Source organism: Ovis aries, chromosome 8, assembly GCF_016772045.2.
Source record: "Ovis aries strain OAR_USU_Benz2616 breed Rambouillet chromosome 8, ARS-UI_Ramb_v3.0, whole genome shotgun sequence".
Taxonomy (NCBI): Eukaryota; Metazoa; Chordata; class Mammalia; order Artiodactyla; family Bovidae; genus Ovis; species Ovis aries.
Genome location: NC_056061.1, coordinates 59,792,036 through 59,936,214, shown reverse-complemented (window position 1 = coordinate 59,936,214; position 144,179 = coordinate 59,792,036). Strand labels below are relative to the sequence as shown.

The following is a 144,179-nucleotide window of genomic DNA, read 5'->3' as shown; positions in this document are numbered from 1 at the left end:
AAACAAAACAAAACAAAAACAAAAAAACTCCTCAAGAAAAATAAAGTGTTAATAGCCTGCACTAGTATCTCCTGGGAGGTATATTCAAACTGGAGATTCTCAGACTTCATCCTATATTTCGTGAATTAGACTATCTGGGAGTGAGACTTAGGAATCTGTGCTTTAACAAAATGTCCAGACATTCTGACACAAAATATCATTTGTAACCATTTTTTTTAAGTTTTATATTTATTGTCCGAGTTATCTCTACTGGGTGATCCTCAAGCAACTAGACCCGAACTTGTCCCGAACTTGTTTCATCATCTCACTCTCAGAAGACATCCCTTCATAGTCATGGGCATCACCTGTCTAAGACTCAACATGCCATCCTGAAGGTATCCTTGACCACTGACCCTGTCAATCCTGTATTTGATCCCTATGATGTCCATATTTTCTAAATATATCCTGGTCTCTCCATTCTTATTGTTACTGACTTCATTAATTTGACAATGAATTATTTAGTACCTACTGTATGGCAAGCAAGGGATATGGCCATGTATATGTTGAGATTTCAATGTAGGCAAGCTCTTTGTTATTTCTCCCCTGGACTAAAATAATCGCCCACTGACTGGTCATTTGTGTCTTGAGTGCTTTTCGGATAATCCTTCTCGCTGCTTACTAAAATGAAACCCAGTCATGTCGGTCTCACGTTTAAAGCTCTCACTTCTAAACTAAGGTTAATCTCTAAGGTGTTGGAAACAACTTTTGCCAGGATGTGCCGAGACCTCTCCCCTTCTTCATGTTACTCTTTCCACCTAGGACTTTTGCTTCAAGAACATGAGGAAATTGTAGATCCCTCTCCTACACCGTGACTGTCAATTAAACACGCATGTGCTCAGGTGCTACTCTTTCCCAGATGTGTGGGAAACACATAACTTTGATATGAGAGCAGAGATGGAGGGCCTTTAGTCCAGCCTTGCAGGGTAAGAAAGCTTCCTGTTTCATGTCTCAGTGCCTTTCCTAGTTGTGTTCTTTCTCAAAACCTCTGCAATCCCATTGTCCCCTCACCTCAATTCCCTCTTTTCTAATTTACCTTATTCATCCTTCAAGATTCATCCTCCCCAGTCAGTCCCTACATCTTCATGCCAGACTGGCTGAGGGGACTCTCTTCTGGTATCTCGAAGAATCCTAAGTGTAGTATTCACTGCATAGGGCTAACATGATTGATTTATGTGTTCATCTTTCTGACCAGACTGAAAACTTCCTGAGAGCAGAAATCAGTATTGGTGAATTCCTGGCAGCTCAGGAGTAAAGCAACCATAGAAATATAGGTACTGTCCCAGCCTGACTACCTCCCCTTGTCGTCTCAGTCTCAGTTGGTTTCCTCATCCTTTATAAGAGCACATTCAAACTCTGTCCAATATTCTTCCTCCTTCTCTTTACTCTGCAGTCACTCCTTGACTTCCTTTGGCCATAAGAGCCAGCATTTTCAGAAGGGCTTCCATACTATGGAAGACAGACTTGAGAGAGACTAGACCATCCCTGGGAGTGGGGTCAGGTCATTAGAGTAGGGATTCCTGTTCCCAAGTAATTGGAATATCAATAACCTCAGATATGCAGATGACACATACCTTATGGCAAGAAGCAAAGAAGAACTAAAGAGCCTCTTGATGAAAGTGAAAGAGGAGAGTGAAAAAGTTGGCTTAAAGCTCAGCATTCAGAAAACGAAGATCATGGCATCTGGTCCCATCACTCCAAAGCAAATAGATGGGGAAACAATGGAAACAGTGGCTGACTTTATTTTTCTGGGCTCTAAAATCACTACAGGTGGTGACTGTGGCTATGGAATTAAAAGACGCTTGCTCCTTGGAAGAAAAGTTATGACCAACTTAGACAGCATATTAAAAATCAGAGACATTATTTTGCCAACAAAGGTCTGTCTAGTCAAGGCTATGGTTTTTCCAGTAGCCATGTATGGATGTGAGAGTTGGACTATAAAGAAAGCTGAGTGCCGAAGAATTGATGCTTTTAAACTGTGGTGTTGGAGAAGACTCTTGAGAGTCCCTTGGACTGCAAGGAGATCCAACCAGTCCATCCTAAAGGAAATCAGTCTTGAATATTCATTGGAAGAACTGATGTTGAAGCTGAAACTCCAATATTTTGGCCACCTGATGTGAAGAACTGACTCATTTGAAAAGACCCTGATGCTGGGAAAGATTGAAGGTGGGAGAAGGGGACGACAGATGAGGTGGTTGGACGGCATCACCAACTCAATGGACATGAGTTTGAGTAGATTCCGGCAGTTGGTGCTGGACAGGGAAGCCTAGTGTGCTGCAGTTCGTGGGGCTGCAAAGTGTTAGACACAACTGAGTGACTGAACTGAACTGAACTGAGCTGAAGTAATTGGAGCATGGTCTCATTTAGGAGTGATACCTGGGCAAAGACGTTTCCTTCACCTCACAGGGAGGGTGGAGGCCAGAGGAAGGTGTCTCTAAGGGATAGGACCCTGGCCATCTGTGTTTAAAGGCAGGACCAACCCTGGGTCTAACAATTGAATGCAGAGTAGCTTGTCGTTGGTGCCTAGTACACAAATGACCCTCAAAATGGAACTTTGGATAACTGTCTGACTCAGCATTTGCCCAATGCAATGTCATGACACACTCGGGTGCTGCCATCAACTGTAAAATGGGTGCCAAGAAAATCTGGGAAATCTTTGTGGTTTTTTTCCCCTTAATAAACAAAATACCACAAATTTAGAGTTGTCACTCTCATGATATCACTCCCACTGGCAATCTGAGTTGCTTTATGGCAGGAGAGAACGTGGTGGTGCGAGGGTGGAGAGATGCTGGGGGTGAGGCTCAGCCCATGCAGTCTTTTCATAACTCCTCGAGAGAGGTTCCACTTATGGGGAGGCTATAAATTGTGCTTTTACTTTCCCACAGTTTTATTTTGGTGGGGAGCTTATCCAAAATTTTACTTTTCACATGAACTACTGTTGTTGTTTAGTTTCTAAGTTGTGTCCAACTCTTTTGCAACCCCATGGACTGTAGCGCACCAGACTCCTCTGTCCATGGGATTTCCCAGGCAAGAATACTGAAATGGGTTGCCATTTCCTACTCCAGGAGATCTTCCCAACCCAGGGATTGAACCCGTGTCTCCTGCATTGGCAGGTGGATTTTTTACTGTGGAGCCAACAGGGAAGCCCCTTTCACATGAACTAGATTCCTTAAAAAATAAAATCCCTTAAAAATACTGATGGTTTCAAGCTTTAAACACGAATTTTACCCCGAGATTTTGTGATTTAAATAAAAGGGTTTCACAGAAGTTCTCATCGGTATCTTTGGAATATCTGTGTTTCCTTCCTTGTTGAAAACAGCATCATACGGAAAACAGAAAAAAATATTATTTTTAGAAATGGAAGTTCTACTGGGAGCAATCTCAAGATTTTTGGATTAAAAATATATGAATTAACCATCTACATGTATAAACAAAAGCACAGTCCCTAAGATGAACTATCAAATCAATGTTTCAATGTCAAAATAAAAGAAAAATTACTAATAAAATTGCTTTAGTAATAAAATCTTGATTAAAGGGAAAAAAGCAAAGAAAATTTAAGTCACAAAAACATGTTGAAAACATATTTATAAAAAAAAAAAGAAGTATGCATTGCTGACCTACGAAATAGTATGAATGGCAGGCATCATTTTGACGTATCATTCCAAGATAAGGTGCATTGTGTGTGTGCGTGTGTGCTGAGTCACTCAATCCTGTCTCTGACTCTTTGTGATCCTATGGAATGTGGTCCACCAGGTTCTTCTGTCCTTGGAATTCTCCAGGCAAGAATACTGTAGTGGGTTGCCATGCCCTCCTCCAGGAGACCTTCTTGACCCAGGGGTCGAACCTGCATCTCCTGGGCTCCTGCACTGTAGGCGAATTCTTTACCACTGAGGCAATGGGGAAGACTAAAGGGGATTATTTAATCTCAAAAATAAGGTAATGATTGGAGCGAAGATGTGATTGTCCTTTGTATATTCTGACATGTGTAGCACAAGTTCTATATTCAGAATCTGTCGATATTTAACTTATAATTGAAAATAACTATATCAGGTTGGCATTAGGCTACAGTGAGTTTCATTGTCATAGCAAGTAAACCTTGTGGTTGTAGCTGGCAAGTTCATTAAGCATCACAGTGCACATGTAACCACCAAAAGTTAACATAATTTTAAACTGGAAATAGAAATATAGCTCTGGACAGCAAAAGCTAGGTTTGATATTTAAAACAAAAGATTGGAGTCCTGATCATACAGCTGGAGTGTCTTAAAGTGGTGTGTATTCTAAGATGAGTGGGAAGAATAGAAATTATGAAAAGTCTCCTGTACATGAACCTTCAAGTTGTGAACTTTCAAAGATGCGACCAGGAAGCTTACTAATGAAGACCTGTTGGAATGGGAGACCCAGAGAAGGGACAAAGAGAGGCTAGAGGAAAAAGAAGCAACTGAAGAATCAAAGAGATTCACAGTGCAGAAAATGGCAAGGGAATTTTCTTTATTTGAGGAGGCATTGTTAGTTTTTGAGGCATAGGACCAAAATGTAGAATGGTACATAAAGGTTGCAGCAGCCATTCAGAATGCAATCCAATGATACTGTGTCATCTATGATGAGAAAAAAAGAGCTGTTACCCAGGGCTTTCCTGGTGGCTCAGACAGTAAAGAATCTGCCTGCAACGTGAGAGACCTGAGTTCGATCCCTGGGTTGGGAAGATACCCTGGAAGAGGGCATGACAACCCACTCCAGTATTCCTGCCTGGAGAGTCTTATGGACAGAGGAGCCTGGCAGGCTATAGTCCCTGGGCGTAGCAAAGAGTTGGATACAACTGAGCAACTAAGCACAGCATTCCACCCAGACACCACTGGATCATTTGTTCGAAGAGAGTAGATAGATTTGAATTCAGCAAGGAACCAGAACCCATACTAGCAAAGTCAGGGGCGAGTGATATTGCAGCTTGCCCCCCTTCTTCTATTGCTGACAGTCCTTCAGCTCTACCATCTCCCACCCCACTCCCTCCTCCAGTCAATAACTCTTCTTGCCTGTTCACTTGATGCCAGCCTGTGTGTGCCAGCTATTGCACTGTACTACTGTATTTTTCAAAGTACTGTACTATGAGTTAAAAAAAGAAACACTTTTTTTGTGTGTGTTTGCTTTTTTATATATTATTTGTGAGAAAAGTGCATGTATTAAAGTCGCTCAGTCGTGTCTGACTGTTTGTGACCCCGTGGACTGTACGGTCCATGGAATTCTCCAGGCAAGAATACTGGAGTGGGTAGCCTTTCCCTTCTCCAGGGGATCTTCCCAACCTAGGGAACAAACCCTGGTCTCCTGCATTGTGGGCGGTTTCTTTGCCAGTTAAATCACAAGGGAAGCCCCGTGAAAAAAGTTTTATAAACCTATTATAGTACAGTACTATATAGCTGATTGTGTTAGTTGAGTACCTAACAAATTGGACTTATGAATAAACTCTCAGAATGGAACTTGTTCATATGTAGGGGACCTACTATCTATCATACAAGGAATAAAGAAAGTGAGAGTATCCAGTTTAGAGAAGAGAGAACTCTTGAGAGATTTGATAGTCTTTCCTAGGATCTAGAAGGCTATCATGGAAATAGCGGAAACATAGACCTGCTTCCAAACATAGAAATGTTCAGAAATGAAATAGTTACAAAGAAATCAGATTCCTGTAATAGGGGTGTTCACACAAGGCCATTTGATGGAGACATTGTGAAGCGTTTTTTAAATCTGACTCAAGACCTATTTGAGAGTCATGACGTGAAACCAGCTTACTAGATCATTATAGCATTTTTTCTCTTTACAGAGAATAAATAAGAAATATTCATGTTCTCAGCCTGCAGGAAAGCTTATTATTTCATAAAACTTTTGTTACACAAACATACCACACACACACATGCATGCACATGAATTGTGTTCTAGGTTTCAGTTTAAAGTAATTTCTTCTTGTGAATTGCAGTCCTAAAAATAAAGCGTGAAAGTCAGTGTTCTGGTTGTCATCTTTCTAATTCCCAGAAGAAAATCAGGAACCAGACACATCTGAGCTGACATCCCAGTCACAAATCTTTCCTTTAACCTCTTTATGACTAAGTTCCCCATTTGAAAAAGTGGAGAAAATCATGACAGCTACCTCTGGAGTTTATACATACATACACACATAATATTTTTTAAAGATATATCTAAGTTCTTAATGCTTTTTAAAGATTAGGTCATCATTTCTGCACTTAACTTCTTTGAAATGACTTTGAAGAAAATCAGAGGTTATTAGGAATTTCCTGGCAGTCCTAAAGTGTTTAGGACTTGGCACTTTCACTGTTGGGGCCCAAGTTCAATACTTGGTGTGGGAATTAAAATCCTGCAAGCCACATGTCATGGCCAGAAAAGAACAAGAAAGAAGGAAAGAAAGGAGGAAAAGATAATCAGGGGTTCTTGAGGGTTTTTAAAGACTCATTCCTTGTTTTCTTCTGTCACTGACCCTGATGTGTACAGACAGGTGGCCTTGATAAGATAAATAAATTAGGACAGTGTCCTTGGGAACTGGTTGCAGGGGTGGGGAAGGGTAACAGAGCATGTGTTCAGCAATTTAATACAATAACATGATTCATTCCCAGACACCCAGATGTAGCTCTCTGGGATTCTGCGATGACTTTGGAGGGAAAAGGACTCCTTCCATTTTTTTTCAATGGCTCTTTTGCGACTGTTAACTTTGGCTGTTGGTGTCTCCCCAGCTGGGACATTCATGTTATCAGAGAATTGGCCCCTCGTGTGTAAGCCCCATTGTGTGACCAAGGCTGCTGTGTGGGTTCTGTACCATTGGTGTTTATTGCTGTTTGGGTAACAGGAAGAAACCTGGTACTTTTGTACTGTTCAGACACTCATCCTATTCATGGCCACTGTTTATGCCAAAAGAAAATGTTCTCACAGAGAGACCAATAATTTAGAAAATATTTGAACGGGAGGTTGAATAGTTTCTATTGGAGTCTTTATTAGTGATCTTGATTTCTGAATACAATGGGACTCTGTTAGAAAATGTTCTCTACCATGGATTTGGTTTATTGCAAGCCAAATCTTGTTCCCCATGTACAGAATAAAATCTCTATTGCCACAAGACAAAAAGCTTGTAATATGGATGATTCTTATTCCCAGCTTCTGGGACAATAGGAAGATTTGTAATCAAATAATATATATTTATATTATATATATTTTTATATATTATCAATGCAAATATATAAAAATATATATAATATAAATATATACTATTTGATTACAAGTACTCTTGCCTGGAAAATCCCATGGATGGAGGAGCCTGGTGGGCTGCAGTCCATGGGGTCACTAAGAGTCGGACACGACTAAGCACCTTCACTTTCACTTTTCACTTTCATGCATTGGAGAAGGAAATGGCAACCCACTCCAGTGTTCTTGCCTGGAGAATCCCAGGGACAGGGGAGCCTGGTGGGCTGCCGTCTATGCGGGGTCACACAGAGTTAGACACAACTGAAGCGACTTAGCAGCAGCAGCAGCAGCAACATATTAATATATAATGTAATATAATTAGATTACAAATCTTCCTATTGTCCCAGAAGTTGGGGATAAGTATATATATGTGTGTGTGTATATATATATGTGTATATATATATATATATATATATATATATATATATACACACCACTCATTGGGAATAAGAATATATATATATAGCATTCATTGTAGAAAATGAACAAACTAAATAAAACGTGAGATGTCATTGCAAATATTTTAGAAAGTTCAAAGGTGGTACTATTCATTATCCTTAAACATTTAGACAGTTTCCAAGTTAGGATACTGAATTGGGTAGATATGAAAGAATTTAGACTCTTAGGACTATCTGAAAGTTTGTTAGCTGGTGACTTGTCTCTACTACTTTTCATTAAAGTAGTACAGTAAGTGATACATAAGAATGTATTTCCTATTTGAGGTCACAGAGTGGCTGAAATGCCAACCAGAAATACAGCTATATTTCTAGAAATAAGACCCAAGGGAAGGAGCCTCAGAGAACAAAGGTCATCAGAAAGTGACCAGCAAACTCTGGGAAGAAAAGAACCAGAGAAAAAACTCCATATTCTGTATATAAGTTCCCTAAGATTGTGTACTTGTGCAGAAACAAACAATCTGAAAGCAGTATGATTTGAGATCTGAGCTCACCAAAGACATAGTTGGTTTTTGGTCCAACCTAAATTTTACTAGACAAAACATCAACTAGCTTCAGAACAATGTAAAATAATTGTAAAATAATTCAGAATATTCACAATACAAGGTTCCCAGTGTCCAGGATAAAATCCCAAATCATCTGACATATAAAAAGCTAACTAAAGTGGAAGATTTTTCTTGAGAAAGTGAAGAGCAGCAAATGAAAAACTACCCAGATATGAGTTTATTAAAGACCAAAGCAGTTTTTTTCCCCTTGTCTTTTTCTTTTTTTGAATTTATTATTATTATTATTTACTTTATAATATTGTATTGGTTTTGCCAGTTTTTAATATTTGTAAATGATACAAATGAACTAAATATAGAAAATTTCAACAAATAAGTAGAAAATATTTTTAAAAGAAAAATTTAGAATGGAAAAATATAGTCTCTAAAATGAAATATTGAGAAGGAAGTCTTACTGGCAGAAAGAAGATGTCAAAGGATAGATTCAGGAAGTTTCAAGATGTAAGAAACGCCATGGGAAGAAAGAGCCACCCCTATGGACCGTTGATCAGGGCCTTTATTGGGCGGTCGCTCTCGGGCAGAACTCCCGGGGGGCAGGTGAGCAAGGAAGCGAAGGGAGTCTGCGAGGTATGAGGGGTGGGGAAGGGTTTTATAGCCAGGGCAGGCTCCCATATAAGGAAGAAAGCGCGGGCTCAGCGGTGATTGGTGTCCAAGGGCTCCGTGTCGGCACCTGATTGGACGGCTTGGTTGTCGGCCCGCCTCCAGGACTTGTCTGCGGCACTTTTCTGGGGCATGCCTCAACGCGCCCGGGCAAGCCTCAACATGTCCGGGCATGCCTCAACATGCCTGACCTTGCCCAACCTTTCACAAGACAGATTAATAGAGATAATATTATTCAATTTGAAGACGAGAGGAAAAAATTAACGAATAAAGTTGTCAATGGACTTGAAAAAATAAAATAAAATAAAGTAGTGCAACTAAGGAAGACTCACTTCTTTGAAATGTTATTTATGGCTATATAATAAGCTATAAATCCTCAAAGTCAAGCATGCTTTATCTCTATAACAACTTTATTTATCTATAAATTAATGTCTAGAAGTTTGTACCTCTTAATCCGCTTAACCTATTTTGCTCTTCCTCAACTCCTAGCTTAGCAACCACTAGCTTGTTTTCTCTGTCTATGACTCTTTCTATTTTGTGCTTATTGTTTGGTTTTTCTTGGATTCTGCATATAATTAAGGTCGTATGCTGTTTGTCTTTCTCTGTCTGGCTTATTCCACTTATCTAAGCCCAGCCATGTTGTTGCAAATGGCAAGACTTCATTCTTCTTTTAAGGTACATGTGTGTGGCAGAGAGGGAAGTGGGATTTCAATGTATTTTACTTTGCTAAAGTAAAATTGGCCATAAATGAGCCTATTTCTTTCTTTCTTTCTTTTTTTTTTTTTTTTGGTGTGGACAAATTTGTTTTAATATGTAACATATATATACACTCACACACATAGTCACAGGCCAGCGTGACAAATACCTTTCCCCGCCTGGGAAAGGGTGCCATCATACTCTAGGCTCCTGGAGACTCTCCAGAAGGAGCCCGGGCCTGGCAGTCTTCACAGGTGACACCCAACGGCGGGGCGGGGGTACTTTTATTAGCCAAGTGGGAAAGGATGGGCTGCACCTTAGGTGTACTGTCGGGCACCTCACACAGGCCCAGAACTCTGCTGCACCCTCTTCAACAGCTCCTCATCCTGCATAGACAACTCTGTCAACTTCTTGCCCATCCGGTCATGGATGTCCAGGTACTTGGAGACACACCGGTCCAGGCACATGGACTTGCCCTTGGACAGCTCTGCTTCCTTGTAGTGGGGAGGCAATGCACTTCCAGGGGGAGGCACTGGTCATTCTGTTATACATGTCGGGCATCATCTCTACTCTGGCTCTGCGGCCAGCTAGTCCCTGAGTGGGTCCATCTCAGCCCTGCGCCCCGGAAGAGATCTCCTGCCGGCTTCCTAGTTCCGTGCATGTGGCCAGGGTGGGGCGGAAGCACGTGGGGAGCGGCCGGAGGGAAGTCCCGCCGAATCAGCCTATTTCTATAAAAAGCAATAAATACTTCGGACCCCCAAAATTCCTTTATACCTTCTCTATTCAGAAGATGTAGTTATCCTTTTAGTGGACAGTACTTCTTAGAAGGGATTCTTCAGATTGCCTAATGGATGGCTGCTTGACATATCCAGAGATATACGTTAATAACTTTAGTCCTGCTTTTGACATGAATTAATCATTTCCCCCATTGAGGTTCTCTTTCACACAGAGAAGTTCTCTCCACCCATTTCTGATAAGGGTTTTGTAGTGGTCATCATCTCAGATTGGGGCAGATAGCTTGCCTCTCTGAGGTGATCTAAAGGGAAATCAAAAAGTTCGAAAAGTAATAGTCTCATGTGAAAAAGGAAAGAGGGAGACAGAATTAGATGAACTGAAAAGCTTTACTTTGCAGTGCTGAAAAATTTGTGGTTATTCAGTGGCTTTAGGACTCATATTAAGTATGTTTCACCCCTCCATTATTCAATGATCTCTAAAATGAAACCCACCAAAGCAGCTTTCATTGCAGTTAACTATTTCCAGAATATATATAAACAATCATAGAAGACTTCTGAGAAGTATACTCGGAATCAAATTAAAACATCTGAGTTTATCAGTATATTTTGATAAGAATTTTTATTTAATATTTATCCCTTTAAAGTTGAGGAAGATGTAGGGCAAGCTAAGAACTGCACCCCATAAAGCACAAGCCAGTCTATTTTTTAAAAGTATAAAGAAAAGCAGATACATATAAATATTCTGAAACAGATGAAACAAAAATGAGGCTAATGACTCAACATTTTTGATACTTAACAGTGGGTTGACTTAGTTTTAGTTCCAGGCACGGGCAAAGGTTCAAATTGAAACTCATTTTATTCAAACTGGTTTTCCCACCATCTTTAGTTACATCGTGACTGAACTCCCACCTCTCTGCCTCAAATACCAAACATTTTGCCAATACTTTTACTGGATTAAAGAAAGAGCTGAAGTAAACATGTTATGATATCCCCAAAGAACACGTATCTTTTTTTCACTAGTTCCCTGTATTTTCTAGAGTCTTTCACTAATGTGAGACTGAACTCAAACAAGACCACATCTTTGCCGCCAGCTATTTTTGTAGAGAAATCGTCTGTAAAGGACAGACACACTCAGTTCATTGCCCAGCCAACTTCCAACTAAGTCCAAACCCATTTAGCTGCAAATCCAATATCATTATTTTGTACAAAATGTCTAGCCACTTTCCTTTAGACTACAATCCTTAAACTTTGTGCAATCCAAGGAATGCCTGTTTATCTGTCATGTAAAGGAAGGAAATGGCTTCATCTTGTCTGAGAACCCTAAGATATCCTAGAAAACCTTCTAGATCTACTATGCAGTGACGCTGATAGATTAAAGCCATGAACTTTTCTTCCTCTCACAGTAATATTTTAAGGTTTATGGAAACCATATAAAACAAACTAGATTTGTTCCCATAATCTCAGACCTCTGGGCTTAGTTATTGATTTGCAAAAACCCACTTACACAGGAAAATTTAAAATGTGCCTGTTACCAAAATACTTTGGAGAATATTAATTTTTGCCTCGAGAATATCTTAAAATTACCTCATTCCACTGCTGTTACCCACTTCTATCCTAGTGTGAACTGTTTCTTCACAGTGGAAGGACTTATATTCTTTTTTCCATCTCTTTTGCATAGCACCAACTGATTCAAACCAACCATGGTTCTTTAAAAAAAAAAAAAAGATATAGTCAATTTACAATGTTTTAAGTGTACAGCAAAGTGATTCAGTTATAGGTATATTTAACTATTCATATATATATTCTTTTCAGACTCTTTTCCATTATAGGTTATTATAAGAAATTGAATATAGTTCCCTGTGCTATACAGTAAGTACTTATTGCTTATTTTATATATAGTAGTGTGTATCTGTTAATACCAAACTTGTAGTTTATCCCTCCTCCCCACTTTTTCTCTTTGGTAATCGTGTGTGTTTTCTATGCCTATGAGTCTATTTCTGTTTTGTAAATAAGTTCATTTGTATCATTTTATTAGATTCCACATGTAAGTAATTTCATATATTTGTCTTTGATGTTCTTTGCTTATTGTAATAATCTCTAAGTCCATCCATGTGGCTGCAAATAATGTTATTTTATTTTTTATGGTCAAGTAATAGTCCATCATATATATGTATGCATGTGGTCATATGTGTATACCATATCTTCTTTATCCATTCATCTGTTGATGGACATTTAGTTTGCTTCCGTGTCTTAACTATTGTAAATAGTGCTGAAATGAACACTGAGCTGCATGTATCTTTGATTTAGAGTCCTTTTCCAGATATATGCCCAGGAGTGGGAATGATGGATCATATAGTAACTCTATTTTTAGTTTTTTAAGGGAACCTCCATACCCATGGTTCTTTTTTCCCTCAACTGTGGCTTAGTTCCCCAAGGATGCCATCAAACAGTTACTCTAAAGGTTTCCACATTTGAGTTGTTCTCAGGCAAGAGTCTCAGGCTAAAGGTAAAGGACATAGGAACAAAGAGATCCCAGGATGGTTGGTGTGCTTGATTGAAAAGAAGGAATCCTACTTTGTGCCAGAAATTACTGTTTATGCTTGGAACACAATAAGTGCTATGGTAAGTTATTAGCAATGCATTTCAGTTAAGACCAAAGGCTTGGTCATAATTACCAAAAAAATCACAGAGATTTGTAAAAAGAGCACATAATACTTTGGATAATTCTGATAGTTTATCATACTATTCCAAATAAAATTAATCTGTGAAGCAAACATGACACACAGGATTCAATCAGTGATCAGTTATAATTATTTTCTGTGTGTGGTCTTGGAATGTAAGAAATAGGATTCTGCCAATAGCATGTCATTTCCTGCCCAGTTATGCCCAAAAGGCCAAGTGGGTTTATGTGTTCGTAGAAGAGTATGAGTTTGGTTTGATAGTGAGCTTTAGTTTAAGATTGGCGATCAATTACGTAAAGCTGTTCCCGTCTAAATAAGCATCTTGGAGATTATTACATTACTTAAAAGTGAAATGCTGTAATATGCTGATTTCACAGTATTGAATCCTGCCAAAAGTTGGAGACGTTGTACAGTGTTCCTATTGGGCTGTTTACAGCCTAGAGCTTGTCAACTTCAGTCCTTATCTGTATCATGACCACAGTGTTACATAGGTACTAGTTGTCTCTGTATTCAAGATACAGAGATATACCTTGCATTAAGATAAAATATCAGAGGGGATATCATGGAAGGGCTTTATATACAAATATATATATGAAGGTAAGGGTGAGTGGGAGGTGGACTGGGAGGATGGGAGTGTTCCCTAGTCACGTCAATTCACACTTTAAATACATAAAAAAATCATCTAAGAAATAGTCTGATCATTGCTTTAATTAGTCCCTGGTTCAAGAGTATCTGTCCTGAGACTAAACATTTGCTATGGACCACGTACATGAAAATCAGAGTGATAAAACCATCATGTCTATCAATCAATCACATTATCTTTCAGTGTATTATTTTGCTGATCAGATTGTGAAAAGTCATACTTATTCAAAGAAGTAATTCAGACAAAAGGAAATATAACCAAAATGATATAATGTGGGTGAATTTCAAGGAAATATTAGAGCTATCCTATTGACATTTTCATAAAAGGGACAAAGAGAGACTGTGTTACACTTGAAATGTCCCAAGAAGAAAAGTATTCTAAAAAGAAAAGTCAATGAAAATACTGCAAAGAAAATTCAACAATAGATTGCCTAATTAGCTATCAAGAGTATGTTGTAAACACTGCCTTCCTAATCCCCAAAACATTCGGTATAGGGATATAATAAACAATCAAGCAGTATAATTATTTAATGAGGTAAAAGCATAAAATAATATAGATAGCAGTTGCCAAAAATCTTCAGTAAATAAAAATCTATTTGACAACTTTTGAAACTGATTTCATTGCAGTGCAGAATGATGGAAAAGGAAAGGGTCAATACCAATAATCAGTACTGTTGTACATGGGGAGGTTGAGATAGGCACACTGCATTTTCTCTCCCAGCATGAACGAATCAGAGCAAATGGAATAATTTACCAACAATACAAATCACTGAAATTCAAGTTGCTCTCAAATCCAGAGATTCTTTCCACAGTATCTACCTGAAAGATTGAAAGCTGAGTTGGTTATTTGAAATGATTTAGCTATTTGACACCAAATATCTAGGAACAGGTACACAGATAAGAACTAAAATTCTGTCAGTGCACCCACAGGAAAGGTGATTCCAAGGCTACTTTACCAGCTAATGTATTTATTCAGGTTTTCTTATTTTTAGATGACTAAATATAAAAAGAGAACTCTACTTCCTACTTTTCAAGTAGAAGGAAAAAGCAACACAGGAATATGCATCCTGAAGCAAATAAACTTCCTTAGCCCAATCTCAAAAATGACCTTAGTCACCATCAAATATTAGGCACACTGTGGTGAAGGAGAAATCAGAGTAGAAAGACACAGCGTTTTAAATTAATTAAACAAAAACAAAAGGCTTAATTTTGCAAGTCTTGCAAAAATATATGACAACATGGACACATTGCTAGACCTCCCAGAGCCCAGGAAGAGGTGCCCAGAAACTTATGTTTCATTAGTTTCATAGTAAATTCACCTGCACTCTTTGTCCTTTGGATTTATGCCCTTTAAAAGTTCCTTTATTTTAGGGTGAGCATTGTTACATTCTCTCTATTCACTGAGAAAGTGAAGGAAATAAAGTATGCATGAAAAGTGGGATAGGGATGAAAGACAGTTAAACTTTCATCATCCACATTATGAAATTAATGAAAATATACGAAATTGAAAAAATCAAGAAAAAGCAGCATAAACATGTTACTTTTTTAAATGGAGGGAAATAAGCTATAAAAAAGTTGGAAATGGTTGTCACAGGGATAGAGTAAATGATAAAGAATGGGACATAGGAATATTTTTTGTGAGAAGCCTTGTCCAATATTTAAAAACAAAATTTAAAAATTTTAAATATACTTAAATGGATCCCAAAGAAAGACAATGCCAAAGAATGCTCAAACTACCACACAATTGCACTCATCTCACACGCTAGTAATGCTCAAAATTCTCCAAGCCAGGCTTCAGCAATATGTGAACTGTGAACTTCCAGATGTTCAAGCTGGTTTTAGAAAAGGCAGAGGAACCAGAGATCAAATTGCCAACATCCTCTGGATCATCAAAAAAACAAGAGAGTTCCAGAAAAACATCTATTTCTGCTTTATTGACTATGCCAAAGCCCTTGACTGTGTGGATCACAATAAACTGTGGAAAATTCTGAAAGAGATGGGAATACCAGACCACCTGATCTGCCTCTTGAGAAATCTGTATGCAGGTCAGGAAGCAACAGTTAGAACTGGACATGGAACAACAGACTGGTTCCAAATAGGAAAAGGAGTACGTCAAGGCTGTATATTGTCACCCTGCATAACTTACATGCAGAGTACATCATGAGAAATGCTGGGCTGGAAGAAGCACAAGCTGGAATCAAGATTGTCAGGAGAAATACCAATAACTTCAGATATGCAGATGATACCACCCTTATGGCAGAAAGTGAAGAGGAACTAAAAAGCCTCTTGATGAAAGTGAAAGAGGAGAATGAAAAAGTTGGCTTAAAGCTCAACATTCAGAAAACTAAGATCATGGCATCTGGTCCCATCAGTTCATGGGAAATAGATGGGGAAACAATGGAAACAGTGTCAGACTTTATTTTGGGGGGCTCCAAAATCACTGCAGATGGTGATTGTAGCCATGAAATTAAAAGATGCTTACTCCTTGGAGGGAAAGTTATGACCAACCTAGATAGCATATTCAAAAGCAGAGACTTTACTTTGCCAACAAAACTCTGTCTAGTCAAAGCTATGGTTTTTCCAGTGGTCATGTACGGCTGTGAGAGTTGGACTGTGAAGAAAGCTGAGCACGGAAGAATTCATGCTTTTGAACTGTGTGTTGGAGAAGACTCCTGAGAGTCCCTTGGACTGCAAGGAGATCCAACCAGTCCATCCTAAAGGAGACCAGTCCTGGGTGTTCATTGGAAGGACTGATGCTGAAGCTGAAACTCCAATACTTTGGCCACGTCATGCAAAGAGTTGACTCATTGGAAAAAACCCTGATGCTGGGTGGGATTGGGGGCAGGAGGAGAAGGGGACAACAGAGGATGAAATGGTTGGATGGCATCACCGACTCGATGGACATGAGTTTGAGTGAACTCTGGGAGTTGGTGATGGACAAGGAGGCCTGGTGTGCCTCTATTCTTGGGGTTGCAAAGAGTTGGACACGACTGAGCGACTAAACTGAACTGAAATGGTATCTTACAATGCATTTTGTTCTTCACCTTGTCTTTTCACTTACTATACCTTGAGGTTTTTTTTTTTTTAGAGCAGTACAGATAAATCTACTTCTTTTTCTTAATGCCTGTCTAATCAGCTATTTTATTGATAAAATGTAACTTATTTAACCAAGCTGATACTAATGCACATTCAGTTTGGTATCAGATTTTTTAAATTATAGAACCTTAGTGGCAAATCTTCATGGCATATTTTTACTTGTATATATTTAGAATAAATAGCTAGTAGTGCATTTTTAAACGATTGTTTGAAAAGGGTTTTATATTTTGCATTTTTTTAAAATACATTTTTTATTTTGGACTGGTTTTTTAAAACTAAAAATGTGGATGTGTATAGACAATTCTCGTATACTACATAACTCATATATTGCACATTAACATCTCACATTAGTGTGGTCTGTTTTATATTAATGAACAAATGTTGATAGATTAAATTAAAGTGCAAACGTTATTCAGACTTCTGTAGTTTTTAACTAATGTCCTTTTTCTATTTCAAGATATATGTTTTTTGGTATTTATCTTGCTTTTTTTGTTGTTGTTGTTTGTTTGTTTGTTTGTTTTATCAGTTGCTGGTCTGTGGCTTGGTGTTCGTCACTAATTTTGAAAAATCCTTCTCCATTATTATTTCAAATATTTCTTCCTGTACATCCTCTTTTTCTTCACCTTCTGATATTTTAATTACATGTATATTGCATTTTTTAAAATTATACTACAGTTGTTGGTTGTTATATTCTGGTTTTGGTTTTTTTTTTTCCCTCTTTTTGTTTCTTTGCATTTCAGTTGGGAAGTTTCTGTTGACCTAACATTAAGCTAACTGATTCTTTCCTCAGCCATTTCCAGTCAGCTAATAAGCTTCTCAAAATTATTCTTTATTTCATAACACAGTGGTTTTGTTATATTGTTATTCTTGAATATGAATTTTTATTCTTTCTTAGAACTTATATCTCTGCACTTGCGTTACTCATCTCTTCTTGCAGGACAGATCCTTTCAACGTCTGTGTCAGATCTCAGTCTAATTCTGATGTTTGCTTTGTCTCTCCAGAGCCTGTTTTTTCCTGCGTTTGGCTTGCCTTATAATTTTTTATTGAAAGCCAGACATGTCATATCGGGCAAATAAATGTGTTGGCCCCCAGTGTGAGGTTTTATGTTGATTTGCTAGGGAATTGGGCTGTGTTTCCTGTTTGAAGTAGCAATAGATGCCGGTGACTTTGAATTTTTCTGGTCTTCTTGGTTTTGACTTTCCTCTTCAGTGATGGCTCTCCCCAAAGGCTCTGCACTCAGAGTTTGCAGATTTCAGTTCTAACTCTGCAACTCCCAGCACTTTCTCTCTCTCAGGCAAGGCCACACTCAGCCTCCAACAATGTGTCAAAATTGTCATGTAAGTGTTTGTGACTTCAGGGGCACCTGTTCCTGGTAAGCAAATGTGACTCTCTATTCTGTGACCTCAGTTCTCTAATGAGTCCAAGAAAAGTCACTGATTTTCAGTTTGTTCAGCTTTATCTCATCGTAAGAAGTGACCACTTCCAAGGTCTTTACACATCAGGCTGAGACTAGAAATCTCCTAGCAGAGGAGATACCTGGATAAATATTGGCAAGTTACCCTCCAAAAATTTTTCACCGAATTATATTTTCATCACTAAAACTTAAACTTAGTTTTAAATAGTTTGACATCCACACTTGCTAGTATTTGACTTTGAGACTGGGAGACAAACCTTAAGAGAATAGATATTGGAGAAAGTCTTAAAGATAACTTACATCAAAATGCAAATGTATTTTTGCTATGCATTCACATATCTATTAAATTTTACTGTAGTGGTGGTAGTTGTCTGTTTTGATTTCCAAGGGGACTCATTAGTTTGACCTAAAGAAGGATAAAGTGGGGTGAGGCGGATTGTGTTCGAATATATTTTAAGAATTCCTCCAGCTATGCTCTTTCTTCATAGGTAATAGGCAAGAACATTGACTTTGCTAAAAATAACTGATAGGTTTGTAGGTATCTGAACTTCCACAAACAAAATGTGTCCCAATTTTCTGGAAGTTAGGAATCAAAATGGAAACTTCTAACCTTGGTATGACTCCAGAAGGGAACAAAGTTCAGCTATTGAGTGTATGTAGCTGACTTTTACACAGAAATTTATCTTCTGTAGTTTCAAACCTTACCTCTTCTTTCCTCTTTTAAAACAGAAATATTCTTCATTAGAATTTCTCTGTTTCCTTGATTATTTGCCAGGAAAATAATGAGTGCTTTTTCCCAATCTATCATTCTGTGTAGAGATGATGAAGCAGCGATGAGTTGATTTTTCTCTTTTCCCACATGAATGTTATTTTTCCATAAATGTTTTTTTCCATAAGTGGAAAATACACTTAAAATCCAGTGAATGCTTTTTCAGTCGGCACATGGCAAAATTCTAACAACTCAATGATTTTGTTTTTCTGTGAAACATAACCTTTCAACCATTATTTTATTTCACTAAATATTTTATACTGAAATAGGTAATCTTTGGTGTAATGGAGAAAAGATGAAAAAAAAGTTGTGATATTTATCTCAGAATCAAAACAAAGAAAAATTGAGTCAAATAATTTTGAACAATCAAGCCATCTTAACTCAGGCTTAATTTACTCTGAAAGTGAAAGAAGTGAAGCCTGATTCAAAAGGGCTACTTGGGACTTCCACGGTGGTCGAGTGGCTAAGAATCCACCTTCCAATGCAGGGGATGCTGGTTCAATCCCTGATTGGGGAACTAAGATCCCACATGCTGTGGCAACAGACTATATGGCTCAACTACTGAGACAGCATAGCATGTTGAAAAGCAGAGACATTACTTTGCCAACAAAGGTCCGTCTAGTCAAGGCTATGGTTTTCCAGTGGTCATGTACGGATGTGAGAGTTGGACTGTGAAGAAGGCTGAGCGCCGAAGAATTGCTCCTTTTGAACTGTGGTGTTGGAGAAGATTCTTGAGAGTCCCTTGGACTGCAGGGAGATCCAACCAGTCCATTCTGAAGGAGATCAGCCCTGGGATTTCTTTGGCAGGAATAATGCTAAAGCTGAAACTCCAGTACTTTAGCCACCCCATGCAAAGAGTTGACTCATTGGAAAAGACTCTGATGCTGGGAGGGATTGCGGGCAGGAGGAGAAGGGGACGACAGAGGATGAGATGGCTGGATGGCATCACTGACTCAATGGACATGAGTTTGAGTGAACTCCAGGTGTTGGTGATGGACAGGGAGGCCTGGCGAGCTGCTATTCATAGAGTCGCAAAGAGTCAGACACGACTGAGCGACTGAACTGAACTGACTGAGCAGCTAACAGGCCACAACAAGAAAGAATCCTATGCACTGCAACAAAGAGCACACACCTCAGTGAAGATCCCTGCATGCTGCAGCTAAGACCTGATGCAGCCAAAAAAGAAACAGCTCCCTAAAAAATAAAAGCTTAAAAAAATTTTTTTAATGAAATGGTGACTTAATTATTGTTAAAAATCACAGTGTCATTTGTTCACTCACTTTAGTGTCATTTGTTCACTCACTTTTAAACAAAAATGTTTACACACAGTAACAATTCTATATTCTAAGGTTAATTGGTTAATTCTATATTCTAAGGAATATCAGAAGGCTTGCCATTCTTATAGATGATAAGTTATGAAAAGGAAATAAAATATGAAACAAAGCCAGTGTGCTTATTGAATCTTTGTTTTGTTAAGCTCTGTGCTCAGAAGATATTGTCAGCCACAGTGAAATGTGGCTTTACAAAATGTTATCACTTAATATTGTAAAAAAATGAAAAAATAAAATAAGTCACACCAGATGCTGAGATTGTGACAAACTGAAGAAGTTGTTTCCACAGTTATATGATAATGTTACTATAAATAGTGTTGAAAATTGTACAAGTTTTTAAACATAAGTTAGGTCCAACTTCTGACTTGCTTCTAACCACAGAGGAATATCTGTTTCATAGTTTAATCCATTGCCCATCTGGATCCCAATCCAATTCTTTCAGACATTCACTGTCTTTCACTAAAAAACAACTTTAGGACCTAAACAATTTAAGTAAATATGAATTACATTTTTTAGAAGAGATCATGTGGCCAATAAAAGTAAAATTATCAAAATGAAAGCTTACTATCTGAACATAAGGCTTTTCACTTCCAAATCCCTCTGCTTCTGTTTTAACAGAGTTTCTGAGTGGGAGAATGTACAGAAATCGCCCACTTTACAGCTCACATTCTAAACCAGCAGCCTAGAATTAGAGGAGTTTTATCCATGTATGGAGAGGCACTGATAATTATAATATCTTGTACATTCAGTGATCAGAAATTACCCCTGCTCTATTATTTCTCTTCAAGTCAAAAACAAGTTTCTCAAAAGATTCTCATGGTACTAAGTTGTGCTTCAGTATTTGTTTATCTCATCAAAATTGTGACACAAAATTTGTGTGTCATTTTTTCTTGTTTTGGACTGAAAATATAATTCCAGAGAATACTCTCAACCCTGAAAACTTTCCTATCATGAGAGAAACAATACCAGGAATGATGGTGCCATTTAGGTCTGTGCGTGCTAAGTTGCTGTAGCCGTGTCTCTTTGCAACCCCATGGACTGTAGCCTGCCAAACTCCTCTATCCATGAGATTCTCGAGGCAAGAATACTGATGTGGGTTGCCATGCCCTCTTCCAGGGGATGTTCCTAATCCAGGGATAGAACCCACATCTTCATCTCCTGCATTGTCAGGTGTCTTCTTTACCACTAGCACCACCTGGGAAGCCCTTAGATTTGTAGTCCTGCCAAATAAGCACTAACCCTAAGCTTTTGACAAGAGTCTTAGTGATGAAAGTCTAATAGATTTCACGATAGTTTAGGGGCTGAAGTTTAGTTTATGAATTTTTTAGATTGGAGATTAACTACTTTCAATAAGTGGTGTGTCCGCTCTATATGTGGGCTAGATCAGAGATTCATTTTACTCTGAACAGAGTAGGAATAGCAGTAGGAATTAGAAAGAATGGAGAAAGAGAAGTGGGAAATGGGAAATATAGTTGACTTTTTGCTTTTAGAAAATTGGGCATTTCATATTGGTGACCTACTCTCAGATGCAAGAGTGAAGAAGTATTTACCCTAGCAATCAACCCCCGTGGCAATAAAAATCATGCCAGTGCCATCTCAAGCATGTGTGCAGTAAGCTACCAATTCCTTTTGGAGACCCATTACCTCCTCTCTTTTCTTGATCAATCAACCTGCCTATTTACCTTCTCAAAAAAATGTGTTATTGCTCAGAACCAATGGTTTGTTTTCTTTGGCCTCTTTTTCCTGATTTTGCCTTTTTAAGCTCTGATAGTAGCATCTTCCAACATTTTGGACCTAAGTAGTCTATGCTGTGCTGTGTTTAGTCACACAGTCCATGGGATTTCCCAGGCAAAAGTACTGGAGAAGGTTGCCATGCCCTCTTCCAGGGGATCTTCTCAACCCAGGGATTGAACCCAAGTCTCCTGCATTGCAGGTAGAAAGATGTCTATATAGTTCAGTAATATGTTTGTTGAAAATGTGTTATCCCTAGCCTGTGTGATGCTACCAAATACAGCATCTTCTTGTACAATGAAGTAGGATTCAATGTAGAATAATGAGTAAGAGCTCTAGCTCCAGTGTAAGAAAGCATGGGGCCATGTCCAATCTCCACCACTTTATAGATGTGTGTTCTTAGCAAACTATATAATTCACTGGGTCCTGTTTTCTCTTTGGCAAGTGAGTGTGAAAATAAAACTAACATCATGGGTTTTTGAGTCAATATTAAATGAGCACTTAGCACAGAGCATGGGATATAACAGATTCAGTAAATGTTTCTATACAAATAAGTTTCAGCGAATGGCATTATAAATCTACTCTAACTGGAAAGAAATTGAATACAGTATCCATACCTTGTTTTTGACTTCCCAGATGGCTCAGCAGGTAAAGAATTTGCCTGCAATGTAGAAGACACAGGAGATGTGGGTTCAGTTCCTGGGTTGGTAAGATCCCTTAGAGTAGGAAATGGCAACCCACTCCAGTATTTTTGGCCTGAAAAATCCCATGGACAGAGGAGCCTGGTGGGCTACAGTCCATGGAGTTACAAAGAGCTGGACACGACTAAGTGACAAGCGTTTAAGTCAGATACCTTGTTGAAAGTGATTCCTTGGAAGTGTGGTAAGGAGTTTAAGGTCAATGGATATGCATCTTAGAATCACGTGCTCATTGTGTGACTTTCTGGATTAAAGACACAACTTAGAGGGCATAGACTGACTCTGATTCAGATAAGCAATAAACCCTAAATGCCATCCATTATGCCTTAGGCATTAGACAAATTTGTGGTATTCTAAACATCACCAATTTTTAATTAATTTAAATATGAAAGCAAGACTGAATTTCTGCCACAAGTAAGGTTCAAAGGTTTTTATCAAAGGTCCAAACAGGTGGTCTGGTCCATTTTGTGAGCTCTTCCTTATAAGCTGACTTAACATACAGAGTAGACTTTTCAGAAACTTTCCTTCTAAAATCATTGAGACTTGGCCTTTCAGTTATGCATCACGATTCAGCAGAGGAAGAAAGGGTAAAGAATCAGCACTTATTTTCTAGCCAATTACTTCTTGCTAATTTTGAGTGAATTCACATTTCTGTAATAAGGTATGATTTGAAATTTAAAAGACAAGTGGTAAATGAAGTAACTATTCTCCAAACATTAGGCTCAGTGTTCTTTGTGCGCTCCCATAGCTGTATGATGTAGTTACGTAAAGTCAAAGTAAATTAGTCTTTTTTTTTTCATAGCAATGTGCAATAGCTCATTTGTTTGTTATCCCTTGTTTGTTTATGACTACCCGACAATGCTCTGATCCAGTCTTTGACATTTATTCCTGCAGGTCAGCAGATGGCATAAGAAGAAGTTAAACACCAAGTTGTCAATTGACTCTTTGTTAGTTAAGTCTGGTGGAAATTTTGATAGAAAAATGACATTCAAAAACCACTGTTTAAAATAAGGTTTGTGAATGATGCATGGTTTCCGATACTCTATTCTTTGCTTTTTCTCTTTTACCACTGATAATCCAAATTTGGCTATAAATAACTCTCCAGATGCAGAGGCTAAAACAGTCAATCGACATTCTCTGCAGTGTCTTTTATGAGTTCCTGGATGAGTGCCTTCCCTTTTTTTTTTTTTTTCCTGATAAGGAAATGTGTTCAGCATGCCTTATACTGGGTACTTCAATATTAGTTCTTTTTCCACAGGGCATTCTCACTTAATAGATACAAAATTATAGATGCTAGCTAACATATACAAAAGGCCATATAAGATCCTGATACTATCACCAAGAAATTTCTTTAAAATAAGCCACATTCTAAGGCAGTATTCCCCAAAATGATACTGTTGCAACTCAAAGGAGGAAAGACGCAATCTTTACATCCCTCTATGATCTCCTAAGAAGAGGCTTGCTGTGTCCCAGTGTCTTATGCCCTGTATTGAAAAAAGTCAGGGGTAACATGTAGCCTATTTCCTCTTGCACTGTTCTTCCATCTCGATTCCTGGTTGATGAGGGAGCCCTGTGGGCTTGGATTTCCTCTGCCCAAAATAAGAAATAGATAATGGACTAGCTATAACAATCATTGTTGAAGAATTCTGAGTGACTGAGGTTAAAATTGGTAATAGTCATCAAGATATCAATGCAAATCATTTCTATCTTCATCTCTAATTTAATAAAAAGTCTTCAACTCAGGTAGCCAGGTTATTTCTCCATGTGTATTTCCCTGTATTTCGGTTAGTCTCACTGCCTCGTTTCTACGAGGATGAGTTATAAATTGCCCTGCTGTTAGTCTTGCTGCCTTGTTTCTGTGAGGCAGGATTATAAATTGGAGGAGACTTTGCTGATCCCAAAAAGATTTTCTGAAATAGCTCTGTGGTCAAAATAAGAAATAATTATTGGGAAGAAGCAGTTTCTCAAGACAACAGTTAAGGAAAAGTTAGGAGTATTAGTCTTTTGCCCCCAGGGCTGGATTTATGGGCATGCAAAGTGCTCAGGAGAGCCTTGGGCTTGATTTAATTCTCTACTTTTGCCAATTTAAGATTCTTAATTTTATTCTCAAACTCGTGTTTTTTATGTGAAACCAAAAAGAACAATGGAACACGTGCACGAGCAGGGAAGATACATACAGTATGCATGATTGCTGACTCGATTCTGCCCCATTCTCATCAAGTGTTCATAATGACCCTTGAGCAAAGCATAGGAATTCACTGAGACTCAAAGCAAGTACAAGAAAAGTGTATTAATTAGGTCTAAGACTAAGGCAGTCTGACAGCCGTGAGAGGTCATGCTTTCCTTTTGCAGGAGAACTTGCTTCAAATGTAGATAGAAAACAATGGAATTCTAAGAAACAAGAACAGGTAAGGAACTCTATCACATCCTTTCTTACGCTTGTTTAGCTGATCACATGTGCTAGCAATCATGACATAAAGGAAACAGAAAGAGTGATCTATTATTACCTTTCTGTTTAGTCCTTTCTTACCCATCTAGTAGTTGAAGGTATAGCGTGTTAGCAGAATGTATGAATACTGAGAAGTGAAATAAAGACAGTTGAGTTAGTATCCCGCAGCATTTTCACTCTTCCAGAAAATCCATATTCATATATGAGCTACAAAATACAAATTACATAATTACATAAAAGCACTTTACTGCTTTTACTTTTGTACTTAAGACGGGCATGCATAATATAAAGATGAATGATACAATTCATGATGAGAATTTAAAGTTTTATATTTTCTGAATTTATAATGGCATTAAATAAAAAATTAATAAAACACCATGACAAGTCAAGAGAGAGATGGTGGAAGAAAGGAAAAATCTTTATATCTAAATATCTCCAGAGTTTCATCTCTAAATATGATTGTACATTGTTTTCTGCTTTCTGAATAAGAGATTCTTTATTTTCCTTTTGTTCTGGGCCCTGTAAATTATATAGCTGACACTCGTTGCTCCAGAGCTGCCTGCCAATTCATTTTGCTAAGTCATGAAGAGATGCAGTTTGGAAAGAATGGAATGGAGGTGAGGCATTGAGAAATCCCTCAAGCTTCTTCTCTCCAAAGGCCTGGAGGACTCTATTTATTGAGGTTTTAATAAATAGAGGTTTTAATGAGGTTCTTTCTTGCCTTATTCTGAAATTATTTTAATAGTAGTAGTTTCCATCAGTTTCCTAACCAAAGAGTGGTCTCAATATTCCTCCTTGTTTCTGATTTTCTAAACACACACAAATTTAAGTTTTCTTTGCTTTCATTACTTCCCACAGAGCAAGTTCAAGAGCTTGTATTCAATTATCTACCTTCGAGACCATTTCCTTTTCATTCCATTTTTAATCTCATAATTTGAGGTCACTAAAAATATGCTACAAATATCCTGCAGAGTTTGATCATTTCCTTTTCTCTTTTTTATTGTGTTCTGGTTTCTTCTCATTTATTCTTAGACACACAGAATTGCAGTCAGGATCTAGGACTTTGTAGATGTCCTATTGGTTTCTAAGAAAGAAAAAAAAAAAAATGAGTCACATCACTAATGCTGTTTAAAGTTCTCATAAGAGGCCACAACCTACTGACCAAGATGTCAATAATGTTTCAGCCCTGCCTGCAATTCTAGCTGCTGCCTTTCATCACCTTAAAGTAAATCTTTTGATCTTAGTATAACCTCATTGTTGCCTTTTCAGTTGCTTTGATCCCAAATCTCACACTGTCGAATTCCTGGAGTCTTAGTATCAGAAAATGCTAAGAACTAAACCCTCTTCTGATTTCTTTTATCCATATCCTAACAGAAACTTTAGTCTGAGAGCAGTTTTCATGCTTGGCCCCTGGAGATGTACCCTGCCCCATTTCTGCCTTACTGTCAACATTCCAGAAATACTGTTATTTATAGTTTTTCAGGCCTTCCTCATAGTTCATTTGGTAAAGAATCTGCCTGCAATGCAGGAGACCTGGGTTCAATTCTTGGATGGGGAAGATCCCCTGGAGAAGGAAATGGCAACCCATTCCAGTATTCTTGCCTGGAGAATCCTATGGACAGAGGAGACTGGCAGGCTATAGTCCTTAGAGTTGCAAGAGTTGGGCATGACTTAGCAACCAAACCACCACCATAGTTTTTCAAATGTGCTTAGTGTTTCAGGTCCCCTTACATTTCTCATGTTAGTCCTTCTAGTTAGATCTCCTTCCCTATCTTCTTCACCCAGATAATTACTTTTCAGGCCTTAAGTATCATCTCAAGCATAAGTATATCCTCACAGTTCTCATTACAAGGAAAAATAGAATTTTCTATTTCTTTCATTTTCTATCTATATGAGATGATGGATGGTCACTAAACTTAGTTATGTTACCATTTCATGATGCATGTAGATCAAATCATTATGCTATACACCTTCAAATTATATAGTAAAAAAAAAAAAAATGATAGTGTTAGTCTCTCAGTTATGCCTGACTCTTTGAAACCCTGTAGACTGTAACCCAGAAAGTGAAGAGGAGCTAAAAAGCCTCTTGATGAAAGTGAAAGAGGAGAGTGAAAAAGTTGGCTTAAAGCTCAACATTCAGAAGATCATAGCATCCGGTCCCATCACTTCATGGGAAATAGATGGGGAAACAGTGGAAACAGTGTCAGACTTTATTTTGGGGGGCTCCAAAATCACTGCAGATGGTGACTGCAGCCATGAAATTAAAAGACGCTTACTCCTTGGAAGAAAAGTTATGACCAACCTAGATAGTATATTCAAAAGCAGAGACATTACTTTGCCGACTAAGGTCCGTCTAGTCAAGGCTATGGTTTTTCTTGTGATCATGTATGGATGTGAGAGTTCGACTGTGAAGAAAACTGAGCACCGAAGAATTGTTGCTTTTGAACTGTGGTGTTGGAGAAGACTCTTGAGAGTCCCTTGGACTGCAAGGAGATCCAACCCGTCCATTCTGACAGAGATCAGTGCTGGGATTTCTTTGGAAGGAATGATGCTAAAGCTGAAGCTTCAGTACTTTGGCCACCTCATGTGAAGAGTTGACTCATTGGAAAAGACCCTGATGCTGGGAGGGATTGGGGGCAGGAGGAGAAGGGGACGACCGAGGATGAGATGGCTGGATGGCATCACCGACTCGATGGACGTGAATCTGAGTGAACTCCGGGAGTTGGTGATGGACAGGGAGACCTGGCGTGCTGCGATTCATGGGGTTGCAAAGAGTCGGACACGACTGAGCAACTGAACTGAACTGAACTGAGACTGTAACCCACAAGCTCCTCTGTCCATAGAGTTTTCCAGGAAATAATACTGGAGTGGGTAGCCATTCCCTTCTCCAGGGTTTCTTTCCTGACCTGGGGACTGAACCCGGGTCTCCCTTTACCATCTGAGCCATCAAGGAAGCCCCAGCTTATATAGTACTGAACATAAATTATATCACAATAAAACTTGAATAAACAAATTAATTAAATTAACTGAATCAGATGTGCTTTAATAAAATATATGATATCTCTTCTGGATATTGTTTATGTGGTCCTAACCCAGAGAACACCAATGTATGTATAGAAATTATATGCACTAGCATTATTCTCCCAGGATTTTTAAAGTCATAGAATCTTAAAATTAGAAAGAACCTCTGAATATCACACTCAATGCAGAAATCCCCTTTACAAAATTTTGCTACTCATTATCCATCTTACAATTTCATTTCTTTTTTATTATCTTAACCATGGTTGAAAGAAAAGGATCATAGATAGAAAGTGATAGTTAGATAGATGGGTGCTTTCTATCCAAAACCAATTGCCAATATAAATTCTCTTTTCCAGAAACCTACTGAAATCAGGAATGAGCTATTCAAGTCAGATATAGGGGAAAGGTCACCAGAATCTTTTACAATACCTAAATTTGGGCAAATCTTTTCCCAAGCATATCCCAGAGAAGACGCCACAAAATTTCCAGATATTCAAGAGTTTCATTATTAGCTCAGCTAAAGATAAGCCATTTAGAGAGCAGTTTTAGGTTCTACTTATGGGGTTTAGCTAGAATTTTTATTTCTTAGGATTTTTTTGAATCTTTTCCCTTCTTGGGAAAGTTAACTGCCCGGGTTGTTATTTTCTTGTGTCCTGCATCACTTATAAAATTGATATCGGTTCTTTTTAGATTAGAACAAGTATAGTCGCCTCCAAAAAACAATTTTCAGGGTTTTTGAGCTTTCCTATATCAGTTCCTGCTGTAAGTCTTTACCCCTGTCACAGCTGCCTTCACATAAACACAGACATGTGATTATACAGACTCACACAGACTTCAGCAAGCCTTGATGGTCAGATTGAAGATTGATGGTCACCTGTCCACATGCCTAGGGGAACCAGTTTGATGATCAAGGCCTTGGCCAGGAACCCTACACATGAATTTTCCTTCATGAACTGCTTGCCAGTTCTTTATGAGATTTAAGGGTCTCTGACCTTGTTCTGTCTCTCTGCTAATTCCCACTACTGCTGAAATAGACAAGGCCTACCTAACTTCACCAGCTTGTTTTAAGAGTCAAAAGAAAAACAATATTTATGCAGAGTTAAAGTGTCATGGAAGTGGAAAATTTTCATATTCACTCTTCTATCCATACTGAGTTAACTGTTTAGGTTCCTTTGTATTATAAATTGGTTGGTACAGGTGGAGTACAGCAGAGAAGAAAGGGCAACGATAGGTGGGAAGAGGTGTCTGAAAAAGGAAAAATGGACTAAACAGTGTTGGCTTGTTTCATGTACTGATTTAGACCTCTTCTTAATCAGAGACTCTTTATTGAATCCTGAATGTTTTTCTCTGAAAAGAAGATGAATTGTTAATAAACCAGGACAATAGGATGGAGAAACTTCTTACTCATGCTTTAATGCTGTGGATTACTTCCTCTTCCCCTTTCTTGTCCTTTAAGAACCAGAGTTGCCCCCCTGATAAATAATGAAGGCGGATTTGCTTCTGGGAAGATTCCCTGAGTGCCCACAGCACTCAGAGTATAGTTCAGTACCACCATCTGTGGCCTGTGGCATTGTGCCCACTGTAATAACTAAAGCAACAAACACTTCCTGCTCCAAAAGTCACCAAGCATGCATGTGCCGCCCAAGGGTCATCCCGGAGGCTTTATGTCTCTTCTCTGACAGAGCTCGTGCTTCATCATTGAGCCAGGATGGCGGAGGCTTTGACTGTTTTTTCAAATTTTATTTGTAATGTTCCTTCTAGGCTCCAGACTCACTGGAGACATCCTGACACTGTATGCTTTGTCTAGCACAATGTGATGCCCTTTACCTACTAAGAGTGAGTGAGCCTCATAAAGGTGCTGCCCTCCCCCCAGAACAAACAACGGAAATGCATCAGGAGAGCTCAGCTGCAGACAGAATGCACATCATGAAGCAGGGGCCGCCACGGGATTCCTTAGATGAAAGCCAATTTCAATGAACACTGTGTTTCAAAGTCTGCTTCCTCTTGCTCCGTAAGAGCCGCAGAAGGAACATCCCACTTGCGTCTGCTGACACAAAAGAATGCTGTGGCTGGGAGATCTTATCAGGCCTTCCTGCGCCACAGTAACAGAGCTCCACTTGTGTCTTGTAAGAATTACTCATTGTTTCATGGGGACGACTGGCTCCTTCGGGTGGGATCTGATGGCATCTCATGGAGTAGAGGTAGGTGGTGCTGGGAGGTCAGCCAGCCACATGACCCGGCTTGCTGGCTTCAGGGAAGTCAGAGAGGGGAGCAGACTTCACCCAGGCTGTTGAATAGCTAAACACATTAGACTATTAGAACAGGCCTATGGGCTTCCCAGGTGGCGCTAGTGATAAAGTATCCGCCTGTCAATGCAGGAAACAAGAGATGCAGGTTAGATCCCTGGATTGGGAAGATCCCCTGGTGGAGGGCAAGGCAACCCACTTCAGTATTCTTGCCTGGAGAATTCCACGGACCGAAGAGCCTGGTGGGCTACAGTTCACAGAGTCACAAAGAGCTGGACATGACTGAAGCAACTTAGCACACAACACATACTGTCCACTTACTACTATCTTCAACTGTATAGGTTGAGAACAAAAATTAAAAGTGTTGGTCAGAGTTTTTCTGTTGGTATAAGCTGTTTCTTCCCTTTTAATCAATTCACCTAAAGCTGGGTTATTCTGATAAAACTGAAAAGAATAAAGGAAGATTTTTTTTGAAAACAGAAATATATTGATTTAAAGCCATCTCTGGAGAATTTAGATGCTAATAAGTAAACATATTAGTGTTTATGACATAAACCTCAAAAATAAATACTTTTTTATGAAGATGAACCTCAGGTTTAAAGGCATCACCTTTACATTTAAGAATGTAAGTTAATAATTTTGGATTAATTAAATTTGGTCAATTCAAAATGATGTATCCTTCGCTTAGAAAGTTTGTGGCTTCCCAATTTGGGTCTCTTCTAATAGGGAAAATTGGTGTTTACCAGCTTAGCTATGTGGAGAGTAGAGTTAGAATTTTCTTCTCTTTCCTCTTCTTTCTAAATGCTTGCTGAGTAATTATTACATACAAGAAATACATAACTGGAAGTATGATAGGCTAAGAAAAAGGATGACCATGTGTTTCCCAAGGGGACAATGCTTGAGATTAACAGTTTTAATCCCTCCCTCCTATATCTTCATGTGGCACTTTCTGAAATGCCCTTTGCCCTAAATGTACTCATATTCAGTTGTTTCAACTACAAGAATTATTTTCCTCTTTCTCTGTTAAGATTCTGAAAATCAAAATATTACCAAAATACATCTCTGATATTAACATATTTTTATTGAAATTATCAAATGTTGTAAATAGATGGTTTTCTCTCGGTGAGCTGTGAGCATCTTGAGGAAAGGAGTTGGATAACATTCATCTTCCGGTCTCCATTGCCAAGCAAAATGTCTTGCACATATTCAGTTCAGTTCAGTTCAGTCACTCAGTCCCGTCCAGCTCTTTGCGACTCTGTGTACTGCAGCACGCCAGGCCTGCCTGTCCATCACAACTCCTGGAGTTTACTCAAACTCATGTCCACTGAGTCGGTGATGCCATCCAATCACCTTATCCTCTGTCATCCCCTTCTCCTCCCACCTTCAAACTTTCCCAGCATCAGGGTCTTTTCAAATGAGTCAATTCTTTGCATCAGGTGGCCAAAGTATTGGAGTTTCAGCTTCAACATCAGTCCTTCCATTGAATATTTAAGACTAATTTCCTTCAGGATTGACTGGCTGGATCTCTTTGCAGTCCAAGGGACTCTCAAGTCTTCTCCAACACCACAGTTCAAAAGCATCAATTCTTTGGTGCTCAGCTTTCTTTATAGTCCAACTCTCACATCCTTATATGACCACTGGAAAAACCATAGCCTTGACTAGATGTACCTTTGTTGGCAAAGTAATGTCTCTGATTTTTAATATGCTGTTTAAGTTGGTCATAACTTTTCTTCCAAGGAGTAAGCGTCTTTTAATTTCATGGCTGCAGTCACCATCTGCAGTGATTTTGGAGCCCCCTAAAATAAAATCTTACACTGTTTCCCCATCTATTTGCCTTGGTGTGATGGGACCAGGTATGATGGGACCAGGTGCCATGATCTTCATTTTCTGAGTGTTGAGTATTTTCACTCTCCTCTTTTACTTTCATCAAGAGGTTCTTTAGTTCTCCTTCACTTTTTGCCATCAGGGTGGTGTCATCTGCATATCTGATTATTGATACATATTTTTGTTGGCTAAATATTTATTGGATGGATGAATAGATGGATGGATGGTTGGATGGATGGTTGGATGGATGGATGAGTGGATGGCTGGCTATGCTGTAATGTGTAGAGTTACACATGATGGTTCAACTTAGATTGTCTATGTGGTTCTTGACATGACCACAACTAGGCCTTTCATCATCTAAGACTTTATTATCCCACTACATTAGATGCATAGAATGAAGAGATTTTCAAGATCACATAGTTCAGTTCCTTCATTTGACTGTCGAGGAAATGAGACTCAGGGGGAGAATCTGATTTATTCATAGTACCCCAGTTAATACACGCCAGATCTGGGTTAAAATCCGGATCTCTTTCTTTTTAGTCAAATGCCCACTATACTATTGCTTTCTATGACTCATCTTCGGAGGCTTTAAAGCACCCTGTGGAGCAATCTGTCTCTCCTGGCTTGTCTGAGCAACGTGAGAGAAAACTGGCTAGAGCAGAACTGGGTGAAAGGGACCACCTTGGAGCTGCTGAATTCATATGCTGATGGTGCTGAAGCAAGGTAAGAACAAGAGTGACTGGCCTTTATTCAGGCTGATATTATTCCATGTTCCTCTCAGAAGGTGCCTCACTCGTAAATCAGTGGGTGGTGTCCAGTCCCTCCCTAGTCTCCTGGATAACCTTTGGCAATAGTGTAGTCCAGCCCTATTCCACTGGCCAAGATTTCCATTTTATGCAGAGTCCAGCCTTTCAAAGCCCTTTCCAAAGAAGCTTACACTTCTCCACTTAATGATGAGGTTGATGTAATGATGCTATCTCTAGGTCCTCCTGCCATCAGGAAGTGCTTCCAAAATATCACGAATGATTGCCTGGACTCCTGTATCTCTTGAGTTATGCCCAGTTCCACTGCATCTAAATGCTTGTGGTTAACCTATACTTAAACAATATGCTGTTATTTAAGAATTTAATCTTTTATTTTGTAACAAGCTCTAAGGTAAAAGAATCTGGAAAAGAATACATGAATCACTCTGCTATACACCTAAAATTAACACATCAGTCAAATAAGTCAACTATACTTCAGTTTAAAAAGAAAAAGAAAATCTAACCTTTTAGATTCAACTCTTTTAAGAATGAACACATAATAACAGAGATGAATCTCAAAATAATTATGCTGAGTAAAATAAGACAAACAAAAAGAGCATATACTATATGATTTCATGTATATAAAACATTTATGCTTCTGCTTCAACCTGACTAACACAGTATTTTGGTTGAATTTTAAAAGGTTGCATTTTTTAAAAAGTTCAGTTCTGTTCAGTCGCTCAGTTGTGTCCAACTCTACGACACCATCAACCGCAGCACTCCAGGCCTCCTTGTCCATCACCAACTCCTGGAGTCTATCCAAGGCCATGTCCATTGAGTCAGTGATGCCACCCAACCATCTCATCCTCTGTCGTCCCCTTCTCCTCCTGCTGTCAATCCTTCCCAGGATCAGGGTCTTTTCCAGTGAGTCAGCTCTTCTCATCAGGTGGCTAAAGTATTAGAGTTTCAGCTTCAACATCAGTCCTTCCAATGAACACCCAGGACTGATCTCCTTTAGGATGGACTTGTTGGATCGCCTTGCAGTCCAAGGGACTCTCAAGACTCTTCTCCAACACCATGGTTTAAAAGCATCAATTCTTCGGCACTCAGCTTTCTTCACAGTCCAACTCTCACATCTATACATAACTATTGGAAAAACCATAGCCTTGACTAGATGGACCTTTGTTGGCAAAGTAACATCTCTGCTTTTCAATATGCTATCTAGGTTGGTCATAACTTTCCTTCCAAGGAGCAAGCATCTTTTAATTTCATGGCTGCAATCATCATCTGCAGTGATTTTGGAGCCCAGAAAAATAAAGTCAGCCACTGTTTCCACTGTTTCCCCATCTATTTCCCATGAAGTGTTGGGACTGGATGCCATGATCTTAGTTTTCTGAATGTTGAGCTTTAAGCCAACTTTTTCACTCTCCTCTTTCACTTTCATCAAGAGGCTTTTTAGTTCCTCTTCACTTTCTGCCATAAGGGTGGTGTCATCTGCAGATCTGAGGTTGTTGATATTTCTCCCGGCACTATTGATTCCAGCTTGTGCTTCCTCCAGCCCAGCATTTCTCATGATGTACTCTGTCTATAAGTTAAATAAGCAGGGTGACAATATACAGCCTTGACATACTCGTTTTCCTATTTGGAACCAGTCTGTTGTTCCATGTCCAGTTCTAACTGTTACTTCCTGCCCTGCATATAGGTTTCTCAAGAGGCAGGTCAGGTGGTCCAGTATTCTCATCTCTTTCAGAATTTACAACTCAATTTTATTAAGGCATAATTGACATACAATAAAATGTACACATTTAAATTGAACAATTTAGTAAGTTTTGACACATGCATACATTCATGAAAGTATCATTATTTTCAAGAGAGTGAAAATAATTATCAGTCTCAAAAAACTTCTTCCTCATCTTCTTAACCCTTCCCCAACTATACCACTCACTGCCTCTCCTCTCCCACCTCTCCAGGCAACCACTGATGTGCTTTCTCCTATTCTTGATTAGTTTGCATTTGTTAGAATTTTATTTTATTTATTTATTTTTTGGCCTCACCACACAGCTTGTGGGATCTTAGTTTCTCAACCAAGAATTTTGAACCCAGGCCCCATCAGTGATAGTGCTGAGTTTTAACCACTGGGCCACTGAAGAATTCCGTCTAGCATTTTATATACATGAAATCATACAGTATATGCTCTTTCTGTCTGTCTTATTCCACTCAGCATAATTATTTTGAGATTCATCTCTGTTGTTATGTATGTAGTATAGTTGGGCTTCCCCAGTAGCTCAGTGGTGAAGAATCCACCTCCAGTGCAGGAGACACAGGTTCAATCCCTGGGTTGGGAAGATCCCCTGGAGGAAGTCATGGCAACCCACTTTAGTATTCTTGCCTGAAGAATCCCACAGACTGAGGAGTGTGGTGAGCTATATAGTCCATGGGGTTGCAAAGAATCGGACATGACTGAAGTGACTGAGCACGCACACACATATAACGTAGTTACAGAGATCTGACCATATGGAATGGTTGTATATGGTTAATTCACGTCTGTAAAGTTGTTGTCTTCACATCTGATGCTGGAACTTGAAGTCCAGGTAAAGGCTATCAGAAAAAGAAGGTGGATGTAAAATGGGGAAGAGCCTATTTCAGAACAAGCTAGAATCCAGTGCACAAGCAGTAGTTCAAAGGAGATTGAAATTTGTGTCAGTCCTTAACGACTTTGACCTTGATTACATAGATTTCCTGCAGAAGCAGGACACTCATCACAGAGCTAAACATACATACCTAGCCCAGGAGTTGGAGAAACTGGAGGAAGAGCAGGACACAGAGGAGTCACAAGCCCAGCTGCTGCCTCCTGTAGGAGGTGAGACAGCTGTGAAGAAACAAGCTATATACAAACAATGAAATGGCTGCAATTTCACACCACCTCCAAATTTTGCACAAGAATGTCTTTCTGCCCACTCTTAATACACAGGAGAGAGATTCTGAGAACTACAGTTCTGCGTCCTCAAGTTTACTCACTGTCAGAGCTACTCTTTGACAACTTGGTACTCAAAAACATTTTTAAAATCACACTTTATCTCCAAATGAAGATAATAACACAGTCATGTCTCCACCTAACATGATGCTCCTATCCCAAGAACAACCCAAACACTAATCTTTGCCCAGAAGAGGATCCAAAGTTTTTTTTTTTCTTCACTTTGGGTGATGTTTGATTTTGGTGTGCACCTTGCTAATTCACACTTCCCCTTTGCTATCCTTTACTACATCTGCTAAAACATCTTATGTTAGATAAGAAAATGAGAATGAGACATAGGACAAATGCAAAAATAATTGGGTGAATATATATATGCATATAAACTATATATAACTATACATTTATTGTTGTTGTCTTTCAGTTGCTATGTCATGTCGACTCTTTTGCGACCTCATGGACTGTAGCCCACCAAGCTTCTCTGTCCATGGGGTTTCCCAGGCAAGAATACTTGAGTGGGTTACCACTTCCTTCTCCAGGGGATATTCCTGACTCAGGGATTGAACCCATGTCTCCTGCATTGCAGGTGAATTCTTTTAACACTGAGCCACCAGGGAAGCCCACATATATATATACATGGTCATATCACAATGCTGCATTTAATGGGGTTACAAAGAGTTGGACACAACTTCGTGACTGAACAAAACCAACATATCACAGTAAGAAAGAAATACTCATAACTATTACAGTAGTTATATCTGCAACTGGTTGTGTGGTCATAGCTGATATTTATAACTACTTCTTTCCACTTCCCGTTCCATATTCCCTTCATCTTCAGCAAATACTTCAGCTAGTTGTGGATCCTTGCCTGGTAGAGTGAACCAAATCTTCATTCCTGAAGGGTCTGGGTCATTAGCAGTCTTAATAATTGAACTGATATAGCTTTATCAGAAGATACGGGAATATTGAGATGCAACCGAGAGGATCTTTAACACTGGAGACATTTTCTCTAACCTTTTTGTGCAGAATCAGCCCAGGTTCTGTCACTCCCTTCTTTCACTGTTGATCCAATGGCATGAGTCAAGGGGCACCCAGTTCAACAGAGTCATCCTTCGGTGCCCTGATGGAACCACTTATCTCTTGGGAACTAAGACCTTTGGACCAGCAGTGCCTAACATCACAGGGACAGGAAGCAAAAGTTTACTGCATCACCAGGGACAGTACGAGAGGAACATTTCCCATCACTACCCCTTATTCCAAGACCTATGAATTCTGGGTGTGGGAGAAACAAAAATAAGCATTGGATGATGATTTGGAGCACGTTTGATCCTGGACATCTCACCATAGCTGAGTCTTCAAAAGGCCATTCTATCATTTTGTCAAGCCTGCTGTTTCAGGGTGATGGGGAACATGGCAAGACCAGGGAGCTGCATGAGGCAATTGCTGTACCTCATTGGCTATGAAATAATTTTTTCTGGTCATAAATTATGGTTTGTGGAATATCATGACAGTGAGTAAATCATTCTGTACATGGTTTTGGTGGTGGCTTGGACAGAAGCATTGTGGGCAAGGAAGACAAATCTATATCTAGAGTAGATGTCTATTCCAGTAAGAACAAAACACTGTCCTTTCCAGGATAGAAGATCTAATCTAATGTAATCAACGTGCCAGTAGGTGGCTAGTTAGTATCTGGGAACTGTGCCATGCCAGGGCTTACTGTTGACCTCTGCTATTAACATATTGGGCTCTCGCAGCAGCCATAGCCAGGTGGTCCCTGGTAAGCAGACGACTATGAGCCCCTGGATAATTTTCATCTCAGCTCCCATGGTCACTTTATTCATGAGCCAACTGAGCAGTGACAAAGTTGCTGGAGAAGCAGGCTGATTGAGGTCCACAGAATGGCTCATCTTCTCCATCTGATTATTAAAGTACTCCTCTGTTGAATTCACCCTTCGGTAAGCATTCACATAGAAACAAATATCTTCACATGCCTTGACCATTTGGAAAGCTCTGTCAACCTGCTTTCCCTCCGGATCCCTTTGACACCAATTTTTCAATCATGTTCCTTCCAAATCTCTTAATGTTCAGCCAAGTATTAGCCATGGCCCACAAATTAGTGTAGACTTGTACTTCTGGACATCTCTCCTTACTAGCAAAATGGACAACCAGGGGCAGTGCTCAATATTCTGGCACTGGGGAGATTTCCCTTCACCCCTGGTCTTCAGGATAAGGCTCTTAAGCTTCAACTGTCCATTTTGTTCTTAACTGACCACTTTTGTGTACCATCTGCCTATTGTGCAGAACCACAGGCCTGACCTGAGTGTTTTCTTGCTCCAACACAGGGAGCTCCCCAGGAGGCCATAGGTACAGATTAAGAGAAAGAAGGCAATATATCAGGGGTACAGGCTCTGGATATACTGGCCACTTGCTCATACAGCATACATGTGCCTTCACATTCCGCTCAAGCCCAATTTTGTATATAGCACTCTCTCTTGAGAATGAAATACTTCAGTGCCTGTTTAACCTTATGGCTCAGTGGGTCAGGCAATACTTAGCTCAGGTCACATGATACATTAGTAACCCCTGGCCAAGCTTTCAATGTCTACTAAGACTCAGTAGCAAAACATAAGCTACTTCTTAAAAGAATAGTTATCCACAGAGGATGGCAGGGCTTTATTCTAAAATCCCAAGGATTTGCATTGTGATCCACCTATAGGAACCTGAAAGAGGCTCTAAGTATTATAGCAGTCGTATAAGTCAATGACATTTCAAGCACCATTGGATCTCCTGGATTATGGTCCAAGTGTTACCAAGTAGGACCCTGTGGGCCTTCCTGAGATAGAGCCATACCCCGTATCCTCCCCAGTAACTCCTCTCTGAAGGACCTAGATAATAGTATTTGATGCACACCTCCTGAGTTATTTTATAGATGCTAAAGTGTGTGTTAATCTCTCAGTCATGACTGACTCTTTGTGACTTCATGGACTGTAGCCTGCCAGGCTCCTCTGTCCATGGAATTCTCCAGGCAAGAATACTGGAGTGGGTTGTCATTCCCTTCTCTAGGGGATCTTCCCAACCCAGGGGTTGAACCTGGGTCTCCCATATTGCAGGTAGATTCTTTACCATTTGAGCCACCAGGGAAACCACCACTGAATGGAAGACATTAACTACTTGAAGATCATAAACCCCTAGACTTCCCGGTGCCTGACGATTGATAATGTTAACCCCGTGACACTGCCTTGTTACCTCAACATCAGCTAATCAGAGAATCGTGCATGAGTTGTTCATATACCCTGTGACTGCTGCCCCCCTCACCTTGCCTTTAAAAATACTTTGCCAAAACCCTTCAGGGTGTTTGGGGGTGGGGGTGGGGTCATGAATCACCCATCCTCCTTGCCTGGCCCTGAAATAAATCCCTCTCTGCTCAAAAGTCTGACGTTTTGGTTTATTGGCCTCACTGTGCATTGAGCCCATAAACTGGTATTCAGTCACACAAGTGGCAGCGGCAGTCTGGGCTTCGTACAGAGCTTGCTCTTGTTCTGGGCCCCTGCTCACAACTTGTAGCTTTTTAGGTTACTCAGTAAATGTGTGAAAAAGTGTCCTTAACATGTCACACACTGGACCCCTAGATATTTCCCTGAGGTTGCAGGTCCTTGATTTTTCATGGGGTTTATTCCCCACCCTCTGACAGGCGAATGTCTTATCACTGTGTCGAGAGCAGTTGCTCCTTTCTGCTCACCTTATTCGTGAATCAGAGAATCTGGAGGATCCGGGCATGATGAGGCAGCTGTAAGGCTGGCCACCGTCTCACACCAATGAGATGTGCCAGCAGGTAAGCAACAGAGTGAATGAGGAACAGTACAGGTACTGCTTCCTTTCCTCCCTCCACATCTCCCATGAGCATCTTTCTTAGAGCCCATTTGCACCTGAAACATACAAGAACAGAAGTTCCAGGAAATGTAGTTTATCCTCACCACATTGACACATTACAAATCTATCACAAATACAATTTATAATAGATTATTATAGGGTGTAGAAATGAAATTAAAAAAAAAAAAAAACCAGTAGATGCTTATCCTGGCATGATCTTCTTTCCTGAGGAATCCATATGACAAAATAATTTCTCTTACCTACAGGGCCTTGATTCTACAGACTATGTGTGCTATGTTCTTACCCTGGGGAGATTTTCAAAAAAGAGCTATTTCCAGAAACATATATTATTTTTTAATAAATAAATGCTTAACAATGTGAAAATAGATTCACAGTTTGAGTGTATTTATCAGTTGCTTTTCCAGAGAGGCTGAAGCTTGTCTTTTTATAATGTTTAGTCTTCAAAGAATAAGAATTTGCTTTTAAGTTAAAAAGTGTGCTGCGGGCCAGCAGCAGGGAGATATACTTCTGCATCGTGGGGAAGAGAAAGCCTCAGAATTTGCTCTCCAGGCAGCCTGGAATGCTGCTCATCATGGTGCTGGAGAAGGCCAGTGTGGCTTCAGAGTGGACTGTCTGTGCATCTTGGCATGTGGAATCTTCCTTTTTTTCCTGAAGTCTATGGTCTAAGAGAGAGCTGACATTAACTGTTGTCTCTTACTTTATGAACCTACAGCTTCCTCTTAAAAAGTGGTTAAGATGATTGCAAGAAAGGCATGTGTATGTAGGAGAGAGGGACAGACATTTCAGTGACTTAAAGGACAGAATTCTCAGCTGAGAGCAGAGAAGGGAAGAAAATGTCCAAATGAAACCAAGGGGAAGGTGGTTTTCAAGTCAACCTTTTCTTATCTCAAGCCAACTCATGACTTCCTGATGAAGACATTTGTCCACCCACCAGTGCTGGTGTTTCTAACTATTCCCATCATGCAGTAAAAATTGTCAACACCTGCCTCAGGCTCAGGAGTTGGGAAAAACCACAAGTGGGCAAGAGACATACGTGCACAACCAAGGTGACCATTTTAATGATGAAATTGGTCAACTCAGATAATTTGCTGAATTGAAGCATTAAAAGAAGTCATATAGTGTCTTTAACCTCGTGTTGGCTGAATAATCATTTAATAAATATAATTGGATGGTTGCCTAAGTAAAGAAAAGAGTCATATCTGCTATTCATACAAACATTTGGCAAGTATTTGGCCCTATTCCCAAAGAATTCTGATTTCTTCCCCACCCACCCACCCCCGCCCACCATTTTGGTTCTTGAAGGTTTAAAATCCCAAATAAAGTTGATCCTTAGGATTTGAGCATATTGGGCTCACATTAGAGACCCTGAACCACTGGACAAAGGAGGGAGGGACATAGAACAGAATGGAAAGAATTATTGAAATTTTCCACCCATGAACTGGACACACCCTCATGCAAACAAGACTTTTAGGCTAAGGCTATATTTTATAATAATGTGATAAAACACTTGATAAGCCCACAGAGGATAAGCAGTAGTTTTGGGTGGTTTTTTTTTTTTTTTTCCCCCAATTCTCTGAAATCCAGTACCACATGCTGAGCAGTTGGATGGAAAAGTCATTTGTCATCTCTGTTTCCAAATGTCTATTTCCTTTCTGGAGCCTCAGCAGTTTGAGGTGCTGTCAAAGGTGAGAGTCCATCGTGTCAGTGGCTCTGATCTCGCATCCACACTTGCCCTTACTGTGTCCATCTCCACCACTTGCTAGCCAGCTCTGACAAGAGGTGCTGGGCTGGGAGGTCATGGGGGGAGCTGTCAAGCATGTTTCTTTCTGGCTCTGCAGTTTGCTCTTCATCACTCAGGAAAAGGCAGAGAGTCAGGGACAAGCTTCATGAGTACTTTCTCCTTTTTGTAGGCTTCTCCCAGTGCTCTGGAAGAGGGGCCAAGTAACCCAGTCCCTTGAAAAGCTGTCTCAGTCCTCAATACCTTGCTTTCTTCCCTCAACACCTCTTTGAAACACTATTCTTATAATCACAATGAGAAAATAAAATTACTTAAGCTCTGTTCTTAATAATAAGCACTCAAATAATGGCAAAGGTGGTCTTACAACTATGGCTATGGCTTCCCCGCTCGCTTAGTGGAAAAGAATCCACCTGCCAATGCAGGAGACGCAAGTTCGATCCCTGGGTCGGGAAGATCCCCTGGAGGAGGAAACGGGAACCCACTCCAGTATTCTTGCCTGGGAAATCCCATGGACAGAGGAGCCTAGTGGGCTATAGTACATGGGGGTCACAAAAGAGTTGAACATGACTTCGTGACAACAACGTGGATTAACAGACTTTTTCTTTAAAAAGAAGTGCTCCATCTTCTACATTTTTATTTGTATTTGACTTTCGACTGCCAGACCCAGGAACACTCTGAAGCTTCCTTGTGGTTTGTCATATGTTATATGGTACTTTGATGCTTTGCACTTTTCAAAGAGCCTTTACACAAAAAATGATCTCATTGGGTCCTCAGATAACCCTGGGAGGCGGGTAGGGTTGATGGCTATTCTATCACCACCTCTCATAAGGGGGGAAAAAAGTAAATAAGTTATGTAACCTGCCCAAGGTCACTCTGCACTTCAGTGGTGGAACTAGATTTCAACAGAGGTGTGTCTCTGGAAGATTTCTTTCTTTCTTTTAATCTATTTCATCACAACAAGCCACCTCTGTGAAGGAAAGGTACACACATCCTTCTAATTCAACATTCAAGTTAAATGGCTGCAAAATTATAGCTATAGTAGCTATGTTTGTTAGGTGACAACTTTTTCCATATTTCTATTTTCTTCTTTCCCTACCACTATTATCATTTTCCTCCCTATCCAACATCCCCTATTTAACATTTATGAAAGTAATAGTATCCTCTTCTATCTCTCCTCTCTTTTCTCTTTTTTCTCCCTATTTCTCTCTCTCTCCTTTCTCTGTCTCTCTCTCCCTCTCTCTCTTTTTCTATTTTGTTTTTGTTCATTGATTGGGTACTAAAAGTAACACGTGACTGGGATTTAAGAGAATCAAGCTTGAGATATTTGTTTCACATAACTTCTCTGGCTCTCAGTTACTTTACTTGCAATTTTTTTTTTTCCTGAAACAATGACTTTTCCACAGGAGTGAAGAACAGGAAAGCAAAAATGACTTTTGTGTTTATCAAAAAATATATATATGGCTAAAAAAGCTGAGAGCGACTTTGTAGGTTTTTTATTTTAAGTTACAGATGAAGGGTTCAAACTTACAACTTCTGTCTGTAAGTCAAATATTCAGTGACTTTATTTTATAGAAACTTCCACTAGCCTCACCAATAAGCCATTTTTAACATGAAATGCCAAAACAGACTCTGCAAAATTTAGGAAAGAAATCAGAGTTGCCTCCCCACGATTATTAATATCTGATCATTTCTCATGTTGATGGCATTTTTAGAATGCAAATTAACAGCCAACAAAATAACAACAAAGGAAAGAAAATGAGATGGTTCTTCATTCTAGTGCTCTATATTTCTGGTTTTGTTTGTTATATGAAGTGATGGCAGGTGATGGGGCTGATTAAGTACAGACTGAAATGAGCTGTATTTAGATACTGTCTACAAAGGTTTTTCCTAGGAGGAAGTCCTTATTTAACTTAACCCCGTGGTTCTATAGACTTGTGTGCTCTGAACACAGCTGCATAATTAGTAATCATCATTAATCATTTCTACTTCTGTACTTCTATCACCAACAAAATTATAGCAACCTATATTTTTAGTAAACTCTAATTGCAAGTTTAATTTAATATTTATTTATCACTTTAAGAAGCAGTTTGCTGAACTGATTATACAAATCAAAAGTGATGTTTCTGAAGATAGAAATAAAACTTCCCATCAGGAATAAATAGGTTTTTCAAAAGAACAGTGTCTGCCTCTTGGCAAAAGGAAAAAAGAAAAAAAAAAAAAAAAGTGCCAGAAAATCAGGCTTTCAGGCCTTTTCTACCTTTAATGTGAAAATGAGTATTCATGTGGGATGGCTTTAGACTACCTATTGGAAAATGCATATCAAGTAACAGATGTATAATTTATGGAACTGATTGCTTTAAGCAAAGAAGCTTAAAAATGAGTTTTGCAAGCAACTCAAGTTGTTCTCATGAGGCAAATGTATGCTAATTACTTAGAAGTGAAACCTGCCTTTGAAATATACGCAAAAAGGAAAAGAAACTTGAAGAAATGATTAAGCAAATGTTCCATCACTCTCAGAAGCATTTTCTAGACTCCTTCTATGGGAAGAGGTCAGGTGGCGGTATATACTCTTGAAAACTTCATTAGATAACGAGCCTTGAACAGATGAGTTTCTCTCAGGGAACTGTACATGGATATTCCCCAGGTACTGATTCAGGATTTCCAAGCTTTCTGGCTGGATGGATTAATGGATGTATCAACTGGAGCTAAGGAATGTTCTTTTAGCCAGACTCAAGATGTAAAGCAGACAAGGGCCTATTTCATTTACAAAATTGAATCAAAGACTCAAGGACAAAAGTCCAACAATGTAGATGACTAACGTAAAATTATCACTGTTAGAGTTACATTATAACTAGAAGCACTGGATTTTAAAAGCCAAGTCATATGTTGTCAATGGCCTGAGATCTGCAAAAAAAAAAAAAAAAATTCTCCCACAAAGGCCCATACAATAAATGTTTTGAAGTGGAATCTGAGACCTGGTAGCACAAAAGTGCCTTAAAGATCCCTAACTGGCATGGGGAGCACTAGGGGACAGGGGCAGTCTCTAAAGTAGACAGAGCTCTTCAAACACATGCAGGAACTGGTGCTTTGAAAAAGCAAACCACCAAAAAGAATACAGGTAAATGTCATAGCAAATCAAATTAAACATCACTAGCATCTTATTTCCTGGTTTTGGTTTTATTTTGTTCTGTTTTGTTACTATTCATTTTAATGCCTTCTTTGGAAGAGATAAGTTTCCCCTAATTTAAAAGGAAAAAGGAATGGCCATTTAGAGTATAATGGATAATATACAGTAGAATCTTATGTAAACAAATTATCTACTAGCTACAAGCTGCTGCAATTTTCATGAATTTTAAAAATGAAAATTGAGAAAAAAAGTCACAGAAAGTCAGAAAATAGGTAAAGTTAAATCATATATTTATAGAGATACATATATAAGTGGTAAAATTATAAAGAATAGTAACATAATTGCTAACATAAAATGCAGAATTATTGTTTCATGGAAGGGGCAATAGAGAGAGGGAGATGTGATCAAGAGACCCTATATAGGTAGAGGGATCACAAATATAGATAGTATTTTATTACTATTTATGTTGGTGATGTATGCATGAGTATTCATTTTATTATTATTCTTTAAACAGCATAAATATTATCATATACTCCTATAAATGCATAATTGACAATTTTGTGTTTTTCAAAATAGATGGGTCAGTTTTTTACAATTTCATTTCTTTTCTTGAAATCCTAACGCTCCTATCTTCTGAAGGTAACCTTCACCCAGAGAAATCTGTGAAGAAACTCAGGACACAGTGTTTACAGACTCATAGACAATGTAGTCATAGAGCAAAAATAAACAAATTAAAAATCAGAAGAAAAAATCCCTGGTTGGATGAATTTTAGAAGTTGGCCTCCCTTTATACTTTCTGCCTTGGTTTGACACTTAAGACCTTTACCAGTGGAACCCAATCTTCCAAGAGTATTTCCTAGAAATTCCCTCCCTGGGAAGCCTCTTTCCTTGTTAAGTATGATTCCCTGGGCAAGACTTCACCATTCCCTGGCAAAGCATAAAGCCCTTTTCCACCCTTGTGCTTTGACTATCTCATGCCAGTTACCTGTATTTCCCATCCTCTTGATGACTGACCATCATAGTTTGACCTCTTCTGGGAAACCACTGTGATAACCTCATAACCTCAGTCTGCAGCACTCTGGCCTTTTCCTGAACTCTTGAACAGCTGCCTATTTAATTCTGTGAGTAGTTAATCTTGTGGGCTTTGTAACACCAGAATTTTCATCAACCAGATTTATCTTCCTCTTTGGCACAGAGCTGGTCTGTATTTCCTGTCCTCCCTTGCAGCTAGCTGCAGCCGTGTGACTGAGTTCTGCCCAAAGCAGTGCAGATACCGGTGCATCATTCTTCTCCAGCCCTGTTCTAGCACCTCCCACAAAATCCTCCATGCCCTCTTTCTCCTCATCTGTGGTTGTTCCAGGAACCCAGCAAAGCACTTTAAAGCTCTAGGGATCTGCAGACACTATCAGGAGTCAGCCAACTTTTTCTCTGAAGGTCAGATAATAAGTATATTAGGGTTTTGAGGATACATAATGTAAAAACCTTTCTTAGCTTCTAGAATTAGGCTGGATTTGAGTTGGGGGCTGTAGTTTGTCGACCCCATCACAGATGAAAAGATCTTGGATTTCAGAATGTCTATGTAAAGCACAGCCCTCTTCCTCCCTGCTCCCACCTCTCTCATGTCTGCAACTGACCTACTTGGACTATGAAGGGAGCAATACTTTTTACTGTGTTTCGTTTTCTCTGAACTACAGCAATGAGATTTTCCATGGTCAGATACAACAAAGAGATAACTATTTGGGGAATTTGGACGAAGTAGAGTTCCAGTTTCAAGAAACTGGGGTCTGTTCACCCCAATTAGTCTTCTTTGCTAAAATGTTGATTCTAGAAATATTTAGTTTGTTACTTGCTTTTCTCTGGTTATTGTCTAGGAAACCATTGTTATCAAACAAATCTGCCTAGGCCAGAGCAGCCTGATTTAAAATCATTGCTTTAAAATCCAGCAGAAGAAATCTCAAGTTGGAGGAAAATCAAGAAGACAATGTGGAAGAGTAAACAAAGGAAGAAGATGTGCGCTTCACCACAGAAATTAAATCTGCAAAGCATATGGAAACCTCAGGTGCATCTGACTCACAATATTAATGTTTTCCCTAAGATCTACAATCTTCCTCCCTCTCTTCTCCACTTTTCTGAAATAACCCACATCTGTGAAGCTTCTTCAGTTTTCATTTTCTCAGTCCCTGCTGATACACAGAATTCACTAGTATCTACATGCCTGGGCAGTCTTTGGTAGTAAGTCAGAGTGAGGTAGTGAAAGATTTGGAACAAAAACTCCCCACTGCAGCCTGGTTTGCTCAAACAGCCTGCCAAGATGGTGTGGTTCTCATGTGAAGAAAGTGCTCCTTCACCTGTATCAGCAAGTTGTTCTCCCTAAGACAGCAAATTGCATTTGTTTTGACCTTGAGTAAGTTGCTGTTTCCCTAGGCTGACATTTGTTCTGTTCCTTGAAGCTGCAAACCACTTCAAGGGCATGTTTTTCTTTCTGCACATGCTGTCTTCACTTACTTACTGATGTGCAAGACTTGAGAGGCACAAAAGGAACATGAACACAAGCAAAAAGCCAAGAGACTCATACCTGTTCTTGCATTTCACTTCCAGAACCAAAGGAAGGAGGAGTCTTTTTGATTGTGATGTGAAAAGTAGAAAGTGATAACTTCCTATGTTTGTCTCAGTCAAAGGAAGTTCAAAGCCTTCTCTATATTCTGGATTCCCACCTTCCTATCTCTCAAATTAGATTTATACGTACGTATTTTCACTAGAGCAGGCTACAGAGTAGAACTTAATTCTCAGCAGCTACTAACAATGGACTCTGAGCAGTTATTTATATACGAATTTTGAATCAACCAGCCTCCGTTCATTATTTGATGAGCTATTAATAGTACTAATAAAATATTCATAGCTCATTTGTTGATTCTTCCAGGGTTCCAGCATTTCACTCAGACCTCTCAAAATCATCACTGTGGGCTTTAAGAAGCAACAGAAAACCCAGCTGAATAAGAACTGGCTTCCTTTCTGGCTGTCCCAGTAGATCAGGTTTAGTAGCTGCAGTACTCATGGTGCCTGTCCCCTGGGCTTGGACGCCAGATACTGCATGCCTCAGTCTAATGCATCCAGGAATCGTAGGTGGAGGTGGTATGGGATGAGGGGAGAGTCGACTGACTTTTGCATCCCATCAAAGGTGAATGCTGGGCTCCTTTGTTTAGACTAGTCTAGAAGAACCCACAGAAAAGGTGATGGCACCCCACTCCAGTACTCTTGCCTGGAAAATCCCATGGATGGAGGAGCCTGGTAGGCTGCAGTCCATGGGGTCGTGCAGAGTCAGACACGACTGAGTGACTTCACTTTCACTTTTCACTTTCATGCATTGGAGAAGGAAATGGCAACCCACTCCAGTGTTCTTACCTGGAGAATCCCAGGGACAGGGGAGCCTGGTGGGCTGCCGTCTATGGGGTTGCACAGAGTCGGACACGACTGAATTGACTTAACAGCAGCAGCAGAAGAAGAAGAACCCAAAGGGATAGAGTAGAATTGACCTTGTGTTGAAACTCCTAATATTGTTCTTCTAATGCAATAAAAAAGAGCAGCTCTCCTGTAAATTTCTTGACATGTTTATTATACAGGAAGAGTGTCACTAATTTGATTAATTTTTAAGGACTAGTTGGAAATCTACCCCCCCTCCAAATGAAAAGATAAGCAATTTTAAATTTTGAGTACCTTAAGAGTGCCATGGGCCCTTGTGAAATTCTGTTTGAGAAAATTCATAGAAAGGTACTGTGAAGCAACCATATGCTTAGAAAGCTTCTTGTTTAAGACTCCATTGGGTCAATTCTGAGGTTTTTCTGGGAGTTGGATGCATTTGTTCTCTCTGAATCACAGTTTCTGACACGTTATTTTACAAGTTCTTGATCTTTTTCTAAAAACTGACAGGCTTATGGAGAAGTTAATAATTCATTGAGTAAAATATGCTTATGTCTGCAAACAACAGAGATCAAAAAAGTGCCCCAATTTTACTGTGAATCTTCCTAACAATATTAAATATGCAAACCCAAATTTGACTTAGCAAACATGCAAAAGATTTTAGTCTTTAAATCTCTCTGCAGGTTTCCCTTATCATAAAATGTTTTCAATTTTGCTTGAGGTGAAACAATTTAGAGCCCAGCTTCAGACCACTGTGTCTTATATTACAGAATTTAAAAAGGGAAGAAGGTTCTTAGAAAAGTGTGGCCTATGTCAAAAGTAGCTGTATTACACCAAAATGACTATTTATACATTATTTCCAACTAATGGAAAGATAAATTTGAGCATGATTTTCTTATAAATGATAACTAATGTATTTTATGAATGCATTGGTGCAAATCAGATTTGCTATCACCATATAAGATACAGCTACTTTTGACATAGGCCACACTTTCTTAAGAACCTTCTTCTAATAGGGGCGTTGGTGGTTCAGTGGTAGAATTCCTGACTCCCACATGGGAGACCTGGGTTTAATTCCCGGTCAATGCATCATGCTCTTGTTTGTTTGGGGGCTTCCCTGGTGGCTCAGACAGTAAAGAGTCTGCCTACAGCGCAGGAGACCTGGGTTCGATATCTGAGTAGGGAAGATCTGCTGGAGAAGGAAATGTCAACCCACTCCAGTATTCTTGCGTGGAGAATCCTATGGACAGAGGAGCCTGGCGGGCTACAGTTCATGGGGTTGCAAAGAGTCAAGACACAACTGAGCGACTTCACTCTCTCTCTCCAAGGTGATAGGAGTAAGACTTTTCAGGTCCCTAATGATTTCTTTATTTTCTACAGTCATTTGCAATGATATTTCAGTTATATTTGGGATGTAGCTATCAAACTATAAAAATAGCCTCCTAGTCCACAAAACAATACACTGTCTTCAAATTAAAGATGAATATTCTGTTTTAGAACACAAAAAGTTCCATTCCTTGGGTTGCTATTCCATTCATCCAAAACTTCACAGAAAATTACCTACTAGAAGCTGAAATTCACGTAAATAATTTGTGAAGCAATACATAAATTCATGAAAAGAAAGGAAATCCTTTGTGCTGACAGACTTTGTGGGGAGCAGTAGTGGAAGGACCGGCTCTTCCTCCCCTGGGATCCTTGGTTTCCTTTGCCTAGAATCCTCTTTCTCCATATTTACATGGCTGCCTCCATGAGATGGTTAAATAGCATCATCAACTCAATGGACATGAATCTGAGCAAATTCCAGGAAATAGTGAAGGACAGGGGAGCCTGGTTGCTGCAGCCCATGGGGTTGCAAAGAGCCAGACACAACTTAGCGACTGAACAACAACAACTCCATCTTATCTTGGGAACTCAGCAAAAGGCTTAAAGGTTACAGATCAAATCGTTCTGATCACTTAACCTAAGTAGGTGCCCTATTATAAAATTGTTCACATAGTCCTTAGCACTAACTGATATTCTTGGTTTCTGTTTCATGTCAATCTCCTTGCACTTGGAAGACATGAATTTTGTCATACTCGCTCTGTAATCCTAGTATCTAGAATATCTAAAGCAGGTATTATAGGTTGAACTGTATCCTCAGCCCCCCAAAATATGTTGATGTTCTAACCTCCAACACCTCAGAATGACCTTCAAATAATTAGAAGACGGTTGTTACAAATGTAATTAGTTAAGATGAGTTCATATGAAGTAGAGTGGGCCCTTAGACTAAAAACACTCTCTTATAAGAGAAAGGCATATAGAGACACTTTGTGAAGATCTAGACACATGGAGAAGATGGTGATATAAAGAAGGCTGTGCTACTATAAACCAAGGGATACATGGGGGCTACCAAAAACTGGGAGAGGACTTCAGAAAGAACATGACTCTACCAACACCTCACCTCCCTTTTCAAGTGCTGACAGCTGATATTCTACCCCTTCACCCAATGGCCAAATAGGTGCCTTAAAAATGATACTAAAAACTGGGACTTCTGCAGTAAAAATTTGTATAGGAATGGACTGAAGAGTATCATTCTATTGCAGTTCTCTGGTTTGGCTTAAAGTAATGTTGCTATAATTTCCATCAAAAATATTTGTAGGAGGGAAGATTTTTACCATAACTTTGTACTACTGTTATTGTGAATTTCCATGTTTCAGCTAGCATTAGTTAATAATTTAAAAATGCATTATATATTTTTTTCTTTTTTGCAGCAATAAGAGCATACCTTTGGGACAATGGATGGCATCAGCATTGAACTGAAGCCAACTCTGGTGTTTTAAAGAAAAATTATCATGACACTTCTAAGTAAGCAGATTCAAAAGACAGCATGAATCAGTCTCAAAATATTCTGGGTAATTAATTCCCAAAGTTTGCATGACTTAAACAGTAATAGCTCAAAAACAAAAATTCAAATTGTGTTCATTGTTAGAGCTGATTTTTAGTGATTCCTTTTTTAAAAATCTGAAATCACTTGAAAACCAATTATATATATGCATGCATGTGTATGCGTTCAAAATCACCAGCATTTGGGAACTGAAAAGTTTTATTATGAGATCCTTAGAAAGGTTACTCCATTTATATATCCCTTTATATCAAATATGGGCTTCCCTGGTCACTCAGCTGGTAAAGAATCTGCCTGCAATGCAAGAGACCCTGGTTTGATTCCTGGGTCAGGAATGGAGAAGGGATAGGCTACCCACTCCACTATTCTTGGGCTTCCATGGTGGTTCAGATGGTAAAGAATCTGCCTACAATGTGGGAAATATGGGTTTGATCCCTGGGTTAGGAAGATCCCCTGGAGCAAGACATAGCAACTCACTCCAGTATTCTTGCCTGGAGAATTCCAGAGAAGCCTGAGAAGACAGAGGAGCCTGGCAGGTTACAGTCCATGGGGTGGCAAAGAGTTGGACAGGACTGAGCAACAAAGCACAGCACACATCAAATATATCAAATAAGAAGCTAAATCATAAAAAGCATCTTCATTTATTCTTCAGTGCCACAAGAGCAATTTCTTTAAAGGCAGGTATATCACCTTATAACTGCAACTTTCTCTCAGTCTGTTCTGGGTATAATACATAGTATTAAGTAAAAAGAAGCAAATGGATGTACTGAAAACAAAGATTAAACTTTGTGGAGTCATGTGCAGGGTCTGAGAGCATTTCCTGTTTCATAGGAAACATTCACATCATGACTTGTCATCTATACTGTCTCGCCCAGTGTCTCCTAACTTCCTGGAATAAAACCAAACTAAGCAAAGCAGTAAAAATGTCAATTTTTCTGTGTTTTGGAATTCCAAACTCTTATTACTAGAACACTAAATCTTTCAACCTGCTGACTGTTGTGCCATCCAAAATTAATAGTGGTTTTTAATGGTTTATTTTTTAATGTAATGCTTCTATCTACAGTCCATAAATTATAACAACTTATTTTAAACTTATTCTAAAATTCTGCAAAATATTGGCTTAGTATTCAAACCAACCTCTGCTTTTACTTTAGCAAATGACTTGAACAAAACTCATTCTCCCATAAATATTAATTGGGTTTTAGATGCTGGCAAATAACCAGAAAGTGAGTGATATAAGTCATACTTTAGTTTATCCTGTGGATTTGCCATTTGTGTCTTCTACAATACTTGTTGGTTGAATGATTTCCAAAGCTGATCTATATTCCAACTTTGCCTCCATAAGAAATCATCCCATATGGAAACAGGGTTATATTTTATCAGCACCATCTCCACCAACTACATGACCATCAACACTTTTAAATTTGTAGAAAATTCAGCATTATCTGCCAAGTTGTCAAGATGTCAAAAGTGCATAGATTATTTTAACAAGACTACTTCCATTGTAGGTGAATTTTAGGGACTCACATCAGGTGTGGGGGAGCATTTCTATGCCACATGCTTTCACATTGCAGAGATTAGTAGGTTCTTATTTTCTGTTTGAAGCAAGCATTCATAGAGAGTACAAATTCATTCAGCCTAAGGAGAGACATTTCAGATTTACCCAATCTGGAGTCTTTATTATACCAGTAAGGAAATAAAAGTGACTTACCAAGCCACTAAAATCCAGATTTTCTCACTGTCTAGGCCCAGGTCTTATTCATAGCTCTTTGAGGAAAAATGAAACACAGAGTTAACACCTACTGAATGTCATCCATGGGCCAGACACAGTCATAGCTGCCAGGCACTGTCATCTTTCAAAAGAGTTTAAGGGTTAGACTCCCAGTTCGATTTCTTCAGTGGGAAATTGGTTCCACCTCTTATTACCTAGTTCTCTGATTCTTAGTTTCTTCATGTATAAAATGTGGTTCATAAATGAACCTTCCTTACTGACAAAGACTAAATGAGACGGTTATTATCAAAGCCTTAATAGTACTTGGCACATAAGTGAATATTGAATGAAAAAGTATTGAATAAATTGAATATTGAGTTTAAAAAAAAAGAGGAAAAGAAACTTTGCATGTCATTGGGGTAGGGAAGATAAAGCAAGTGAGAATAGATTTTATGCCTATTTTACAAATGAGAAAAATTATAGTTGGGTAAAATTCAGTAATTTGCAAACAAATTGCAAAACCAGCATGTGAAGCTTCTTTCTGTTTCAACCCAAACTTCCAGTTGTGTCTGCTATGTCACAAAAACTTGTAAGAAGGATAAGAGGATCAGGGAACTAGAAAGAGCATCGGGACCATCTGCTTGGAGAGCAGGCTGCTTTGCTCATGCTGTACTCTGAAAGCTTTCTGGCAACTTCCCAGCAACTCTAGTAACCTACAAAACTCTGAACTGGTGCTCTGCCCAAGTGGCAGAAGTCAATGAGAATATTCAGGTGATAGTGCAAATATTAGTCCAGGTTAAAGTCTGGAATGTAACCTTGGCTTCTGTTAGCTCATTACCAGTCCATTCTCAAGGACAGGCATTGCATGTACTCTCTTTCTGTACAGCTGACTCACCCCATGCCCAGCATGGCAAGAGCTTGCTGGGTCAGCTCTCCTCATGACGTGACCCTTGGCAGGTCACCAACCTCCGCAAGACTGGATTAAGGACAGAGTCGCAGGCCACACTGCCAACCACCTAACTCAGATTCTTACAGGATGAGATCTTGAAATATCTAATTTTTATGTAAACTTGTCACTGAGGTCAACCTTGTATCAGAAAAAAAAAAAAGAAGTACAGATCCTGCAAGGGTACTCTCATTAATTTTCATGAAACAAATACAATCTCAAACCAAGTAGCAAAGCAATCCAGTCCAGTAGACAACTCTTTGGACTACCTATTAGTCACTCTCTCCCAAGGTAACCACCATATATTCTGACTTCTAGGATCATAGCTTACTTTTCCCTATTTTTGAAATTTATATAAATGGAGCCTCATAGCGTGTGTTCTTTTGCATCTGGCTTCTCTGACTCAACAGAATGCTTGTGAAATGCATCCATGTTGCTGCATGTAGTTACCGTTTGTTTGTTCTCATTGTTATAAAATAGGAGGTCAACCTTCTGTTTTATAAATAAAGTTTTATTGAAGCACTGCCAGGCTAATTATTTGTTCCTCCTCCCCCCCTCCTTTCTTTTCTTCTTCTGATGGCCTAGCAGTGGTAAAGTTTTATTATGATTTTCTGAGCAAATGTTAAGAGGAGAATGTAATCTAATTTTATGAATGTTTTCCAAACAATGAGTATGCTCAGTTGAATCACGTTCTCTCAGAAACTGGCAGTACCTACTGTATATTGCCACCCTACTTATTTAACTTCTTTGCAGAGTACATCATGAGAAACGCTGGACTGGAAGAAACACAAGCTGGAATTAAGATTGCTGGGAGAAATATCAATCACCTCAGATATGCAGATGACACCACCCTTATGGCAGAAAGTGAAGAGGAGCTAAAAAGCCTCTTGATGAAAGTGAAAGAGGAGAGCGAAAATGTTGGCTTAAACTTCAACATTCAGAAAACGAAGATCATGGCATCTGGTCCCATCACTTCATGGGAAATAGATGGGAAACAGTGGAAACAGTATCAGACTATTTTTTTGGGCTCCATAATCACTGCAGATGGTGACTGCAGCCATGAAATTAAAAGACGCTTACTCCTTGGAAGAAAAGTTATGACCAACCTAGATGGCATATTCAAAAGCAGAGACATTACTTTGCCGACTAAGGCCCGTCTAGTCAAGGCTATGGTTTTTCCTGTGGTCATGTATGGATGTGAGAGTTGGACTGTGAACAAGGCTGTGCGCCAAAGAATTGATGCTTTTGAACTGTGGTGTTGGAGAAGATTTTTGAGAGTCCCTTGGACTGCAAAGAGATCCAACCAGTCCATTCTGAAGGAGATCAGCCCTGGGATTTCTTTGGAAGGAATGATGCTAAAGCTGAAACTCCAGTACTTTGGCCACCTCATGAGAAGAGTTGACTCATTGGAAAAGACTCTGATGCTGGGAGGGATTGGGGGCAGGAGGAGAAGGGGACGACAGAGGATGAGATGGCTGGATGGCATCACTGACTTGATGGATGTGAGTCTGAGTGAACTCCGGGAGTTGGTGATGGACAGGGAGGCCTGGCGTGCTGCGATTCATGGGGTCGCAAAGAGACACGACTGAGCAACTGAACTGAACCTGTATGAAGCTTATTTAACTTACATGCAGAGTATATCATGAGAAACGCTGGGCTGGATGAAGCACAAGCTGGAATCAAGATTGCCAGGAGAAATATCAATAACCTCAGATATTCAGATGACACACCCTAATGGCAGAAAGTGAAGAGAAACTAAAGGGCCTCTTGATGAAAGTGAAAGAGGAGAGTGAAAAAAACTGGCTTAAAACTCCAGCATTCAAAAAACTATGATCATGGCCTCTGGTCCCCTCACTTCATGGCAAATAGATGGGGAAACAATGGAAATAGTGGCAGACTTTATTTTCTTAGGCTTCAAAATCACTACAAATGGTGACTGCAGCCATGAAATTAAAAAACACATTTTCCTTGGAAGAAAATCTATGACAAACCTAGACAGTGTATTAAAAAGTAGAGATATCACTTTGCCAACAAAGGTCCATATAGTAAAACTATGGTTTTTCCAGTTGTCATGTACAGATGTGAGAGTTGGACCTTAAAGAAGGCTGGATGCTGAAAAATCAATGCTCTTGAATTCTGGTGCTGGAGAAGACTCTTGAGAGTTCCTTGGACAGCAAGGAGATCAAACCAGTCAATCCTAAAGGAAATCTACCTTGAATATTCATTGGAAGGACTGATGCTGAAGCTGAAGCTCCAATACTTTGGCCACCTAATGCGAAGAGCCCACTTATTAGAAAGGACACTAATACTAGGAAAGATTGAAGGCAGGAGGAGAAGGAGATGACAGGATGAGACGGTTGGATGGCATCACTGATTCAAGGGACATGAGTTTGTGCAAACTCCAGGAGATAGTGAAGGGAAGCCTGGCATGCTGCAGTCCATGGGGTCACAAAGAGTAGATGTGACTGAGCGACTGAACAGCAGCAACATGCATGAAGATAGATGAGATATATAAAATCTTAATACAGATAAACATTTGCAATTGATTGCAAACATACTTTCGACCTCAATGAAGCAAACTGTATACTCCCCAAAACATTTCATTCTTTATATTAATGGACCCATATTATCAAAATTATAGCAATTATTATTTTATCATGTTATTAATTTTAAAATTGTGAAAACTATTTTCTTCCTTGTTATTATAAGTACCTACATCCAACATAATAGCCTTAGTTTTGCTTTTTCTGGCCCACAAAGCCTAAATATTTACTCTGTAGTCCTTTACAGCAAAGGTTTGCTAATCTCTGCTTTAGATAGTTTTATTGTTGTTCTTTAGTTGCTAAGTTGTGTCCACCTCTTTTGTGACCCAGTGGACTGTAACTCACCACGCTCCTCTGTCTATGGGATTTTCCAGGCATAAAATGGTTTGCCATTTCCCTCTCCAGGAGATCTTCTTGACCCAGGGATTGAACCTGCGTCTCCTTCTAGGCAGGCAGTTTCTTTACCACTCCACTTTAGACAGTGCCCTCTACTAAAAACTAAAAGTATGCCCAGTAATTTCTTTCTCTTGTTTCTGAGTCTTGGATCATTTTTTTCCAATAGAAAGAAGCACACGTCTTTTCTCTTACAAAGGTTATGTTCAACACAGAGAAATCAGGCAATAAATATAAATAGATCATAGGTAAGGGAATATTATGATGAAAATAAGGTGATAGGATAAAGATGGTGTGATAGAGTCACAGAGATGCAATTAGATTGGGTGGTCAGTTAAGGCATGACTGAGGAGGTACCTGGAAGGTAAGCCTGAATGATAAGAAGAGGTCAGATGGGCAAAGATCCTGGGGTGACTGTGGTAACACTGGGAATAGTATGTGCATAAATCTTAAGGCAGGAATGGATTTGGTGCTTTTGAGGGAAAATAGAAAATGCCAGTGTAGCTAGACCAAGATAAGAATGAGGTACAGAGAGAGAACTGACAGCACCCAGGCCAGGTCTCCTGTCTGCCTCCTGCATGGATCATAAAGGCTCCAGACTACTTTCTTTCTGTCTTGGGTACAGCTACTTCCACACAACAATGCCACAGTTTAGTTGCCTCAGAGACTGTTTGGCTGCCAAAGCTGAAAATATTTACTATCTGGCACCTTACATAAAAAAAGTTTGCTGACCCTTGCTCCGTAGTATTCAATTGCCGTGTATCAATATTTCTTTATTCCTTCTACTTTTAATGGGCATTTGGATTGTTTCTAGTTTTGAGTTAATACAAATAGTGTTGCTGTAACTATATATGTTTTTGGTAGTACATATACCTATTCCTATTGGATGTATGGCATGCGATTCTTTTTTTAAGCCTCTGATTGATTCTAACATACAGACAGGTTTGGATGTTTTTACTTTAGCGATGTTTAAAGAGTTGAAACCCAAAGTGTGTAAAGTGCCTTGCCCAAGGTCACCCAGATAGTATGTGGCAGACTTGCGATCAACAGACATACCTCTGTTTCATGGAACAGTTTTGGTTTTCCACTATAGTTCCTGTAATCTTTATCATTAAACATTAACTTACAAAGGCCTTTACTTATATGAGGTCCTTCACAAATGTAACTCTTTTCTGCCACATCTGGTTGTACCTTTTTAAGAACAGGCATGATTATATAAATCACTTAACCTAGCCCTTCATTTTATAAATAAGTAAACCGAGGCCCAGGAATATTAATAATTTGCCCAAAATAGGCGTTTGAATCTTGACTTTTCTCATGTACTCTAAAATGATTTTGAACTCGCTGTTACATTTGCACTCGTTGCATTTGATAACATTCCAGTCAATTCACTAACAAAAGGAATATCTATTCACTCAACTATATAAATTTACAGAAATATCTAAATTAAAACTAATGATTTATCCTTCCCCTTCCAGCTATACAGCCTCTCCCCTGCTGATAGATGATTCCTCTTAACAGCTTGTATTTTCACCATCTATATATGAACACACTAAAATTCATGTAACTTGTATGAGTCCACAACTTTGATGAGGAAAAATACAACACTTTTCTTTAGCTCAAATTAATTTCTATCTTGAGGTTCCATCCTGTCAGTTAGGTAGCCACTCAGTCTCAGTTATTCAGAATAACTTCCTTTTTCCTATAAATTGGCTAGCATTTCAGGGACAGAGAGAAGGTTGTGCAGTACCCAGAAACTGAGTGGGAGGTACAGCGTGTGCAGCATCTGCTTCTTGGTAACCATGGTAATACTGACACTTCTTTCACCTTATCTGGGCCTTGGCCACCGGTTCCCACAGACACATCAGCCCCTGTTGTTAGACCCTGTCAGGTAGGTGGATTTCTGTGCTGTGTCTGAGCCATGGCAATCTCTGCCAATCTGATGCCCTATAGCAATTTCCTCTGTGGGCTCTTGCCAGCCTCCCTGGCCTCCACCTGGAAGTCGAGGTCAGTTTCCTCTAGTCTTAGATCCCACCAGCCGAGCTGTAGTTTTCCACTTGCCCAGCTCTATCGAGGCATTTTGTTTTGGGCCCCTTTTTTCCAGGCTCACCTCCAATGCTCACTGCTTTCTTTCTAATACATTTTCATCTCTCCCCAAGCCGGGGGCATCTACTTTCAACCTTTAATAAGAATCTCTGTAAGATGTTTTGTATATTTGTATTTTAATTTCTGTCAGATTATCCTTTTTAGTCAGGCAGTTGGGTCCAACCCCTCTCTTCTCAAACCCTCAGATATCTGCAAGTTTGACTTTTTGGAAGCCAGTTGCTAGAATGATCCTTCTCTCTATTCATACCTCATTGGGAACAACAGACCTGGAGCAGTTTAGAGGCTTGAATGGGGGTAAGGGTAGAAGGGTGTAAAAGGTGTACTATTGGAAGAAAAAGAAATGGTTAATATCTCAAAATATTATCCCACTACAAAAATAGGCACATCTGGAAAATAATTATTTCATTTTGCTCTTATTCTAAAATTGGCATTATACATCAGACTGTAACTTATACTTTTTCACTGAATGCATCTTGGAAAATGTATGCATACAGATGTACCTCATTATTTTCAATGGTTTCATAGTACAATTCAATTATTATCCTTGTTGATGGATATCCAGGTTGTTTTTGTTACTATAAATAATGCTGAATGACAGTATTAACCAATATTTATTATGGTCTTAAAATATAGTAGATGATGTTTTAAGCACTTAACATGCATCTTATCATTTAATCTTTACAAAAATTTTATGTGATATATATTTTTCATCTTCTTTTTCTGCAGATGAGAAAACTGATGCACATAGGATTGGATAACTTACAAGGTAAGTTATCAATGTGAATCCCAAGTCTAACTATAGAGGCCAGGCTCTTAACCATCACACGGTCCTGCCTTCCTCAATTAATAAGCACACTTGTATATATATTTATATACTTTATTTTTATTTTTGTGAGATAACGACCCAGAATTGAGCTTATAGGTAAAGTCTTTGTGTATTTTTATATCTTGACAAATCCTGTCAGATTACTTTTGGAATGAAGCAATTTACAGAACCATACCAAGTGTTCAATGGTATGGATTAGCCCCAAAACTTAACAACAGTGGATGTCAGGTCTTGTCTAAAGTTATTTCATGCCAGTAGGAACACTGTCCCTCCACCTCAAATGATGACCAGGTATTTCAATTTTCACTCTAATGACTACTAATGTAGATGTCAAGCATCTTTTCTTAGGATTATTGGTCCTTTGTATTTCCTCTGTTGTGAATTGCCTGTTCACATCTGTCATTTTCTAATTAATTTGTAAAAACTCTTCGTGTATGAGGGATAGTAAGCTGCTGTTTTACATGTGTTGTAAATATTTTCTCTTCTTTTGCTTTATACCACACAGTAGTTATACATGTTTATTTATTTGACTCTTTCATTTTATTCTTTATGAAATAATTGCATAGTACTTTATAGTATGAATTGCTTTTTCAAAAATATGTTAATTTACTCTGCCCCCTATCTTGCAAAAGAAAGCTTGTTTCATTCCATAGCTATATAAATGTTTTCCTGATTTTTCTTTTTTAAGGTTTTACATGTTGTATGTCTAGTTCCTTAATATAGCTGGAATTTACTTTTGGATGTTATGAATAGGAGTTGATACTATTTTCTTGCTGATAGCCAATTATCCCAATTCCATGTATCGTATGAATTTTCAATTGTTTGTATATTGCATATTACACTTCCTTCCCCAGTGACTTCCACTCCCAGATACACTTGGATCTACTTCTAGACCTAATTCTTTCCAACTGATTTATTTTTCTTAATTTCAGTATCATTTCACTTTGATTTCAGTAACTGTAAAGTAAATTCAGATATTTGTTGAATGAAGTACACTCCCGCATTTCTGAAACAGAACTATAAAGTTTACTACATACTTTTCCTTCTTCAGATAGTTCATAATATCTCAGTAGACCAAGAGGCTATCTTGAGTGGGGTTTTTTTTCCCATGAATGAGGAAGTGCAGACTTTTCAGGCAAATGAAGCTCCTTATGTCACATGATCTAATATCCTTCAAATTTTGCTAATATTATCAATGAATTGACCTTGAATTTGAATTGGAATTCACAATTTATTTCAGTTTTAGACACTATCTAAAGTCCAGACAATAGAGAAATTGGCCAATGAGGGAAAAAAAAGCTAGGAAATGTTATGACTGATAAAAATCATTATTTTGTTTAAATGGAAATGATTAATTTAGCAATAACTTAACTTAAAAGTTGAATACTGTTACTCCTGTGATGTAATGTTTATTTTTAGTGTCCCTTCCCCTGCCCTCAATCTTTATCACTAATTTGTACCCAACTATAATTTTAAAAGGTTTTTATTCCAAGCTTCATTATGGATGTGAGAGAGTTGCAGTTTATGTGCTTTTTTTAACACCAAGATCTTAACTAATTTTCCATCAAATTCCATGGGCGAGTTGGTTCTTGTGAGTTTTGCCTAGGCTATTCTTATTTGTAAATGTAGCTCCATAAGCATATTTCTCTAGATGTAATATCTATGTTTAAGTAATCCAAATAGAACTGCCCTGCATTAGTATATTACTAATTCATAACTGAAATTGGCACAACGACTCATGTGCTGTAATATCCATTACTGCTTCCTACGAGTTTTGAAAACCTTCTTATTTTAGGGAGAATTCTGTCTCAACATCCATCACAGTGGAGTTTTGCCCTCATTTCCTTAGTATTCATTCTGGATGGTATTTGTAAGATGACGAGGATCTATTTTGGTTGGGGACGCTATTCTCTTCCCAGAGAAGGAAGTGAGAGACCCCGGCGCTTTGTCTCCAGCTCCAAAGCTGTTAGACAGATCAGACAGGGCCCTCGGTCTGCCAGGCTCCAGGAAGGCTTCTCTCTTCTGATGGAACAGCTAAACAATTGTTACTATTTACAATGGGCCAAATGGAGAAGTATTCTTAGAACAATAAGAAAAGGGAAAGTCGGCCACCAGGCAGGAAAGAAGGCTTTCAGGCAACATCAAACCTAGAGAATGTGAATGTCTTTTAAATGTAAACAGTTTACCCATAGCACCTCTTTAAATAACAATACCAGGGGTGCTTGCAACGTGCCAGGCGCTTGACACACACTGTTCTCTCTAATCCCCTAACAACCACACCAGACAAGTATTAATCCAATCTGACACAGGAAGAAATCAAGGCCAAAGAGCTTGTAATAACCACTCCATGGCTGGTAAATGTGGAATTCAATCCCAAACTTGTATTATACAGCTAATATATATCCTATCTTACCTATCTTGTTTATAAATTTAAAAATAGGTGGAAGTTTACAGTTTTTAATGAGTGAATCTGTACTCCTCTCGCAAAAATCACAAGGTAGCAGTTAGGTCTCCACTGATAGATTGAAGTATATTCTTTTTGAGTTTCTCTGAATCCTGCAGAGACAATGGGAATCAGAAGAAAACTTGCTAAATGCTCTGTGATAGGGCAGCCTCCTTTGTCACATACATAATTATCCCCACCTCTATCACTCTCTAGAGCTTCCCTGGTGGCTCAGATGGTAAAGAATCTGCCAGCAATGCAGAAAACTCCTGTTCAATCTCCAGTCTCCAGGTCAGCAAGATCCCCTGGAGAAAGGAATGGCTACCCACTCCAGTATTCTTGCCTAGAAAATTCCATCGACAGAGGAGCTTGACAGGCTATAGTCCATGGGGTCCAAAACACAACTGAGCAACTAACACTTTTACTTTTCATCACTTTCAAGCTCTTCTTTCGGCCCATGGAATGAACTCTTACTTTGATTACAGTAACTCCAAACCTTGAAGACAAATGTGTAGATTAGAAATCTATATTCATAATAATCATCATACTAATTTTTAACAGAATGATTGGGTTATATACAGCACAAGTATGGTGAAAAATAATCACCAGTTTAAAAATATTTGGCCTTCTTTCCATTAGAGTTTTAATGTTTCACTGAAATTTTCTGTAAATGCTAGATCAATGAAGCAAATCTTACCTGAATTGCATATAATTTGCAACAGGTGAGAGGAGAAAATAATGTATCTAAAAGTGAGGTGCTCATTGGAATGTTTTGGATATGGAGTGATATATGAGAACAAGTCAGTATTTGATTTAAGGATTATAATGAACCATGAAAAATTACTAGTTTTCTAGTTGCTTTAAGTACAATGACAAAATCATTTTATTTTTTTGCTAACTTTCTCTTTTGCTCCAATCGGCCCAGAGCCTACCCTACACTTAGGAGGTCAGAGGAAATGTTTGTGTGTTCTCCTCACTGCCTAGCACCACACTCCCATTCAAGGTTTCCTTTCCTGTCCTCAACTCCTGCAGTGGAACTGCCAGCAGTTTGGGGAACATCCCCTATGTGAAGGGGAAGGGAAATTCATGTTCCCATGAGCTCTTTTTGATAACATTTTCAAGGATTGAATATGTTCATCTGACTTCTTTGTCCAAATAGCCATTTGTTAGTTACCATCACAGAAAGCAGGATTCTGGACAAATAAGTCAGATGAAGCAGCAGAGGTCAAGACTGTATGAGAAGATGGGATAGTGAGAGGAAGATGACTGGCATCCTGTTAAGGACACTGAACACTAAGAGACGGATGGAGTGGAACGGGTAGAGAATGAGAAGAAAGAAAGCATTAAAAGAATAATAATTCCCCCAAAGAAAAGGTGGAAGACTTTCTCATCCTTTTACCTAAGTTCTCCCAAAGTCTATGTTTGTTTAAACGATCCATCTTCGGGACACATCAGACTTTAGCATGACTGCCATTCCTATAGTCCTCTTCAGAGGAAAGCTGCTGTAGCCATAGCGCCTGAGGAAAAGGTTAATCTAGGAAATTCCTCAGGCATAAGTGGCCATATTTGTTCCCTACTGACGTGCTTCCCACAGACAATTGGAGCAGGGTTCATGCCTAACCTAGTAATCTAGTCAGACCAACAGCCTTTGAAATGGTCTGACGTCAAAAAGCTCTGCCCTCTAAGAATAGTGATGATTGCTTGTACAACTAATTTATTTTTACTTAAAAGAGCAATTGATAGACCAACTGTGGTTCTTCATACTTTTGTATTTGGCAGACATTTTCTTGAAAATGAACAAAGTGTGTCTGTCATTTCAAAAAAAGACCTGGCAGTATGTGTTGTGAATGATAAAATTTAAACTTTCAAGTGAAAAATAGAGTCTTGGAAAATGTGTAGCTGCCATTTTGAGCTTGACAGCTTTCCAAAACTTAAACACTTAAAAAAAAATTTCTGACATAGGTGATATTATTACATGTGATTTCTTGGATACTGTGTCAGCATTTACAAGACACCATGCACTTCACTTAACCAAATTTTCCAGATGACCAATACTTAATGTTACAAAAGCCACAAGTGAAATATTCATTTAAAGTACAGAGTAGATCACTCTGTAATTTTTTTTTTAATATAACCGAGTAGTCAAATTTCACTGATATGATTTCAAACTTCATGTCACAATTAATCTTTAAGAAACTACCACCTGCTGAGTTTTGGTATTCTATCGAAGAAGAATACCATAATCATCTGGAAAGGATATTAAAATGCCGCTCCTTTTTCCAGATACTTGTCTATGCGAGGCCAGATTTTCTTCACGTGCTTCAACCAAAACAACACAATGCAACATATTGAATGCAGAAGCAGATATGAAAATCCAGCAATTTAAAAAATCATACATTAAAACGATCTGTAAAAATGTAAAATATAGCTATGTTACTCCCTAATTATTTTCATTTCACAAAGTAAAGGTATTTTTGAGAAATGTTATTTATGTTAACAGATAATGAGCAGATTATCATTATGTTAAATGCATTCATAAATATTTTTAGGGCTTCTCAGTTTTAATTCCTGATATAGTAAACAGCAATTGATGGAATCCAAAAACAAACAAACAAACAAACAAAAAACACTTTGGGTTTCTCAATAGTTTTTAGAAGAGAACTTAAGATCAAAAAGTAGAAACTACTGCTTTTATTTCTATTTCTTCTTAGAAAAGGTAGGTAACTCTAAAAAGGTACTATGTTTATTTTTTGTTGCAAAAGACAAAAAAATCAAATATAAAAAATTCAGAAATGTCCAAAAGGAATTTTTGTTCTTAGGTTGAGACCAAAGTTCCAAGTTACATATATGAAAAGTAAAATAGGCAAAGGCCCACCTAACCAAAATACTTTCTGGCATACTGATAGCATGTTACTAGGAATCCAGCATAATGTATGAATGCAGAGTCAGCTACTAGGTTACATTTAAACTAAGACAATAATTGCATGAAAGATTTAATCATTAAAAGTACAAAAATGTCATCTATTTTGAATCAAATAGGAGACTTTCATATTTTGAAAAAAAAAAGTATTCTTTAATGTCACCAGATTTAGTTATTAAAAACTGGGAATTAAACAAAAATCTCATTTTCATTGTCATATTCATGTACAATATTCAGGTAGCAAAAATAAAGCTAAAATTTTTAAAGTCAGGTACAACTGTTTCTTCAGAGATTTTGATAGTACAAGAAAGATTATGTTTTGGTGAAGGTGGTAGCTTAAGTTTCAGTCAAATTTTGTTAATTACAATAAATTTCAACAATGATTGTTTCAATTATTGAGCTTCCAGAATGTGTTTTGTTATGTGTTACATTAAATAGGCTATTATCTCTGACTTAAAATACTTTCATTAATAAGATTTTTGTGTATATAGTCATTATAATAAATATCTGATCTGTAACTTTTTGGGTTTGGATGCCATACCGATTAATATTTTTCACTAAGTAAGAAATGTAGTTGTTCTGTCGCTAAGTCATGTCCGATGCTTTGTGACTCCGTGGACTGTAGTCTGCCAGGCCCCCATGTCCATGGGGTTTTTCGAGGCAAGAATACTGGAGTGGGTTGCCATTTCCTTCTCCAAGAGATCTTCCTGACCCAGGGGTCGAACCTGCATCTCCTGTACTGGCAGGTGAGTTCTTTACCACTTAGCCACCAAGGAAGCTCAAGTAAGAAATATATATATTTTAAAGAACACAGATAATCACAGACCAGCCATAGTTATACTTCTTATACAAGTGAAAAACTGAAATAAATTTACAAAGTAGCTGCATTAACCAAATTCAGTATAATTTAACTATGATAGTTGAATCAATGATGTGGTTTTCCAGAAGTTAAACCACTGCTGGCAGCAAACTCCTGACTTCCTCTACTACAGCAGAATTCTTTTGGTTTGACATGAAGATACTGCACTATTATTACACAGTCAGATGGCTATATTCTCTCACAGCTCTTCTTAAACTACAACAAAACCTTCCTAAGTATAAGATGCGATGAAATCATTGTTCTTCACTCATGTTCTTATTAGCCAGAGCGCCTGAATTCTTTGCACACTGAATTCCCCTGACTGTAGCCATTTAGAAAGTGATCATCAGATGATCCCACCTTTTATCACACCAACTATTTTTTTAGCTTTAGAAATGAAAATGCAAGTCTTAAAAATTCGGTGGAGAACTTGAGTGACCTCAAGAGGGTGCCCTCAGAGTCCAGTTGAGGAAACCATGCTCCAGTTGGAGAAAGCCTTGGCTGGAGCTGCAGAAAATAGCCTGCCTGCAAAGGAGGTGGTCAAGGATGTTTTTATTTCTGACATTGGCAATATCCAAGCTTATCAAAGCTTTCCGAGCTATCAGAGCTAACTGAAGGGGCACAAGATACAGAAGTTAGTCCTCAAAGAAGAGCTTTTCTTTATCTTGAGAAAGTGAAATTTTACACATTGATTTCCACTTTCCAAGAAGGAGCACTATACCTTTCTCCAGTGAAAATAGGAAGTTTCCCTGTCAAGGACACTTTTACTTGCAAATTTTATATAAAATTACCAGTGAGTATATTTTGGCAACATTTGCCCAATCTAAAATCTAAAGCAGAAGTCAGCAAACTATACCAACCGTAAGTATAATTCAGCCCACTGTTTTTGGACAAGTGTGAGCTAAGAAAGTTTTAAACATTTTTAAAGTATTGTCTAAAAAAAAGGAAAAGATAAGCTGAGAAAGAAACAGAGAAGGTATGTGGTCTGCAAAATACAAAAGAGTTACTCTCTGGCTCTTTTACAGAAAAGTTTCCAATACCTGCTCTAAAAAATTGCTTACTTTTTAAAAGCAGTATCAGTCTTTTCTCAGGGAAAGGTTGACAGTATTCATTTTCTGTCTATTTTTCATCTTGATCCTCGCTCATCCTTACTTCAGCCTTGGTATCAAATTAAAGGCTTTTAAGGTGACTTCACTGGCAGTCCAGTGGTTGGGACTTTGCCTTCTAGTGTGGGGGTTGCGGGTTTGATCCCTGGTTGGGGAGTTAAGATCTCACATGCCTCTCAGGCAAAAAAAACAAAACATAAAACAGAAACAATATTGTAACAAATTCAACAAAGATTAAAATGGTCATTAAAAAAATCTTTTTAAAAAAAAAGACTTTTAATATATTGCTATCTATATTAAATAAATTATTTCATTCATTCCTTTATTTTAAAAACAGGTGAGAAGGCCATTTGTATTAATACTACTATTGAAACAAACCACTAAAATGGAGTAGTCTGTTTTTTAATTTTTTTTTTCTTACGGGCCAGTAATCTTGAGAAAAAGCAAATGTGACCTATTTACCTTAGATGCCAACATTAGAACAAAATCATTCTTTCTTATCTTCAGTTTGTCTTCTCATTTTTTTCTTTATTAATAAAAAATGTAGGCCACTAACTTTCTTTAAGTTTGAGAATAACTTGAAGAATGTTTAATCTGTGCTCAGGGTTTCCCACGTGGAGTAAGTAATTACTAGACCCAGTGAAGGACAATGGAACATGAACTTCACCTTCTAAATATCTTTTCCCATTAATTAAAGCATGAATAATATTTGTTTGGTAAAAATCTAAGTGGATTAATACTCTTTAAGCCTTCAGAGAAATTCACTTTCAGAGCTGCCAAAGGGTTTATAAGCTTCATTAGCAGTCCATTTTAAGTATGATTAAGTGCTTAGAATATTTTTAAGTACCCAGGAATTCGTTGTTTGATTAACTATTATGGTCTCCTTTACGTGACTCAGAGAACACATTAAAATAGCTGAAGAAATGTCATTAATTACTCACTAAGGAAAAAAAATGTTGTGGGTAAGAATCTGGGTTCTATGTCATCTTCAATGGATTATTTAGGAAAGAACATTTGAAACTAAGTCCACAGGAAAAGACACTGGGACACAGATTGCCACTGAGAGCATTTGGTCCTCAACACTGAATTTGAAAGGCTAAAGAGAATCATGTTTTCTTCCCTGAAGGCAGATGGGTGCTTATTAAGAGCTTCCTTCAGCAAGAAAGTTAGGATCCCTGCCACATTCGCCACCCCCTCACAGCCTTGGTTTCTTCCATTCTAGAGTTCTCCACAGGAAGCAGGAAATAAGCACTCCAAGAGGGGGGCTGTGGGGCCCCCTTGGCTGCCCGGGGACTCGATCTGCATTCATCTGTGCACTGTCCTCAGGCCTAGATGGTGATCCCATGGTAATGAGAGACATCTCGGCTGTTCAGAGACACTGATCCAGAACTTAGCTCAAGAAGCCCTTGGAGTCTGCAGCCAGCTTGTCCTGGCATGTCGTGCACACACCGCTTTGGGCACTGTTGCCAGAAAACAAATCTGTAAGGACTGTGGGGGAAATCGTGCCCTCTGAAAAAACCAGCAAAGGTCTCAGAGGACAGAGAGGGTGCTGCTTTGCCAGCCCCAGCAGAACCCTGCCCTGCACTCTACCAATCCGTATCTGCAGACTCAAGGCCTGGTGATCGGGCCCCTGTGACTGTGGGCAGCAGCTCTCCCCAGAGACAAGACTACATACAGCCTGCTTGAGCTTCTCTCTTGGGTACCTCACTGCTGCCCCTCAACTTCCACTAGAAGCTCCATTCTTTCCCTGACCTCTAAGGCCAGTTTGGACCCAAGTCCTGACAGGCCCAGGTTCTCAGACTTTATCCCTCCAAGTGGCCATGAGCCAGGGCAGCTGGGATCTGTGGATCCTAAATTACTGCCTCCTGCACAGCCCCCACCCGATGGCCACACCCCCACCTTTGCCTCTGTTGGATCTTGATCTCCAGAGCGCTGTGGGAGCAGCCAGCCAGCTTAAAGTCTGAGCTTTGCCCTGTGCCCTACAATTCAGTCTCATCTCCTCCTCAGGCTTAATGACACTTGCTTTATGTATGTACCTTCCAGCTCTGAACTCTAGCTCTGTCTTAACTGGACTGTTACCTGGACCACAGAGCAAGGCTGGCAAGGATTCCTAACATCAGTCACTTCATGCCTATTCCCCATGTTTGCTGAAGCTATTTGTGTGCTTCCAGATTCCAGGGAATCTCTAGATACAGGACAAGCATTGAAATTAAGGGAAAGAGAGTAACAGGGAGCACCTTGTCCCAGTCAATTTCCCCTGTGAATGCTGGGGGAGAAATTACTGAAAGGAAGTTCTTCTATCAGCACTGACAAGTATTCTTAAGGGAAGAGGAGGCTTGGGTGATAGATGAGACGGATGTTCACAAGAAGTAAAACAAGACTGAATAGCAAGTGCATCTCTTTCACTTGGCTCCTTTCATAGACAAGAAAATGGAGGACCAACAATATAAATTGACTTGACCAATATCACTCTGGTTAAAACAGAGTAAAGTTGGAATCAGCATCTTGCTTCCTGGCTGCTACAGTTTTCTCCACCTTCATCCTTTCAACAAGCATTCATTGAGTGTCTATTCTAGGGCATGTTATTACGATTTACCAATTCCTGGGTGTATCATAGGTGCTTCCCTGCTGGCTGAGACAGTAAAAAATCTGACTCCAATACAGGAGACCAAGTTCAATCCCTGGGTTGGTAACATCCCCCGGGAAAGGAAATGGCTACCCATTGCATTGTTCTTGCCTAAGAAATTCCATGGACAGAGGAGTCATGTGGACTATGGTCCATGGGTTTGCAACGAGTTAGACATTCCTGAGCAACTATCACTTCACTAGAAAGATACAAAAGAAATATAACAAAGAGTAGCCATTTTAAGGGACATTGATCTGGTTTTTTAAAAAGGAAATATTTTAAAATATTAAGTACTTTTAAAATATGAAGTATTTTAAAATAATACAAGGCTATTTATGCTTGTGGGGTAATAGAAATACATGTAATAAATTTTCATGGGAATTCAGAAAGAACAACCATCAAATTGGGCTGTGATTCTCAAGAAAGACATGTTGGATGGTACAGATATTAAACAGAAAGACAAGATAAGATTTAGATCCTTTGACAGGAATGAGAAAGGATTTTTAAGTAGGAGAAACTGAAGTTTGTTGGCGATTTAGAAGAGAAGGCCATATCATTTGTGTGGGACACATTATAGAAAGCCTTTGGAAAAAGCAATCAAAAGTGTACAGTAGGCACTGGGGAACCATTGGTGTTTAGCAGGAGAGTAGTGAAGAGTCAGGCACGACTGAGCGACTTCACTTTCAATTTTCACTTTCATGCATTGGAGAAGGAAATGGCAACCCACTCCAGCGTTCTTGCCTGGAGAATCCCAGGGATGGGGGAGCCTGGTGGGCTGCCATCTATGGGGTCACACAGAGTCAGACACGACTGAAGCGACTTAGCAGCAGCAGCAGCAGCAGTGATGATCAAGGTCCTTTTGGGTAGTTCACCTGGTAAAGAATCCACCTGCAATTCAGGAGACCCTGGTTTGATCCCTGGGTCAGGAAGTTCCCCTGGAGAAGGGATAGGCTACCCACTCCAGTATTCTTGCCTGGAAAATTTCATGAACAAAGGAACCTGGTGGGCTACAGTCCATGGGATTACAAAGAGTCAGACACACAGTCATAAGCAGAGCAATGCTTTAGGAAGACTAATCTGGTAAAGCTGGGATGGGAGGCAGTGGGAGTGGAGGGAGAGAATGAGAGCTCAGAATTGATGACAAGCTACCAGGTCATTAAAATAGCATCTAATTATAGAAGATTCTTACAGAAAGTTAATTATGTCATTTTCAAATACTTAGAGTAAAGTGATCTCAAGACAAAAACAGAACTGTCACCTTTGGACCTGACAAATCTGCTGAAGCCAAGAATTGAGATTGTGTGTTTCTATCATGAAACTTTTATAGAAATGGATAAAGGTAATGCTCAAAAATCATTTGTTCTCAGATTAAGCAAACCGCTTTCTCCCCAAACAAAACATTTTATCGATAATTTGTGTTCACATCTCTTTCACAGCTGGCACAAAGTTAAACAAGACTAGTTTATGCTAACATAACTAAAAATTCTCCGTGAGTATATTCTAGATTAATAAGCATTTGTTACTCTTTCAAGAGTTTAAAGATACAAATAATATTAAAAACAACAATGAAAGATAGAAAAATGAAGTTCAGTCCCAATTCCACTTCAGCACCAGCTGTTTCTCCTTTTCCCGTGTCCTTTTTTTTCCAGGCTTTGTTTGTGTGCTGCTGTGTCTCTTTTTACAATGGTGAAACCATTTATCCATAAAAAGATGTAGTAAAATTGACTCCCTTTGCCCTTAACGTAATTATCCCATTGTATTAAATAAGAACTGTTGGTTCTTATCGGCAATATGAAATGGATGGAAAGTTGGTTTCCCTGACTCTGAGCTCTTCAAAGTAAAGATCACATGGTTTGGAATCTCACACAAAAAGCCTGTTTAAATACAGCAACTCTGTCGCTAACTGTCTTCTGCTCCAACTAGCTGACTAAATGATGAAAGGTAACAGCTGCAGTACTTTCTTTGTGTGTTCCTTGTGTGTCTGTGTTTTAATTGCCAAGTTAGCCACTAATCTCTCTAGCGAGTTAACAGTGGTTATATTTTACAGAAAAAATTATCTACATCTCTTCGTATGGATTTTAAAGAAATTAAACTCTGGCTGTTTATTACTAATATATTTTTGAGATCAAGTCATCATTATTGGAAAGGAATGTTGTAATATTTACTCTGTTAATGTTTGAATACAGCTACATTCAGATTCTAGTTATAGATTGGATTGTGTGCCATGGTTCACTTGTTACCAATCAAGTCATTATCCCCAATGAACCGGATTTGCTTGCCTGGAGGCAATGTTCTAGGATGTACTACATTTATTCAGAGGTTTTTGGTTTGTATATTTTAATAACCCTTGTTAGCAAAGCGTGAAACTTGAAAGTTGTCCAAATTCACTACCAAAATGTAGCTAGAGCTCCAATTTAGTGATGAAAGTAGAAAAAGGTCTTGATTCTCAATGACCTTCTGTCTCGATTTACACAAATTTGCATATGCATTATGACCTTCACTTTTGAGTTACAGAAGCTGAAATGAAATTAGGTAATATTGTTTTCATCAATTGAATGCATGATATGAAAATAAAAGTAAATTCCAAAAAGGCAAAAATTAGTTAAAATGCTTGATATAATTTCATCACAGTAAATGTCCAATAACATTATATCTGCCATGAAGATTATTTTACGGCTAAAATGATTTTTGTGATATTTTTAAGGAACTAAAATCCATTTTCATAGTTCCAGATTTATTCCATTAACTGATATTCCATGTGATGCTTATGCCATAAGATCCAGAGCAAAAATGATTGGTGCAAAATATATAGTTGTTATTATAGTAATGATCTCCACTAAGGATTACAGTGCTCACTATTTTACCTAAAGTTGGGGAGGAGATCAGTATTTCATACAAACACATTTTTGGCCACAAGTTAATTTTTATTGTCTCTTGCTTTTTTAAATTAAATGCCCTCTGACTGAAAAGTGTTTCTCTGTAATAATTAGTAGTAATAAAATAAATGTATATCAGAAAATTTTCCACAAAGTTTATCTCAGTATATTCTCAAAGTCTTGGGAGGTAGTAATTATCGTTATATTTTTTGACGGGTCAGGATATTGAAAGCCAAATGAAATAAAAGTCTTTTTAATTCTTATAACAAGTCAGTGGAAAACCCATATTTTGAGTTCATGGCTGGCTTCCCAGTACATTATTCTTTCCATCAGCCATGTATATCATGTGCTGATTGCAATGGAGCAAGATTGAAAGTCCCCCAAAAGGTTACCTTAAAACTGTTTTTATTGCTTCAGCCAAAGTATTTTGTCATAGTCAAATGCAGTGATTCACAGTCACGTGCTCACTCTGCATTGGTCCACCAGTGCTTTGCTTGGCACAGTTTTAAAGCTCTCACTTCTAAGTGGAAACATGTGCCCTCCCTCATCTTCTGTGTGCGCTCTGCCCTCATCCAGTACCCGCCCTCTCACCCGGATGCTGCCACATCTAATGAGCTTGCAATTATTTTTAAACTTCTTTCCATGAGGTGATATCTGCATACCAGCTAAAGGGGAGAATGTAATCCATCTTGCAGAAGTTAAACCATGGGTCATGTGAAGAGCAGGAGGTGGTAAGAAAGGAATATTTGATGAAACTCTCCATAGAAATGTCAAATTCAGTATCACATTTCTATCTGACTCCAGATTTTAGAGTTCAAGATGTTTGTGCTAGAACCAATCAGTGGAATCAGTTCAAGTTTGGAGAAATATTTCTTCCAGATTAACAAAGAAAGAAAGAAAAAAAAAAACCAAATAAAGAGAGAGAGTGAAGCAAGAGGGAAAAATAGAGGGGAAAGAGAAGAAATGGAGAGAGAAAAGAGAAGAAAAGAAAAAGATGAAGAGAAAAAAGAAGGAAAAAGGGAGGGCAGGTCTTTTTGTGTATGCAAGTTTTCCTGCTCTTAAAATAATAATAATAGTGGCTTAAATTAATAACAAATTGGACCACTGAAGATAGTTCTGATTCTGGGTAAAGAATCAATAAGCTTCATCTGACCAGTGGCCATAATTGGCAAATTCCTACCAGAGGTTCGGTTCAGTTCAGTTCAGTTCAGTTCAATTGCTCAGTCATGTCCAACTCTTTGCGACCCCATGAATCGCAGCACGCCAGGCCTCCCTGTCCATCACCATCTCCTGGAGTTCACTCAGACTCACGTCCATCGAGTCAGTGATGCCATCCAGCCATCTCATCCTCTGTCGTCCCCTTCTCCTCCTGCCCCTAATCCCTCCCAGCATCAGAGTCTTTTCCAATGAGTCAACTCTTCGCATGAGATGGCCGAAGTACTGGAGTTTCAGCTTTAGCATCATTCCTTCCAAAGAAATCCCAGGGCTGATCTCCTTCAGAATGGACTGGTTGGATCTCCTTGCAGTCCAAGGGACTCTCAAGAGTCTTCTCCAGCACCACAGTTCAAAAGCATCAATTCTTCAGTGCTCAGCCTTCTTCACAGTCCAACTCTCACATCCATACATGACCACAGGAAAAACCATAGCCTTGACTAGACAGACCTTAGTCGGCAAAGTAATGTCTCTGCTTTTGAATATACTATCTAGGTTGGTCATAACTTTTCTTCCAAGGAGTAAGCGTCTTTTAATTTCATGGCTGCAGTCACCATCTGCAGTGATTATGGAGCCCCAGAAAATAAAGTCTGACACTGTTTCCACTGTTTCCCCATCTATTTCCCATGAAATGATGGGACTGGATGCCATGATCTTAGTTTTCTGAATGTTGAGCTTTAAGCCAACTTTTTCACTCTCCTCTTTTACTTTCATCAAGAGGCTTTTTAGCTCCGCTTCACTTTCTGCCATAAGGGTGGTGTCATCTGCATATCTGCATATTGATATTTCTCCTGGCAATCTTGATTCCAGCTTGTGTTTCTTAAGTACCAATGGGTAAAAATGTGATCAAAGAATATATATATATATATATATATATATATATATATAGTACATTTAATATATATATTTAAGAGTATATTTAATATATATTCCTATTGAAGAACAACAAAACTACACATGAGAGAACATTTGGACAACTGTCCACATAGTTGTTAGGCGCAGTTGCCTGAGTCCATCTGAGCTAAGGAAGGAACATTACACTGCTCTGCCCCTTTGCTGACATTTGAAATTTTTTCAGTTTGGGGTTATCATAAATACAGGTGTGGCTTCTATAAATATTCTCATATAAATCTTTGTAGACATATATATATTTCTCTTGGAAAATACCTGAGAGCAGAATTACTGGGTCATGGCATAGCTGCATGTTTAATTTTATAGGAAAACAAATAGTTTTCCAAAGTGGTTGTATCATTATATACTCCTACCAGCAATGAATGGAAAATGCAATTGCTTCTTAATTCCTCACAAATATTTGAGATTATCAACTTTTTAATTTCTACTCTTCAGAATTGGAGTGAAATGATATCACACTATGGTTTTAGTTCATATTTCTTGATGACTGAGGATGTTGAACAACTTTTCAAGTACACATTAGATTTTGTATATTTTCTTTTGTTAAGTGTTCAAGTCTTGTCTCCGCTCCTTTTAAAACAGCAAAACCAATTTAAAAAAAAAAAACAAACCTTTTTGTAGGACAGATTTATATTCCATGGATATAAGTCCTTAGTCATATATGTTAAGTCAAGTCAGTGATATCCCATTCCATATTTTTAGAATTTTTTTGATGAACAAGAGCTTTAAACATCCCCATGGAAAAGAAATGCAAAAAAGCAAAATGGCTGTCTGAGGAGGCCTTACAAATAGCTAGGAAAAGACAAGAAGTGAAAGGCAAAGGAGAAAAGGAAAGAGATAAGCATCTGAATGCAGAGTTCCAAAGAATAGCAAGGAGAGATAAGAAAGCCTTCCTCAGCGATCAATGCAAAGAAACAGAGGAAAAGAACAGAATGGGAAAGACTAGAGATCTCTTCAAGAAAATTAGAGATACAGAGGGAACATTTCAGGCAAAGATGGGCTCAATAAGGGACAGAAATGGTAGGGACCTGACAGAAGCAGAAGATATTAAGAAGAGGTGGCAAGAATACACAGAAGAACTGTATAAAAAAGATCTTCACGACCAAGATAATCACGATGGTGTGATCACTCACCTAGAGCCAGACATCCTGGAATGTGAAGTCCAGAGGGGCTTAGAAAGCATCTCTACAAACAAAGCTAGTGGAGGTGACGGAATTCCAGTTGAGCTATTTCAAATCCTGAAAGATGATGCTGTGAAAGTGCTGCACTCAATATGCCAGCAAAGTTGGAAAACTCAGCAGTGGCCACAGGACTGGAAAAGGTCAGTTTTCATTCCAATCCCAAAGAAAGGCAATGCCAAAGAATGCTCAAACTACCACACTCATCTCACATGCTCATAAGGTAATGCTCAAAATTCTTCAAGCCAAGCTTCAGCAATACATGAACCGTGAACTTCCAGATGTTCAAGCTGGTTTTAGAAAAGGCAGAGGAACCAGAGATCAAATTGCCAACGTCTGCTGGATCATTGAAAGAGCAAGAGAGTTCCAGAAAAAGATCTATTTCTGCTTTATTGAATATGCCAAAGCCTTTGACTGTGTGGATCACAATAAACTGTGGGAAATTCTGAAAGAGATGGTAATACCAGACCACCTGACCTGCCTCTTGAGAAACCTATATGCAGGTCAGGAAGCAACAGTTAGAACTGGACATGGAACAACAGACTGGTTCCAAATAGGAAAAGGAGTACGTCAAGGCTGTATACTGTCACCCTGCTTACCTTACATGCAGAGTACATCATGAGAAACGCTGGACTGGAAGAAGCGCAAGCTGGAATCAAGATTGCTGGGAGAAATAGCAATTACCTCAGATATGCAGATGACACCACCCTTATGGGAGAAAGTGAAGAACTAAAAAGCCTCTTGATGATAGTGAAAGAGGAGAGTGAAAAAGTTGGCTTAAAGCTCAACATTCAGAAAATGAAGATCATGGCATCTGGTCTCATCAGTTCATGGGAAATAGATGAGGAAACAGTGGAAACAGTGTCAGACTTTATTTTGGGGGGCTCCAAAATCACTGCAGATGGTGCCGTGAGATTAAAAGATGCTTACTCCTTGGAAAGAAAGTTATGACCAACCTAGATAGCATATTCAACAGTAGAGACATTACTTTGCCAACAAAGGTACATCTAGTCAAGGCTATGGTTTTTCCAGCGGTCATACATGGATGTGAGAGTTGGACTGTGAAGAAAGCTGAGTGCCAAAGAATTGATGCTTTTGAACTGTGGTGCTGGAGAAGACTCTTGAGAGTCCCTTGGACTGCAAGGAGATCCAACCAGTCCATCCTAAGGGAGATGGGTGTTCTTTGGAAGGAATGATGCTAAAGCTGAAACTCCAGTACTCTGGCCATCTCATGCAAAGAGTTGGCTCATTGGAAAAAACCCTGATGCTGGGAGGGATTGGGGGCAGGAAGAGAAGGGGACGACAGAGATGAGATGGCTGAATGGCATCACTGACTCGATGAACATGGGTTTGGGTAAACTCTGGGAGTTGGTGATGCACAGGAAGGCCTGGCATGCTGCGATTCATGGGATCGCAAGAAGTTGGACACGACTGAGCGACTGAACTGGGCCGAACTGAACTGAGTCTTATACAAGTACCTCACAGTTCTGATTACTATAGTTTTATAGCAAGGCATGAAATATGATGTATATTTACCTTCTTGCTTCTTCTTTTCAAATTTGTTTTGGCTATTGTTACTTTGAATCTGCACATAAGTTTTGGAATCTGTTTGTCAACTTTGGGGGAAAAAAATCCTCCTTGGACTTTGACTGGGATTATACTGATTCTATAGATCAATTTGGGGAGAATTAAAATCTTAATGTTGTCCACTATTCCAGCTCATAAATATGGTGTATTTTTCCATCCTTCTATTAAATAAGTCTGCTTTTATTTCTCTCAACAATGCTTTGTAGTTTTTAGTATAATGTGCTTAGTCACTCAGTTGTGTGACTCTTTGTGACCCCATGGACTGTAGCCCTCCAGGCCCCTCTGCCCAGGGGTATTCTACAGGCCAGATTACTGGAGTGGATAACCATTCCCTTCTTCCAGGGGATCTTCCCAACCCAGGGATCAAACCCAGGTCTCCTGCACTGCAGGCAAATTCTTTACTATCTGAGCCACCAGGGAAGCCCTCTTGGTATAAATGTCTTATATTTTACTTTGGAAAATTCAGTTATTTGCATTTGTGTTCTTTAATAATATTATGTGGAATTACTTTCTTAAATTTTATTTTAAATTATTTTCTATTAGACAATAGCATTGATTTTTGAATATTGAACTTGTATTCTAAGTGAACTTGCCAAGTTTGCTTTAGTTCTAGCAGTTGTTTTTTTTTTTTCTTTTTGAGGAATCCCTTAATATTTTTCACATGTCATCTATAAATAAAAATAGATTTATGTGTTAGTTGCTCAGTCATGTCCAACTCTTTGTGACCTCATGAACTGTATAGTCCACCAGGTTCCTCTGTCCATGGACTCCTCCAGGCAGTAATACTGGAGTGGGTAGCCATTCACTTCTCTAGGGGATCTTCTCAACCCAGGGACTGAACCCAGGTCTCCTGCATTGCAGACAGATTCTTTACCATTTGAGCCACCAGGGAAGCCTGATTTTATCATAAGGGATTTAAAAATTATGAGTTCAATTTGTACATGAATTAGATTATTTTTACCACTGAGGATGCTATTAACCAGGCTTCCCTGGTGGCTCAGATGGTAAAGAATCTGACTGCAATGCGGGAGACCTGGGTTCTATCCCTGAGTTGAGAAGATACCCTGAAGAAGAGAATGGCTACCCACTCCAGTATTCTTGCCTGGAAAATTCCATGGACAGAGGAGCCTGGTAGGCTACAGTCCATGTGGTTGCAAAGAGTTGGACACAACTTAGCAATTGAGCATGCAGGCATACTATATATATTAATATTATACTCCATGATAATGCTTAGTAGTATTTCACTGTATGAATTCATCAATCAATGGGCATTCAATTATTTCTACTTTTATTGTTTATGAATGATATTGTTATAACAGTCATGTAAAAGTCTCAATGTGAACATACATTTAATTGCTTACTTTATTGCATAAGAAAGGCATTGCTGAGTTGGATGATAAATGCATGTTTAAATTTGACATTGCCATACTGTTCTCCAAAGTTACTGCAACGTTCTGCATGCCCACTGTATGAGAGTTCCAGTTGCTCTACATTTCCCGTTGGCACTTGGTATTGCCAGTCCTCTTATGCTTAGCCATTTGAGTAAGCAGGTAGTAGAATTTCACTGTGGTTTTAACTTGTTTCCCTGAAATGACTACATAGGCGTATAATTTCATATGCCTATTTGCCACCTGTATATCTCCTTTTGTGAAGAATTTGTTCAAATCTTTTGCCAAACTTTTCATTGTGTTTGTCTGCTTGCTATGGGATTGTAGGAATTCTATATAGATTCTGGACACAAGCCCTTTGACAGACATATGCTTTGCAAGTATTTTCTTTCAATCTACAGCTTGCCTTTTTATTTCCTTCAGTCAGTGCATCTTTCTGAGAGCATAAGTTTTTAATTTCGTTCCTGTACATTTTATCAGTGTGATCCTTTACAACCAGTACTTTGTATGACCTATTTAATAAATCTTTGATTAACTCAATATCACAAAGATTTTCTCCTCTGCATTTATGCATTAGTTTTATTACTCTTGTACTGTGTTCTAAGATCCATTTTAATTCATTTTTGCTTATAATATGTGGCAAGGGTCAGGGTTAAATTTTTAAATCCTTAGAGTTATACAATTGTTTCAACACATTTATTTAAAAGGTTATCCGTCCCATATTGAATTACCTTGGCATCTTTTTTGAAAATCCATTGATCATGTTAGTGTCAGTCTATTTCTGAATTCTATTCATTCCATTGTCTAACTTTATATCAGTACCATATTTTCTTGAATACTGTAGCTTTATAATAAATTTTGAAATTAGGTAGTGTACGTCCTCCAGCTTCACTCTTCATAAGTAAAGTCTGATCTCCTGAATATATAGTAGCTCTTAGAAATCAAGATTAAGAAACTACAAATCATAGAAATGAACAAAGGGCATGAACAAAAAGTTCACAAAAAAATAAATTCAAATGTCTCTGAAAGTTATGACGTATGTTATCACATTTGTAATGAGATCAAATATTAAAACTATTCTAACGTTATCAGTTTTAATATTTGATCTCATTACAAATGTGATAACATACATCATAACTTTCAGAGACATTTGACATTTGGATTAGACAAACCGAAAGTTTGACACACTGTCTTGGCAAAAAAGTAGAGAACCACGGACTCTTATATTTTACTAAAGGGAGAAAAAAAAATTGTAATTCCTTAAGGAAAGAAGACTGGAAATATCAACATTACAAATGCATTAACTCTTTAAGTTAGGAAACCAGAAACCAGAATCTAGCTTTAGTTACATCTGTACCCAAACAAAAAAAGGGCTTCCATTTGGCACTAGTGGTAAAGAACCCACCTGCCAATACAGGAGACATAAGAGATGTGGCTTTGATCCCTGGGTTGGGAAGATTCCCTGGAGGAGGACATAACAACCCACTCTAGCATTTTTGCCTGGGAAATCCTATGGACAGAGGAGCCTGGTAGGCTACGATCCATAGTGTTGCAAAGAGTTGGACATGACTGAGGCAACTCGGCATGCACATGTACCCAAGGAAAATAGAATATGCAAAAGGATGCCTCTTGCAGCATTGTTTGTAATAAAAAAGACTAGAAATCATGCAAGAGTACAGCATCTGGGAGACTGGTTGACTGAAATGAAAACACTTACATACTGAAATATGATGCAGCTGTCAAAAAGAACGAGGAAGATTTCTATATACTGCTCTGGGGAAACCTATAATTAATTAATTAAATTACATATAGGTGTTAAATAGAAATATCTAGGTACATATACTTATATGTATAATTTAATTAATTAATTTTTGGCTGTGCTGGGTCTTCATTGCTACACATATTCTTTCTCTAGTTGCAGCGAGCAGAGGCTACTCCTTAGTTGTGATGCATGGACTGCGATTATTTCTCTTGTTGCAGAGCACAGGTTCTAGGTGTGGGGGCTTCAGCAGTCTCGGCTTGAGGAGTTAGTTGCTCTATGGCATTGATCTTCTCTGACAAGGGATCCAACCTGTGCCCCCTTCACTGCCATGTGGATTCTTAGTGACTGGACAGCCAAGGAGGTCCTCTACAATGTATTTTTAAATGAAAAAAAAATAGTGAAATATAGAAGAATAAGCTTGAACTTTCATATCAGAAATAGAAGTATGAGAATATTTACTCATATATGCATAAAATATAAAGCTAAACAGAATAAAAGGTAAGCAGAAATTCAGTGATAACTTATAGTGAGGGGGGAGAAAGTGGTGGATGGGGACAGAGAAAAGTGACATTACCCAGTGTACTTTTGTATAGTTTTGATTTTTGAGCCATGTTCAAATACAATTTTTTGAAAGGAAAATAAACTCAAGAACACACAGGGAAATATTATAAAAATGCTGTAATACAATAACATACTCAAGCTTCTGCCTTGCTAGATGTGGTTTGGTGGGGTGGTAGCATGTGGGGAAATCTCGCCTACCAGAAACGCAGGGCAGGGGCTGGGGGGCTTGGTGTTCACAGGGGTGGTGTCCAGGCACCAAGCCATTCTGAACAGTTGGAGGGTTAGCCCAGTTTATCTTGGCCCCACGCATGGTCTGATTCCACTCATTGTCTTGGCTCTCTTCAATGGTAACTCCGGTCATGGAATTGTCCTGGGAAAAGAAGTAATAGGTTATACAGACCAGCTTCCTTTCCCTGTAACCTGGCTCTATGAAGGTTCAGGGGAAACATTAGCAAGTGTTTCCATCACTTTTCTTTGAAAGGCCTTTCTATAATTACCTTCTGTCTCTCAGGAAGACAGTTCCATTGCACCTAATCTAAATTTGGGTTTCCTAATTCCATTGCATATCTTATGAAAATAGTTTGAAAAATGCAAACACTCATTCTCTCCACTGATGTTTCAAGGAGGCAAAGATTCTGAACGGATTCTTCTAACCAGAGCTTAAGTTGGATATGGATGCATGCTCTCAGCCATCACTCTTGGAAAACTCAGAGATACAGGGCAGAGGGGATGCCCTTGCTGCTTGCTCAAGCAGACTAATCTTTCTGGGCATTCAAACTCAATAGTCACTGCTTCTGGAGTCTCCGTTCAGCTTTGACCCCAGCATCACCTTTTAATAGGCCATACCTTCTATTATTCATAACAGTGGAGGACTGCATTGGAGTTGAAAAAATGTACTACTATCCCAGGATGAGGAATGAATGCACCTGGGGCCAGATAAAAGTGCCATCTGCCTAGACTCACATTATACAGCAGAGAAAGGACCCTCATCGCCCTTCCCTTCCTCTTTATGTACCAGTGATTTGAAGGGAACCATGAGTAATACACATATGTCCCCTGTGCAAATCTGAAAGCATTTGGTTTAGGTGATGTGAGTGTGACCAACACGAAAGCCAGGAGTATTATTTTTATGGCTGTTCCCTCAGTTCAGTTCAGTCGCACAGTCATGTCTGACTCTTTGTGAGACCCCATGGACTGCAACACACCAGGCTTCCTGTCCATCACCAACTCCCAGAGCTTGCTCAAACTCATGTCCATTGAGTTGGTGATGCCATCCAAACATCTTATCCTCTGTCGTCCCCTTCTCCTGCCACCTTCAATCTTTCCCAGCATCAGGGTCTTTTCCAATGAGTCAGTTCTTCACATCAGGTGGCCAAAGTATTGAAGTTTCAGCTTCAGCATCAGTCTTTCCAATAAATAGTCAGGACTGATCTCCTTTAAGATGGACTGGTTGGATCTCCTTGCAGTCCAAGGGACTCTCAAGAGTCTTCTCCAACACCACAGTTCAAAAGCATGAATTCTTTGGGGCTCAGTTTTCTTTACAGTCCAACTCTCACATCCATACATGACCACTGGAAAAATCAGAGCTTTGACTAGATGTACCTTTGTTGGCAAAGTAATGTCTTTGCTTTTTAATATGCTGTCCAGGTTGGTCGTAGCTTTTCTTCCAAGGAGCAAGAGTCTTTTAATGTCATAGGTGCAATCACCATCTGCAGTGATTTTGGAGCCCAAAAAAAATAAAGTCTGACACTGTTTCCATTGTTTCCTCATCTATTTGCTATGAAGTGATGGGACTGGATGCCATGATCTTCGTTTTCTGAATGTTGAGCTTTAAGCCAACTTTTTCACTCTCCTCTTTCACTTTCATCAGGAGCCTTTTTAGTTCTTCTTCACTTTCTGCCATAAGGGTGGTGTCATCTGCATATCTGAGGTTATTGATATTTCTCCCAGCAATCTTGATTCCAGCTTGTGGTTCTTCCAGCCCAGTGTTTCTCATGATGTACTCTGCATATAAGTTAAATAAGCAGGGTGACAATATACAGCCTTGACGTACTCCTTTTCCTATTTGGAACCAGTCTGTTGTTTCATGTCCAGTTTTAACTGTCCCTTCTTCACCTACACACAGATTTCTCAAGAGGCAAGTCAGGTGATCTGATATTCCCATCTCTTATTTTCCACAGTTTGTTGTGATCCACACAATCAAAGGCTTTGGCATAGTCAATAAAGCAGAAGTAGATGTTTTTCTGGAACTCTCTCACTTTTTTGATGATCCAATGAATGTTAACAATTTGATCTCTGGTTCCTCTGGCTTTTCTAAATCCAGCTTGAACATCTGGAAGTTCACGATTCACATACTGTTGAATCCTGGCTTGGAGAATTTTGCGCATTACTTTGCTAGCATGTGAACTGTGTGCAATTGTGCGGTAGTTTGAGCATTCTTTGGCATTGCCCTTCTTTGGGATTGGAATGAAAACTGACCTTTTCCAATCCTGTGGCCACTGCTGAGTTTTCCAAATTTGCTGGCATATTGAGTGCAGCACTTTAACAACATCTTTTAACATTTGAAATAGCTCAACTGGAATTCCATCACCTCCACTAGCTTTGTTTGTAGTGACCACTTGACTTCATATTCCATAATGTCTAGCTCTAGATGAGTGATCACACCATCGTGGTTATCAGAAGCAGAAGATACTAAGAGGTGGCAAGAATACACAGAAGAACTGTACAAAAAGATCTTCATGACCTTCCTTCAGGAAAAGTGAAGAGAGGAATAGAAGCTCTTCCCTAAACAATTGGACAAGAGACCAAGAGCATAAAGAGGGAAGCACAATGAAAATACATGTGTAACTCAGGTGTGTAAGGTCTCTCTGCCACCCAGTTTACACAACCTATAGCTCCTTTCTACTTAAAATGTGGTCTACAGACCAGCAGCATCAGCATCTCTAGGCAGCTTGTTAGAAATGCAGAGTCTCAGGCCCTCCCTCATTCCCTCTGGATGGGAATATGCATTTTAACAAGATCTCCAGGTGGTTCAAATGCACATTAAACTTCAGAAGTACTCTCCTGACCTGCAGATGTAAGTAGAATGGTATCTCCCTCTCACTTGAGCTCTTGCTTTCAGCTACTCTTCCTCTGTACTTTAGACACCTCCCAGGCTTGGAGTCAGAATGAACCCAACAGGTTCATTCAGAAAGGTGCATGTTCTGTATGTGACCCACTGAAGTGATGGGATGGGATATACCTCCCTTTCCTTGCCATCCTGTCCACTTGCTTGGCCCAGAGCAGAAAGATTAGATGTTTTAATAAAACAAACATCTATACTTTTCAAATCAAGGACAATGTTAGAAGCATTCCTAAACTAGGAGAGGGAAGATTGAAACTCTCACCTTCTTAAACCACACCCCTCTCAAGATCCCTCCTCTATAATTCCATCCATCTCCCAGGACATTGCGGTAGAGGGTTCCGCTCACTTACTCTTCACGCTATCCTCCTTATCCCCTTGCAATGAGTCAGGTCTGTGACATTCTTTCTAAAGTTGCGGATTTCAGCTCACCTGTGAGTGATGTGGGTAACCCAAGGTCCCCATGTTGGTAGTGGAGATGAGGCTTCCTGATCCAGTTTGTGGCTCCACTTTCACACCAGAGTGAGATGCAAACAGATGGATCCTCTAACTAGGGGACTTGTTGAAATAGCCCATCATAGTGTGATGAATAAGAGCACAGCGTGGAGCCAGATTCCCTGTGTTCTAATCCTGGCTCTACTTAGAACAGCACCTGCTAACATTGAATAAGTATCTGCTATCATTATGTGGTGGAGAAGGAAATGGCAACCCACTCCAGTATTCTTGCCTAGAGAATTCCATGGACAGAGGAGCCTGGTGGGCTGCTGTCTATAGGGTCACACAGAGTTGGACACAACTGAAGCGACTTAGCATGCATGCATGCATTGGAGAAGGAAATGGCAGCCCACTCCAGTATTCTTGCCTGGAAAATCCCAGGGACAGAGGAGCCTGGTGGGCTGCTGTCTATAGGGTCACAGAGAGTCGGACACAACTGATGTGACTTAGCAGCAGCAGCAGCAGCATCATTATGTGGGTGCAAATAATTTCTGAAATTATTCAGAATACTTTTATCTTGTGAATGTAAAGAGCAGTTTGTCCTGATCAGTTCAGAGCCTGATATAGATTAACAGGAAGGAAAAGTGACATTTATGCCAAGGCCACTTGTGCTGGGCAAAAAGAGAAGTCAAGATTTCTTAGTATTTCTTCCTTGGCCTCAATCTCCTGACTTCACACATAGGTTTATTGCATCTGAACATCTTGAATTACTCAGAAAAAATGACACTGCATTCCCAGTGTTCCAGTTCTCCATTACTTCACATGACTCTCACATTACTCTTTTTGCAAATATTTGTCATATGGGGCATTGTTGTCAATTTCTTTACCATGATGATGGAATGGAGGAGTTGACATGCAATGATTTCCATATAATTGTGTAACTATAATAAATAGAATTAAGGACTCAAATGAGCTAAATACAAATAGGTAGAAAATTTTAGCATTGACATTTCTCTTTTTAGCAATATGTTAATTATATTAAGGTCTTTTTTGTTCAGAGGTAATCAGAATAGTTCCCAATAAATTTGGATCATTGAGAGCAATAATCCTTGAGTGACGAGATGTTCTGTGTAGTGAGTCAGCCCTGTGGTAGCATCCTGCACTATGTATCTATCATTGTGGCTCTAGGAATCATTGCCAAGCTGGTTAATTTAGCCCATATATTAATTAGATGGGAATTCTATTTTGAAAAATGCAGAAGCTTACAAAAAAGAGAAATGTCTTTACGATCATATCAGGTGGAATTTCTGTGTAGATTTAGAACATTTATAGATTTTCTATGAAATTTGCAAAGTTATTTTTATTTTTTTAAGTGGTAGAGTAATGAGCTAAAGGATTTTTTATATAATTATGAAAATTCGGATTAAAAGAAACTTAAAAGATCACTTACTGAAACATTTCATAAAATGTTGGCACCCTTGATGGAGATTATTCTGTGATAAAGCTGGGAAATATATAGCCTCAGGAGGCAAATGAACGGGGGCTTAAATACCAGCCAGTACTTCCTGGTTAATGTTTGACCTCAGCCAAGTTGATTAATTTCTGTTAGACTTAGTTTCCTCATCCACAAAAAATGGTACATAAAACCTACCCTAGAGATATTGATAAGGATTAAATGAGATAATACATATAAAACACCTAGCATTATGCTGATGTTTGTCATGATAAACGCCATAGAAAGCATCCAACCATAGTAAGTGCCCAATAAAATTCATAAAAGCAAAACCCTACCAAACTCTTAGTTCAGTGAGATTTCTTCTTGTCTGCCTACTTTGAAGAGTTGCTGGTAGGGATAGATTTATAATATTTAAAGCACTTATCACATGGAGGATGCTCGATAGATTATAGGAATTATTAGCATTTCTTGATGAACATTCTACATCTTTCACTGATTCATCAAATATTATTACTGTGTGCCAGTGCTCTAAGGAAATCCAGTGAATAATACACTGCTGTTTTCTGTCCAAGTGTGGAGGCAACTGATCTGAAATGCTTCAAGTGGGACAGGCAGAGAGAGACCAGGAGTTCGAGGCATGTAACAGGTAGATGATGGTGGCATTAACTGGGAGAGGGCAGAACAAGGACAATAACTAGACTTTGGGATAAAGGCATGAGGAGGGATTAAGAGTTGTATTCTTCACATATTGAGATACTCATGAAACATTCAAGTGAAAGGTCACAGAGATGGTTGAATAGATGAGTTACAAATGATATTTGGCTGGAGAAAATAATGGGTTATCACATGTTCATGGTATTCAGAACAACAGAACTCAATGAAGAGCTGAAAAACGTTGTGTAGAGAGACTGCCGCAAATTGAAATTTGAGGAGCTCCAGCATTTAGAACTTCATGAAGGAGAGGAGATCAATAATACCCCAGGAAGTCAATGTCATTGTTGGATAGCTTAAATGTTTAAGATGTTTCATTTTGAGCCTGCCCCTTTGGAATTTCAAAATATTGGACTTTTAAGAACAACAAAGAGCAGGTCTTTTCTTTCAAGTAGATGAGGAAGGTTCCCTGCATGTCTACTGGACTTTTCTCCTTTAGCTTGAAAATATTCACATGTCCCGGAACGTGACTCAGAAGCAGACATCACCCAAACCCTACTCTTCCAGCTTGACCAGCCAGCCACCTGCAGGACTCCTAAGCAAATACAGAGTGAGATGGAATAAAAGGAAAACAGATGAATTACTTTCAAAATCCACTGCTGTGGTCTTAATGAATCATGACTGTGGTTATAACTAACAGAGCAGTTGTATAAAGCATGGAAATAATCTTTAAAAAAAACAAGCCTAAGAGGGCAAACTCTAAAGTCAGTTGTGCTTCCAGCAGCTTTAAAAATGTGGAGTGAGAAGGCATGCTCTGGCGATAGAAAAACAACTACAAACCAGCTGGACTTCTGCTGGAATTAAGATGAATGGTTCACATTTCTTCCTTAAGTTCATGACACCAGCTAACTCATATATCTCTGCCTGGTCCTTGTTTTGCTTCCCATTTCAGAACTCCAATTTACTGCATTTGTTACTCAGCTGTGTGAAATTATATTTGGACATACATTAATTGACATCACTCTAAGCTCTGTCCTCCACTCTTCATTTTGCAAACAATATTTATCTACCATTTCTTTGGTACTTACCCCAGGTTGTGGTCTTGCTGTATGTTTATATATCTAAAGAAAGCCATATGCAAAACCAGGTATTATTGGTAAAAACTCCAGCCATTAGGCAAAAATAAGATTTTCTTCTAGTGCTCTGTGTAGAACTGGAGATTTATCTGCATTGGATTTTTCAGACACCTCTGCATATTTAACAATGCTGTGCTACCTATTGGGGGTTTCCCTGGTGGCTCAGATGGTAAATTCTTGACCAAGAAGCCGTGACTAGCCAAGTCAGACCATTTAACATGGCAGGACCATGAAGCGTGATCTCCATCTACATACTAAGTATCTGACCAGGTAGCTGGTTGAAGTGGTTCTACTCATCATGATACCATGACTCAGAGCTGAATTTGCTTTGTGATGCTAATAGTCATCCAACCATAGGACCATAACCTGGGATGCCTTAACCTGGGATGCCTTAACCTGGAAAGAGCTGTGGCTCTTCCCACCACTTTTCTAAGGCTCACTTCCTCATTGGCAACTCCTCCTAAGGACATCTTCTACCTCCTTCTGTTCCAAGCAGTAACTTTTCAAATAATAGTTATTATCATTCTGATAATGTCATTGTTGTTGTTTAGTTACTAAGTTGTGTCCAACTGTTTTGCCTGGACTGTAGCCCTCCAGGCTCCTTTGTCCAGGGAATTCTCCAGGTAAGAATACTGGAGTGGTTTGCCACTTCCTTCTCCAGGGTACCTTTCTGGGACCCAGGGATCAAACCCATGTCTCCTGCATTGTCAGGTGGATTCTTTACCACCAAGACACCAGCCATTATTACCAGAATAAATCAGAAATAGTTTTAAAAATGTGATGCATGTAGGCTATTCTTTAGGAGATTCTCATTCAGTAGATCTCAAGTGGAGCCAGAACTCCACACTTCCTGAAGTTCTTTCTAAAGCTTTCTGAACCAGAGTGACCAGGTTTGAAAACCACATTTCTAAAGAATCCAAGTCAGAGGCATACAGTCCTGGCCTTGCAGGTCATGTCTCCTCTCTGGCCTCACTCTCTCTGGTTACACCCACCCAGTAGCTGTCTTGGCCAGTTTGTTCCCACTCTGACCATTTCTGTTCTTCAGATTGTTCTGATTCTCAAGGCTTAATGGTCTTACTGGTTACTCCAGATTCTCTGATCTCAATAATCCTTTTGATTCCCTGTCCTCATTCACTGAGAAGATCTCAATTTGGCTTCCGTGGCTTGATACAAGAATGGTGGTGGAGACAACGCTCATCAAATATCCATGCACTCCAAATAGCTCCCAGCTCTCCACCCCTCTATTATGTTACTAATTTTACCCAAGGGATTGGGAGCAGTAGAGACACATATCATTTTCGGGATTATGCTCTTAAAGGCTGATGTGAGCTTACATGCCTCTCCTCCTCTATAGCAGCAAACTTGGAAGTTGCATAGTGAGACGGCATCCTCACAAGATGGCTGAGTCATGGGTGAAGGGGAGTCTCTGCCAGTCTCCATCAGTCTCTATGGGAGCAGTAAGTAAGCGGGTTTCTTTCTTTTTTTTTTTTTTTTGCTGTACCACATAGATTTCAGGGTTGATTTGCTACCATAGCATAGCCAATCCTATCCAGGACTAAACAGAAAGTGCAACTTCTGGGTAAAGTTGCTGCCAAGAGAACTGAACTCAAGCTATCATGATCCATCTGCCTAATAATGTCTTGTTTCTTTCCCCTCCAAATAGCACACTGGAAGCATCCACTGGGCACCACAGAGGGCAAGTCATGCTAGTTACATGAGATGAAACAGTTGTGCTTAACAGTGAAAAAAATGTAGTTCCCACTTAAACTTGACTGACATTTCAGAAAAATAATTTTCAATCATCTTTAGTCCCTTTGACATTTTCCTTAACTCATACATCCTGTACCAAAGGTGACAAAGTCATGTAGGAAATTAAAAGGCATGCAATAGGCAGATATAAAATAACAGACAACGGTATGGCCTCACATTTGGAACAGAATAAATAGAAGGAGGCTTGACCACTTAAAGGTATTTCAAGCAAATCAAAGAAAATAATAACTTCAACCTAAATAAGAGGCTGTAGCCCCACTCATCAACCTGCCATGGCAGCTATGGCCTGAAGTTGTAAATTCCCCTTGTAACTCTTGTCAGGTCTAAGAGTCATTTTCATACTATACATATGAAAAAATACTATGCAGCTATTAAAAACTGTGATGTGAAAGAACAGCAGTTGGTAGAAAAATTATATATATATGTATATGTGTTGTGTTAATTGCTCAGTTGTGTCCAACTCTTTGTGAACCCATGGACTATAGCCCACCATTCTCTCTATCCATGGCATTCTCCAGGCAAGAATACTAGAGTTGGTTGCCATTTCCTTCTCCAGGGGATCTTCCCAACTCAGGGATCAAAGCCAGATCTCCCACATTGCAGGTGGACTCTTTACCATCTGAGCCATCAGGGAAGCCCATACACACACACACACACACACACACACACACACACACACACACACACACACACACACATATATATTTAAATTTTTTAAAGAATGAAATTTTGCCATTTGCAGCAATATGGATGGTCTTGCAGAGTATTATGCTAAGTGAAATAAGTCAGAAGGAGAAAGCAAATACTATATGACATCACTTATATGTGGAAACAAAAATAGAACCAACTAGTGAATATATCACAGAAGCAGCAGACCCACAGATACAGAGAACAAACTAGTGACTACCAGTGGGGAGGGAGAGAGGGGGAGGGGTGATATAGGGGTAGAGTATTAAGAGATGCAAACTATTAAGTAGAAAATAAGCTACAAGGATATACTGTACAACAGGAGTACAGAGTCAATATTTATAATAACTGTAAATGAAGCATAACCTTTAAAATTGTGAATCACTATATTGCACATGTATAACATATAATGTTATACATCAACTGTATTTCAATAAAAAATTACATAAGTTATATTATGTTACCAAGCTTGTAGAATAAAAATGTAGGAAAAAAAGGCTAAAGGGTACCTATCCCTAGTTAACAGAGTTAATATTCACTCCTAGTCAACAGAATAGGTATCACTGGGTTATAGGATTTTGGGTAATTTTTACTGACCTTTTTTTGTGTATTTTCCATCTGTTTTAAAATAAACACATTATTTTCGTCATCAGGAAAATAAATGTTATTTTAAAAATCCATATTTAGAGGCTTTTCAGGTGGCTCCCATGGACAAAGGAGCCTAGTGGGCTACCGTCCACAGGGTCGCAAACAGTAGGACACGACCGAAGTGACTTAGCATGCACTCACCGGTGGCTCAGTTATGGAAGGTCCACCTGGCAGTGCAGAGGATGGAGTTTCAGTCCTGGGTCTGAGAGGGTCCCGTGTGCCTCAGAGCATCTGGGCCTGTGTGCCAAAACTATGGGACCCGGGAGCCACAACTGCTGAAGTCCACGAGCCCTAAAGCCCATGCTCCTTGACCTGAGGGGCCATCATAGTTGGAGGCCTGCACCCCTCAGTGCAGAATGGCCTCTAATTGATGCAACTAGAGAAAAGCTTGTGCAGCAACAACGACCTGCACAGCCAAAAATAAACACATATTGTTTTTAAAAAATCCAATATTTAGGGAAAAAAGGAGCAAATATATACATTCTCACTAGATATGAGAACTTCTAACATTTTAATTCTAAGTATGTAATTTATAATATAGTGTGTGTGGTATATTTTAAGTCTAGCAATAGTTTACTAAATTATATAAATACTAACTTGGAACTGCCATTCATTCACAAATTCTAGTTAAATTGAAACATCCATCTCTATTATCCTTAACATATTTCAGAAAGAAATTACGCCCATCTTAATGATCCTCATAACTATCTTGCATCAGACAACCAACCGCAACTGAAAAATACACCACCATGGGCACAAATTGTAACAGGCAATGAAAAATTGCCTGTAATTATTACAGCTACCCAAAGAATGCAAATAATTAAGAACAATTTTTGTTCTCCAAGTTTTGTTCTGCGGTTTATTCGTTGGAATGGCTTGGCAGTTGCGAGTTCACAACTGTCCTGAGACTGGTTCATTAAACCCTAATCTGATTAGGGCTTTTTGTTTCTTTGTTCTCTGTGTCCTCAGGTGGCGATTTTGGCTGAACATTACAAATTTTTGCCCCATGTCAGGTACAGAAACATAACTTTGCCTGTGTATTACATAATTGGGACACAATTTTCAGGCCTCAATCCTAAAAGGCAACTCTACTCAACAGAGTTCCATTTGTATCCAAAACATCTTCAACAAATAAATCTTGTTACATATGTAACAAAGCACTACACATGCATTTATGTGTGGATAGCCAGATGTGTCTAATTTCCCAAAGCATTTACCAGTTACATATAACTTGCTTTTTAAAAATTATTTTAAAACTATCCTAAATGTTATTTATTTCAATAAATTCAAGGTTGATTTCATGAAATTTGGAGTCAGATAGCTGGAGAAGGAAATGGCAACCCACTCCAGTACTCTTGCCTGGAAAATCCCATGGATGGAGGAGCCTGGTAGGCTGCAGTCCATGGGGTCGTAAGAGTTGAACACAACTGAGCGACTTCACTTTCACTTCACTTTCATGCATTGGAGAAGGAAATGGCAACCCACTCCAGTGTTCTTGCCTGGAGAATCACAGCGACGGGGAAGCCTGGTGGGCTACAGTCCATAGAGTCGCACAGAGTCGGACACGACTGAAGCAACTTAGCAGCAGCAGCAGCAGCAAGATGGGTGGAAAACATGGTAAGGGAGATAACTTGTCAGGAAAGGGGAGTATAGCCTAGGGTCGAATCAAAAGGAGAGAATCACAAAACTATCTGGAAAAGGCTTTCCATTAGAAATGTAATAAGGACCCAGCAAAATCCTCAGTGGTGTTCCTAAACAGTTGGCACTAGTGGCAAAGAACCTGCCTGCCAATGTAGAAGACATACAAGACACAGATTCGATCCCTGGGTTGGGAAGATCCCCTGGAGAAGGGAATGGCAACCCATTCCAGTGTTTTTGCCTGGAGAATCCCATGGACGGGGGCCCGGCAGGCTACAGTCCATAGTGTCGCAAAGAGTCAGACATGACTGAAGCAACTGAGCACAAAATCTTCAATACTGAAAAGCAATTATGAGTCATCATGCTATGCTGGTGGGCAGAAAAGATTGTGGGAGACCATGGCCAGTGAGTAGCCTATAGCCAAACAGTCACTGTGGATTTTACCCTATCAGTCAGTCAGTTTAGTCGCTCAGTCATGTCTGACTTTTTGCAACCCCATGGACTGCAGCACACCAGGCCTCCCTGTCCATCACCAATTCCCGGTGATGAGTCAAATGAATCAGCTCTTCGCATCAGGTGGCTAAAGTATTGGAGTTACAGCTTCAACGTCAGTCCTTCCAATGAACACCCAGGACTGATTTCCTTTAGAATGGACTGGTTGGATCTCCTTGCTGTCCAAGGGACTCTTGAGAGTCTTCTCCAACACCACAATTCAAAAGCATCAATTCTTCGGCACTCAGCTTTCTTTACAGTCCAACTCTCATATCCATATATGACCACTGGCAAAACCATAGCCTTGACTAGATGGACCTTTGTAGGCAAAGTAATGTCTCTGCTTTTGAATATGCTATCTAGGTTGGTCATAACTTTCCTTCCAAGGAGTAAGCGTCTTTTATCCTATAGGCATAAACAAATGTCGGAAATTTTTGACTTTAATGAATGCATTCAGAATTTTATAATCAAAAAAAGCACCTAGAAAAGACAAGTTGTTCTGCTAGACTTATACATTTTATGTTCTTTAAAAAAATAAAAGTTTTTTTTATGTGCTTAGAGAATCCCAGGGATGGGGGAGCCTGGTGGGCTGCCGTCTATGGAGTCGCACAGAGTCGGACACGACTGAAGCGACTTAGCAGCAGCAACAGCAGCAGTTTAGATCTAAAAGCCTTATTCTGGTTCTAGAAAAAATTCAGGTGAATATGGAATAAAAATGAAGACATATATCAGGGTAAGAACCCAGACCTTAGCATGTTCTTCACGAGACATGAGTCCCGAAAGAGCAGGGTAGGCATATGGCTCTAGAAGGTTCTAGAACGGTGGCTTCTGAGGGTGTGGTCCACTCTCAGGTTTAGTCTACCGTCACCTTTCCTGACAGTGAGCCACCATCAAGACACCCAGCTTTTAGGTCCTGGAGTAGCAGGTAGTTTAATGGAGACACATGCTACATTAAGAGAGGTTCTAATTGCAATTGGTGTGTAATATTTACACTGTTGAAGGTGTTTGGTTCCTTTTTTAGGAGCTGAATATGAAAATTATCTGCCAGACTGACTTTCAACCTGTGAATGATGGGCCGCACCATATGATTGAAACAGGCATGATGATAGAGTCTTGAATTTGGTCTGTGGAAGATCTCCTCCTGTCTGTAACTACACCAAAATGAAATGTCCTCAGTTGAAAAGAACCAATGAATTATATTTTTAAATCTACAGAAACACACCCCCATCACCATAATATGACTCCAGCTTCTAAGTTTGTGACACTGAGAAAGAAACAGAAACTCCATCTCTTTCTTAAGCTTCAGATGACTGGGGACTTGAAGAAGGATCAAAGAAACCCTTCCAGGCTCTCTTTTTTTTTTAGTTTTTGGTGCTTACCATGCACTCCTAACATTAACAAGCTTAGTTCCATGATGCACCTTCTGGGCCAAAAGATAAGATTTTCTTTCCCCTAAATCACGTTTTCTCAAATAGTTTTCAAAGCTGAGGTATAAGTCTTTTAATAGAATTATGCAAATGTTGCCCTAACTCCAAAAGTTTTCAGAACTAAACGCCTCTTTGAAGAGTCTCTGTATTTGCAATGTCCACATGAGGAAACAAAAGCTAGGAACAGCAGGCGTTGAGGGGGACAATGATGACACCACAAACTCCGGTTTTATTTGTCCCCAAAGTTACTTTGTGTAAATTCAAAGCAACCTCTGCTTCTGAAAGGTCAAACTCGCTGGGATGAAAATGCTGACTGGTCATTAAGGGATAATCCTCTTGGCAGAGTAGAAGCCCAGCTCGAATGCACCTCACTCCTGATTTGAACTGTCTGGATGATGGGATAAAAACATCTAAGGCCCAAGCCCCCCAGGGCAATGAACACTGAACACTTGCATCCATCCCAAAACTGAGATGCAAAAAGTACATTTGAAAAAAAAGCCTTGGATCGATGAGAAACAACTTAGTATTTCCTAGTTTTTCTCTTAAAATAATGGAAAACTTTTTTTTTTAAATGAGGCTCAGGAAAAGGTGACTATAAACGATTTCTTTCAGGGTGACACATGCTTAGCATTTCAGCCAGGGTAAGACCCCTTGTTTAACGAAAGACTAGTAAATTCACGTTTGGAAGATATATTTCAGAAAAGCATGCCAACTGTCCTGATTTCAGCCAGGGTAAGACCCCTTGTTTAACGAAAGACTAGTAAATTCACGTTTGGAAGATATATTTCAGAAAAGCATGCCAACTGTCCTGATTCCATAATTCTTGGGTCTTCTGCTTGTGGGTTAAACAAAAATCACATACTTAAAATTGCCACAGGTCCAGGGGCACTGCCTTATCACTCACCTTGAAACTAAGTGCTGATGAACAGTATTGGTTTGGGTTTTGTTTTGGTTTGTTTTTTTTTTTTTTTTTTGATTCAGGTAATGCTGCAACAAGAGTGTGTATAGTTTAAAGCAGTCCCCTCTGCTCTACACCAAGGTGATGCAGATTTTAGGCCGTGGCCACAGCTCCAAAGCAGCTCAGAGCATCCCAGCTGCCCTCCAAGCTGACCCCTTTCCATCAGCTAGCTATTCTCTCTTCAAGGTGAAGGTCCTTGTTGTCCCTAACAGAGTACTGGAAGGTGAAGTGTTTGGCAAAGCAGCCTCAGACAAAGGACAGGTACAGAGAGAAGCAGCACATGGGACCTGACCCCAATTCAGCTTTTGAGGGTCACTAGTTAAGGATGACATTTACTGCAAACACATCATTTCTTCATAATGAGGTCTCAACTGAAAAGTCAAGTCCCATCAGCTCTCCAAAATCCATGTTGATATTTAAAAACACACATGAGAGGACAAACCTCCAAAACTCCAGCCCATTCTTTCCCCTAGAGTCACGCCTGCCTGCCTTGGCACTGTCCCTGTGAGATGCCCTTAGCAGACACAGCTCTGTGGCTGCAGCTGGGAGGTGAGTTGCTTGCCCAGAGTGTATTTGCCGCCGTCCGTCTGGGCAATGTTTTTCGGTGATGTGCACATTCAGCTAGCATCTCTGCCAAGGAGCTTAAGCCGGGAACAGTGGCAGTTCCAAGTATGCAATCTGATTTCAAAATCAAGTTCCTGTGCTTCTACTGTATCCGAGTGTCCCCAGTCATGATGGGCTTGACTACCACTCTCTCAGCTGCTATGTAACTTCCCTTGCAGGTTGCTCGATATTTATCTGGCTTTAAAACTGGCATCTAGGTCAGCAGAAGTGGAGGAGTTTCTTCCTTGATTTATTTGTTCTTCTTCATGTTCAATTATGATTAGAAGCCGTCTCTACATAGCTGCTCTATAATTTGTACCCTGTTCACTTCTGGGATTTCTTCTAATAGCACTGTTCCATAGAATAACATTAATATTATGAAAATGAAATCCATTTTTACAGTTTAGCATGAAGCTGATGGTGTTCTTTTATTAAAAATTGCTGAAGGCTGCAATTTGCAAGTAATTAGTTAATCCATGTGAGATTTAACTTTCACGTGTATTTTCTCCTAGAGAACATTTTCCTATAAGCAGAATGACAAAAATGAAAAATTAAATCCAAACCAAACACACCTATCAAACTAATTCAGACCACAATAGCAACATCTCTCTGTTGCCCATTTATCTCTGGAAAACGTGGCTCCCCACTTTGGTCTGAAATGTCAGGTTTGTACCAAAAAAAGGGTGGGGCTGTTGGTGTTTTTTGTTCAGTGGGCTTATTTTCTCCCCTAAAATAACATGGGGCTTCCTTAGTGGTTCAGACGATAAAGAATCTGCCTACAGTACAGGAAACTTCATAGACACAAATCAATTGCATATTCTTTTCCAAGAAATTTCTGCAGCAAGGTTTTCAGATAGGGTCATTTTACAACTTTAAGTATGGCTAACACAGCAAAGAGAATAAAAAGATGTTTTGGCTGGTACACTCGGGTATTAGTTTGCAGTCTTGAAGCTAACTGAATAGCCATAGACTCTGGGTTGAGTCCAGGGAATGGCTCTGATTCTCTAACTGGTTCAAACTGGTTTGGTTGCCTGAGTTAGAAGTGCTAAAAGGGAACAGAAAACCAATATCCCTAGTGGCTGCTTTTCTGAGCATCATTACACAGGGTACAGTTGTGAAAGAAGGTCAGGAATGACAAGCAGACTGGATTGTGCCTCAGGGTAAAAAAGATCAATCAGAACTATATGCATCGACTATACCATAAAGGGACCATCAGTGTGTGTGATGGAGTAGCTTGTTTTCTAGTTTCACGCTTCTCAGAATTTTAAAATTCAGCATAGTCATCACAGAGTAAAGCATTTTCCACTGCTCTTATCATCTTCGAATGTGCCCTTCGAATGTGATGTTAGAACTGTTAAATATTAGCTTTTTCTTTATTTTTCTGCCTCCCCTCTTAGAGGGTTAAGTGCTAAGGAACCTTTTCACTTTATTTATTCCTCATTTTTAGATCTGCACCAGTGCTGGGCACATGGTGCTTGCTCAATAAATATGTGTGGACTAAATACTAATCAATCTCTATCAGTTTTATGTACCATAAAGCTGACTGATGATATGCCTATAGCTTCTGAAGCAACATTACATTATTTCACACTCACTGAACATCAAAAGCAAAATCCCCACTTTTTAATTTCAGCACACAGTATAGATTGCTAACATTTTGAGACTTTTAATATTCTTGCTTGAAATGAATGGAGGCCTCCTCCTCATATGGAGAGTTACTGATTGGTTATCAGTAACAGTTATGAGATTGTTTATTTCTTGAATAGAGGCCAGAAATAATATTGGAAGAGAAAACTCTTTCTAAAGTTCCCTTCTGAATGCACCATCCAATGAAAGAAAGCTGAGAAAACATTACTTCAAAGTGCTTTCAAGAAAGTGATGTCAAATTTTGCACTGATGTGGTGCTGCTTTTATTTCATATACACACACATTATCTGCTTTTAATAAAATGTTGATAGAGAAATCTTGTTACAGCTGGAAAGAAATGTGGAACAAATGTCCTCTTACAACTTGCAAATTTAGCCAGTATATTCTAGGTTCTTGGATTAGCAGGCTTGTCTCAACTGGTGTGTTTTCTTTAAAAAAAGGCAGATTTCTAGGCCCCACCTTGAAACTTCTGATCAGTAGGAAAAAGTAGGGTGCAGAAATCAGAAATGTTATAATCATGCCATGTGATTTATATGCAAGCTGTCTGCAAACGTTACTTTGAGAAAAATAGAAACTCCCTTATTGATAGAAGTTCCTATAAGATCGTGGCTCCCTTTAACATAATTCTCATTAGATTGTAATTTAGGTACTTGATTGCCAGACAAATACCTATAAGTTTTGACTACAAGAAAAGTAAAATGTCCAAGAGCCTATTAGACCATGCTCATCTAGTTCTAAAAATGTTGATCATTTCTATTTTTCAATAGACAGGCTTTTGTTTAGGTTGGCACTACAAATGCTGGCAGAAGTCAAATGCAGGGGGGAAAAAGTCAAGAGAAATATTTATTCTTCACTTGGCAAATCACAAAATGTTTTCTCCCATGTCATCTGATTCTCAGAGTAACTCTGTGAGCCAGTCAGCATAGGTATGTTACTCTATTAATAATTTTGCATATGAAAAAAACCAGAACCAAAGAGATTCTCACTTGCACAATGATAAGTAGAATTAACAGCAAAGGGCCCATCCCCCCTGGGACTGCTCATGCCTAGTTTAGCATTTAATGAGTCTTCATGATCCCTTGGGTTTCCCAGGTGGTTCAGTGGTAAAGAATCTGCCTGTCAATGCAGGAGATGTAAGAGATGTGGGTTCAGTTCCTGGGTCAGGAAGATCCCCTAGAGGAGGAAATGGCAACCTACTCCAATATTCTTACCTGGAGAAGCCCATGGACAGAGGAGCCTGGTGGGCTGCAGTCTAGGGGGGTCACAAAGAGTTGGACATGACTGAAAGACTGAGCGTGCACACAGGGGCCCTTACATATATCAAAATATATTTTCTCATTGCTTTTCTTCCCTGACTGTTTATCTCTAGAGATACTGCATGAGAGATCTCAGTACATTGCCCAGCTCATGGCAACTAGGAGGAAGAAAAGGAGAGTTGGATTGTTACTGTTGTACTTAATATTAAATGAGATAATGTGTGTGAAAAGCCCTTTGTAGGTTATACAATAGTAAATATATACATGCATATATTATTATATGCTTCTGTGACTATAGCATATATACATGTATTATTATTATTACTATTTATCTTTTCCTAGGCATTAAGGCTTCAAAACGGGAACTCTTGAGATCACTGACAACAAATTTGGTGATAAATTGTAAAATTAAAAAAATGGAGGAAGGAATACATGCAGAAAGAAATAATACTTTTTAGAGTAAGAAATGAATTACAGTATGTTGAACTTTGAAGAAGTACTCAAATTGAAGTTAAACTATGGGAGGAGATTTATGACTTGTCTCCAAAGTGTCTCCAAATGGCACATAAATAAATAAGTATACGCAAGCTTAGAGTGTCTCTCTCTCTCTCTCTCTCTCTCTTTTTTTTTTTTTCTCTGAAAAGTTATTGTAGCTGAATTCGATTCTGCCTGAGATGTTGGTTGCTTCAGAGGAACCACACAGACTGGCGCCTGTGCTGTGAGGTATCCTGACTGGACCAGGTCTGAGGGTATCTTTTCTATTCTGGAAGCAGGGAGGCATTTCTCAGCAAGATTCTTTGCTACTTCTCACAGCCTGATAAGGGAATGTAACACAGCCTGCCTCACAGCCTTGTTATTTTCATCTCTTAATATTTTCTGGTCTCTGCACCTCATCTATATGCCCATAATTCGGGTATTGCCAGTTGTAATCAAACCCCACCTTGGAAATGTCAAACCTGAGTGGAGAAGAGAGCAGTCGTTCCAACAGCTGCTGCTCTGGGCTGTTTTGCTGTGTCATAGCGTGAGGAGTGTTTAGACATAAAGTTGAATTACCAGAGTCTTTTCATCAAACAAACACTGCCTAAGAGTGGTGTAAATAAGTGACGTGATGCCTCAATGAAGCCAATTGTTCAAAATAGGAGCGAAGTAAACATCAACTTACTACATGTGCAAATCTTGGTATATATTAGAATGTTGTTGTTCAGTCGCTAAGTCATGTCTGACTCTTTGTGACCCCATGGACTATAGCCCACTAGACTCCTCTGTCCATGGGATTTCCCAGGAAGAATATTGGAATGGGTTGCCATTTCCCTCTCTAGGAGATCTTCTTGGACCACGGATCAAATCTGTGCCTCCTGCACTGGCAGGCAGATGCTTTACCACTGAACCACCTGGGAAGCCTTCATATTAAAATAATTTTGTATAAAGGTCTGAGGGGCTTGAGAGACATTTGTCTCATCTTGTTGAGTCTGAAAAAGAGGAAATAAAACTTATCTTAGCTGATAACTTCACAAATGTTATGCATCTCACAGCAAATTCTGATACACATTATTATTTTGACCCACCACTGACTGCAGTATGAATTGGACCTAACTTAAACTAGAATCTGGATCCGATCATACCTGATATGCTCAAGTCACTTGGCACACTGGCTGCCAGTGCTTCACTGATCCTGACTAAAATGCCCACTTAAGAAACTTGTAAGTCTTAGCCCCATCTGGAAGTTCATGAATCTCCTTTTAATTCCATTATACAATACGATACCCACCCGATGCCAAATAAAGGGTGCATTCAAACAGTATTTGAGAAACAAAATTCAACATGCTTCTCTAGAAATTCTTACATCTATTTCTTTAAGGGAAAAATTTAAATTGCTGGGAATGGGTACTTTTTCCTCTTCTTGAAACTTGTAAGGAGCTTGAAAGCAAAAGACATTTTTTTTCCCGTGACATTTCCCTCCAAATAGAGGGAAGGAGAAACAGAAGACACAAAAACATGATCATCCCCAAGCCCACTAACTAATCTGGTCTTTTGAACCGGAAAGAAATAAAAATATTTCAAATTCTTTGCAGATATCTGGGATTTCAAGATGAAGCAGACTCTCTAGTTCCTCCACTCCATTCCTTTGCTCCCGTATCCGAACATCTTCAGGCTGATAAACATCTACCCACAATAAGAGCTTGGTTTACTAAGCATCTACTGTATATTGCACCCTAGACTAGAAGCTTCACAAATCTTACTGCATTTGGAATTTTCAGTCCCTGGAGGTACTGTTTACACGCTTTGCAGGTAATAAACAAGGGTCAGAAAAGGTAGATACTTTGCCTAAGATGCTAAGATAGATAATTTGAAGCCAGGTCTATCTTCCTCCAAGTCTGTGTGCTGTATTTCTGTCTGCACATCTGCACTTACGTGATTCGCTGCACAAAGCGAACTTACTTTATCTAGATTCTCTGTTCACTAGTTATTTGATTCTGCACTGGTCCCTTAACTTCCTAAAAGATAACTTTCTAAAAAATGGAAATAACAATTCTTATTCCTTGTTTTTATACAATTGAAGAAGTAATATGAAATAACATATATACAGTATTTTCTAAGTGCTAAAAAAGCCCCCAAATCACAGGTGTGCATTACTTAGAGATAGGTTTGACTATACAACTGAAAAGTCCACAATGATTGTGGCTTACATGAGAAGAAATCAGTTTCTCTCTCACGTGAAAGGTGACCTGAGGGAAGTGGTTCGGGGAGATCTTGGCAGGTGCCCAATGTATGGCACCCACAGTCCCCTGGTCAGGCTGTAATACATCACCCCGTGGCACCATATGGCCTCACCCACACTGACTACATCCAGCAGATGAGAAAAAAGTCTAAAAGAAGGGAACACTTCCTTTCACAAGTGTCTTTTGCCAGAAGTTGAACACATTTGTACATTTCCCATTTCCCCATAATCTTAGGCTACCCATGAAAGTATTTAGAGACACAAATCATGTTCAGATGACAATATTGACTAATAGGGCTTTTGAGGCAATGAGTCATTTTCCCTTTGAGAGCATAAGTGATACTTTCAGATTCTTTCTTTTTTTTCCTTTTGACTGCTGGTTCTTAGTTCCCCACCCAGGGATCAAACCCATGCCCCTGCATAGGAAGCACGGAATCCTAATATCTATACTTGCAGGGAAGTCTTCTGATTTTTTCTAAGAAAAAATACACATTAGATATTACCCTCATTACTAGGGTGAATATGTTTCCCATATAGTCACAGAATGACTATAGGGATTGTTAAAAGGCACATGGTTAGTGGATTAAAAAACAACAACAACAACAAACCAAGATATTTGATATTTGATAGTTGCACCTTCTACGCCCCCCCCCCCTTTATTTTTTGCACAAAGCAGCTGGACAGAAAATATAAAACTCATCCAATCGCCAAATGTTGGCAAGAGAATATCCCAAACATCCTGAAGAATGACTTCAATGTGGCTTTGAGGAAACATAACTAAAACCAGCATTCATCAAACCAGAACACTATAACCAAAAATCTAGAACTTGAAAAATCGCAAGGTAAAGAGAAATAAAAATTCTTTCTAATTCTTTCTAGTAGCTGTGTGAACAGTAAACCATGGGGGCTCAGAGCTGATGTAGAAAGACCAACCACGCAACTGTGGAGGGAAACTGAGAGAAACACCAAAGTCAAAGCAAACTCCAAGGGGCCTGAGCAATGGGCAGGACCCGGGCGCTCCACAACGAAATGAGGAAATGGGAGGAGTTTGGCGCCCTGGGACAGCGGGGAGGTTTAGGCAGACGGTTATAAATAGCAGAACTCACGCAGCCTATCTAAGCAGCAAAGGAACTGAACAGTATTCAGAGCAGCTGCAGGTGAGCCAAAGTGCCAGGCCTGGCAGCCCCACACACAGCTCCAGACAAGCTCCACCACCCAGGAGACCCGAGTCCAGGCTGACACCGGACACCGGAAGTTCCGCCCCTGCTGCCACAAGCGCCACCTGTCCTGTCACCCTCACCAGAAAAAATAAATAAATACTATATTCCATACGCTCCTGCTTCTCACTTCCCTCTTCACATGAAGGCCACCTGAGGCGCAGAGCTGGGTCACAGGCTGCAGAGGACCTGGCGGAAGTTTCGCTCTGGTTTCTAGCTGGAGGATTTGAGTGTCGGTCCCTCCAGCGCTCTTGCCTGGAAAACCCCATGGACGGAGGAGCCTGGTGGGCTGCAGTCCATGGGATCGCTGAGAGTTGGACACGACTGAGCGACTTCACTTTCACTTTTCACTTTCATGCATTGGAGAAGGAAATGGCAACCCACTCCAGAGTTCTTGCCAGGAGAATCCCAGGGACGGGGGAGCCTGGTGGGCTGCCGTCTATGGGGTCGCACAGAGTTGGACACGACTGAAGCGACTCAGCAGCAGCAGCCCCTCCTCCCAGAAAGCGATTCCAGGGCCTCACCACCAGCAAACCCCCAGATATTCTTGTAATTATTCCTTTGCTCATTACTAAGTGCTCAGTGAACCTATTCTTAAAAGGGACATAATTTTCTTCTTTACTTCCAGTTCTAGACCAAGTTTATTGTCGAATGTGCAGCTGGGCCCGTCTCAAACCAGATAAAGGCCTGAAGCAGGGTTGTGAAAACTACATCACTGTTTAAAAAACAGTTCTTTGGGGCAGGGGAGGGCAGGGGCGTTTTGGGGCGGGGGAGGGTAATGAGGGAACAAGAAGAATAAGAAAAACAAGATATTTGAAACTTGGGAATAAAATATTTCCAGAGAAGAATTAATGATAGTCTTCACATCTTCATTTGGGCTTCCCTGGTGGCTCAGCTGGTAAAGAATCTACTTGTAATGTGGGAGACCTGGGTTCAATCCCTGGATTGGGAAGATCCCCTAGGGAAGGGAACGGCTACCCACTCCAGTATTCTGGCCTGGAGAATTCCACAGACTGTATAGTCCATGAGGTTGCAAAGAGTCTGACACGACTAAGCGACTTTCATTTATTCAGGTGTAAGAGCGAATGCATGCCACATAAATGACAAATGGATAATTTAAATTGCTAACATTAAGTATTTAAAAATTGGGAATTTGAAAGGCAATTGTCTGGCACTCCTTAAGAATAGTCATTATCACCAGGTAATTATTAACTCTTCATTGTTATTTATTGAGAGGTTACTCATGCTAAATGCTACTGTGCAAAATGCTTACTTTCAACATCTCCTTTGACTTTCACAATAGCCACTTTAGGCAAGACTAGATTCAGAGAATTTAAGTACCTTGTCTAACCGGTAAGGAATTTCAGCATCATAAACACTTCTCTAGGAAGCTATATGCTTTAATTTAATCTCTAAGAAGACAAAATGTCAAGTTAGGACCCTGGAGATCCGCAATACAACAATCTGCTCCAAATAAATTTCATTTCATGTATATCTTATCTTTGTTTTTCACAGATCTTTAAAATGGTTTGCTATGTCTTCCTTGCTGGGAATTTAACCCTCATTGTTTACAAAATTATGCACCTATGTACAAAGGTACTTACTTATTCTAGGTATTTTTGTTTTTGTTTTCCATAAGAAGGAAAGAACTAGAACTCTAATGTCATCAGTTGGGAACTTTATAAATAAGTTTTGGCATACCTACATAATGACATTTGTAATGAATTATTTTAAAGATATTTTAAGACATTATTTGAAGCTTAAAATATCTAGATGAAAAACAGTGGTTATGGTGTGATTCCATTTGAAAAGCTGGACACACAGATTTATATGCCTGTAGATGCGATGTGTAAAACACTTCTAGGAGGATATGCAAATGTGACAGGAAGGGAAAGGAATTTGTAAAGAGCAAGGGAGACTTTTACCTTTCAGTTTATATCTTTTATCATTTCAGTGTTCTACTTTTACAGTTACTGATAGGGAGTGTTTTCAGTAAATTCTCTGTGTTTGAAATGCTGCTGAGCCTTTTGAAGAAGTTATTTTATGCCTTTCTATCCTTCATTTTTAAATTATAAAGCTGAAGAGAACTTTTGTTTTCATACCGAATGTTTTTATATAGTCTTCTTTCTTCAATGTTTGTGGCTAAACAAATCGCACAGTATTAATATGCAGACATTTGCATATTGATCAAAGTTTCCCTCTAAATAAAAAGAAGAGAGAATCGAACGCCTAGAAATGGTTAAAATGGTCAATTTCACGTTATATATATTTTAACCACAATTTTTTATAAAAGATACAGAACTTCATAATATGAAGTACTGAATGGAAAGGTAAGACTTCTTTGGTGCCTGCTAGGGCCAGGCTCTGTGAAAAGCATGTTGCATGTTTATCTCTTTGAATCTTCAGACTTCTACAACCTTGCTGTTTTTCCTGCCCATCTCACAGAGAACACTGAATGAAATGATTTGCCCAAGGGCCTGCAGCTGGCAAGCAGTGAATGCAGAGGAAGCCCAGAAATTCTGATTCCAGACGCAGGAAGCCATGTGTTGATATATTACTCTTCACAGCCTCTGTAATTCAAATGAGTTTGACTGCTGGAAATACACCTGTGACATTCCCAAAGTAACTGACTCACTCCTTGTATACATACACAGTGCAGCGTGAAGCTTAAAGACATTTTAAAAATTATTTAGCCCTAGTATCTGGGCATTTTAGGGCTAGTTTTTTTCTGATTTATATAAAACAAGTTTTGACACCAGTACTTGATATTCTTAGTTATTAATTTGTAGGTGGTGTTTTCCATATACAATAAGTAACTGGAGTGCACTGGCTAATTAAATTTTCTGGCTATATCAGTGATGAACAGAAAACTTGTTTTCATCCTATTACTGAAAACATTTGAAATATGTTGGTATACCTTCTTTTCTTAGTAAAATAATAATAAAGTCTTCTTCTGATAAAAGAATTTCTGGTGCAGTTATTAACATACCAATAATCATTGTCTAAAAAAATGTTAAGCTGAAAAAAAGGACCTGAAAATGTCCTTTTTATAAAATACTAAATCATCAATAGGAGTTTGTTTTAGGTAATTTCCTCATGTTTCTAAAAGTAGAATTTTCAAAGTGCTTCTGGCTAAGTGGATTTCACTTAATAAGGTTTGGCTAAACACTGATGTTTCATATAGTCCCACAAACATGTAAGTCTTGAATTACTGGGTTTGGAGAAAGCTCTACATTTAGTGAAAGACACTAAATGCAGGACAAATACTGAAAGTATTGTTTGTTATAAATAGAAAAAGATATCATGCTTTTACAAAATACAGTTTCCTGCAACATCCTAATCCCTTCCCTTAGCCAGATACTGCCTTGGAAAAGATAGGTAGTTGTGATTCTGTTCTCTTTTTCTCCTCACCCACAGTTCTACATGTTTTCTTTAGGTGCACTCGCTTGTGTGTGTGTGTGTGTGTGTGTGTGTGTGTGTGTGTGTTACAAGATCCTTAAGCATCAGCTAATCAAACTTCTAACCTAGCTGTAGACATGCCTTCAGCAGCATCCCCAACAGACTATAATCAAATCTGAAAGGTAATTCTTTTATTAATAGTTATAGGACATCACTGGACATTCTTCAGACAATTCTAGTTGCTATCATCCTTCTGCCACCGGAACAGTCAACCATGGATACTAGTTCCAGCACCTAGAGAAACTCAGATCATGAACACACACTTTTCCACAAACAGACTTTCCAAGTGTTCTTTGCCCAAGACTTTCCCTTATCCAGTTAGGGAGTTACTGAAAATGATAAAACCAGAGGCTGTACAAGGCTCCTTATAAGGTCTAAATAAAATACTTACTGAAATGTATTGCCTTGTCTTATATGACAGAGTATCCCAGACTGAATTTATTTTTAACATGAATGGAAGCAATGCACTTGCATTATGTATTTGAATAGCACAGGTATCTACATCCAATTGTTCTCAGGTATCAACATCCAATGGAGCTATGCTAGAAGCCATGCAAAACGTGTTTGACTCCTTGTAGCAAAGTACTCAGCTCACAGGATGAATAAATGAAGACAGAATGACAAGCAAAAATATAATAATGATCTACACATACAATCATTAACACACTAAAAGGCAGCAGGAAAACAAGAGCCCAAGATAACAAACAGGTAAAAACAAAAATCCATAATTAGACCTTAAGAATGTCTTTAGTTGTGAAATGTGGATGATTTACCTGGTAATGCTGGATGTGGGTTGGGAAATGTTCACCTGTCTTCAACTATCTGGTAGGAGCCAACCTGACTTCATGTTTTGCCAGTCTACAGGGTGTTTGCTCTACTGGGAGTTATTAGCCAACCAGTTTGACAAGAGTTCTTTGTGGTTTTGCACGATATGATTTATTTACTGAGTTGCCTGAACAAACAGGTTGTAATTCAGGCTATTGTATGAAGAAGCCTGAAATTGTTTTTTGGAGAAGTTAGAGCTCTCTTCCAAGGAAGGACTATTAGACAGTTACAGTAACTGATGAGGAATGAGTCTTTTAACGCCCACACGTCATTGAAGCCACTGGAGGGTGGGGAAGCAACATTGTAGATTAACATGAATGGTGGAACACAACTCATTGAACAAGTTCCCTTTGAAAAAATTCTCGGCCAAAGACTTCCTAACCTCTCTCCTCCATGGGGTACTCTTTTAATAGACTGGAAGGGGAGTTTACACTGAAACCTTTGGTGCTTGTTATGAAGACATTCTAAATATTTTATTTGTAGGCAATCTGATGGAGACAGAAACCAGGCTGCCTGTGGGAAAATATCACCCTTTGAAAGATCAAACTTGAAATCAAACCCCAGTTCTGCTATCATTAGCCTCATGACATCAAATGCTCTCTGAGTCTGTCCTCAGCTGTGAAACTTATATTACCTACGTGAAACACCCATGGTTGTGTCTGGTACAGTGGTTCTCCAAGTGTGGTCCCCAGACCAGCAGCATCAACGTCACCAGGGAACTTGTTAGAAATGCAGATTCCAAGCCCCACCCTAATGAATCAGAGGGAGATGGGAGGAGAGAGTAGCAAGCCGTCCAGGAGCCTGTGATTAGCACAGTAAGTTCTGACAACCACTATCCTGGCATATGGAAATTTCCTCCAGAAAGGCAGATGTTATAAACTTCGTATTAGTCCAGTGCTTTACAGCAAGGGCTTCTCTCATGGCTCAGTGGTAAAGAATCTGCCTGCCAATGCAGAGGATGCAAGTTCAATCCCTGGCTCAGGAAGATTCCCTGGAGAAGGAAATGGCAACCCACTCCAGTATGCTAGCCTGGGAAATCCCATGGGCAGAGCAACCTGGCGGGCTACAGTCCATGGGGTTGCAAAAGAGTCAGACACACACTTAGCTGCAAAAGTCAGACACAATTAGTTGCAAAAGAGTCAGACACAATTAGCGCCTAAACAATTATAGCTTACAGAGTTGCTTTTCTGCCCCAAATACCATCTATTAATACTTTGCTCAGATATTCATTTCTTTTGACCCAATAACTTCACTTTGCACAATTTTCCTCAGGAAATAATCAGAGATTTTCAGAAAAGATTATGTAGTTGGTTATTCATAGTGGAATTAGTCGTGTAGTAAAAATTTGGAAACTAAAGTTAACTAAACACTATGGGATGGATTTAATAAATTATGACATGTCTAGGTAGTGAACAATAATGTAGCAATTAAAAAGCATATCATATATTGTGTTTACCAGAGCACGGGCTGAAAATCAACTAGACCAGAATCACCTGGGAGGCCTTTCACAAAGCAGATCCTGGTCTTTATCTCGGATTTATGAGTTAGAATCTGTGAGTGAAGGACCTGAGAATCTTTCCTTTCCATGTGCTCCCAGGTGACTCTTGTGCAAACTCTTTGTTGTATGCAAACAAAAGTTTGAAAATAGTGTTTCAAATTAATACTGACTAACATGGCAAGTATTTGTGGTATATTACTGAGTGAATAAAAACATTACAAAGCAAATATTTACAGTGTCTCAATACTATAGGAACCATGGACATGTACATTAAAGATGACCAAAAAGACATGTGCTAAAACACTAAGTAATTATCTCTGGATAGTGAAATGGCAATTCTGGTGGTTGTTTAATACCTTCTTGTTCTAAATTTTCCACATTTTTCATATTGTGTGTAGCTTCAATGAGCAAATGAATATTATTTCAAAAACCACATTTTAGTGTGTGCCTTATTTATCTATGGAATGAGGACTTCATATATATACTTAAGGAAAGAAAATTCTGATGTAGACACATATGAACAAGAAATTTAAAAAATAATAAAATCAAGACACAGATAGACTTTCCTGGTGGTCCAGTGATTAAGAATCTGCCTGCCAATGCAGGGGACGTGGGTTCAAACCCTGGTTTGGGAAGATTCCACACATTCCAGGACAACTAAGCCCGTGTGCCACAGCTACTGAAGCTCGAGCCCTAGAGTCTATGCTCTACAACAGGAGAAGCCATTGCAATGAGAAGCTCAAATACCATAACTAGAGAGTAGCCCCTCACTCGCTGCAACTAAAAAAAGCCCCCCCCCACAGCAATGAAGACCCAGCACAGCCAAGAATAAATAAAATTTAAAAAGTAAAAATATGGATGCACAAAGCAAATATACTTGTGTCTCAAAAGGGAGGACATTTAAGTTTGCTTGAGGAGTGGGGGCCAAGATAAATTCAGAATAAGGTTGGAGATCATCCCTGCTCTTCTCCAGTCCCTGGGCTTTGCCCAGTGGATACAGATGCAATCTGCCATCCATTAGGCGATGCAGGTGACTCGGCATACTGCTGACTCTGTGTGTCCTTGATGATGATGGAGGACAGAAAGAAAGAAGCCAGAGGATGCTAACCTGGCACAGAAGTTGCTGAGCATTCATGAAGCTCTTTTATAATAGGAGAGTAGCCCATTTTTCAGGGGTGATATAGGTGTGGTACTTTCTGGAGTCAGAGCAATGGTGTAAAAACAAATCACAATGGTTGTAAACATTACAACTGAATGTCTTGGCCAGACCCCTCAAGTCCCCTGTGATTTGGCACTAGCAGGTAAGTGATAGGAGTACCTGCAGGAGACAGTCTCGTGGAAAATGCTCCTCCACCCCAACTGACCAGAGCAACCTGCAGTTAAAGAAGTTTCAGCAAGGGACACATATTAATAAAACGGGAGACTTATTGGAAGAGGTTTCTCCCTTAATGAGTATTTCTTATCTGTCTGAAAAAACTAATCTACCTGGGATGGGTGTATCCCTAGAAAGGATCACATTTTACAGCAAATTGTGAGGTTAAATAATTTTCTTTAAAGGGAATCTCTAGTGATTAGAGACCAGAACACAGTCCTGCTCAATTATCAATCTATGCTGTATGTTTTCCAGTAGTCATGTATGGAAGTGACAGTTGGACCATAAAGAAGGCTGAGCACAGAAGGACTGATGCTTTCGAACTGTGGTGTTGGAGAAGACTCTTGAGAGTGACTTGAGAGTCCCTTGGATTGCGAGGAGATCAAACCAATCACTCCTAAAGGAAACCAATCACTCCTAAAGGAAATCAATCCTGAATATTCATTGGAAGGACTGATGCTGAAGCTGAAGCTCCAATACTTTGGCCACCTGATGTGAAGAGCTGATTCATCAGAGAAGATCCTGATGCTGGGAAAGATTGAAGGCAGGGGGAGAAGGGGACGACAGGGGATGATATGGTTGGATGGCATCACCGACTCAATGGACATGAGTTTGAGCAAGCTCTGGGAGATGGTGAAGGCCAGGGAAGCCTGGTGTGCTGCAGTCCATGGGGTTGCAAGAGTCGGACACGACTGAGTGACTGAACAACAAAATGCTGTACAAATGATCATTCTAAATCCTCTTTCTCTCTTTCAAACTCTCTCTCTCTAAATATATGTAATCTATATAGCTTAATATGTATTATATATTATATATATATTCTAATTAGTTAATTAGAGAAAGTATTGGGAATCTAACAGACAACTACTTAGGTTTTTGCTAAACAATACTGGGAAGAAAATAACACAATCATAAAGGGGGGCTGAGTTCACTTTTCTTCCTAGAAATCTTTCCAGCAAGTTTCTATTACTTTCCTCTTCAGAAAAGAGTTCATTTTTAAAAATTAAAAATGGTAAATTGCACTTTTTTGAAAGCATGCGATCAGTTTGTTAGCATTCTAGAAGGTTAAAGGCAGACATGCATAAACAAATTGCAATGCAAATGCTTACTAGTGCAAAATATGTGCATATTCATAAAAATCAATTACATTTCACAATAATTTCTAAATTACCCCATAGAGTTCAGAACCACTTTAGCTGCTCAATAAAGTGAGAGAAATCCATTAAACTCCTGAGTCCTGCTGAGTGTCCTGATGAGAGAGAACAGGAGCTTAGTCATTACATGAGGAAGAAGGAGTATGTGTTTAAGTAGGTCCTTTTAAGATCTAGACCTTAGCCTAGTTTACTTCAAGTCACATGGTCTCCTTCCTTTCCTCTAGCAAATGAATGAGCCAGGATCCTCTTACTAATTTGTATGCTTGTGTGTCCTGTATTGTAGAGAAAAGGGTGTAGGTAAGAAGTGATTGATGAGCTAAGCTCAGCTTCCTGTCAGAGGTAAGACAGGAAGCTGTATCTCTGTAGCTGTGTATGTCCAGAAGTTTGGGGACTATGGGTGGGGTCTCTGGGCACTCCTGTCCTTGAAAAAAATGAAGTGAAATGAAGTCGCTTCAGTCATGGCCAACTCTCTGTGATCCCGTGGACTATAGCCTTTCAGGCTCCTCTGTCCATGGGATTTTCCAGGCAAGAATACTGGAGTGGGTTGTCATTTCCTTCTCCAAGGGATCTTCTCAACCAGGGATTGAACCTGGGTCTGCATTGCAGGCAGACTCTTTAACTTCTGAGCTACCAGGGAATCCCTTAGACCCGGGCAGATAAGGCCCAAGCCTGAGGCGCATGCTTTAGTTTAAGAGGTAAGAAGACTATGCAGCCAAGGGACATGCCCACCTGGAGCCAATGTACTTTCTTCTAGACCATGTTTTGGATACCCCAAAGCTTGAAACTTTCTAAACGTCCCAGCCTGTGTCTAGAACTGACTTGGTCCTATTCTTCTTGCGCAGTATTTGGGAGATACATCCCAGAGTCATCTATGTGGTAATGTGACTTGCAGGTTAAAAGCCATTTGGGGACTTCCCTGGTGGTCAGTTGGCTAAGAGTCCATGCTTGCAATGTAGGGCGCCTGAATTCCATCCCTGGTCAGGAAACTAGATCCCACATGCCACAACTAAAAAACAATCCCATATACTGCAAGAAAGATCGAGGATCCCAAGTGCCACTAATAAAAAGTTATGAGCAACCTAGACAGCATATTAAAAAGCAGAAACATTGCTTTGCCAACAAAGGTCCATCTAGCCAAAGCTATGCTTTTTCCAGTAGTCATCTATAGATGTGAGAGTAGGACTATAAAGAAAGCTGAGTGCTGAAGAATTGATGCTTTTGAACTATGGTGTTGGAAAAGACTCTTGAGAGTCCCTTGGACTGCAAGGAGATCCAACCAGTCCATCCTAAAGGAAATCAGTCCTGAATATTCATTGGAAGGACTGATGCTGATGCTGAAACTCTAATACTTTGGCCATCTGATGCGAAGAACTGACTGATTGGAAAAGACCCTGATGCTGGAAAGATTGAAGGTGCAAGGAGAAGGGATAAGATGGTTGCATGGCATCACCAACTCAGTGGAGTATACTCCGGGAGTTAGTGATGGACAGGGAGGCCTGGTGTGCTGCAGTCCATGGGGGTCACAAAGAGTTAGACACTACTCACCGACTGAACTGAACTGAAGACCTTGCCCAGCCAAATAAACGTTTTTTTGATGTCAAGGATATATCTTTTATTATTTTTTTATTGAGATATAATTCAAATGCCATCAAATTCACCCTTTTAAAGTGTAAAATTCAGTCTTTCTTATTGTATGCACAAAGTCGTACAACCAGCAGATCATATTAACTGTGGTGCTTCTCCCAGCTCGTTCGCTGTAAAGGCCTTTTCAAAAGCAAAATGTGTGCTTAGGAATCCTTCTTTCTAAAATGTACAAAACCTAGGAATATTTAAAAGGTTCAAAGTAGAAACATGGCACTGTGCTCTGCTTCAGTTCTTTATGACTCTCCTCTTAGAACCACAGACCATGAAAACCAAAATCTTGGAAGATGAGCATAGCAACTTAGCAGGTGTGGGTGAACATTTTTTTCTCCAAAAGGATCCTTCACTCCTAAATAGGATCAAGAATGGGGAAATATGGAAACATAGATAGGGCTTCCCTGATGGCTCAGTGGGTAAAGGATCTGCCTGAAGTGCAGAAGACACGCAGGAAATGCGGGTTCCATCCCTGGGTTGGGAAGATTACCTGGAGGAGAAAATGGCAACCCACTCCAGTATTCTTGCCTGAAAAATCCCATTGGCAGAAGAGTCTGGCAGGCTACAGTCCAAAGGGTCAAAAGGAGTCAGACACAACTGAGTGGCCTCGCAAGCACCCCATCTTGGTTAATAAGATACGCATCATATTTTTTATCCTTGTAGACAGCTGACTTGACTACACTCCGACTAGCTGAAAGTGGAAGATTCAGCCACAAAGCATCAAGTCTTTTATAAATGATAACCCAGAGTTATTTTTTGTAGTCTTCCCCTTTCAAATTTATTTTGTTTGTAGACATGACCGCAGTTTGAAGAACAGAATATGTGCTCAGAAATGTGCTACATTGATAAATTATGCCACAGAAAAAGAGGCAGGCTATATTTTTGACTTTTCTAGTTGACAGTTACAATTTGCATTTCTTACTTTCCGTGTGTGTCATCATAGCTTTTTCCCTATAGGTTTCTCAATGTTCTCTCCCTGCTCCTTTCTTGTTTTCTTCCATTTTGACCCCATAATTCCTGAATCACCATTTTGCCACTTGTGATTGTTTTCAAACTAATGTGTTTCACACATACGTTCCAGGGATATATCCATCAGGAGAAAATTGCAAGTGCCAGTAAAAATCATCTCTCTAATTTGTTAATGCATGTCTGAAAAAATACAGAAAGTGTGAGATGAATACAGAAATAACTTGAAACAGAAGGCTGAGGAGTGGGAAGGAGAGGAAATGTACATAATAAGTAGTTTGCTGATTTCCCCCCTCATAAACTAAGCCACATGTCACTGCCTGCTACAGGGTTTGTCTAGTGCCCGCATTCTTAGCATCCACCAGTGGAGTTCCAGGCCACTGACTCTTGGGGTTCAGGATTGTCAGTCAGTGATCATTCATGCATACAGCATGTTCCTTTCCTGGCAACTCTTCTAAGAGATGGAAAGCTGTAGCCTCATTCTAATCATAAGGTTCCTTGGGAAAATCTCTTGGATGCTGTACAAACCACTCAGTTCTAATCTTTCACTAGGGATAACTGAAATTTACAAGTCTACCATTATGATCTGTATTTGTGGTCCTTGTGATTTGTATTAACAATAAGCTTCCAGAGTGTCAGAAAGAGTTCACTGCATACACAAAGGCATCAAAGATACTGAGGACTTTTGCTGCCTGAAGAGCATGGTGCACATTACCCTGTGTAGTGGAGACGAAGAGTTGCCTGGCCTGTTCTTTCTGTGTTCAGCTTAGAGAACATTGCTAGGCACAGTCCCGTTCAAGGCACAGAGGGGCTTGTAGGAATCACTTGTTTTTGAAAGGCACAAGAAAAGGACTAAGAAAAAATAAATAAGCTCGTGATAAAACAATAGACTCACAAGTACATGCTGTGGCATAAAATGTGTATACAAATGCTTAGAAAATGAGGAAATCATTAGGTGGAAACAATCTGAGCAGACTTCATTACAGAGTTAATTATTCAGCTGACCGTTGTAAGAACGATAAGATTGAGTTGGGCAAAGTAGAGAGAATTCCTTCTGAGCTATAGCAGAAGAGTTGGAGTAAAAGAATAGAGATAGGCAAAGGTCCTAGCAACGTAACCTGAAATTTAAATGTTATCTACTCCACAAATCTTTTCTAGTTAAAGGCAGCCACATGACCTAGTTCTGGCCAAAAAGTTAACTGAATTCTGCTGGGTGCCTGAGTGACAAGGCTTTACTTTTTTCCATGCAGAGGCAAACACAGCAGCCACAAACTTCTTTCCTCTCATTCCTGCCTGGAAAGATACAATGAGTTTGATGTGTGAAGCTGCAGCTGCTTGCCTCCAACATGAAGGAAAGGCCAGAGAATCAGAGAGGCTGGACTTGACACCTCTGGCTCCTCTGTACATGGGGAAAATAACCCCTCTTGGTTATAAGGAACATTTTTTATTATTTGTAGCCTAGCATATTCCTAGTTGATATTCTTAGGTGGGTTTTTGGTCAGGAAGACATTGCCCAGATTTTAGTTGTACTGGGTAAAAGAAATTTTAAAATAAAGATGCACATGATCATAAGTTTATTTCATGAGAAAGTGAACATTTTAGAGCTTGCAAGTTTATTGAGTTGAAGAATAGCACTTAAATAATTCTCTCTATATATACATCCATTTCATAATTGTAGCTAAAAGCAGATTTCCTGAGCTTCAGCCACATTTAGTCCATTAAGCCTCACTAGCTCAGATGAGCATGTCTAAGCCCTTCTGTGTGACCATGAATTTAATGTCAGCTAGGATTTCAAGGGATAGATCCTTTTACAGCGTCATTTGTTTTTCTTTAGTTTCTCTCCCAAGTCCACAAAGTAATGTGTATCTGCTGGCATTTTTTTTTTTTTAATATTTGGAAAATTGTTGTATCTGCTCCAAAAATCTAGTCTTTTTACAGGGCTTTCTCATATTTCATAAAATAAAAGTGGCTTAAGAATGCATAGTCTCCAAACCCTTCGAGAGTTACTTTTTCACCAATTTTAGTAACTGTCAGCAGGGATAAAGGATAGCGTATCTTAAAAGCAACAATTTTCCACAGACTATAAAAACTGGAAGGGACTATAAGGACTAATGAATCCCATCACTGGTTGATCTTCAAAATCGTCTTTTTAAAGATAAAATTTCTGAGATTCATCCCCAGAAACTCTGATCCAATGGATTGGAAATGAAGGCCAGAAATACCTTTCAAAAAAAATCTCTCCAAATACTTCCCAGGCATGCTTGGGAAGCGCTAATCTAGTTCAGCATTTCTCCAGATGTCCACATCACCCAGCTTGGGAGCAGGTTAGAAGGCAGTTTCTGTTTCAGTAGATCTGCAGGTGGACTGAGATGCCGTTTCTCTAACAAGCTCCTAGATGATGCGCACGCAGATGTCCGTGAACCGCACTGTGAGTGAGGAGCCTCCAGGCCACTGGCCACCTCTGTACTCTAGGTGTGACAGCCGAGACCCAGAGAGGTCAAATGAGTCGTCCAGGCCACACAGGCATGGAGCAAGTGGCAGCACCAGGGCTAGAGCCCAGCTCCCTGAATCCCCAGGCTGGTGCTCCTCTGCACTCTTCCTCTGACTCCAGAAAAGTGCCATCTGTCCATGAGACCAGCTGGTGTTGGTGAAGGTCAGAGAACACGGAGTCTCTTTGGCTCACTCTCTTGTTTTACTACGGAACCTAGGTCTTTTGTGATCCCTTTGGCTACCTATCTTCAGCTTCTCTTTCTACTTTCTATGCAGCCAGTGGTGTGCTGGTAAACATTTAACTACTGGCTCTCCAGATGGAGGGAGGAGAGAGGGAAGCCCTGATTTGCAACAAATACTGGTTTCTATGGTGTAGACTTCTAGCACAGCCAATTACAAGATACTGATGAAAGAAATGTTCACATATTGAGACATAGGGAAGTTATTCTGGCTTCTACATGAGTTAACTTAGATTTTATTTTTATTTTTGGCTGTGCTGGGTCTTCACTGCTTTGCTTGGGCTTTTCTCTAGTTGCAGTGAGTGGGGTCTCCTCTTCATTGTGATGCACAGGCTTCGCATTGTAGTGGCTTATCTGGTTGCGAAGCACAGGCTCTAAGTACATGGGCCTCAGAAGGTGCAGCACGCAGGCTCAGCTGTGGCTCTCAGGCTCTCGAGTGTGGGCTTAGTAGTTGTGGTACAGGAGTTTAGTTCCACATGCACATCATGCGGAATCTTCTTGGACCAGGGATCAAACCCATGTTCCCTGCATTGGAAAGCAGATTCTTATCCACTGCACCATGAGTGAAGTCTCAGAGTTAACATAAATTTTATGCTAACCCAAACAGCATGTTTGTGGCCCATCAGTCATACACTGTACATCCGCTTTGATTATCAGAGAAAAGGGTACATTGACCAGAATTAAAGAACGTCCATGTTAAAAATAAAGATTAAATGCCTCTCTTCCTGGGATGTCAGTGCTGATACTCCTTAGATGATAAAACTCCCCTCCCTGGTGCTGAGGCCATGCTGATTTGCTGTGTACATGGTGACCTGTGTGTGTGTGTGTTTTACCTTGAAGACATGTATCCCTGACTTGTTTAATATTCTTGACAAGATATAAAACTGTGCTGAAAACCCTGATTTTCCGCAGTTTCTCAGAGTAATCGGGGAAGCAGGTTTCTGAGCTAGTCTTCAGTTTGGCTCAAATTAAACTTTTCTGCTCTTATTATTGATTGCTTATTGATTACTGACTATACCCACCTGAGGTTACTGAACCTGGAGCTGGATAAAGATGCACACAACTAGCTCTCATGTCTTAGAGGGAGCTAACTCCAGCCTTTCCCTCCTCTGGCTCTCCTCTGACCTGGAGGAGTGGAGGCCACAGGTCAGGATGGCAGTTGTGGTTCCATCCAGGTTGCTAGGAGTTGGTACCTGGTTAGGGGCAGGAGAAGAAATAACACTATTGTGGTTTTTTTTGCTCTATTTGGCTTTGTTTTGTCTGCAACTTTTGGAATCTCAGTTCCTGCAACCAGGGACTCAGGGACTGAACCTGGGCATGGCAGTAAAAGGCTGGAATCCCAACGACTAGGCCACCAGGGAACTCCCAAAATAGCACTATTGTTTTTCATGCAAGCCAACCTCCGGTGTAACTGGTAAGGATGTATTGATTGTATGTTAACAATGGAAATGTCTTAGGAGAGCTATTTCCAAGAAGAGCAGAAAGATCACGGGGAAAGTATCAGCTTATAAAGGAACAAAAACATTTAGAGACTGAAAACAAACAAGTAAGCAAAAATGAACTAATTAACCCCAAGTTGGACAATATATAAATGGGTGCTTGCGTTTCATAAAAATAGAACCAAAAAATGGATGAATTTTTTAACTTAATGTGTTAATGTATTTACATTTTAATGTATTTACATTGTTGTGTTAATTTCTGCTGCATAGCAAAATGCCTCAGTTCCACATCCAAATACTTTTTTCATTGTAATTTATTACAGAATACAGAATATAATTTCCTGTGCTATACCATAGGATCTTGTGGTTGATCCATTCTACATAAAACCGTTTGCATCAGCTAATCCCAAAGTTCCAATCCCTCCCTCCTCCACCCCCTCTCCCTTGGCAGCTACAGGTCTGTTCTCAATGTCTGTGAGTCTGCTTCTGTTTCACAGGTAAGTTGGTTTTTGTCATATTTCAGATTCCACCTGTAAGTGAGATCATATGATACTTGTCTTTCTCTTTCTGACTTACTTTATTTAGTGTGATAATCTCTAGGTCCATAGATGTTACTGCAAATGGTAAAATTTAAATTTTTAATTCAAGGCTTCGGTATTGGCTGAGTGCCTCCAGTGTTCAGAACATTCAGCTAGGTTCTTGCAGCATAGGTTTTATTTTCATGTGATCTGATTGTAATTTTTTTTTTTCTTTTTCCTGATACAAACCACTTCTGCTCGGAGTCTCACCAGAGAAGACAAGACAAACAGTACCTGGATCAGTGCCAGGGTGACTACACTTCATTGACCCCTGGCCACCAGGTAATTTATGATTTTTTTTAATGAAAGCTCTCTATTAAAAGAGATTTATTGTGTTAATCAGTTCATACAGTCAGAGACTACACATAGTCATGCAGAGCAGGTACCACTGGAATTGGATTGAACAAAAACTAGTCCATATAGCAAAAAGTCTACATTATTTAGACCTAAGTCATACAAAATAGAGCAGATATATTATTCTTATTCATTAAAAAGTACTTACAAGTTTCATAGGAGTATTATTTTCCCATGTAATTAATGAACAATGAAAATAAGTGCAAGAAAAAAAATAACAAATATGGGCTTTCAGCAAGAAGCTGAGATATCATATTTCTTGCAAAAATAGCCTTGTTTTTTCTCTTAAATTTCCATTCTCACCTATTCTATCTACTGAATAGAAATTCCTTTCACCAACAAAAAAAAATTCTCACATCTTCCTCCTAAATGTTATCATCACTCACAAACACTCTCAGGGGAAAAAATGTAATTCTTGCTTTCTCATCTCACGTATTTGGTAAGTGCTACATAGAATCAGAAACACCTACAATAAGTTCAATTGCTTTTCTGCTGTTATCAATCCTTGAAGTTCAGTGGGACAAGCCAAAAGTCAAAGAAAATTCAGAGGAATTCTCCTTAAACTACATCTAGCAAAACTAAGCCAATAAATTTAGAATCAGGAGACTATTACCAAGTGATCTTGTATATACAAAAATATTAGGCAAAACAATATGAATGAATTCAATTTTTTTTTAATTTAGGGATATCTAGACATTAAATTCCCTGGAGAAAGGAATGGCAACCTACTCCAGTATTCTTACCTGGGAAATCCTGTGGACAGAGGAGCCTGGGAGGAGCTACAGTCCATGGGGTGGGACATAATTTAGTGACTAAAACAACAACAGACAGTAAATCGCAAATTCTTCAAATGTTTGTTTTCAACTTACCTGGTGGATTTGTTTTCATGTTCACAGAATGCCAATTTAGTTCAAGAGTCTATTTCAGTAAATATGTATTGAGCACCTACTATACGCAAGGTCCTGGGCAAATCACTGAGGATACAACTACAAGTATTAACAGGGAATATGAAATAACCTTCTACCTTTTTTGAGCATCAGCACTATGCTAAGAAATATTTTGATCTATGATCTAATATTTAATCCAAGATGGAAAAATCAAGCTGGTTTAAAATATAATCCAGTTGACTCTAATAAAGTAAACGTCTCCATTATGCATTCCTGACAATAACAAATTCTTAAATCACTAGAGAGATAAATGAGAGAGTGTAAATCCAGCAGAAATCCATCCTCAGTGTGGAACACCATCTTGAGGGTCTGAACAAAAGGGCAAAAGGTTTTTGCTAGCCTCATACTTTAGTAGGGTTCAACTTGTATCTAATAGATTTCTTATGAAGATCAGGAAAGATGAAACATACAAAGAATTTGTGAACTCAAAGCACCATACAGGTATAAAGTGAGATAATTATTATTATGTTAGGTTTTTACATGGAAATGTCCAAAGTTGACTTTTTAAAAAATCATAGGATAAAATGTGGTATTTTCTCCTTCTAGAAAACATTAAAAAATTGGTTAGTATCTGGCTTTCTTCTTTTCCCACAGTTAATCTGAATGTACTGTAACTTCCTCTCATGGTAAGAGATATGTTTTACCCTTTATTTCTGAAATCCTTTTGCTTTGCTTGTCTTCTATTTCTTTTTGTGAAAATATACACTCTCCCTTCCTTAAAGAGCCTAATAATCACTATCACCATCATCATCTTGACTTTTATAGCTAAAAGAGACTGTGCCATCTTTCATGTTTCAAAGGAAGAAAAGAGAGCCAAAAAAGGAAATGTCAGTCAGAAACAGTGGTGAAGATAAGCATACAGCCTAGGTTTCTAAATACTAATCAAGTATTTTCTTGGGTGCATTTGGCCTGATAAGAAGGAAGTAAATCCAAATTTTGAGGATTCCTAAGCTTTGGGCTCAGGGATAGGAAAGTTATATTAAGCCAGAGTTGAGTAGGAAAAATAACGTGAATTATTTATTGACTTGGAATGAGGCACTGGTGAGAGATACATGTCACAATAGATGTCTTCTGTATCTACCTTGAAATACTAAATTGTTTCTGTTGAATTACATAGTTAAATGCATGTATTCTTCATTCACTCAGCTGTAGAAAAACGAAACTCTGAACACTTTTCCTGAAATGCTTTCAACACAATTGGAACCATGCTGCTGCTGCTAAGTCACTTCAGTTGTGTCCGACTCTGTGTGACCCCATAGACGGCAGCCCACCAGGCTCCCCCATCCCCGGGATTCTCCAGGCAAGAACACTGGAGTGGGTTGCCATTTCCTTCTCCAATGCATGAAAGTGAAAAGTGAAAATGAAGTCGCTCAGTCGTGCCTGACTCTTCGCGATCCCATAGACTGCAGCCTACCAGGCTCCTCCGTCCATGGGGTTTTCCAGGCAAGAGTAGTGGAGTGGGGTGCCATCGCCTTCTCCGAACTGGAACCATAATTTTGTTTAAATGTTGGGACCAGACTGTAAGTTTTTCCCTGGAAAGATCTTGTGTATCCATCCTTTGATTTCTAATTTCAGATATTGTAGTTTTCAGTTCTAAAATTTCCATTTGCTTCTCTTTCCATCCTCTACTCTTCCTTTAACTAAATTTTCAGTCCTGCCTTTTAATTGCTTAGACATATTAAGTGGAGCATTTAAAAATAAATGAATGATAGGTGCATTGCCCATATCTATATGAGTCTGTCTATGAAATGTTCTTTATTTTGCTTTTTGGTCATATGATCTCCTTATCTGTTTTGTTACTTTTGACTGGGTTCTGGACATTTTTTAAAGAATTCTATTTTATTTTATTAATTTTTTGGTCATGTCCTGCCCATATGGGATCTTAGTTCCCTGATCAGGAATTGAACCCATGCCCCCTGCATTGAAAGGAAGTTTCTTAACCCTGAATCATCAGGGAAGTCCCAGTTCTGGACATTTTATATGGAGAAATTTAGAAGTAATTTTATGCTCTTAATGATATCATCTTTATGCAAGGATGATTTACTGTTGCTTCTAGCAAGTAGCTAGACTTAAGGTACTTGCTATCTGAAAATATTGTAAATATGGATTAGAATGATTCAAAGATGGTGTTCAGCCTCTCAAAGGCTTATCTGTTCATGAAATTGGCAATCATTTCAGGGGAAAGTGGCTCCCAAATACCAGACTATATTCTCCAGCATTGTTCCTCTTCCAATCTTTTTCCCACAATGCTTTTTTGCTTTCCTTAGAGTCCAACTCTCACATCCATACATGACTACTGGAAAACCAGAGCTTTGACTAGATGGACCTTTGTTGGCAAAGTAATGTCTCTGCTTTTTAATATGCTGTCTAGGTTGGTCATAACTTTTCTTCCGAGGAGCAAGTGTCTTTTAATTTCATGGCTGCAGTCACCATCTGCAGTGATTTTGGAGCCCCCCAAAATAAAGTCTGTCACTGTTTCCATTGTTTCTCCATCTGTTTGACATGAACTGATGGGACTGGATGCTGTGATCTTAGTTTTCTGAATGTTGATATTTAAGCCAATTTTTTCGCTCTCCTCTTTCACTTTCATCAAGAGGCTCTTTAGTTCCTCTTTGCTTTTTGCCATAAGGGTGGTGTCATCTGCATATCTGAGGTTATTGCTGTTTCTGCCAGCAATCTTGATTCCAGCCTGTGCTTCACCCAGCCCAGCATTTCACATAACGTACTCTGCATATAGGTTAAAAAAGCAGGGTGATAATATATAGCCTTGATATATTCCTTTCCCGATTAGGAACCAGTCTGTTGTTCCACGTCTGGTTCTAACTGTTGCTTCTTGACCTGAATACAGATTTCTCAGGAGGCAGGTCAGGTGGTCTGGTATTCCCATCTCTTTCAGAATTTTCCAGTTTGTTGTGATCCACACAATCAAAGGCTTTGGCATAGTCAATAAAGCAGAAGTAGATGTTTTTCTGGAACTCTCTTGCTTTTTCCATGATCCAGCAGATGTTGGCAATTTGACCTCTGGTTCCCCTGCCTTTTCTAAAACCACCTTGAATATCTGAAAATTCATGGTTCACGTACTGTTGAAGTCTGTCTTGGAGAATTTGAGGCATTACTTTGTTAGTGTGTGAGATGAGTACAATTGTGTGGTAGTTTGAACATTCTTTGGCATTGCCTTTCTTTGGGATTGGAATGAAAACTGACCTTTTCCAGTCCTGTGGCCACTGCTGAGTTTTCCAACTTTGCTGGCATATTGAGTGCAGCACTTTCACAGCATCATCTTTCAGGATTTGAAATAGCTCTACTAGAATTCCATCACCTCCACGAGCTTTGTTCATAGTGATGCCTCCTAAGGCCCATTTGACTTCACATTCCAGGATGTCTGGCTATAGGCGAGTGATCACACCATCGTGTTCATCTGAATCATGAAGCTCTTTTTCGTATAGTTTCTTTTTTTGTATGGAACCATTAATGGTGGTTGTTTAGTCACTAAGTTGTGTCCAACTCTTGCAAATCCATGGACTGTAGCCTGCCAGGCTCCTCTGGCCATGGGATTCTCTAGGAAGAATATTGGAGTGGGTTGCCATTTCCTTCTCCAGGGGATCTTCCCAACCCAGGAATCAAACCCAGGTCTCCTGCATTGCAGGCAGATGATTTACCAACTGAGCTATGAGGGAGGCCCATAGAACCAACACTACCCCAGAATAAAACCAGTAAGTTCTTTAAAAATCTTTTCAATGCTCATAATTTCATGTGTTTAGTTTAGTATCAAGCATTACATAAAACAGATTTAAACTGATAGATTTAATGTGATTTCTGAAACATCTCAAGCCATGTAATTCAAAAGGGTAACTTGGATAGGATAGACAGAGTTCTAGCTTTCTACATTTTCCTCTGATAATATTCAACAGTTTCATATCTGCCAAACCGGAGACAATTCTTCATGAAATTGCAAAGCCTTTCAGTCTTTTGAAGTGTCAGTGACCTCTATGAACCTACTAACTTGATCTTATATCCCATCTACCCAGGCTCCGTCTCTATCTTCTTTTCGCTTCTTTATCGTGATTCTGCTCAGTTCAGTTCAGTGATCCTGCTCAGGCATGGAAGTAACTAGACAAGGAAGCTCCCTGAATATTTTCGGAGGCATTAATCATTACCCTTTATTAATTCTCTATTGGCATACATGCAGTTCATTCTACAATAAAAGAACACTTTATGATTCATCACAGACTTGCTCCAGAACGGTTGAAATAGATTTCTAAGTTTTATATTACAAATTAAAAAGTAGATACAGATTTTTAACCTGATCAGGAAGCAAAAATATGAAGGAAAGAAATGGCAAGATTTTAACCAGATCAATGGCAAAAAGGGCAGTAGTAGGCAGGCCTCCTGATTTTTAGTTTAGAATTGTAACCTGAAGAGGTAGATATGTTCAAGTGAAATAACCAATAAGATTATCAGCAAGTTATATCATTCTTTTTTTTTTTTTCAAGAGCAGCTTTTAATATTGTTCCAGTTACTTTGGAAACCACAGCTTGTCCCCTTTATGCAAACACAGGCAGAAACAGCGAGTACTTCCATTTTGCCTCTAATGCTAAACTGTAGCTCTGTGAGGCTGCAACTGAAACCCAGTTCTCTCTCTAACTCCCTAGTTCCCGCTGCAGTGACTGGCAGTGACACTCGATAAGCATATGAAGGAGGCACATTTTCTTAACTAAATTAAATATTTTATTTATTTTAATGGTAACTTACAAGTTTTATATAATCCTTGCAAGATAACAAGAAAGCTCTTTTGGGGGAAGGGAGTATAATCCTCCTTTGTACTGATTTTTACCCATATCCTCTCCTGCCAGCACCCTCTCACCTCTCTCTAGCCCTCCCTTCCCTTCCACCCCTGTTTTAGAAATCCAGTTAACCTGATTATAAGCCAATATAAAAGGGAGGTCATTTTAATGAAGTATTATTTTTGATGCTTTGCCTTATTTCAGAATTTGCAACAATGCCAAGATTCTTAATAGAGGCAGCAACTGCTGCATGTATTTCAAAAGGGGAAACACTCAAGCCAAAGAACAGCTTTTACCATGGAGAAAGGCTAAGAGGGGAGAACAGCCCTCTAATCCACACCATCAACAGTAGTACAGAATGTGGACTAAATTCTGAGAGCGTATATTGTGTCAGTATTTAAGTGCCAGTCATACCTGTGGGTATCAGAGGTCACTTCTTCATTTGTAGCTGAAGAGTGAAAGATGACTCTTGTGTCTTTGCTACTGATGTGAATAGAATAGTATGGGTGGCCTTTTGGGGAGATGGAGAAGGGACTGAGTAGGGTGGTGCAGGAATAATCTTCCCACCCTCTTTCCTCTTCCCACTTGTGCACAAACTGAGCTTTGTAAGGTGCCCAAGGACATCGACTTAGTCCATAACAGGTACCACTGAGACAGGCTGGGGCCTGGGGCCCCTCACAGATCCACCCCCTACCCTCACCACATTAAAGGAAGCAGCTCCTCCCTACTTCCAGCAATGGCAAGGATACCTGATGTTTGTTCTCGCTCCCTCCTGCTGCAGCCTAAGTCCCGATAAAGCCTTGCTTGAATCCTTCATCTGGCCTCTTATCAATTTCTATTGATTAAAGAGTCCTAGAACTCTGGTCAATAACACAAACATTCAAGATTACAGTGAGTTTTGACTTTAATTAGCTTAGGTGCCAATATAAATTCCACAATCTGTCAACCTGACCTTGTCCTTTCTTTGGGTGTTTGTATACTCCTGGAAAGAAAATAATTCCATGACATAAAGGAAATTACAAAAATAATATACCCAAGCCCTACAGAGTAATGACAATATTGAATCACTTCTGCAGTAGTTAAACAATTTCAAATCAGCATGAAATGTTGGCCAGGGACAGGAATGGATAAATCTTAAATGTGAACATTTTGGATCTTTAATTTAGTTAAACCCATTGAAAATCTTTATGCCCCTAGTGCTTGTTAGGCACATCATCATTATATGTATGTTGGGAGTTGACTTCCAAGAGAAAGATATGTAAAAGAAATCTTTTAATCCAGCTGTGACATTCTTAAAGGGGCTTCCCTGCTGGCTCAGCGGATAAAGAATCCACCTGCAATGCAGGACTCATGGGTTCAATCCCTGGGTCGAGAAGATACCCTGAAGGAGGAAATGGCAACCCACACTAATATTCTCGCCTGAAAAATCGCATGGACAGAGGAGCCTGGTGGGTTACAGGCCAAAAGGTCACAAAGAGTCAGATACAACTGAGCGATCGAGCACACACACCTGATATTCCTATAGGTACTGAAATTTTGTAGATCTTTTGTGACAACTGATTTCTGCTCTATCTCGCTTGTAGGATGGGATAAGTTATTTCTAAAAGCACATCTGTTATCTGTAATTTCAACCTAATTTGGATTTTTAAGAGTTTCTCTGTAAGAATTGCCTTTCCTTCAGGCTCATATCTAGCCTAACTGCTGTTACATCTGTAATAGAAGGATAGAATTTCAAAGGCAAGATTGTTACATGAGAATATATGAATGCTCCCTGTGGCTTGCCATTTCTTTGAAGATAGGAGAGTGGTGTGAGATGACCTCTCATTTTCAAAAGGTTCTCTGAGGAGGGCTGTCATTCACAGTTACCTGGACACTGGAGCAAGACACATACAGTGTGACAAAGACACAGGAAAGAATCACTGGGACTGAACAAGGCGTTGCCACCACTTCAAATATTCCCAGCTGTCAACACTTTCGTGAAGAGAAACTTATTTTTCAGCAGTTGTGCTGCTCTTGTTTTGCTTTTTGAAACTAGCCATTGTTGGTGCCCATTTCTGAACAACGCATAACTTACTGTAAATGGCCACAGGCTTAGTCACTCAGCTCACCCCTCCTTTGAATCTGCATTTCATGAGTACAAGGGGCGAGGCTGTGGTGTTTGCTAGTGAGTCACTGCAGTCCTTACACTCTGGTGCTCTCAGTGATGAATGACCAGGAAGATGACTGCATCCCATCATTGTTGTGGTTTTCAGAAGCTAGTAAACATTGACATTTTGTTTTAGCGACAAATGAAAACAAATCTTTCTTTACATTTTTTGTGTGTATATGTGGAGGTAAATGTACTCATATAAGCACACATACACCTGGAAATTTAAACAGAGATGGGGAGATGCGAGAGGAATGTCCTCTTAAGATCTAAGTAGGAATAAGCAGTAATTGTCAGATAAGTTTCATTACCAAGGAAACCTAAGGAGGAAATAGATGAAAAATTGCCCAATGGTGGCTTTGCCCCACCTTTAGTTTGCTCATTTCACTTAAAGGAGGCCCCATAGCCTTATCATCTCTTAGTCTTACCTCTTCAAATATAATATTTTTGATAATTCACACAATTTTATAGGCTGTTGAAGTGAGAGTTATAAGTATAAAACTTAGATCTACAAAAATTACACGGAACTTTTCTGCACAGGGGATTCATCTATTCTCTCCTATTTGCTTAATTATTTAATCAGTTATTTAAATCCATATGGACATGTAGCTATTTATACTTTGAATTATAATCTAATACTGATTGATTGACATCTGTCCTTAGTATAATCTCTGTATATTAATTTTGTTAATTAATTAACTAACTTTCCTACAACTTCACCAAATTCATTGATGAGCTCTAGAAGTTTTGTAACAGTGCATTTAGGGTTTTCAATGTATAGTGTCCTGTCACCTGCAAAGAGGGGTAGTTTGACTTCTTCCCTTTCAATTTGGATTCCTTTTCTTTCTTTTGCTTCTCTGATTGCTATGGCTAGGATTTACAAGTTATGTTGGAAAAAAGTGGTGATAGTGAGCATCCTTGTCTTCTTCCTCATCTTAGAGGAAATGCTTTCAGCTTTTCACCATTGTATTATGTTAGTTGTGGGTTTGTTATGTGTGTGTTGTGCTAATTTACTTTAGTTGTGTCCAGCTCTTTGTGATCCTATGGACTGTAGCCCACCAGGCACCTCTGTCCATGGGATTCTCCAGGCATGAATACTGGAGTGGGTTGCCATGCCCTCCTCCAAGGGATCTTCCCAACCCAGCAATGGAACTCCCGTCTCTTATGTCTTCTGCATAGGCAGCCAGCTTCTTTACCACTAGCACCACCTGGGAAGCCCAGATTTACCATATATGGCCTTTATTATGTTGAGGTAGTTTCCGTCTATGCCTGCTTTCTGGAGATTTTTATCATAAGTCAATGTTGATCTAAGTATTCTCAATGAAGATGCCCTTTTACCCTCCAGAATGATTTTGCACACATTAAGGATCACTTTTTGTGCTGGTAAGTTCTATCTTTGCTCAAGGAGCTGACATAACTAACTCTCACCCCATTAAGCAGGAACTGTACCAGTGGTTTCCTTCTAGAGGGTGCAGCACCGACAAGGTGGGGAGGAGAGTTACCCTACAGTGGAGAACCTGACCAACACCACCTTGGCCAGGTGGTCAGGGTTAACATCACCAGTCTTATATCCTATTAATAGCAGGTACCCTCAATATGGGGACATGATGAGAATGGAAATTACTTGTGTGATCTTCCTCCCCAAAACTAATAACTTCAGTCTAATCATAAGAAAAACATCCAAGAAACCCCAAATAAAGGACATGCTACAAAATATCTGACCAAATTGTCCTCAATACTGTCAAAGTCATGAAAAAAACATGGGAAGTCTGAGAAACTGTCCCATTCTTCAGTATCCCAAGGAGACAAAATAACTAAATGTAATGTGGTATCCTGTGTAGGATCCTGGAATAGAAATAGGACATCAGAAAAAGGCTATGGGTATCTGAATACATTATATTAATATTGGCTCACTAATCGTTACAAAGGGCTTCCCTGGTGGCTTAGAGGTTAAAGCGTCTGCCTCCAATGCGGGAGACCCGGGTTCGATCCTTGGGTCTGAAAGATCCCCTGGAGAAGGAAATGGTAACCCACTCCAGTATTCTTGCCTGGAGAATCCCATAGACAGAGAAGCCTAGTAGGTCACAGTCCACGGGGTCGCAAAGAGTCAGACACGACTGAGCGACTTCACCTTCACCTTCAATGGTTACAGATGTACCATAATAATGTTAACAATAGGGGAAATGAGTATACAGTGCATGGAACCAATCTTCTAAATGTTTCTACAAATCTAAAAATGTTCAAAAGTTAAACGTTTATTTTAAAAAACAAAAAATAAAGCAGAAAAAATTAGATCTGTTGCCGTAAAGGAAAAAAAGGACTTGTAAGTTTGAGAAAAGAGACTGCTGGGGCGATGTTGCTTCATTTCACTTATAAAGCATGTTTTCCCTGCTAAGAAATCTTGCAGGGTGTTTGACTTTTTTGTATTTTTGTTTTTACATTTAAAAGTAGGGCATTGCCTATGAATCTAGCCAGTAGGAATGACCCAGAGGGACTCATCTCTGAAGATGTATTTAGATTGTGTTTCTTACCTTAAGAATGAACTGATGACCCAAAAACCTATTTCAAATGCTAATCAGCATCTATTAAACAGAAAGTTGTTATATTCTAGGATACAATGTGGGTCCTGTAATTGGTATTTGGAGTGTAAGTTCATATCTACTTCTCTTTAGTATTTTTACTTTAAACACAAGTATTTTACTTTAAAACACAAAGGGTTATTTTTTCAGGGTGAAAACTATGGGTTACTCAATCCTATTTTGTGCTCAAAACCTATGAAATGGGTTTTTTTCTTTTTCCTTTATTGTGGTAGAGCGTGTATAACATAAAATTTTCCATTTGAACTGCTTTCAGTATACAATTCAGTGACATTGATTACTTTCAGGATGTTGTATAGCAATCACTGCTATCAATTTGCAATATTTTTTCATCACAACAGTAACTCTGGACCCATTAAACAATCACATCCCATTCCTCCTCCTGCCAGCCTCTGGTAATGTCTAATCTACTTTCTGTGTCTAAATTTGCCTCCCCTAGACACTTAGTAAGAGTAGAACCATACGATATCTGTCCATTTATTTCTGGCTTATTTCACTTAGCACAATGTTTCCAAGGCTTGTCCACATTATAGTACGTCAGATGTCCATTCTTTTTTAACAGCTGAACAATGCTCATAATGGGTTTCTGAGGTGGCACAGTTATAAAGAATCCACCTAGCAATGCAAGAGACACAAGAGACTCAGAATCAATCCCTGGGTAGGGAAGATCCCCTAGAGAAGGAAATAGCAATCCATTCCAGTATTCTTGCCTGGAAAATCCCATAGACAGAGGAGCCTGGTGAGCTATACAGTCTGTGCAGTCCCAAAACATTGGACACACACACATACACTCAATGTCTAACATGTCTGAGCATGCAATGTTCTTATTGCACATTTTGTTCATATCCATATTTTGTTTCTCAATTCGTCTGTTATGGACGTTAGTGTCATTGCTATCTTTTGGCTGTTCTATACAACAGGCTTTGTAAGCATAAGTCTTAAATTAAAAAAAAAAATTTGTTGAACTTTCCTGGAATTCAAAACTTGGCTTAATTGTAGTTACCACCAATACCTTTCATCTGATGCCAAAGGAATAAATACAATAGAAATGAAACAGTGAATTTTGTGTCACTGGCATTGGCAGAGGTGACTCTAGAGGCCCCAGGCCAACGTCATCACTGAACAGGTAACATTCTTCCAGAAAGGCTTCCTTCTGTTGTCTGTTCTTTTATGTTTGGTTTGGCACAACTTTTTTGAGGGTAGGGGCAACCATTTTAAATGTTGTGTTCTTGCTTTTTCCCTTTTCTTTCTTCCTTTTAACACGGCTGTATTATCACCAGTAAGCTTGGGTAATTCACTTTTCAATAGAAGTATGTTGATTATTAATTAGCATACCAACCACCACCGTAGCTTATAAATCAAATTCTTCTGGCTGGCCTAATTAACTAGGCCGTATGGATGACAGGAATATGAACTTAAGAGATTGAGATCAACATAATCTACCTGTGAAATTTGTACACCCCATATGTAGTTCCTGGTTTTTCCTAAAGTAGATTCTCTAAATTTTGTCCCTCGGTTACCAATATTACTATTCACCTCACCATCCAAGACCCCAGGGAATTGTTCTCAACACCCTCCTCTTTCTCACCCCATACTATAAATCCTACATATTTTTGCAGTGTGTAAATATTTATCAAATTTCCCACTTCTCTCTATTCCTTGATTTCTACTTGCTCAGCTACAATAGAAGCCCTCATAACTCCTCAGAGTTCAACTTGGATACTTAGACAAGAGAGGCCCTTCTCCTTACGCTGTGCTGTAGAAAGACCAGTATATCACAAACACAAAAAGCTGTTGAGGCACATGCAGTGACTATCACTTAGGACGTGATGCTCCGCACTGAAATAGTCAGCCCATAACTCCAAACACCTACTTTCAAGACTAACACTGTTCAATCCCCAAGGAAACCCTTCTCCAATCTCTTATCTACATGTCTCCCCTTATGTTCCTGAAACAAAATGCAACCAACCACGTGAATGCTGTTAAAGGTGACATTTGTGTCATTATCTAGATAAGAGAAAAAACACTGCTCCCTTCATGTTGCCGAGGAATTTAAGTGGGCAAGTGTTTAGGTGAAAAGAAAGGCAAATTAATAAAATTTCTGTGATGAACTGTGTCCTCCCCAAGTTCCTATGTTGAAGTCCTATACCCCAGTACCTCAGAATATGACTGTGTTTGGAAAGAAAGTCTTTAAAGAGTAATTACGTTAAAAAGAGGTCATCACCGTGGACCCTAATGCAATACAACTGATGTTCTCATAAGAATAGGAAAGTTGAACATAGACACACACAGAGGGAAGACTGTGAGGATACAGGGAGAAGGCAGCCATCTTCTTCAAGGAGGACGCTCCCAGGTGGCTCAGTGGTAAAGACTCCAACTGCCAAAGCAGGAGAACACAGGAGAGGTGGGTTGGTCCCTGGGTCAGGAACATCCCCTGGAGGAGAAAATGGGAAACCACTCCAGTATTCTTGCAGGGATAATCCCATGGACAGAGAAGCCTAGCTGACTATAGTCCATGAATTCACAAAGAGTCAGACAGGACTGAGCAACTGAGCATGCGCGCATAAACCAAGGAGAGGGGCCTCAGAGGGAACCAACTCTGCCGACTCCTTGATTTTGGACTTTTAGCACCCACAACTAAGGAAATAAATTTCTCTTGTTTAAGCTGCCTAGTCTGCAGTACTTTATTATTGTGGCAGCTCTAGAAAGCTAATACATTTGTCAAAGTACTTCCTCTTAGATAGCAAAACTGAACATTTGTTCCCAGTATGCATTTTTTTCCTTCTCTTTGTGCTCCAATTTATGGTTCTGAGTAGCACCCTCAGGGTTTAGCCCTGAGACTGTACTTTAAAGAGCTCCTTTGGCCATGCCTATCCTCACAGGCTTAGGAATATAGAGGCCACGATGTTCCAATCTGAAATCTTCAGTTCAGCTCAGTCACTCAGTCATGTCCGACTCTTTCTGACCCCATGAATCACAGCACTCCAGGCCTCCCTGTCCATCACCAGTTCCCGGAGTTCACTCAAACTCACGTCCATCGAATCAGTGATGCCATCCAGCCATCTCATCCTCTGTCGTCCCCTTCTCCTCCTGCCTCCAATTCCTCCCAGCATCAGAGTCTTTTCCAATGAGTCAACTCTTCGCATGAGGTGGCCAAAGTACTGGAGTTTCAGCTTTAGCATCAGTCCTTCCAATGAACACCCAGGACTGATCTCACTTATAATGGACTGGTTGGATATCCTTGCAGTCCAAGGGACTCTTAAGAGTCTTCTCCAAACCACAGTTCAAAAGCATCAATTCTTCGGTGCTCAGCCTTCTTCACAGTCCAACTCTCACATCCATACATGACCACTGGAAAAACCGTAGCCTTGACTAGACGGAACTTTGTTGGCAAAGTAATGTCTCTGCTTTTGAATATGCTATCTAGGTTAGTCAAAACTTTCCTTCCAAGGAGTAAGCGTCTTTTAATTTCATGGCTGCAGTTACCATCTGCAGTGATTTTGGAGCCCCAGAAAATAAAGTCTGACACTGTTTCCCCATCTATTTCCCATGAAATGAAATTAAAAGACGCTTACTCCTTGGAAGAAAAGTTATGACCAACCTAGATAGTATATTCAAAAGCAGAGACATCACTTTGCCAACTAAGGACTGTCTAGTCAAGGCTATGGTTTTCCTGTGGTCAGGTATGGATGTGAGAGTTGGACTGTGAAGAATGCTGAGTGCTGAAGAATTGATGCTTTTGAACTGTGGTGTTGGAGAAGACTCTTGAGAGTCCCTTGGACTGCAAGGAGATCCAGCCAGTCAATCCTGAAGGAGATCAACCCTGGGATTCCTTTGGAAGGAATGATGCTAAAGCTGAAGCTCCAGTACTTTGGCCACCTCATGCAAAGAGTTGACTCATTGGAAAAGACTCTGATGCTGGGAGGGATTGGGAGCAGGAGGAGAAGGGGACGACAGAGGATGAGATGGCTGGATGGCATCACCGACTCGATGGACGTGAGTTTGAGTGAACTCCGGGAGTTGGTGATGGACAGGGAGGCATGGCCTGCTGCAATTCATGGGGTCGCAATGAGTCGGACACGACTGAGCGACTGAACTGAACTGAACTGATGGGACCAGATGCCATGATTTTCATTTCCTGAATGTTGAGCTTTAAGCCAGCTTTTTCACTCTCTGCTTTTACTTTCATCAAGAGGCTATTTAGTTCCTCTTCACTTTCTGCCATAAGAGTGGTGTCATCTGCATATCTGAGGTTATTGATGTTTCTCCTGGCAATCTTGATTCCAGCTTGTGTTTCTTCCAGCCCAGCATTTCTCATGATGTACTCTGCATAGAAGTTAAATAAGCAGGGTGACAATATACAGCCTTGACGTACTCCTTTTCCTATTTGGAACCAGTCTGTTGTTCCATGTCCAGTTCTAACTGTTGCTTCCTGACCTGCATACAGGTTTCTCAAGAGGCAGGTCAGGTGGTCTGGTGTTTCCATCTCTTTCAGAAGTTTCCACAGTTTATTGTGATCCACACCGTCAAAGGCTTTGGCATAGTCAACAAGGCAATAATAGATATTATTCTGGAACTCTCTTGCTTTTTCCATGATCCAGTGGATGTTGGCAATTTGACCTCTGGTTCCTCTGCCTTTTCTAAAACCACCTTGAACATCTGGAAATTCACGGTTCATATTGCTAAAGCCTGGTTTGGAGAATTTTGAGCATTACTTTATTACCATGTGAGATGAGTGCAATTGTGCAGCAGTTTGAGCATTCTTTGGCATTGCCTTTCTTTGGGATTGGAATGAAAACGGACCTTTTCCAGCCCTGAGGCCACTGCTGAGTTTTCCAAATTTGCTGGCATGTTGAATGCAGCACTTTCGCAGCATCATCTTCCAGGATTTGAAAAAGCTCAACTGAAATTCCATCACCTCCACTAGCTTTGTTCGTAGTGATGCTTTCTAAGCCCACTTGACTTCACATTCCAGGATGTCTGGCTCTAGGTGAGTGATCACACCATCGTGATTATCTGGGTCATGAAGCTCTTTTTTTGTACTGTTCTTCTGTGTATTCTTGCCACCTCTTCTTCATATCTTCTGCTTCTGTTAGGTCCCTACCATTTCTGTCCTTTATCGAGCCCATCTTTGCATGAAATGTTCCCTTGATATCTCTAATTTTCTTGAAGCGATCTCTAGTCTTTCCCATTCTGTTGTTTTCCTCGATTTCTTTGCATTGATCACTGAGGAAGGCTTTCTTATCTCTCCTTGCTATTCTTTGGAACTCTGCATTCAGATGCTTATATCTTTCTTTTTCTCCTTTGCTTTTCACTTCTCTTCTTTTCACAGCTATTTGTAAGGCCTCCCCAGACAGCCATTTTGCCTTTTTGCATTTCTTTTCCTTGGGGATGGTCTTGATCCCTGTCTCCTGTACAGTGTCACAAACCTGAGTCCATAGTTCATCAGGCACTCTATCTATCAGATCTAGGCCCTTAAATCTATTTCTCACTTCCACTGTATAATCATAAGGAATTTGATTTAGGTCATACCTCAATGGTCTAGTGGTTTTCCCCACTTTCTTCAATTTAAGTCTGAATTTGGCGATAAGGAATTCATGATCTGAGCCACAGTCAGCTCCTGGTCTTGTTTTTGCTGACTGTGTAGAGCTTCTCCATCTTTGGCTGCAAAGAATAGAATCAATCTGATTTCGGTGTTGACCATCTGGTGATGTCCATGTGTAGAGTCTTCTCTTGTGTTGTTGGAAGAGGGTGTTTGCTATGACCAGTGCATTCTCTTGGCAAAACTCTATTGGCCTTTGCCCTGCTTCATTCCATACTCCAAGGCAAAATTTGTCTGTTACCCCAGGTGTTTCTTGACTTCCTACTTTTGCATTCCAGTCCCCTATAATGAAAAGGACATCCTTTTTGGGTGTTAGTTTTAAAAGATCTTGTAGATCTTCATAGAACCATTCAACTTCAGCTTCTTCAGCATTATTGGTTGGGGCATAGGCTTGGATTACTGTGATATTGCCTTGAAAACGAACAGAGATCATTCTGTTCTTTTGAGATTACATCCAAGTAGTGCATTCGGACTCTTTTGTTGACCATGATGGCTACTCCATTTCTTCTGAGGGATTCCTGCCTGCAGTAGTAGATATAATGGTCATCTGAGTTAAATTCACCCATTCCAGTCCATTTTAGTTATCTGATTCCTAGAATGTCGACCTTCACTCTCCTGTTTGACCACTTCCAATTTTCTTGCTTCATGGACCTGACATTCCAGGTTCCTATGCAATATTGCTCTTTACAGCATCGGACCCTGCTTCTATTACCGGTCACATCCACAACTGGGTATTGTTTTTGCTTTGGCTCCATCCCTTCTTTATTTCTGGAGTTATTTCTCCACTGATCTCCAGTAGCATATTGGGCACCTACCTACCTGGGGAGTTCCTTTTTCAGTATCCTATCACTTTGCCTTTTCGTACTGTTCATGGGGTTCTCAAAGCAAGAATACCGAAGTGGTTTGCCATTCCCTTCTCCAGTGGACCACATTCTGTCAGACCTCTCCACCATGACCAGCCTGTCTTGGATGGCCCCACACAGCATGGTTTAGTTTCACTGAGTTAGACAAGGCTGTGGTCAGTGTGATCAGATTGACTAGTTTTCTGTGATTATGGGGCGCAGCTGCAGCTCCTTGGACATGGAGCAACCTGAAGTCCTATCTCTTCCCATTCCAGAATTCTTGGTCCCTATATCCCTGAGCTGTCACCAGGGACTATGCTGGCCCCTCCCAAATCCTCCTTCAGGAAGATGGACTGAACCACTGCTGTGTATACACCTAAGCATGAGAGACACTCAGAGTAGCTGTTTGTGGGTGACATGGTTGGAGAGTGGACACACGGACTGGAATGTCCACATGCAAGTGTGTAAGATCCACGTGGTATGCAATGGAGCAAGAAGGTGTCAAGAGAAGGGTGTGAAGTGTGGGGCTGAAGTTTCAGGACAGTTTTGCTTTTGCTGTGACCTTCTGACATGGTCCTCTGAAAAGCCCAGGAGCTCTTAATTGGATTCTGACTTTCAGGTCCATAAGAAGATATATTCATCAACAATCAGGGAATAGCACATATTTTATAGTATGGAGTTTTTTTTATAGGGCAAAGATTAAGGACTAAAAACTTTTTTCTAATTAATTAATTAATTTTTGGCTGCACTGCGTCTTTGTTGCTATGCCTGGGCTTCCTCCAATTGCAGTGAGCGGGAGCTACTGTCTAGTTGTGGTGCACGGATTTCTCACTGCAGTCGCTTCTCTTGTTGTGCCTGCAGGCTCTAGGCACTAGAGTTTATGGGCTCAGTATTTGTGGTGAAGGACTTAGTTGGGATCTTCCCAGACCAGGGATTGAACCCCTGCCCCCTGCATTGCAAGGATTCTTAACTACTGGACCACCAAGGAAGCCCTATGATTTGTTACTAAGATTTATAACCTTTATATATTTAGATATATGACACCTGAGTCTTCATATCTTACTTCAAATCCCACAAATATTAGGATTAGGCTTGGTGGTTCTAGATGGACTCAAAAATTGGAACGATATTTGCCACTGTTACACATAGAATCTGGGGAACAATTTGCAGTGTTAAATAATTCATTCAACTCTTAAATTTGTATATAAGCATATCTATCTAGATAGAGAATGTGTGACACATGATATCAATTTTAATATTAGCAATGAGGTGGATGTTAATATTAAAATTGTAATACTTGCATTTTTATAAACATTCAATGCAATTTCATTGTTTTTAATATCTTGTACATTTAAGTTTTTAAAAAATTCAACAAAAATGTTGTCTTGTTTAAATAATTTTAAGTCTTACTGTACTTTATCATTAGTACTTTGGTTTACATTTTAATGAATTACATGTTTCAAAATAAAAATACGCTTTAAACCAGAGGTAACATTTTATTTTCTTTACATTGTTATAACTTATAATTTTTGACAATACATTAAAATCTTGTAAATTTTTCAAAGAATTCATGCATCTTGATTATAATTACATTTTCTTTTTTATTCCTTTAGAATAAGCAAAAATTGTGATTATAATAGAAATGGAAAATGCAACAATGGAGTGCAGTGAAGATATAAAAAGGGGAAAAAATAGAAAATCTTCCAAGAGGCAAATCTGCTTAAATTTTTAGAAACTGGGCTCAGTTAAAGTGATTAGGTTTTTACTGAGTGTGTCTTCCACAAAAATTTTGACTAACACATGACAAATTCTTTATTTAATGAGGATTTAATTATTGATCAAAACAATGATAATGAAAAAGAATACTATTTTAATAGAATCTAAAACTTGGGAAGAGGCCCAATGCAATCCCTGCAAGTTCAAATTCTTTATTAAATAAAGAGTTAATTTCTGACTGGAACAGTAAAGACCTCTGTGGTCCTCTCTGACATTTGCCCTAGTGCCCTGCATTATTCCCAAAGACAGCCTCCTCACAGACCTCTGTAAGGGTCCTCCCTACCCTCATCCTGTCTTACATGCTGCTGTTAGAATGAGCTGCCTGACGTCTCTCTCCTTCCCCTCTACTGAAAGGCCCTTGCGCAACCCTGTGGAGTAGAACTCCCTCAGGGTATGTCCCATGGGTGATTGATGACACTGGGGCCAGTGAAGGGTTCTGTGGTTACACGAGTTGGAGAAACAGTATATAGTGCAACCACTCTTCTCTTGGAAAACTTTAATAAATTAATTGCTTGTTTGAATCTCCAGAAGAGATCTCTATTAGGCAGATAATGCAAGTGTTTTCACTGAGAGGTTTGCAGGACTGGCAGTCTTGGATAAGTTCAGTTCAGTCAGTTCAGTCGCTCAGTCGTGTCCGACTCTTTGCAACCCCATGAATCACAGCACGCCAGGCCTCCCTGTCCATCACCAACTCCTGGAGTTCACTCAGACTTACGTCCATCGAGTCCGTGATGCCATCCAGCCATCTCATCCTCTGTCGTCTCCTTCTCCTCCTGCCCCCAATCCCTCCCAGCATCAGAGTCTTTTCCAGTGAGTCAACTCTTTGCATGAGGTGGCCAAAGTACTGGAGCTTCAGCTTTAGTATCATTCCTTCCAAAGAAATCCCAAGGCTGATCTCCTTCAGAATGGACTGGTTGAATCTCCTTGCAGTCCAAGGGACTCTCAAGAGTCTTCTCCAACACCACAGTTCAAACACATCAATTCTTCGGCACTCAGCCTTCTTCACAGTCCAACTCTTACATCCATACCTGACCACAGGAAAAACCATAACCTTGACTAGACGGACCTTAGTCGGCAAAGTAATGTCTCTGCTTTTTAACATACTATCTAGGTTGGTCACAACTTTTCTTCCAAGGATAGTATGAAAAGACGCTTGGATAAGTTAGTCTAGAGCATTCCCACATGTGGTAGCCACTAGCTATGGATGACTAGCAAGCACTTGAAATGTGGCTTGTATCGATTAAGACACATTCTAGGAATAAAACACATTGTATTTCAAAGACTTAAAACAAAAGAGAGAATGCAAACTGCCTCGATAATAATTTTTACATTGAATACATGTTTAAATGATAACAAGTCATTAATAACATATATCACTTAATATCAACAACAGAAAGCAAACTCAAAGGTAAAGAGAACAGATTGGCGGTTGCCAGAGGTGGAGGTTGAGGGTGTGCAAAATGGATAAAGATGGTCAAAAAGAAAAAAAACTTCCCGTTTAAAACAAGTAAGTTATGCAAATATAATCTGTGGCATTGTGAGTATAATTAACAACACTCTACTATATATTTGAGAGTTGCTTAGAGAGTAGATCTTAAAAGTTTTCATTGCAAGAAAAAAAACTGTAACTGTGTGGTAAGTGATGTTCACTAAACTTACTATGGTGATCACTTTGCAATGTATACAAATATTGAATCATTATGTTGTACACCTGAAACTAATATCTCAATTGCATACCACTTAAAATATATATATATATATATATATAGAGAGAGAGAGAGAGAGAGAGAAATAGATTGCAAATATTAATTTTACCTGGTTCTATTTCAACATTCAGAAAACTAAGGTCAAGCCATCTGGTCCCATCACTTCATGGCAAATAGGTGAGGAAACAGTGGAAACAGTGAGAGACTTTATTTTGGGGGGCTCCAAAATCACTGCAGATGGTGACTACAGCCATGAAATAAAAATACGCTTACTCCTTGGAAGAAAAGTTACGACCAACCTAGACAGCATATTAAAACGCAGAGACATTACTTTGCCAACAAAGGTCCATCTAGTCAAGGCTATGGTTTTGTATGGATAGTCATGTATGGATGTGAGAGTTGGACTATAAAGAAAGCTGAGTGCCAAAGAACTGATGCTTTTGAACTATGGTGTTAGAGAAGACTCTTGAGAGTCCCTTGGACAGCAAGGAGATCCAACCAGTCAATCCTAAAGGAGATCAGTCCTGAATAATTGGAAGGACTGATGCTAAAGCTGAAACTCCAATACTTTGGCCACCTGATGCCAAGAACTGACTCATTTGAAAAGACCCTCATGCTGGGAAAGATTGAAGGCAGGAGGAGGAGACGACAGAGGATGAGGTGGTTGGATGATATCACTGACTCAATGGACATGAGTTTGCGTAAGCTCTGGGAGTTGGTGATGGACAAGGGGGCCTGGCATGCTGCAGTCCATGGGGTCAAAAAGAGTCGGACATGACTGAGCAACTGAACTGAACTGATTTTAATTTTTAATGCCATTACTAGATAGTTTAAAATTCCACCCATGGTTTGCATTTTATTTCTATTGGACAGCAATGACCTGTTGGACAACATGATACATAAGACTGCCCAGAATCTCTCCAGATCTTTCTCTCAATGCTGTTTCCCTTTGGGCTCTAATTGCTGCATACTCTTTAAAGAAATTCCTCCCTATTCCTACCAATCATGACCATTAGCAGTGTCAAGTGTTGTAACACTTCCATTTGTTCAACTCCTGAAACTACATCAGGCTAATTCCTATTAAGCCCTTAGGTTTCAAGCATCAATCACTCATACAGGAAGCCTATCCTGAAATCCAGTCATACCTATCCCTTAGCCTGGTTAGGCGACCTTCCTCCAAGCACCAGTAATTTCCTGTCTAAACCTTTTACCTGTACTCACTACTTGTGTTTATAAGCATCTACTTACATATCTCATGGGCTTTCCAGGTGGTGCTAGTGGTAGAGAACCTGCCTGCCAATGCAGGAGACTGAAGAGATGTGGGTTTGATCCCTGGGTTGGGAAGATCCAGTGGAAGAGGCCATGGCAACACTCTCCAGTATTCTTGCCCAGAGAACTCCCTGGACAGAGGAGCCTGTGTTAAAGTCTCTCAGTTGTGTCTGACTCTTTGTGACTCCATGGACCGTCCATGGATTCTCCAGGCCAGAATACTGGAGTGGGTAGCCTTTCCTTTCTCCATGGGATCTTCCCAACCCAGGGATTGAACCCAGGTCTCCTGCATTGCAGGTGGATTCTTTACAAGCTGAGCCAAGCCTGGCACGCTATAATCCATAGGGTCACACAGAGTCGGGCACGACTGAAGCAACTTAGAACAGCACATGTATCTCACTCTTCTTCATTAAGCATCTTGAGAGCAAAGATACATCTTACTTTTTCTTTTTTTTTTTTTTGACTGTGCCACATGGCACGAGGGATCTTAGTTCCTTGACTAGGGATCAGAACTGTACCCCTGAAGTAGAAGCATGGAGCCCTAACCACTGGACCACAGGAAATTCCCTTTTTCTTTTATATTTCTAGCATCTATCACAATAGATGAATGAATGAATAATTCAAGAATGAAGCAAATATGGTCCCTTCCCTAAAGGACTGCATTCCTAAAGAGGAAACAGATAGGTGAATAGATAATTCAAATACGTTGCTTTCAAGAATGCCATTAATGATATTGAGAATTAAGGGAAATTCTGAGCAGAACACTTAACTGAGGTCAGCTCCATCGATGGACAACCTGTACTGTTGCACAGGGCTCTGCACCCATCAGACATTCAAGTTCAGGGATGGGATAGGGAATGGATAGAATGAAGCTGGACAGGATTTAGGGGTGGCACCAGGAAGAATTTCATTTCAAGGAGCTCCATTGTTTCACAAAGACGATTTTATAACTCAGGCTATATAGCCACTGATTTGTGTTTATCCCAGATAAACTTACCCACCTACTACTGGATATCAAGTCACTATAAGATTAAAAATATTAGACACTTTTTTCTGATGTCTCTATTAAAAAACTAGTTAAAAGTGAAATTGTCAGTTCTTTGGAAGAATGAAGATAGTTATCATAATGAATTGAAAGGTATAATTTTCTGTTCTGTTTATTGTTTCAGTTCAGTTCAGTTGCTCAGTCATGTCCAGCTCTTTGTGACCCCATGGACTGCAAACACATCAGGCTTTCCTGTCCATCACCAACTCCTAAAGCTTGCTTAAATGCATGTCCATCGAGTTGGTGATGCCATCCAACCATCTCATCCTCTGTTATCCCCTTCTCCTACCTTCAATCTTTTATTCTTTACCTTTAATTAATTAAAACTAGTCAATGTGCATATATAAAATTTAAACTTAAATACTCCTGTAGTGTTCACGATTGCTTTCCCCACTGCAAGTTATATGTTATGTGTCATCACCTCTCCCAAATTATTAATTTTAGGCCTCAGTCTCTTAATTATAGTATGGATGTTTCCCCTTCCTCAGTTTAAAATGAGCATGATTTTCTTTCATGTAGGAATACATGTTGGTATTTGAAATTAAGCTTTGTTTTTGTCAAAGAATTAAAGTTCTCTACTGGGCTTCCCAGGTGGCTCGGAGGTAAAGAATCTTCCTGCCAATGCAGGAGACTCCGGTTTGATCCCTGGGTAAGGAAGACCCCCTGGAGGAGGGCATGGCAATGCACTCCAGTATTCTTGACTGGAAAATCCCATGGTCAGAGAAGCCTGGTGGGCTATAGCCCATAGGGTCACCAAAGAGTCAGACATGACTTAGCACCTAAATAACAACAACAAATTTTTCTACTGTCTACATACAAAGGCATTCTTGCTTCCAGTTTGACTGCTGACCCCTGAATTTTGTGTCAAAGCATACAGTGCTGATGGGTTAGAATTTCCTTCCATAAAATGAGGGTTTTCACACATCTTAAGAATTCTCAAACAGGGACTCTGTAACAACCTAGAGAGGTGGGAAGAGGAGGGAGATGGGAGGGAGGTTCAAGAGGGAGGGACATATATACACCTATGACTGATTCATGTTGATGTTTGGCAGAAAATAACAAAATCCTGTAAAGCAATTATCCTTCAATTAAAAAAAGAATCAATTTTAAAAAATTCTCTGAATGATTCATTCAGCATTGCTCTAGCAATAAAATACAATGTGGCATTTTAAGTTTCCTTCTTAGTGCTTATAATGTACTAAACTTTGTAACAGTCTTCTCCCTAAGATTACTGCCATATTTTATCTTCTACAGTTCTTAGCATCAGAAGAAGGAAAAGAAATGGTAAAATTACCCTCCAAAATATTAGATGAACATGGGCTTCTGTAACCAACAGTGAAAAATTAAATTCAACGAGTTGTTTTGTTTATACTATACTGTTTAAAGTTATTTTCTCCTAAAAAATAAAATTCTTATTTTTTATAAAATTCATTCATTCAAAACTACTTGCCACTGTTTTTCTAGGCTCCTGGCACACAGCAGGGAACAAGACACCATGATCCTCAGCCCAAAGGAGCTGATTATCTCATGCAGAAAATAGAAAATAATTGGTACATAAAAAAATCTCAGATGATGATCTGAAAGAATGAATGTTGTGAGGAAATGAGACTATGGAAAGGTGATCTGACAAAAGGGGTCAGGAAGATGCACCCACCTTGAGTGTTGTATGGCTAAGATTCACTTGACTGCATTGTAACAGTTAATCTCATCTTGCTCAAGTTTTTGCTGATTCAGTAGTCATTTAATGAAAATTCTAACTCTTCTACTCTTGCCATCCCCTTGTTTCTTAGTCACAGTATTTACTGTTTCTATTCTTTTTCAGTCACCTTTATGACCACATAAATGATAGGCAAAGGAAGAAAGCTCAGAAATATTTGGTGAAGATATTCTGTTCAGTTTTTCTTGGTTTAATCCCTTGAGGCAAAAGTCATTTGATGGAAAGAGAAAAGAACATGAAGTCAGAAACTTGGCTTTGAACCTCTTCTTTTCTACTTATTAGCACATATTTAACCTGAGTCATGATTTTCTTGTCTCTGAATATGGGGGGAAAAAATGACATGATGCCACTGTGAGATGTTAATTAAGAAGTAATACGTTCATCATCCAGCCAAGCAGAGGGTGCCTGCCAAGTACTGACTTTCCAACAGGCAGCTGGTAACTCTGCCAAAAATGTAAGACCCACTCTGTTCTCTAAAAGATTATGACAAAATTCCTATTAATATAAACATTCAAGTTCTAGAGACAACACAAAGATCTTGCTTCAGTGAAGCAATAACTCAGGAGTATACAATAAGCATTTAGATATGTGAGGTCTTTTCTTGTTCCATTGGCAAGAAGGTAAATGAAGAACAAATCCAAGTATAGGAAAAAAAAACCACCTTGACTCACTGGGATCTGGGAGTTATCCTTGACTTCTCTTGCCTCTCATATCCTATGGATTCCCAAATCTCATCAATACTGCCTCCTTAAAGTCTCTTCTCTATTTCCATACTGTGTTCTCAGCTCACACTGGCAGCAGCATCTCACCTGGGCTAAGAGCTTCTTCCCTTTTCACCCACATCTTGCCTAACCCTTATAATATCTTTTGTGTTTGTGCTGCGCTCAGTTTCGCTTCGGTGGTGTCTGACTCTGCTACCCCGTGGACTG

At 39.4% G+C, this 144,179-nt stretch overlaps 2 long non-coding RNA genes and 1 pseudogene across 4 annotated transcripts; 1 reads left to right on the top strand and 2 right to left on the bottom strand.

Annotated features, from left to right (window-relative positions):
- Positions 1 to 9,927: 9,927 nt before the first annotated feature.
- LOC114116200 (mitochondrial import inner membrane translocase subunit Tim10-like) lies at positions 9,928 to 10,197 on the bottom strand (annotated as a pseudogene).
- Positions 10,198 to 25,542: 15,345 nt separating this feature from the next.
- Positions 25,543 to 107,129, bottom strand: LOC132660206 (uncharacterized). 2 transcript variants are annotated; one of them, XR_009601528.1, is made up of 4 exons: positions 107,043 to 107,129; positions 81,148 to 81,319; positions 39,680 to 39,866; positions 25,543 to 26,219 (listed from the first exon to the last, which is right to left on the bottom strand). It is a non-coding gene; the product is annotated as an uncharacterized LOC132660206 (long non-coding RNA). The 2 variants fall into 2 exon arrangements; XR_009601529.1 differs by lacking the exons at positions 25,543 to 26,219; positions 39,680 to 39,866 and having other exon boundaries at positions 80,969 to 81,319.
- On the top strand, positions 29,984 to 99,461 carry LOC121820187 (uncharacterized). 2 transcript variants are annotated; one of them, XR_009601527.1, is made up of 7 exons: positions 29,984 to 30,357; positions 46,568 to 46,755; positions 50,864 to 50,957; positions 59,420 to 59,459; positions 89,103 to 89,205; positions 91,823 to 91,866; positions 94,005 to 99,461. It is a non-coding gene; the product is annotated as an uncharacterized LOC121820187 (long non-coding RNA). The 2 variants fall into 2 exon arrangements; XR_006060631.2 differs by lacking the exon at positions 91,823 to 91,866 and having other exon boundaries at positions 29,991 to 30,357.
- Positions 107,130 to 144,179: the final 37,050 nt, after the last annotated feature.